Genomic DNA, 127,526 nt, shown 5'->3' with positions numbered 1-127,526 from the left:
AGCGGCATTGATGCTAGCCCCCTACCTAAGGTACCCATTGACATCTCACCGCCAGAAATGCAGAAGAAGGTGCCCCACATCGGCAGACAATGAGATTCGACCGATAGCCGCTGATAAGATAAGAAGATTGCCAAGAACCATGGCAGGTACCCCGGACCACGATTCAAATAGACCGTCATTCATTGGCCCTGGCCTTCTCCAAATGCCCGCTTCCCATGTGAGAGCCAAAGCAGGCTCCCGTTAACATCAACCTCCTTCTTTCATCCACCAGATCTCTATTCAATGATAACATTCTGGATTTTTTATTTCCAAGAGACGGAAAGTGTCTTGAAGTCAAACAAGACCCAAGTTCGTCGAACAAACCATCACCAGGCTCTCCTGAATTCAAAAGATCACACTTCAACGATAACGACCACGACATGTCGTCCATCAAGAAGTCGGGTTCGCCCGTCGCAGTCCCTTCAGATGCAACTCCAGTGCCACCTCAGAAACCTCCCATGTCTGTTTTGCCACCTCGCATTCTAGTCATCGGTGCTGGCTCTCGCGGGCAAGCATATGCTAATGCTAATGAGACGTCCTGCAACGGTATCGTGGCTGCCGTTGCTGAGCCTATCGCCTACAAACGTCAAAGCTTCGGGCGAACCTTCATTTGGGGCTCCAACACCCCGCAAGAAGGCCAGCAATTTGCCGACTGGACCGAGTTCGTAGCGTACGAGACACGGCGTCGCGAAAGAGAAGCTGCCGGCGAAGATGTACCGCGTGGTGTCGATGCCGCCTTTATCTGTGTTCTCGACGAAATGCATCGCGATGTTCTCGTCGGGCTTGCTCCCCTAGGTCTGCATGTCATGTGCGAGAAACCCCTCGCTACGTCTCTAACCGATTGCCTCGACATGTATCAGGCTATGAAGCCTCCTGCTGGCCAGGAGCCCAAGAACGTCTTCTCTATCGGCCATGTACTCCGCTACAGCCCACACAATATGCTCCTCCGCAAGCTACTGCTCGAAGACCGTGTCATTGGCGATATCCTCAAGATTGTGCACACTGAGCCCGTTGGATGGTGGCATTTTACGCATTCATATGTGCGCGGCAACTGGCGAAATGAAAAGACCACAGCACCAAGTCTACTGACAAAGAGCTGCCACGACATTGATCTCCTCCTCTGGCTCCTGAGCGCACCAGTAAAGGCTGGTACAGGCACCCCTCATCTGCCATCTACTGTATCGTCAAGTGGTTCGCTTCACCTCTTTAGAAAAGGTCGCAAACCCTCCGCAGCTGGGAGCGCTACAAACTGTATGTCGTGCCCTCTGGGTGATGGAGGCTGCAAATTCTCCGCCAAGAACATCTATCTCGGCCAGGATCTGAAAGGTCTCGCCTCCGGCAATACCGACTGGCCAGTCAGCATTGTAATGCCGGAGATAGAGGACTTCCCAGTGGCTGAGCGAAACAAAGTCCTGGCCTCAAAGCTTGCTGAAGATTACGATGACTCCACTCCGAAAGACGTCGTCGCATCGCGGAACTGGTTTGGTCGTTGTGTTTTCGACGCAGACAACAACGTATGTGATGACCAGACTGTCACCATCACCTGGGACGATGCTACGGACGGTACTCAAGAGTCAACCAAGCAATCCAAATCAGCAACTCTGCACATGGTCGCACAAACGAAGAAGATTTGCGAAAGATATACGCACATTTACGGTATCGATGGCGAAATCTATGCTGACGCCCGGACGATCACCATAGAGGACTTCAACACGGGTACCACCCAATCATTCCACCCAACCCTCGAAGACGCCGGCCACGGCGGTGGAGACAAAGGCCTTGCGCGTCAATTCATACTGGCGGTGGACAAAGTGAAGAATCACGGCTGGACGCCGGAGAAAGCGCAGAATGAGTTCATCGGCTGCTCGCTCGAAGAGGTCATTCGCTCACATGCGATGGTGTTCGCGGCAGAGGAAGCGCGGACAGGGAAGAAGGTAGTCGACTGGCAGGAATGGTGGTCACAAAAGGTTGCCAACACGACAAGGGTTTAATGGCAACGCACGCTTGCCTTGCTCGGCGCGTCAGTCGACGGCCGGGGACGCATCCGGAGGATGTCGTTCACAGCCACGGATGTTATCAAATCCAAGACAGCCGGAGTCAACTCCGATCCTTGGCCGTTGGATTCTCGGTCTTCGTACTGCCTCGTCATTCTCGGGGGCACAATGCCGACGGAGTCTCCCCGCTTTGCTTAGCTTGCGAAGATTTTGAAGACAATTGCTAGCCTCGTGAGCTACGCCTCAAAGTGAGCAGTGCTGCGATCTAGACGGGATTGTTCGCCGAGACAGCCAAGGCAGTACCTTGCCCTTAAGCTTCAAGCCTCCATCGTCTTTCCACCAAACTTATCTCGTCTAATATTGAGATAGTGTGGTAGCATCGAGATTCTACGTTGTCCGATCCGATCCGACCAACGACATCGTACTGATCTTTGGAACGGCTACAGTCACTGGTCTGCTATTGGCTTGAGCGGTCTTTGAGACGCATCTTGACAGACAAGAGCCGCAATCACCGAGCCAACCTCATTGACCCTACACTTTCTGCAGAGTCGGCGAGCCAGCCCGGCGGCAGCTCCCCGTGTTTCCCCTTCGAAGATGAAGAAGCGGGTTAAGTCTTTCGTACTCTTCCCGGCAGTACAGTCCGCGCTAGACTTCGCTCACGTTGCTATTCTGTCTACTGGCACTGGCCAACTTCGTCCTATACCTCGCCAACCCACGACAAGCTTCCTGGTAGGAGCTTCTTTTGACTTCGCACAAGATGAGAACACTAGAGAATGTCGCCATTGAAACCTGAAGTAAAGATCAGCAAGCTCCTAGCCGCCTCTCCGCAAATGCTTGTCTATCGCTCACGAGGAAACCGCTCCTCGGCGGCTAGCTTCCCCGGCGGCTTTTGACGTTGCTCGCCACATTCGTGAACCGACGCCCTCGCGGCGATGGCGTACTCTTGACCGCAACGCTCACATCGAGGTCTTCCACGATAAGACCCGTCAAAGTGGATTGCCTGATCACAGCTGGTCTCCCCGACGGTCAACTCCCCCGATAGCCAATATTGTTATGCTCATCCCAGTAGCGATCTCTAGCCACCGGCTGAAACGTTAGTGTCGCGGTCTATCACTGCCAGACTAACCAAAGCCGACCTCTCGAGATCCTATGGTCTCCCCGGCGGTCAACGTCCCCGTCACAACGACAGTGATCTGTCCGGCACAATCGGGGAATGCCCGAAACTTGATTCACCAAGGTTGAGAAAGCTCATCCTGTCCTCCGCCAGCGTGTATGCATGCATACATTCGGCCTTACCGGAGTTGATACCGAGTCCGACATCCCCGCTTGTCGCGGAGCCGTTGCGAGGACTTTTCTGGAACACGGAGCGCCAAAGCGGACACCTCCCCGTCTTTCAGATCAACGTCGGACCGGCGTGCGTGTGACTGCAGAACCCGAAACGCCAGCGCAAACTTGCAAGCTGCATGTATTAGAGTACGAGATGCCCGCCAGCCTCGGATTTTGAGCGATTGCGAAGTATGAATTGGTGTTTACATGATCAATAAATCTTGACCGAGGGCCTCCGCACCTTCGAGGTCACAACTACAAGCCGTACACTGGCTCAAGTTCATGTAGAGAATGCCGCAGGTTCGGCAAGGCTTATGACCGTTGAGCAGACAATGCTTCTTTTTTTGGGCTATCCGCAATCGGTCGGATACCGCGGGAATTTCATTCTTGCTCAACGCCAAGCTTAGGCAATATAAATCCAAACTCAATCGAGGCCTATCTTCAACAAATGCCCCCAGAATCGATCCACAAAGCCACGCAGTGCAAGCGGTCAGCTCTCGAGGCTTGTAAAAGCCGTGTTTAGTGATCCTCGTCACAGTGCCGAGTCAGAAGGATGCAGTGAGCAATCGCAAGCCAAGCTTCGTTTCACTGCGAGCTCCCCCTCTTCACTGGTGAGCTCATCCTTGTCGCTTACCTGTGTTTGTTGAGATAGATACATGTCTACCTGTTATGGCGGCACTTTTTTTTTGCCGCACTTTGTAACGGTCGCGGCGGGAACTTCTGCGCCTATCTTTCTGCATGGTTCGAAGGACGGGATTTACGGAAGTGCCTTTTACTCGTACGGACGTAAGACATCTCTCATGCAACAGAAGTGGCGTCTCCGCGTCGGCACCGCCAGACGAACCTTTTTGGGAGTATTTCCCAACCACCGTGCCTCCGTCACTATCTTCCGACCACTTGGGTTCAAGCCAGGACGAGAACTGCGCATAGTCGATGCAGCCGCGCCCACCTGGGGTGGCACTGGCTCCCCACACCGAATGCCGCGTTTAATTCTCACCAAACCTTAGAATGCAGCAAGGCAGGTGGAAACATGCAGGCTGCTGGCAGGATTGCCGCTTCCTGCGTCAGCTGAGAGACAACACTGTATTTCCTAAGGTAATGCCAGCTGGCTAGGTACTTGCCAACCTTACCTACGTAGCAAGTGGCTTTTTCGTCTCTTCCCTCGGCGAGCCGCGAGACAGCCCCCCCCCCGCCCCCCCCCCCCCCCCCCCCCAGTCTGTGCGCCGAGGCCAACGGCCGTGACAGCACACCTTCTTAAAGGGACCTTTCATCCCCTCTTCTACGCCCCCAATCGCATCTTTCCAAGAACGAATCGTGCTTTGACAGAAGATACAATCCATCGGACGACTCCCCGCTCACACTTTTCTTGCTTGACGAAGAAGAAAAGAAGGCAAGACCTTTAGTTTAGTCAAAGGAGAGCCGACTACTTACCTACGGACACTCCCACCAACCTAGCTATACTTCGTTGCTCGCCCCCCCTCATCTATCAAACTTGTCAGTCCCGTCATCAAACCTTGACACTTCAACCGTCTACCCGCACTTTCACTACACACACTACGCAACCGCCCACCTAAGCCAAAAATGTCGTCGTCCGGAGCTCCCCCCGCCGCCCCCGCACCCGAAGACTGCCCCTTCGGCCCCGTATCCCGGCACATCACAACCCACGACGCCAACGGCCGTGCCGTCTTCTCCGACGCCTTCCCCGTGCAAGTCACCCCCGACCCGCTGACAAACATGTACTTCCACACCTGCTACACAACGTCCGAGTCCCCCGTCAAAATGGACGACGAAAAGGATCTCGCAGCCTACGCGCCCAACCACCCGCGGATGCCCTCCCTCCACCTCCCCTCGGGCTCCGTTTTGAGGGTCGTCGATTTCGGTCCGCAGACGGGGCCGATGATGCACCGCACCGAGTCGTGCGACTACGGCATCGTGCTCAAGGGCGAGGTGGAGTGTTACCTGGACGACGGGGCGAAGCGCATCCTGAAGGAAGGGGAGATTATGATTCAGAGGGGCACGATGCACGGGTGGAAGAATGCGACGGATCAGTGGGCGCGGGTGATTTTCTGTCTGCAGCCGGCGGAACCGGTGAGGGTTGCGGGGAAGGTGATGGAGGATGATATTCCGTTTATCAAGGTTTCGCCCGAGAGGCAGGCGGATTATGAAAAGTTTATGGCGGAGCAGGCTGCGAAGAAGCAGGCTGAGGGGAAGCTTTGAAGTGTTGTTGGAGGTTGGAGGGGATCACAGCTTAGGGATGAGATGTTGAGAGGAGAGAGAGAGAGATAGAGAAAGCGAGGTGTGATATATCTTACGAAGCAATTGGATCATTGCATGGCCGTCGCGGCACGTTTGGAAGGATTATGAGTTACGCTTCACGTCTCATTGAAGGTTGAGGGATGGTTGACGTATCCAATGTACCTACTAGTACCAGACTTATATTATGGTTTATTCTTTCATGGAGGTCATCCGCCATCAAACCGGTGGGCGATGATTCACCGCACAGTGTCAACCTGTCAACCCACAGTCTCATTTCTACACCACAACGGTTCTCAGGTCACCAGCCCGCGATACCCTACATGAGGAACAAATTCATTTGATACCATCACCAAGGCCCATGACGTAGCGGGGAATGTCCTCGTTTGAATAGCCCCGCTACCATGGGTCCCGGGTTCGAGTCCCGTGTGCCTCTAGTAAAATTCCTTGCTTCACTTCAGGGAATTTTCGTAGGTCCCCTCTCTGAAAGGGTCTCTCACAGAGAGGGGCCGAGCTTTTTGTGATTGGGAATGGCTTCTTTTTTTATTCTTTCTAGACGATTGCTATAATGAGCGCGGAAGTCTCGAACTTTGTCGAGAAGAGTCCTGTCTAGGCTGGATATCTGAGTGTTAAGGATCTTGTCTGATAACTGAGTGGGATTCTGGGAGTGAGGATCCCTGCACCCGTGTAAGTGATGCCCAAAGCCGCCAATTGGCGTGCCTGCGCGGCTTTTTCAAAACACTTCATTCACAAGGCTTGATTATCTTCAAGAGGTCACTATATACCGTTGCCCAGTGTCGTATTTCATTGAAGCTAGATGTCGCGAGGCCACGTACTTCTCGAAAACGCAGCTTACGCCTATGGCCACAGAGCAAAGATGATGTGGCTCAGGGACGTGCGTGTGTGGCTGGCTGGTGGCACCGTCGGGAAACATCGTCGGCGGTCCGTGATGGGACATGGTTTCTTCTTACCAGACTTGCGCTTTCTTCTTGGTGTAGCCAAAAGAGGAGGAAAAGAAGAAGAAGAAAAATAAAAAGATAGATGAGTGGACATCGAGGCATTGTTGAGGCAGCTTGCATGTTTGTTCCATGATGTACAGGTGTATTTCAGCTTTCAGTGCGGCTATCCAAGTCAAATTCTCTTCAAGTGACTACAAGCATCGATATGTTGGCAATACTTGGAGGGTCCTGTCCGAGACCCGAGCTCGGGTACCTTCTCTTGCAGGTGGAACGGAGTAAGAAGTATTTCGGAGCCCTCACCGCCAGAACATGTTAAAGCATCAACACAAGGCCTCGGAGCGCCGGAGCTCAATGAAGTGGTGATGGAAATCAAGCAAAGTCTGTGACCAAAAAGACATCAAATCCAATGCCTTCAGCTATCGAGAGAAACCCCCCCCCCACTAACCGTACTTAGCTGTACGGATTGGGGCCCTTGCTCCCCGCCTGATCGAGGTACCTGAGGTATCCACTACCCCCGAATGCTACACCCCCTGATCCACCCCGAGAAAGTGGACCCAGCCACCGGGGTTCACCAAAAGAAAAAATAAAAAACGAAAATTTCGACATGGCTCATCGCATCCTCCTCCTTCTCATCTCCAGCCTCATCTCACAAACGTAATCCCCCCCCTTTTTAATCTTCAACTCACTCATTTACTCTTCAGCAATATCGCCGCGCTCATCCCTCTGGCCTCTGACTCTTACATCACTACACTCCTCTCAGACGGAAACCTCTCACCCAAACCCAACCAGCACAATGCCTCGCCGTGCCGCCCTAGAACCAAAGCCCCGCAAACCGCAATACTCCCCCGAAAAGCGCGCCCGCATCGCCGTCCTCTCCGAGCTCGGCATGTCCCTCAAAGAAATCTCCATCAAGGAGGAAGTCCCCGTCTCCTCCATCAAAGGCATCGTCACGCGCTACCGCCTCCAGCAGGCCGGCCGCGACCGGCCCCGTCCGGGCCGCCCCCGCATCCTGTCGGACAGGGACGTCAAGACGCTGCTGCGCGTGCTCCAGGAGAAGCCGGCCTGCTCGTACGCCGAGCTGAAGCGCGATGCGGGAGTGACGTGCGCGACCAAGACGCTGGTGCGGTATCTTCAGATGGAGGGGATCAAGCCGAATAAGCCGCCTGCGGGGGATTCGGAGGAGGAGGCGGAGAGGATGCGGGTTTTGCCTGAGGAGGGGGAGGGGGAGGATGTGTGAGGATGAGTCTCTCCCTTCACCTTCACCCCTTCTCATTGCGATGCTTCATCGCGGAGGAAGCATCGCGGAGAAAGCTTAAGAATGCCGAGTCTGTGTACGATTCACCCGCAGCCTTGGAACCAATGCTGTTCATCTCTCACAGATTGACTTACTTGTAAGTCTCTTCTTGTCTTGAGTCCAACAGCGGCGCTGAACTAGCAGACGGCGGCGGTAACAGTCTGAGAAAGTGGCAAAGGAACCGGAAGCTCATCTCTGATGGAAAGGAGACTAAGGAATCAAAGTCTGGGCTCCTCGTAACGAGATCGTTCAGGGAGGCTCGAGTGAACCGTCAGCTTGGCAAGCATGCAACCCCTCGCGCCGCCTTTCGTCAACGGGCATTTCAAAGCAGGGTAGCGCTCAAAGTCTGCCAAAGATCTAGCGATTTCGATGAGGAATTTGCCGCAACAGACGGGTGATGCGCAAGGCGGCACGCCCTCTTACCACGGAGCCGTGTGGTCTCCTATAGCGGAGAGATGAACCACCTCGCGCCGTGTTGGGCGGAGACATGAGAGCCAGGAATTGGGAACTGTTATGGAGCATATCGGGAACGAAGAGAAACGGAGTGCGACTCTGATGGGAGAGCCTCGTCTCACAAGCGAGAGTAGGTGGCGGTGTATTTGACGACATTGAAGGGTCGAAAAGAGAACATCGCGAGGCGGCAAAACACCAACCATATACTTGGTCTCCGCCAACGACCCTCTCACAGATCACTAGATGATACTCGCTGTTCATGTAACGTAACTCTTCCGCCTAGGCAAAAGAGACTTCACTCACCATCACCCATCACCCTGTCCACATGCCTCAAATACTTCTCAGTCACACACTCCCCCTCCCCCCGCTCACCCTCAGGAACCAATAACTCCTCCGCCTCAGCCCGGACCCTCCACGCATCCCAATCAACGTCCCCAACCCTCCGATCAACAAACACCAGCCTCCCGCCCTCCTCTAACGCCGGCGCAAAAACTTGGACCCAATTCACCTCCCCATCAACCTCCTCCTCGTCAGTCTCCCACGCACCACCCCGCGACCTACCGTACTTCTCCCCCGTCCTCAGCCCCGCAACAACAAGACACCGGAGGCGAAGACACCCCATCTTCACCGCGGCGCGCCGGATCCCGTCCCGGAGGAACGTACCACCACCCTGAGCAGCATACGTTCGCAAATCGAGGAACAGCGTCTCGAGCTGCGTCATGGCAGTCCAGTCCACCGCGACAAACTCCTCTGGTCCCCGTTCGATGACGAACGCCATCTCGCATCGGAAGTCGGTCACGGCGTTACGTCGCAGCCGGAGCTGGAGCCAAGGGTCGGAGGGCAAGCTGTTGAATAGTAGGTGGCGGGGTAACAACAATGGCATCCCCAAGTTCGTCGGGACTGTTCCTGTAGGGCGAGGATAGTCGGCATCTCGACCGCGGCCGCGACCACCTTCACAAAAGACGAGCGCTCCGCTAGCCATGCACCTACCTATCCCATCGTCATGACCCCTAGGCCAAACCTGCTCAAAGACTCTCAGCCCGTTCCGTCCGAGGTCGCGCAGAGCCCAGTCCATCGCAACAGGAAATCTCTTTCCCAGCTCGTCCAACAACAACGCGCCATGCTGCTGGTGCTGCTGATCCCCCCAGCCGTCGTCTGCCTGCCTCATCAACGGAAACGGAGCGTGATGCCCATCCCCGTGCCTCACACCACACTCGTACTTACCTTGAACGCTGCCGCCGCCCTTGGTATAGACGTCGATCCGCTGGAGGTCGTAAATCTCATTCACGGGATCCGAGGCGCGGGCGCAGACGGCCCAGTCGGGCACGAAGAGGGATAAGAGGCAGGGGCTACTTACCGTGAGGTAGTCGTAGATGATGTGCTTTTGGAGCTCGAGTGGGAGGAACGCAAGGCGGTTGAGGATGGTTGAGGGACCGTCGTGTGGTGTTTGTTGATGATCCATCGTTGCATGCAAAGGAGGATAGGGGGGCGTATCGTGGGAGTTTGTACTAGTTGAGGTCCTCTTACGATGCTTGAGTGTTGCTACTCCCGGACGACTTCCGAATGCCAGCTAGGTGTGCTTACCGAGAACTTGGATCTGCAAGGGTTTGGCTGGCTGAAGAATGTCTTTTAATAGATAGAACCCGACTTTGTAAGTGGGACCTTCGGGTCGCCATCTGTTTCTCCTTTGTCTTCGTCAGATTTCTCGACAACGATCCTGGTCGGGTGCTCTAGGCTCCAGACTGTGAACAATGCCATTGATGTACGGAGGCCGGCCAGTCCTCGAGACCCGGAACATTGTAGTAGTTACGAGGTCACAAATTCCAGAGTCCAAAACAGGGGTTCCATTGCTTGAAGACTTGTAGATACTGGGTAGCCGTTCCGCTTTACCGAGACCTTGACTTGAGTTGTCCAAGCAGCTCGGGACCTACAGATGATATCCGAACTAGCGACGATCTTCTAGATTTCAGAAAAGCTTCCTCGGCGACGGTGATTCCATCAACAAGACGAAATGTGCCAGCTGTTCCTTCTGCCTCAAGCTCTGAAGGCTAGACTGGCGGACTCTTTGGTAATAAGAAGGCCCGTTGGCTCAAACAAATGACGAGTTCACTAGCAAAACAGTGGATAGAAACATCCAGTTGAAGTTGAGCTCAAGGTTCGAGAAATGAACATGAAAAAATCGTGCATCAAAATGAGAAATGAAAGCAAAGTTGTAAGGTTTGTCATGCTCATTCATGTCTGCCCAAAAACCACCATCTCGAAGTAGTCTGAACAAAATAGTTGGAAGAGGTGGTTAACACCTCCTTAACTACAGCATCCTCGTCCATCATCCTGTCTTCGATACTTTGTCTGAATTAAAGGTTGTACATCTAGGGACCTATTCCACGCAGCATGGAGTCTTTGGTTGATCCATCTAGCCCACAATGAGTAGGCCACCACTGTGTTCTATCACGAATGATCCCCTTCCTTCGTCTCGTGGCTGCTTGTAGACTATTCTTGATTAAACTGGCTGTCAAACATGTTGCCATTGCCAGCAGAAAACAACACGTGAAAACCCAGATGTTCGGTATGAGAAGGTACCGGGGCTCGAGTGCAATATCTCCAGCTCGGAAACACTTTGTTGATCAGAGGACACAACCTCACATCAGGCCAAGCTCCTGTGTCAAATCAAACACTCAACAACTTTGTCCATGATGAAACCAACATTTGTCTACCTAGAAACTCCCAAATCAGATCTTCAGAGGGGTGATGCCTCATCCCTCGCGTTCCACCATCTCAAAGCCATCCTCCGACTCGGTCCTCTTCTTCTCGTCATGGTATTCGGCATGTTCATCCCAAGCATACTCCGACAACGTATCCAAGACATCGACAACACCTACCTTGAGATCAGTTCCTCACGCCCTCTCACTCAATTGTAATTCTCGGGCGAGCTGTGCCAGTGATGGAACTATGGGACGCCCGCGCCGCCGACTCACCTTGCTCCTTCACATCATCACCTGTCTTCTTCTCAGATGTGCCTGCAGCGTTTGTCTTACCGGCCGTAGGCACATCTCTGTCAAGCTTCTTTGCAGGTGTGTCGGGTGTGGTCGCACTGGCTGTCTCTGTTTTGCTCGTCTTGGTTTCCTTACCAGCCTCACACAAATTGCCCTCGAGCTCGACAGCATCACTGCCACTTGACGAGTCCCAACCCTCTCCTCCCCTATACTCACCACCGTAAGCATCATCCCAGCCCCCGAATGCGACTCCAGGGTATCGCTGCCCACCCCCGTTCTCTACATCAGGCATCTCGCGGTCATCAAACTCAGGCACTGGGTAACCCATTCCGCCTCCGAAAGTGTCTTCGGATCCTTCGAGGGAGCCAAGATTTGCGCACTCCCACCACGCGGCATCCCCTTGCTGCAGCCTGTTCTCGCAGAACCTTGCTTCTGTGATCAATCCCAAATCGATTAACAAATCAACCACGTCGTATTGGGCTCCCTGCTCTTCCTGGGCCCACGCCAGCAGCCTCATCACACACATGAACTCCGTCGGCTCCGCGTCACGGCTCCATTCGAGTAGTCGACAGCAGATGCGAGCCCAGGTCGCAATCCACTCCACATCCAGGGAACCTGCCGCCTCGCGGAACTCAATCGTGTGATCTTTCGTATGGAACATCGTTCGCGTCGCATTTTCGTCCTGCGGGCCAAGATGTTCCACAGAGTAAAAGTCATACGCTTTGAACTTGTAGTTGATATGCTTGGGAAGAAAAGCAGGCGTCATCAGTTGCCCGACCTGTGCGACCGTCATGTCAGCACCGAGAAGATCCCTGACGCCAGACATGACGTCCCATCGAGCCGGTTGGTTGGCTTCCACACATTCGATGTCTCCTCCCTGGCCTAGGATGTAACCTTCCAGGAAGCCGGGGTCTCCACGCAAGTCCCTTCGCATGGTTCCGGGAACACGGGCGTAGCGTCTGCTGATCGGGGGAGGCCGGGGTCGTGGTGGTTTTGCACCGCTGGGTGTACAACTGCGATAGTTCTTCGGCATTGATACAGGAGCCTCGTAGATATGTGGAGGAAACCCAAACGGCGAGGTTGAGCGAACTTCGGGTGTCTTTGGGTCTCTGACGTCGGCAATGATCCGCCGATGCTGCCATGGTTCGTGGCTCTTGAGCAGAGCCTCGTCATCCTCTTGATCCAAGTTCATCTCGCGATTCATCGTCTCTGAGCTCGCGTCCACCTCCACTGAGTCGCCAAGCCAACGGTCTCTTCCCAGGAACTCCGCCTTCTTCAAATTCTGTAGGGCTTTGTCTGTGTCGATAATGGCATCTGCGGGACCTTTGCCCTGTCCCAGAGGTGTAGCTTCATTCACTCGAGCAGACTGGCTGTAGGCGAGGGTAGCACGCCAAGGAGGATGAAGTCGACTGAGAAGAGGATCAGCGGCCCATAGAAGGGCAGCAAAATGCCGTAATGTCCTGGGGTCGATTCTTTGCGTCGGTCCTACACCTACATGAACGTGGAACCCACAACTAGGGTTCACTCGGCATCGGAAGTTAGTAGTGATGACACTTACCGCTAAACGAATCATATCGAAAGAGAGATTCATGTTGTACATGGCCGGTGAGATCATTTCGACGCGTTGCCAGCAGTACCCGTCGACGTGATCTGGTTTGAGAGAGATGTCTGTCTTGAGCTGGAACGCGTTGATGGCCTCCTTGCTCTGCATGCTCTGCACGGAGCCGGGCACACCATATTGTCCCTGGCCATATACCGGCAATCCAGCTTTAGCCAAGGCGTCTCCAATGCTGTGGAACACAAAGTCCTCGTCCCAATTGTACGCCGTATGCGGAATGCCGTGCTTGTCAATCCCATCATCCGGTGGAACTATGACAAGAGGCTGCAGCTCGTGCTTGATGGCATAGTCAGGGTCTCTCTCCCCCTCGCGAACGAAGGCTACAAAGAATTCGAGTTCTACGCCAAAGGAGACTCGCGGAGGTGTGGTTTGTGTTTGACGTTCGGTCATCATGGTGTATTTGGCTATATGGTGCGACTTGGTTGATGATATGTACGATGTGGTGCTTATGTCTGCGATCAGTCAATGATGCGAATTCGGACGGTTGAATATTGATGTGAAGTAGGTATGTGTTGCGAAGAGCTGGACTGGTGCCCTACGGGCGGCAGCGAGTCGAAATATATCATAGCCTCCCTCATTAGCAGTAAGCATCATGAAACTGTCCCGATCCAAGGATCCAAAGAATTCTCTTTAGCAGTTTCTGTAGAATAGAAGGTTGATGAAACAATGACAACAAAGTGTGTTTGGCCGCTTTCATGGCTTTTGCTATTGGCGTTGACAAAGGCATCAGTTAGTGAAGATTCGCAGGCTTGGGAGGATTTGGCATACCTCTAAGCAGACGAGAAGAGGACTGTCACAAGCCCGTTGTCAGTCTCATAGGCCAGTGGCCAAAGCTCAAAGCAGGCGGGACAGGGAATGGGGGGGGGAATCAATTCTTCATTTCTTTGACGTCGTCTGGACTGTCTTCAATCATGCCTAAAACGCGAAATGCAGAGCAAAAGCAACATGGGGTGACATCACCCATCCACTGTAACGCACTGACTCCTCTTAGAACTTCAAAATGCCATACGGGTGGGAATATCCATCGTCTCCATCGCATAATTCCACGTATTCCTCGTCAAAAAAGATTAGGGAGCCGCGTGGTAAGCACGCAGACCGGATAGTAGGGAAGGTGATTACAGAGAAGTGAAAGACCGCCTAGAGCCTGCGATTGTCAATCATGTCGCCGCATGAAGCAATCGAGACTCACAGCTTACCACAGCCTAGAGCGCAACAGCAATCTAGAGCATGTAGGCGAGGAGACCAATGGCAGCGACTGCAGCAGCGTTGCCAAGGTGGGCGGGGTTCGCAGTAGGAGCAGCCCAGGCGGAAGAGCTGGAGCTGGAGGCACCAGTGGTAGTGGCGGCGGCACCAGTTCCAGTGGCAGTGCTGGTAGCAGACGCGGTGGTGGTGGTGGAAGCGCCGGAAGCCTGGTCAGACTGGGCGTTGATAGTACCGCACTGAGACTTGATGGTGTCGGTGCAGTTGGTCTGGCCGCGAGCGTCACCAACATTGGCTGTGATGCAGTCCTCGAAGGCCTTCTCGCAGATGAAGGTGGGCATGGTCTGCTCGTAGTACTCAAGACCGGGGGCAGAGCCGTTGGGGCAGAGGCAAGAGTAGACAAGGGTGGTCTATTGAGTAAGCGTTAGCCATGCTGCACACAAGCGTCGGTCTCTTTCGAATCGGACCGGGGTCATCAACAAGCAACTAGTGCACCTGCTTTAGATAGGAAAAAGAGGAGAACTTACAGAATCGCAGTCGTTGGTGGTGGGGTTAGGCTCGCAAAGGACCTTGCAAGTGTTGCGCTCGGCGACACACCAACTGGCTGTGGAAGAAAAGTAATTAGTCAATGCTCCCTGGTGGTCGGCTTTGCCGGATTGACACAGATGATAGCATCATTTCTCCCAATTGACTTACCTCTCTGGTTCACGGAGACAGTAGCAACGTTGATATCGGCAGCGGTGTAGACCTTGCGCTGGGCAGAGACAGCAGAGAGGGCCGAGAGGGCCACGATGGCGAGGGAAGTACGCATGTTGTCTGTTGGTGATGTGTAGAGGTAGTGGAAATTGTGGTTCGTTGAAGTTGTTGAATGGAGACGGGGAAAGACGTCTGACAATCAATCAAGCGATATTCAGTTCCAAAGTATCGTCGGCGGCGTGAAGATGTTTTGCCTGGATGGGTTTGATGGTGATGTTTGACGGAGAGTGGGCAGGAGAAGAGAAGGGGTGAAGTCAAAACGGATGGGAGACGCGGGCAACGATGTGGTTTTATTGTGAGGCAAGAGTGCAGCAACAACAGCAACAGCAGCAGCAACAAGAGCGGCAGGTACCTCGGGGCGTGTGAGTGGTTCTTTCCCACGCTTGTCTCTCTGGTCGCACTTGCCTAGAATGCGGTAAACTCAATGGGGGAGCGGGAAAAAAAAAAAAGTGAGGAGTCCTGGTATGAGTGCAGGTGCCAGTGGACAGTTGCAAGGGTGGCTGGTGGAACAGCAGAAACCGCACCTTCCCTATTGCGAACATCAGAAAGACAGGCAACGCATGGTTTGATTGCGCGGTACCTGTCTGGCCGACCGCGGTTTGGTTTTTTTTTTTTTTTCCTTTTCTCCTTCCCTCTGTTCCATTACTGTACCTCACACGTGCGTTTTTGCCCTCGCCTTCCCTTCTATTTCCACTAGGTAGGCCACGATGCCCGCGTCCGCACAGCAGCAATTGCACCGGCGCGTCCACGTCGGGTAGGTGCAAGGGTACAACGTACATGGCAGTCGCAAGTCGCCGGGCTTGGCCCGTTCCCACACAAACAAGGCCTGCAAAGATACGTACCGGCGGATACAGACGTGTGGCTGGGGTCCACATCGCAAATGTCGGGTCACAGTGGGGGAGAGGGGAAACCCAACCAGGAACAAATGCACCTCCTCCTCCAGTGCAGCCGCCATATCTCCGTCAAGAAAACTCCATTGAGGTTGCCGTTGCGGACTCGAGGTTTGATGATGGATTTCTCGCGGTGAGGTCAGAACTGAGAAGCGATACCGTCACCGGGAGGCGTGAGCGTCAGCCAATTCGCACAGACAGTCCGCGACTTTGCTGTTATCGGCAGGGGCGGGTCGTCAACCGACTAGCCGGGGAGGTACGTACCGTACATGGCCTTAATCAAGATAGGAACGCTACAAGGTTGCACATGGCGGGAATTGGATGTGTACGTATCTTCAAATCATCAGAGTGCATCTTTACAAGCAGAAGCTGAGACAGCGCCATCCCGCGAAGTTGTAATGGTTTAGTTCTTCTTTTTTACTCCCACAGCGCTGCGCAATCTCTGATACACTTGAGCCCAATCTCATAACAACATCGTCAATTGTCAAGTGCCGCGGCGGTGGATGCTCATATAAGGGAGGTAGTCAAGCAGGCATAGGGCGGCCCTGTCAGTACCACCTGGTCCCTGTCGCTTCAGACTTTGGAGACTGAAACTTTCATCGACCCTCGTGATGGCCTCATCCGCGTCGTCGCATCTTTTCCGCTTTCATTCCATAATTAATCCAGACATGACCCGGCACTTTGCGGCTTGCCTGTGCCACCGCGGCTTATGCCATGCCACCGGCCAGGCTGAGTGTTCACCCACACATGCACACGACACTCAGGGATTCGCCGGGAACGACAGAAGTCTTCCCGTCGAACCTTTGGCTAGTGAGTCTCTCATTACAACTCTTTAGGAGTGGCTGCTGCCAGTCGCGATGGGATGGGAATTGGCATGGCAGACCGCACGCCGCACGCGAGATTTCATTGACCAGGCGATGGTCGCAGCGCCAGGTGCTATTACAGTCGCATTCCTTGCGGTGCCTGTCTCATAACAAAACAGAGAGAAGCAAATTGAGATAGCAAGACTACTTGTAGAGAGGGGGGGAAAAAGTTCGCGCCCCATTGGCAGGTTATTGCACATTGCCCCCTCCCCTCCGCCGGCGTCTCCTTCAGATTTCAGATTTCGCAGGGCCCGGGCTTTTCATCTCGGTCTAACGTTACCCAACACAGCTCCACCTTCCGTTCTCCCAGTGAATAAGTGCGGTTTGTGGCAAGTGCGGTCAATGGTGTTCTTTCCTCGAGTTCCTCCGCTCCTCGGTCTGCAGAAACAGCACCATCCCCCAACGGTACTAGAACGGCAGGAACACTAGCCACAGATATGCAGCTTGGCTGTTGCCGTGGTCCGGGAGACTCGCAGGCACCACAGGACGCAGGTTGTGTGGGGGCAAGGGTATCTATTGCCAATCAATTCAACGCAACGCACTTTGCTCCGGGCGCCGTCCCATTTGCTGCTGCTTTTCCCCCCCTCGGTCTCTGGCTTTTCCCGTTACTGCCATCTGGTCCCGATGCCTCAGATTCATTGATTCCCCGATGATTCATTCAATGCCGGCAGGCTTGAAATACTTCCTGGCAGCATCTCTACGACTCTCTATTACACCAAATGCAACGTCAACCGCCGGTTCGTTAAAGAAGCAGCTGTGATGGTGTACCTTAAATCATCAGCTCCCGTCAAGACGTCGCATCTTCCGAAACAAACATGACCTTACCCGCCCCTTCTCACATCGCATCGCGTCGTCTTCTTCTTGGCGTCACTGGTTCCCTGCCTCACTCTTGTACCATGTCCTGTTTCTGTTTGCGAATCCCCTTGCCTTCCAAACACCCCTTTTTATCTATGTACTTCGCACACACTGACTACCGCAAAGTATCGAATAGCGGTACAGCAGAAGCCATGATACCAAGCCGACATCTCAGGATCAAGTTGATCAACGAACACTTCACTAGGTATTCGTACTTACCTTAGTGTCCGGTTGAGCCCGGCCCCATATCGAGAACCCTGTCCTGCTGGCCTTACAAATGCCTGCTGGTCGCTGCATCTTTTCGTGGAGCAGCCTATGGAGCAGCCCGGCGCCTGCGGATGCTCGTGCCCAAAGCTCCAACGCCGTTGGACGCCAGCCAACAATTACGGCACAAAGAGGCCGCCTCCCAACTCCAATGTCGATTTTTCCCCCGTCACAAAGACAATAAGTCTCTCAAATCGGCAACGCGGCCAGTCCACGCATCTTCTTGCAGTAACACTAACCCGAAATACCACCTGGCACCTGCGGCACTGGCACACCACGGTGAGCTGCCTCCCACGGCCTTGGGCGCTGAGCTACCACGAGCCTGCCGTCCAATCATCACACTCAATTGCATGCCCAGCTTTCTAGTGATCGTCATCAACAGCGACACTAGTTGTCTACACTAGTAGCCATCTGCACCAAACGCCTGGGGTATGCGGGAGGGGCTGGTCCCAAATTGCCTGAAGCAGAGCTCGATATCGGATGCAGAACTCGACTTTGGTCACTCACGGCAACGGTCATCCGCTTTTCATATGTCCCAGTTTCCGACAAGCGACGGTTGGGCAACAGAAACGGTCTCTCATCCAGTACAGAGGATATTGGTGGTTCACTCATGGCCAACATCGTGTTGTCTTCCAGCCAACCGCAAACATTCTCCATGTCTGTCGCACCGGCTTTGACCAGCCGACTGTCACTTACATCGGACCATCTTGCAGCGTCTGTTCCGCCATAGCTACATCCATCTCATCACACCCTCCCGTCTTCGCCAGCCACCCCGCGGACCAATTACGCGCATTTCTTGCGACGTTGCCAGATACTGCTCGCAAAGTTGGCCTAGACCTGCAAGAGGCTGCCGATACGAACTCTGCTTGCTGTATCCGCTGGCACGACCCCGCCACCAAGCTGACGAACACATCACCTAGCCAGCACCTTGCCACCAGCATTTGGCTTGTGGCTTCATCATCTGTTGAGTGGCTTGGCTTGTTGAGCTGCCTCAGCAAGGTATTCCCCCGTCCAGAAAGTCAATGGATCAATTCGCGAGGCCTTTCCAAGCTTGCGTCAAGGCTTGTGACGGACTGAATCGAAACACGATATCATGCCTCGGCATGGGGATTTCGGAAATTCCATCACAGAAACACCAAGAAGTGATCTTCGAAGCGCCATGCAGCCAACCCCAGCGCCGCCAACTTGGCAGGCCGGGGTTGTGGGGGCCGGGCGAGGATCCAGCTTCCGGATCTCCGTGTCGCGTCGAGACGTCGCCTGTCACCCTGCAGACAAGACTGTGGCACTTACATGGTCAACATCCGAAGCTCAGAACAAGACACTCCCAAGCGATTACCAACGGCGGGAAACCGCATTATTCACTTAAAAGAGCTACATCTCTTTCCTGAACACGGCGCCTGCAAAACCCGGCCATTTTCCACTGTGGAATTCGTCGCCTAAGCTATATTCCGACTTCCATCGACATACACAGATAGCGATCTCCTGCAGTCGACCGCACAGCTGGTGTTCTATAATCTCATGCTCTCCTCGCGACAGGCTCGACTCCAACCTCGAGCACATCCTTGACGATGCCCTTTTCGCTTCTGACTTTCTCGCCGTCGCTTCTTACCCACCGATTCCATGCGCCAAGCTGCATACAGAGTCCCTCCATGGTGGTGCACTTCGCTTGATATCCCAAACCGCCCTCCTCTGGTCGTCGACGAGCGTCCGCATCATTGATAATGGCATTGATGGCACCAGCCACGGAGGCAGGTTGCAACATGTATAACGGCAATCCGGGTTCCGAGAAGATCTTCTGTAACGCTGGCACACGCCAAAGTAACAAGCAATAAGCCTCGATACAATGGGCCAAGAGCAGCAATATCAGTGGCGGCGGGTACTGCACGTGAAAGGGTGTCACGCTGACCGACTGCACAAGTGTGTAGAAGTCCTTGAATATCGGAGGCGGCCCTCCATCTGTAACAAGAAATGGGCGGGCAGCCACTTTGTGCGCGTGGGGGCCGAGGAGAGCTGCTTCGTACTGCAGATGTGCCAGAGCCACATTGGCTCCATGGACCCAATTCTGCATAAAGGGCGCAGTGAAGGTAGGGAAACTGGCCATGCGTACCGTCGCTCCAACCAGGTAATCGTCTTTGTGGCCGTAAATGGCATTTCCCGGCCGGATGGCTCCGGTGCGGAAGCCCCCTGCCTGCGTGGGATCTTGTGGCACCTTATTCGCGCTGCAGACGATTCGCTCAGCTTCAGCCTTGCTCCTTGCATAGTTGGCAAAGAACTCTTCGTGAGAACGCAGTGGCTTCTTGAAGTCTACTTCATCGAGGACTTGGAAAAAGTTTGTCGGCCACCGACTCCACGGAGCATTGAAGAATTTGGTGGGTTTCAACGCCACACTGCAAGACGAGGTAAAGACGAGAACATCTGATCCTGCAGTCTTGGCTGCGGCAAGCACATGGGCGGTTCCTTTGGTGTTGACGAGGGAGCAACGGTCGTAGACTAGCTGGCTACGCTCCGAAGGACGAATGACGGCGGCGGTATGGAATACGGTTAACGGAAGATGTGCTACCGACTGTGGCCACGATCTTTCGAATGCGGCAGATGTTGCCGATTCGGAAGAAATGTCGGCTTGAGCAAAATCAACTCTGGATATCGGTCCCTCGCTCATGTCGTCACGGCCAGGGTTACGGAAGTCAATGATTCGAATAGCCTCTGGTGGATGGCCACGCGCAATGAGCTGAATGGCCAGCTGTCCTCCAACCAGGCCTAACTCATACAAGGGTCAGCGGCAATACGTGAGGATTCTACGCAGAATACTTGCCAGAGCCTCCAACAATGATGTATCGTCGATCCAATTTCGGCGGCAAGTGCGGCGTCCAGTCAATGGGCTGTTTCTCCATGCGCTCAAATGTACGCTTGATTTTCTCTGGCGTCCATCGATCCGGCGACACCCGCAGAGCCTCAGGGTAGATCGTCGACATGGCGCGGTTGATCTTCCAGAGATATGCCAGCAAAGCCGCCAGCAAGCCTAGGGCGACCCTCGAGGTCCATGATTCCAGCACCATGTTGGTCAAGGTCCACCCGTCCGTCTTGGATTTGGAGCTCCCGCGTCGAACGACTGGTGTGAAGTCGGCGCACTGCGACTTCCTGAACGACACAGGCGATGATTTTAGGTGCAGCTGGAGAAAGAAGCTTGTTTTTCCATGACGCAACGCTAAAGGAGGGGGGGAGCCGGGAGGCTTTTTATGCCGGATTCCCTTTTTCAAGACGCGCTCCTTGCCCGTCGCATCTGAAATTCGAGCCGATCAATGCGCTAAACGCTTTTCCCATGAAATCCCAGAGCTTCCCCACCTCGCCGGCCCTTGCGCCGAAATGGCATTCTACAGCACCGGGGTTATTAGTCTGAACACCTCGGAGCTGGAGAGAGCAGCAGCCGATGGCCCCATCAGGTGCACGAAGATCGCGAGGGTCAGTGGTCGCCGGTCAGCCTCTTGAGAAGACGCCCTTGACCAGCCAATGACTCTGCAACGGCACGAAAAAGTCGACGGGATCCCTCAAGGATCCGAATTTAGATGGCTCTTATTCGTATTCTAACCGAGTTGTGTAGGCTTTTACTAAGTGGTCCCCGTTCAGAAAAAATCCCGGCACCCGCTGCTACTCCAACTCGAAGGGAGAGGAGAGGGTGGGGCTGGAAGCTACCGTTCGGCACGTAGACTTTCGTCCGGTGCGACCCGAAACCGAACGTGGGGTGCACCGGCGTCGCGCGGTCCCGTGTGGTTCAACCTAGGTATGCTCCCAACAAGTCCCAGCTGATAATCGTGGGGAAGCTCTCCACGAGATCTCGTTGCCCTATTTTGGGTGAGAGCGACATGGGCGCTAATTGGTTCCAGGTACCCCGTACACTTCGTCTTCCTCTGTCAGCTTTTCCTTATTCCCCGCATAGATGACTTCGTGTGCTACGCGAAAGACATGCAGCATAACGTGCGCGCGGCGCACGGGAGTAGGCGCTCTGTCAGAACCTTATCGTGCCTGGTTGACGATCCATGCCATGATTTCATGTTCGTCATCGATGCTAGGGCCTGTTCAGGTCATGTGCGCGCGGCAGATTGGACGATTTCCCCGACTACGTGGGAAGTCAGACCAAGGGCTCTTTTGGGATAACGATGATCGAAGTCGATTACTCCGATCGGAGCCCGAAGCTGAGCCTGATCACCTAGGTATGTTACTGCTTGGAGATATTTCCAGAAAGAAATTGGAAAAGAAAAACGGATGGAAAGGAAAGGAATAGGGGGGGAATACTGACCATATAATTCACGCCCCCTGCCCAGACTCGAACAGCGCGCCCCTCAGTCAACCCGGACTCTGACTTCATGGGAGTATTTGTTTTTATGTTAATCACTCGGCCACCTCGCACACAGCTTGACCTGACCCACCGACCTAGACGGACGCTGCTGTGCCGGTGACGGGAATGGAACTGAGGGGGGGGGGGGGGGTTATATACCCCTGGGTGCCTGAGGTAGGTACCTAAGTGAAGGTGAGGGTGGAGGAAGGAGGGACGGGACGTGGAGGTAAGAAGGAGCGAATGCTCTACCTCGCCGGTTGTGCGAGGCTTGTCATCCTGGATTCATCTCCCATACTCTTGCTGACATCAACGTACTAATGTAACGCACGTGGACACTTGAGATGTTACAAACATCGTGCAAATGTGATGGCACAAGCGAAGCTGTCCTTTGAAAGTGAATTTTAGGATAACATTATCTGCTGGTTGACATGTTTACATGAGAATGACTGACAGTATGAAGCTGCCATGGAGCGTAGACAAGTTAAGTTTTGTTCCAGAGACTTGATTCTTGCAACCGAACCAGGCCTACTAACCCCATCAAATTGTTGCCTCTCCATGCTTACATTCGTCGAGAAGGGAAATTCAATCACCGAAACCATTCATCTAAGAAGAACGCAATTCTCATCTGTCAAACGACAGACGCAGCGGTGAAGTCCTAACTGATATCCGAAATCGTCACCTTGGTCCACATGTTCTCCTCCACAAAGATATTATAACTTTGCGAATTCCACGGCCGAACCGGATCCGCAAGCTCAAAATCGAAGTTACGCATCAGCTTTACCAAAAACGTCAGCATCCGCATCCGAAGCAAATACAAGACGGTTCGCCAAGTATCGAGTAAAGAAAACTTGATCAACATTACCTCAAAGAAAGCCTTATATAGCTCCATAAACGCCACCGGTTTACCAGCACACATATACCGCCCATACCCAAACGCCATCTCCACGTCGCGCTCCATGCTCATCCTAGCCGCGTCGTCAACCTCGAGAAACCGCTCCGGTCGGAAGAGCTCCGCGTCCTCGCCGAAGAGCGCAGGCGACTTCAAAAGTCCGGGGGCGTTCATGCCGATGGCGGTGCCGCCAGGGATGAACTTGCCGTCGATGGTGTCGCCTTGGGGAGGGACGGTTTTGGGGTAGAGGCCTGTTGCTGGGGCGCGGATGCGGATGCCCTCGTAGATCAGTGCCTTATGAGTTTTTCAGCATCAGCGCCATGGATCCAGGGTTGGGGATTTTTGAACACGTACCCGTAGGAATGGGATTCTGCTGCCTTGATCAAAGGTGATTGGGGTCGAGACTCCCGAGGCGACAGCGTCCCGAATGACACGCTTGAACTTATGGTAGATTCTGGGGTTGCACATGAGATGGAGCATGGTGATGCGGATTACGGAGGCGGTGGTGTCGGAGCCGGCGACGAGGGCGAAGAGGCCTTCTGCTTCGCATTCTTGCTGCGTCATGCCGTTCTTGATCCAAGATCCCTAGTCAGATCCATCAGTGACAGCTCCCAGGGGGGAAGACCAGATTCGTCAATGTAGACGCACCAACATATCCTTCTGAGGCTTCGAGGTGGGCTTGAACCTCTCTCCGACGTACTTTTCAGCAATCCTAAACACCACCAGTCAGAGATCTTCCAAGGACTACACTCCCGCAATGCAAGAGACTCACCCCATCATCTGCCCAAGCCCAATCTTATCCGTCGTCCTTGGCCCGAGCCACCGCAAAAACAACTTTGAGAACCGAATCGTCCGGATCCACGGTGTATCTAACGTAATCGCAATCAACGGCCAATTGTCCCTCATCTGCCCTATAAACCCAAACACATCCGCATCAGCCTTCAAGTGCCCAAACGGCCTCCCAAACGCCGCGGTGGTAATCACATCCATGGTCAGATACGCCGGCAAAACCCCCATATCCACCAACTTCCCTCCACCACCACCTCCCGCATCATACGCATACCTCTCCCTCAAAAGCCTCACTAAACTAACAACCTGCACATCAACACTCGGCTCCAATAAATCCACCTCCCTCCCCGCATACGCCGCCGCCGTCTTGGCCTTCATCCGATCGTGTTCTCCTTTATCGAGCGTGGTGAACATGGTTTCCTGGTAAGGGTTGAAGCGGCTCGAAAAGTACCACGAGTCCTTGCCGTAGTCGCTACGGACGGCGTTGATGCGGCGCAGGACGGAGGGGTCGTCGGTGAGGAGCTCGTTGGGGCCGACGCGGACGAGGCGGGAGGCGAGGCGGGTGTTGAGGGTGCGGTAGAGCTCTTCTTGGCGGGCGGAGCGGGCAAGGAGGAAAAGGGGCAGGTAGGAGATGTTGGAGAGGGGGGTGTAGGAGGGGATGTGGCGGAGGCGGGTGTAGGTACGGAGTGTGGTGAGGGCGTAGGTGAGGGTTAGGAGGATGAGGGTGAGGGAGAACCATTGGAGGGGGTAGAGGGAAGGGGATGGGAGGTTTGGGAGGGTCATGGTGGGTGGTTGTGGTTGTGGTGCTGGAGTTGGATGTTGGAATGTTTCTCGTCGAGACTTTGGACTTTGACATCCAGGAGGTTGAGTCTTCGCGGGATGAGAAGGGTCATTTGTATCGCTTTCACTATCTGCTGTGTACATACAGAGAGATTCAGAGCCCAGACGCGATTATCACGCTTATATGGAGATGTCAGCACCACGTCGCACCGCAGGTCCCCATGGCGGCCTTCAAGATGTCGATCTCCCAGGTTTTTCAACATTCGTCGCAAAAGTCTGAGATCTGATTCAAAATGTCTTTTATACCATTCGCTCGACTACTACAGTATGCAGAGTCGGACGGTGTCGGCCCCGCTTGCCCGCCACTTAGCGCCCGTTTTATGTAGTATTTTTTGATTAGGTGATGAGAGTCGCATGCATTCACACGACAGTGAGGGGATACGGTTTCGCGGCATGTAAGACCTAAGAAATGGCAAAGCCGAAGATGATCCGGTTCGGAATATGTTTGCGTCGCATTCAAGAAGAGGTGATTTGAAAGCTAGAGTTTTCAAGTGAATTTAGTCGCCAACGACGGATATTGCGATGCGTGACGTAAGGTGTTTGTACTTCAGCTACTGCAGCTAGATGATGGACCTTATCTCAAAGGGATGCTAAAAACTGTCATTACTCCCGTTCTAGAAAGGCAATGAGACGCTACTTACTGACTCTTGCTCTCCGCTTTTAGTACTTTGACCTAAGGTGGTTTGCTACATAGGCTAGATAGTCGTCTCAAAATTCAGCAGGGATGATGTTTGAGATATCAAGCCTTTGCCGGCTGGCCTCTTTGTTTCCGGCGGATCAAGTCATCTGAGGTATTTGCATAGATGTCACGAGAGATTTTGTATCTATCAAGATCGAGCCTGGGCATGGTGTCTAACGGCAAAAGGCCAAATTTGCGGCCAGAAGCTATGCCCCAGTCAACGGGATAAGTTATGATGAGGCCCCAGCTCGCAGTTGCTGAGAGACATGGAGTCCAGCCTTGCTACGACTCATTGGTGGCAGACATAAAGGCGTCTCCAGATGCGTCAGAGTTGTTTCTCAACCGCCGGATATCTCCCGCTCCTCCCTATCTGCATTGGGTGCCGAGTGTACGTTCCCAGAGGGTCAGGAGTGAATGACAGGTCTAACTGTGGCTCCTGAGTGGAAGCATAGTGACACAGTACTGGAGCAAACAGGACATATATCAAACTACAGGATTGATTAAATCATATAGAACGAAAATCTCTGCTCAAAATTGTCTTGAAGAGGTGCCTATGAAACCTCCCATGTCTTTGCCGCATCCTTGGTAGTGAGAAAAGGTCGACTAGAATTAACCGCCCTCTAAATACTCATAGCCTAGGAAGTATATCATAGCTGGATGGACGACACCCGGTTGCAGTTAGTTCCAAGCAGTGTTGATACCTAACCCATGAACTATAAGGTAATACTGCCCTCAATTGCCTATCCTTGTTCAGGGCTAATGTAGTCTCCGTCTGGGAGTCTGCAACTAAAGAACCAGTTCGTTCTAACCAGAAGAGCCTATTGTTTGAGCGCTGATATCTTCGTATTTCCTTGAAAAGTTCTAAATCACCGGAAGCTTGAGTCTTATGATCCAGCTTGTTGTCTGGGACCTTTGTAGGGCTAGACAAGGAGAAGCTATTGACGTCGGACGACAAACGGAAGCGGAGAGTGGGGCCGGATCTGGCTCGGCCCCTCTGAAGATCACTCGGATGTCACCGATTACGAGGATGTACCTTCAAACGACGTCAAGTCGAACTGGCTTGTTGAAGTTGAGTGGAATTGTTCAAGTATAGGCCATTGCTAGAGCCTCAAAGTTGTTGAAGGACTAGCACCCCAAAGTGCTCTCAGTAGTTCTCTTCATCAAAGGCACTATCTGTACCAAAGTGGCAAGATCTTCGTCTGCAGTTCCCGAAAGTCAATGCCTTGGACCCCGGATTCCCTGCACGGACCACTCGTAGAAAGAAGAGAAGATCTGGCAGCTGATGAGTGAGCGGTGAAGATACTCGACGCAATTGAAGCCTGACAGCTGTCTGTTTCTGCCTTGATAGCCAGGTGAAGAAGGAAACAGCATCTTTGAGCTTGATATCCCGTCGTATATCGCACCTGCTGCCGTGAGAAAGACTGGTTGGTGAGTGGTGATGGCAGGTGGCAGTGTGCGGGTATCTTCATGCACCCCTGAAGACCATCCAATAGACAAAAGGGAAAAACGCTTGGGCCATGTAGCGGTGAGAGTGTCACCGGTACTTGATTGGCTGTATTGACCCCCGCAATCATCTTGGTACTGGAGACCCAACACGCCAACAGCTGTAAAGCTAGCACTGAAAGACAGGCGCTAAACCCAGTGAAGAAGGGGGGGAATACCCTTTGCCTTGAAGCCTATCGCGCCACTGGTCGGCCTTGTTGATTGTGCCCCGCCTTGCCCACAACAAGTGACCCTCCACTCCAAACCTCTGAAAACCATCACCAACACCTTCCTTCCCCCTAGCTCTTCCGAACCTCAACTCTGCGCTGCGCGCGTGAAAATATTCCCCTTCCCCATTCTACTTTGCGTCGCAGCTATTCCCAAGTCTCGTTGAGCCACATTACACAATGAAGGGCGAGGTAAGCACAATGCCATTCCCTTTTTCTTTTCATCTATACCCCAATCCTTCATATCACAGCTTCCAACGGATCGTGTGCTGGCTGCCTTGCTGCTCCTGCTCCTGCTCCCCCATTTTCCCGTACCGAGGCGACCCCTGAAATCCAGCCTGCCTAGCTGTCCCATTCATTTTGGCCTCGGTGTGCGGCCCCGATACTGACGGCGATGTCTCCAGATTCTTCACCTTCATCTCGGTCAGGCCGGTACCCAGCTGGGTAACTCTGCTTGGGAGCTGTACGTTGACCTCCAATCTCATATCCTCCTGATCCGAACGCGAAATCCCATGGAACTGACCGCCCAACGCGCAGCTACCTCCTCGAGCACGGCCTCGGCTCCGATGGTCGTCCTGACCCCAGCGCCAAGGATGTCGTTGACGGCGGCTCCTACGAGACCTTCTTCACCGAGACGAGCGGTGGAAAATACGTCCCTCGCTCCCTCTTCGTCGACCTCGACCCCTCTCCCATTGACGAGATCCGAACTGGCGGCTACCGTCAGCTCTTCCACCCTGAGCTGTTGATCAGCGGCAAGGAGGATGCTGCCAACAACTATGCCCGTGGTCACTACACCATCGGCAAGGAGATGGTCGACAATGTCATTGACCGTGTTCGCCGCGTCGCTGGTTAGTTCCCCGTGTATCGTTTTTTGACACGTTGGCTACGTCGAAACTGACCAATTCCTCCAACAGACAACTGCCACTCCCTCCAGGGCTTCCTGATCTTCCACTCCTTCGGTGGCGGTACCGGCTCTGGCTTCGGTGCCCTCCTCCTCGAGCGCCTTTCCACCGAGTACGGCAAGAAGTCGAAGCTTGAGTTCGCCGTCTACCCCGCCCCCCGTGTCTCGACTGCCGTTGTTGAGCCCTACAACGCCGTTCTGTCCACCCACAGCACTATTGAGAACTCGGACTGCACTTTCCTCGTCGACAACGAGGCTGTCTACGACATCTGCCGCCGCAACCTTGACATTCCCCGTCCCGGTTACGAGCATCTCAACCGTCTGATCGCCCAGGTCGTCAGCTCCATCACCTCGTCCCTCCGTTTCGATGGTGCCCTGAACGTTGATCTCAACGAGTTCCAGACCAACTTGGTCCCCTACCCTCGTATTCACTACCCCTTGATCAGCTACGCTCCCGTCATCTCCGCCAACAAGAGCTCTCACGAGAGCTTCAAGGTCCAGGAGCTCACCTTCCAGTGTATGTTTGGGCCGTGTGTCAACTTGTGAATACAAACGAGTGCTAATCAATTACAGGCTTCGAGCCCAACAACCAGATGGTCGTCTGCGACCCCCGCAACGGCAAGTACATGGCCGTCGCCCTTCTGTACCGTGGCGACGTCGTCCCCCGCGACTGCAACGCCGCCATTGCTGCCCTCAAGGCCAAGTCCTCCTTCAACCTGGTCGAGTGGTGCCCCACTGGTTTCAAGCTCGGAATCAACTACCAGAAGCCCATGGCTGTTCCGGCTGCCGCTGGCGACGGTGGTCTCGCCTCCGTCGACCGCTCCGTCTCTATGCTGTCCAACACCACCGCCATTGCCGAGGCCTGGTCGAGACTCGACCACAAGTTCGATCTCATGTACAGCAAGCGCGCCTTCGTCCACTGGTACGTTGGTGAGGGTATGGAGGAGGGTGAGTTCAGCGAGGCCCGCGAGGATCTTGCCGCGCTCGAGAAGGATTACGAGGAGGTTGCTGCCGACTCGTACGAGGGCGAGGAGGACGATGCCGAGTACTAAGCCGACATCGGAGACCGTCCCGTTTTTTTGTTTCGCGGTATATCGGTTGCTGCAACGAACAATGACGAACCCGGCAGCCTTGGACGAAAAACGAATTGCATGAAAAAAGTTTGTTCTTTTGGCGGCCGTCGGGGTGTCGGTTCGGTAGACTTCTGTTTCTCGTTCTTGCCGGACGGACATGGACGCGCACAAGGCACTGGATTAACCCATAACCCAACGAATGGATATTTCGGCGTCAAGCTCGAGTTGATAATAGATGAGACCAAGTCACTTTCTTCTTTGACGAGTATATACGTGGTACCTCCTGACTTGTCTGACGAGAGCCTCTTTGGGGATTGAAAGTAGTCACTTGTAAATGGACGTATTCTTCAACTTGACTCGTTTGCAACTTGATGCTGTGACTACAGAGTGAATCTCATACATCCGCTGTTGGTAGTAACGCGATATTTAATTTACGCTTTGTAAGTCGATGATGTTTAATTGTGCGTTGCACAATGTTCATTATTTTGGACGCCCTTTTCCCGACGCTTCTATCTGTCTTCTTTTGGTATTACATGCAAACTACCTCAATGCAAGCAGATCAACACACCTCACGCAATCTCAACCTCATTTTTGCTTATTCTTCCACTCAGCGGCTCGCTTGGCACCACGGCCCGTAGGCTTCGTCTTCTTGACGCCGCCGCCGCCCTTGGGCTTGCTCCGCTTGTTGAACTTGAGATCCTTTGGCCTGCCGTCCTTGGCACTGGCGCGACGGCCCTCGAAAATGAAGTCTTCGGGCTTCTTCATCTCGTCCTTGGGGATGGCGCCGGAGCCGTTGGCCGGGGCGTGGGTGCGTGGCTTCCTGTTGTCGTCGCGCTCACGACGGGCTCCCTGGCGACCTAGGAGACGGCTGGCGCGGCCGGCGAGGGACTGCTGCTCAGGGGTGATCTTGGCCTTGTACTTTGTGCTGCCGGGCGCTCCGCCGCGTGAGGCGCCTGCCTGGGCGGCTCTGGCCTTGTTGGTGCGCTCCATGGCGAGGGCGGTCTTTTGAGGGGCCTTTGCGCGGGTTACGCGCATGATGCGGGGGAGCATGGGAGGGTATTTTTTGCCGTTGAGGAGGAGGGCTGATTCTACGTGGTTGCCATCCTGTGTGAGTTTTTTTGTTAGCAAGTGTTTCTCTTAGTATCTTGAAGGATCCAGGTTCCATATTTTGAGGGCGACTTACATAGAATTGGACGTAGGCGAAACCCTTGCCTACTCTCGTCTTGGGATCGCGAATGACGCGCACGTTCTCGACCTTGCCGGCGTGCTTGCCAAACGTCCTCCAGAGACCCTCCTCAATGTCGGCAGGCACCTTTGTGCGCTTCTTCTGCACCGTCTCGCCCTCCTCGTTGGTGGCGATAATGGTCTCGTCGTCGATGAAGCCGAGGTTACCGACAAACACGCAGCGGCGGTGGTCCGTCTGCGCCGGGTGGGCGACGCTGTCGACGCGCAGGTGGCGGTCGAGGACGATGGTGCCGTTGAGCTCGGCGCAGACTTTTCGGGCGGCGGCGGGCGTAGAGAAGACGACGTAGGCGTTTGCAGACTTTGTCGTCTCGTTCATGAGGGACTTTGTGATGTAGGCTGCGCGCTTGGGGAGGCCGCCGCCGGAGAAGGCGATGGAGCGGAAGCGGATGGACTCGATCTTTTGCGCGGGGGTAGCGTCCTTGTCGAGGACGCTCGTGAGGTGGGCTTCGAGGGTGCGCTTGGCTGTCTTGTTGTCGACGGCGTCGGAGGCGACGTTGGAGAGGAAGACTGTGCGGTTTGCCTTTTCGAGTTCCGTGTCCTTTGTCTTGGCCTTGCTGTCGGCTGCGACGGATTCGTGGACGGGGATGGCTTCCTCGTCGGAGTCCTCTTCTTCTGCCTCTTCCTCTTCTTCGCCTTCGTCCGCGCTCTCGCCCTCGGATGACGTTTCTGAAGCGGCCTCCTCTCCCTCTTCCGCACCCTTGGTCTCCTTCTTGGTGCGCTTCTCAGCAGGCTTCTCCTTCTCCTCCGCCTCGGCGAGCTTGCTTAGGTATTTGCCCTCGATGTCATCCTCCACCCTCTTGCGCTTGCGCTCCTTCTTTGGCTTCACGGCTAACTCTGATACTTCCTCTTCCTCTGACTCGGCGACATCTTCGAGGTCAATCTCCTCATCGCTACCAAGCTCGGACAACTCCTCGTCGTCGGCATCAGGAAGTTCCTCATCATCGTCGGAAGCCTCAGGCGTGGGCTTCACCTTTGGCGGAGGCGCTTCGGAGTATCTTGACTTTTCTGGGGCCTTCACAGGTCCGGACTGGATTTTGTTAGAATTTCCTTGGCCTAATTGGTCGACTTTGTCGCAAAAAGACTTACACTGGATGCGAAGAGGGCGTTGAGGGTGGGGTCAATGGCCTTGCTCGAGGCCGCAAGTTTTGATCTATTTTAAATACAATTAGTGTTTGAAGTTCTACCATGACATTCGGACTGAGCTCACCCTTTCGCCATTGTTGCGACAGATATATGACTTGTTTTGTTGAGTATCTATGTTCTTCAACGGGTCTGCTGTAAGGTAGAAGCACCGAACCCCCCCAGATCACTGCCGCAACAAGAAAAAAAAAATCAAGCTCTCTGTACGACTTGGCCTGCGCTCCCCAATACGATAAGAGATTTCGGAGGTTCAGTGCGCCGATAAGAAGCGGAACAACCGTAGATTGGTGCAAAACGTCAGAAGACCGCTATTTGCCGAGAACAAGTGCCCCGTGCCCGGTGTTATGCCAGCTCTCACCGCTTTCGCTCTGGGCCAAGACTTGGTTCTGCCGACCGATGCTGGTTCCGCTGGGGGGGCCGGAGAAAGGCACAGCCCAGAGAGAGAGGGAGCAGGTGAGCGCATCTCTCATGGAGCGGCAGGTCACTTACGCTACGCTTCTCTCTCTCTCTTCTCCGAAAACCCACCACAACACCACCACTTTGCGCTCGCCCACGTCGGCATTCGAGGACCAGACAGTCACACGCGTTGATGCTTCTCTCGAACTCCCTTTTTTCAAACCTTGATTTTAGCACGCCCTCGCTTTCCTCTTCACAACAGCGACCCGCCCGCTCCTCCAACCCGCCGCTGTCGCTGCCGCTGCCGCTGGTGCTTGTCCCTCCGCGCCCCGTCTTCGTTCCCACGAAAACTCCTCTGCCCGAATTGCACCGCTCCACGACGCTCCCAACCTCCAAACCACCCGATTTGATATCCCACAGCGCGGTATCAACTCAATTTTTCAATGGCAGCCACGGCGTCCGCGCCGCCTGCTCTCTCCCCAGGGCAGGCGACGCTCGATCATGACGATAGCAACATCTCCAGCCCGCTGAGCGACGTCGAGGACAAGGATGGCGGCGAATCTCTCGACGGGATGCAGCTCGACCACACTCGTCCAGACCATGACGAGGCGCTCGACTCTGACAGCAATCTGTCAGAGGCAAATGATACCGAAGCGGAGACTGAGCGTCTCTACGACACCCCGCAGGCACAGCGCCACAAGGACGTCGTTGTCAATCAGTTCAACGACGGCCAGGTCTACGAGCGGACCCCTAGCAAGCTTCAAAAGACGTTTTCGGTCGGCGCCCACGACGACGGCGACGACGACAGTCTTTCCGACCGCGACGACGTGTCAATGACCTCTAGTCATGGTGACTTGGGCTCGCCCAGCAAGCCCAAGAAGTCCACCGAGCTCCCATCTACCGAAGACGACCCTGAGAATATCGATAGCAAGAAAAGAAAGCGGTCGCCGGTCGCGGAATCATCCGAACCAGGCCAGCCCGCCAGGAAGCGCACCGGCTCGGTCGTGGCCCAGGAGCAGGATCAGCACAAGAATGACGTGGACATGCACGACGACGAGGTCCCGTCCACAAATTCACATACTGGTGATCACTCTGCGACCGAGGACAGTGTTTTGGGACTTCCCCATAGCAAGCGCGGCCCTTCGCGCGATGGTCACAGCCCGATTAAGGATTCACAAATTACAAAAAAGGTTACCCGCAACGGTAGCAGAAGGAAAGGCCACGCTGCTGAGGCCCATGAGAACGAAGGGCACGATGGTGACGCTCGAGACGATAGTCGCGGCGACGACGATTCGGGGCCTCACGGCGACGACCAAGCTGACCACGAGGGTGACGACGAGGCGGAAGCGACGAGGAACGACGAAGAATGTGAGTGACTTGCGATCCACCTGTCTTTTAAAGCTTGCTGACAGAATACAACAGTCGAGAGAAAACGTGCTGCGGTTGAGGAATGGACCGATCTCGAGGAGAAATTTGTCGTCTTCCGCGAGCGGTGAGTCTTCCCGACCGAGAAGCATTACTTTCCACAGCGACTAACGTAGTGTTCACAGTTTGTACAAGGATCGCCTCGAGCGTCTCGAGCATGAAGAACAGTCACTGCAAGCCGAGCCGCCGTCACATCCCGAATACTTAAACATGAAGCAATGTCTAGACGAAAGGCTTGAGAAGAAGCTTCGGAACATTGAAAAGGAATACGAGCTCTCGGTTGAGGCCCTCGAGAGATTGGCAGTGGCGCGCCGAGCTCAGATTTGGAATCAATTCTACCAGGGCTCTCGGGAAAAGCGCTCAAAGATGCTCGAAGATCTCAACCAGGAGTGGTACGAAACCCAGAATGCTAGGCGAAGCGCACACAGCATTCCGGATTACGGTCTCCTTTTCCCGACGAATCCTGCACAGCGCACGAGAAACGCTGTGGCATATAACTCGGAGGTCTCGTTTTTGGCCGGCCTTGCCAAGCATGAGGGCTTCCCCGCGGTGCCGGCCATGAGGGGCGCCAGCGGCTCAGAGATCGAAGACGACCTGGAGCAAATGAAGGTTGGTGAATTACAGGATCCTCGCAGTCAAAAACACATTGCTGATCCTCTCCAGCGTAATACGAAACCTCGTCAGCGTTCAATAATGCAGCCCATTGAGGATTATCAAGCAGTCGCGTTCGGGTCCAACCTCGGCCCCGCCGGCGAACAATTCATCAAAGATACTCCTTGGGCCAACCCGAACCACATTGCGCACAAAATCAGCACAGGACCTGCAGCAGCCGGGGCTCGAATGAGCAGTCCCATGCAGGGAGGAAAAGCAGCAGCGGGCCCGTCCAACCCACAGCCGATACCAGCCGTAACAAACGGTCATGTCGTGCCGCAGGTATCGCCGCCGATGAACCGATTCATTTCTGCCTCTCCTGAGATGGTGAGAACAGCCAATGTTTTGACTCAGAGTGCCCAGATGAAGCGCGCAGGTAGCCGCACATCAAAAGCGGCGAAAAACACGGCTCCTAAACAAGAACCAGTGTCGGCGATGGCAAGTTAGGACGGCATCAATGGAAGGCCAACGGCGTTTTCGAGGCTTACTGCTCTGTTATGATACCCCACGACGGCTTGGGCACCTCGCCCCTTTTTCTTTCCTTTAACTAGTCACGCTCGCACCGGCGCGTTCATTACAACGGGCATGTTTTTTTTGCGGACTCCCAAAGAGGGTGACAAAAACTTATGGTATCTACAAGATGAGGAGGAATGGACAGGTTTTTATGGAGCCGCATTTGCATTGAACGGGACGGGTCTAATCCTGTAATGAGAGATGCACAAGAGTTACTGGTTGGGGATTTGTTTTTCTTTGATATTGGTGCAACCGGCGAAAAGAGCGAGATGAGAACTCGCAGATATATATAGTACAATGGCATATGCTTCCATGCATACTGAGATACTCTCACATTTTTATATCCCTCGGGACTTTTTTATCCCATCCCGCGCTAAACTCGTACATCACGCATTTCCTCTGCCATACTGTCCATCGGCCTAGTTGGACTTTGCTGGCTGCCTCGGAGCATCGGGAACCTTGACGTCTTCGAACTCATCTTGTCCGACCGCCTTAATCGTGTACCAGTCTATATTGAAAAGAATGATTAGTTGACTGATTGCTGGGACCGGTGTGCGGGACCAGAAGGTGCCACGGGAGGAAATGTATCGCCACATACACACTGCGCCGACGAAGCACCACAGTCCAGCACCGACAGCGAGGTTCTTGGTGAGGTAAGGCTTGCGCGCTCTAATCAGGGCAGGCCCTTGACGGAGGTTACGATCGTAGTAGGAGGACTTTTGGGGGCTGTAGAGGTTGTCCGTTTCCTGCTTGTCAGACTACTTGCTTCATCCCGGTGGGGGGCGACGGACGGGGAGGAGGACGGGGTAGACGCACATCGCCATTGTGAGTGAAGACTAAGGCTCGTGTTTTCGTAAGGTCCGGTATCGAAAGTTCGTGAGGTTTAGGCCCGGGGGGGAGGGGAGGGGTGATCGATCGTGGGTTTGCGCCGCGCGGGTTCGGGAAATTCAATGTCGGTCGGTCGGGGCCCTTGTCGCAAACGCCGTGGTTCGAACTTCCCAGTGGGAACTCCAACAGGCGCAGCCAGCCCCGGCATTGATTGCCTTGACGCTGATTGGTATCGATAAGACGGAGAAAGTGCGGCAGAACTGATAGTGACGTAGACTTGTCCGATAACATTGAGCAGGGGTCTCTTGGGGGGCATTTGGGGGGACTGAAAACTGCGTCGCCGCCTTTGCAGGAGAGACATCGGTACCTGAGCAGCGGAAGCTGCGTCTTTCTTCCCTTACCTAGGTAGGTACGAAGTAGCTTTCTGGCCCTGCGACCTCAAGCTCAAAGCTCCAACAAGTCAACACATTTAGTATTTAGCTTATCAAGATGCATTGTAAACATCCTTGGTCATCAAATTACGGCAGACGTTTCCGATTTTTCGTCATTCAATTGAGAGTGCACCATTCCTTGGGAGCATCTCTAGAGTCTACGCAAGCGATCCAGAGCCCAGTATTCCGTACATTAGACTGAAAGGTATCGTGCCTTCCAAGTTCCGTGCCTGGTGAGGCCCCACGTCTCCCTGAAGGCTCTAAGGCGGCCGATGCGCTAACCCAAAACAGCCAGCAGCCGTCGACACGCCCCGTCATAATCCGCGTCGCTTGTCACGCAGTCCCTCAACGTCGGTGGGTGCTTGCTGCCTCTTCTTGCACCGCAGGAAATACATCAGACTCTTGGAGCAGGGCAACCGAGGAATCGCATCGACGGGTAGCCAATACGAACCGCCAGGAAATTCCCTTCATCGCCCATCTCGCTTTCATCATTCATCTCGACGAATAACACGACTCTTCACGATTGCGACTGTGTGTTTATCGGCGCGTGGGAGAATGGTGATCTGGAAAAGCTTGAGCTCTCCATATTTCGACAAGTCGCGACAGCTGCTGCCCTCGTGACACCCAAGTTATCTTCCAATCTGCCCGAGATTCGATATCCGACAACACACTTACGTTCCATCGATTTTTAAATAACTTTGTTGTCCGCCTGATATCATTTAGACTAGGAGCGTCTTCCCCATTGCTCGCTGCAAAAATGGCGGCTCCCTCCCCGCAGGTGTCCGTGAGCGACCAGATTCGCCAACTAAACGACGCCAGGAAGCTCGTCCTCGGTGACGTGAAGTACTACCCGACGGTCGTCAAAAGCATTCTACCCATTGTCGGTCCTACGGCGGGCGTCGAACTGCGCAGATGGGGCGCCGATTTCCTCGCCGAGGCGTTCGCGACGCCAGCCCTCCCCGGAAGCGAGAAGGAGACGATGCAGCTGTTTGTGCTGGACACTCTACAGACGATGGTCGAGACCCCCAACGAGGACGCCCACGTCCTGCGAAGCGCTATTCAGACGGCAGCCAGCATCTATCCCTTTGCGTTGCGATGGATGTACGTGCGCATCTACTTCTTGGGCATACTCTTGTTGCGTTGCGTGCATCGGAGGCTAATTGGATCGGTAGCATTAACAACTCGTACGACACATTTACATGGGAACGAATGGTCGCGATAAAGCAGAGGATTCTCCAGATTTGGGACGATGCCGAATCCACGGTGCGGATATGCTGTATCAAGTTTGCGCAGCGAGTTGTTTTAGCACAATCGGCGGCCAATCCCAACGAACCGAGAGTACGATGAACCCAAGAGTATACTTTTGTGTTGTTACTGACATGATGTCTAGCGAGGCGATTCCCTCGACGTATCACTCGACAAGATCCCGCCAAGCCATCAGACGCTAGATGCTAGGACGCTCGACGCCGAAGGAGCTGGTTTACTGGACAGGATACTGAGCGTACTGCAGGAGAACAGCAGGTAAGGATTGCAAGCGAAAGCAAGAAGGATCCGACGATAGCTAACCGCAGCACTCTGGTGATAGTGATGTGTTGCTCGTTGATGCCACTTTGAACTGCCTCTCCATTTTGATCCGCAGCCGACCGGGCACTGCAAACAGGATCCTCAATGCCGTTCTCAACTTCAACCCGATGAAGCTTGCAAACTCGCCAATGACCCCTAGAACTCGTGTAATGGTCAAGTCCATGGAGAAGACCACTCGAATGCTCTTGATACATCTAGCCAAACGGTAAATCCTTAGTCCCATGTGCGCCATTCTGTTAGTTGTATCACTGACCATTGTGATGAAGCGATCCTCAAAATCCCATGGCGCAGCGAATCCAGCAGCACGTGGAAAGGATGATGCGTATGAGACACGAAATCTTTGATGAATCTGGCCGGAAACGAGCTCTCGAGGCACAGCAGCAACACGAGGTAATAGAGGCCAAGCGCCAGCGGATGGCACCTCAAATTGCGACGACGCCGCAGATACAAATTACGCCACTGCCGCCAGGCCCTCACAGCCTAGGCGACGTCTTTACTCTTACTGGAAGCGAGGGGTTGAAGGCCTTTGATGTGGGCACGTTGCCGACAGCTTTAGCTGCTAAGATCAGCATCACCACGCTCCTCCGGACAGATGCCCAATTGCTCATGAAAGCCGTCGAGGTATGTCCGAATCAAGCACGCAGGGCGCAATCTTTTCTGACGTTTTTGTAGGGTATTCGAGGGCGCCTCAACGTGCTGGCTGCCCAGCCTCCACCACAAATCGATCCCGAGACCGCCCCTCTTGGTGTCGAAGATGAGGACGATGAATACGAGCCAGATTTCTACGCCGCCGAGGATAACGAGCAGATTCTCAACAAGCTCGATAGTGACCCTGTGACCAAACCAGACGACGGTGATCTCGGGCTGAGGACGTTTAGGCTACCACCTCCACCAGCACTCACGCCTGAGTTGGCACTCAGCGCGGGTCAAGGCTCTGTGATGTCGCTTTTCCAGTTCGTCAAGACACTGGAGGATCCTGCGAAGAAGTCAAAGTCTGGCATCAACCGATTAGCCGCCAGTACCAACGACCGAGAATCTTGGATCGCCATTATCACGCGTTTAGCGAGTCGTTCGTCGGCCGGCATGGAGGATGGCATCAAGGACGAGACCACTGGCCGTCTATCTCTCGGTGACAGTATTCGGGAGTCCTTGTACACCTACGTCCTCGAGGACTTCCGCCGCCGTATCGATGTTGCCATCACCTGGTTACACGAAGAATGGTACAATGATCAGCTGCAGAAGAAGCAGGAGGGAGATCATCCTCTGCACTACGAGAAATGGGCCCTCAAGTTGATTGACGGCTTCTCTCAGTACCTCAATGCCCAAGATAAAGTCATTACCCGATTTTTGGGCGAGGTTCCCGAACTCAGCCCTGCCATCTTATCACGCGTCAAGTTGATGTGCCGAGATCCGTTGGTTGTGCCTCTAGCGTTGACGAGTCTGCTGTATTTGGTCATGATGCGGCCGCCGGCCAAAGAGTTGGCTCTGGATACGGTGCAAGATATCTGGACAGAGTGTACGTGATGCCCTCCCTTGGCTGCGTTGTTTTATGATACTAACTGTATACAGACGAGGACGCGCGACCTTTGGCGGCAAAATACTTGGTCAAGTTCCGGCCGACCTGGCTGGAATCGGCCAAGGCAGCTGCAGAGGCTGGATCAGCACCAGCGACGAACACCACGACGGCTATCACAACATAGTGTGACCATGATCAACACCGCGTTCATGCGACTACACAACACGCGATAGCCACGCCACGACGGCGTTGAGAACAGAGGGGTTTTGCGAGGATGGATGATTTGATAGTTGCGGAAAACCGAACGAATACCCAAAGAAAAGCTGGAGCGAAGCGGGCAGCAATTGGTCTTTAGGGCTCTCTGACTTTTTGGACCTAAAAGCAGAGAGGGTTGTACAAGACGGAGGAGACGCCACGGAAGCAAATCGGCGTGGGCATGGCAATGGCAAAGGCATGGGTCTGGCGTTCGACGATTGGGGTTCGAAAACCATGGAAAGTGTACGGATAAACTGTATACATATAAATCAAGGGCGTCAGGGCCCTGAAAAGCAAAGTCTTTGAAGTCAGTTGCGTGCTTGAGGCGGCGACAGCTGAATGTTTCCCTCTTGATCTGCCATTTATACACATGTTCCGTGACTACTAATTTTGAGAGGGCCGTATATATCGACAGCGGGTGAGCGCCTGTGGGATGACGGGAATACGGCAGGCAAGGGGCCGAGTACGCCAGGCTAGCGATGCTCTCAGACAGGAATGATGGATTCCTGGGAGAAGGAAGGAAGAAAGATGGGGGCATGGACTGCCTCGGTCCCCAGGTCTGACGTTAGCGTCGGTCGGTCTTTGGATTTCGGAGGAAGCTTTGGTATGGGGGGTTAGAGAGGTGGTTTTTTTTTCCTCCGGCGTCTGTCCGGTTTGACTGTGCTTGGCGAAGTATGTCACCTTCGTGGCACGTGGGGTGATTTGCTCAACGGAGAAACATGTTAACGAGTTTCTGGACCGAAGAACAGAGGCTGTTTGGTAGATCGCAAAGGGGAGAGGGAAAATAGAATCACGAGCTTCGAGGTATGGCTGCTGCAAGCATCTTTGTTCCCATCTAAGAAGGGTCCAAGTAGGTCCTCGAGCATGTATCTACTGTTTCGGACAGCGATGTCGAGGTTGAGGTGCATAGTTGATATGAGATTTGCGTGTGTGTGGTCATTCTCGCTTGTAAAGCTGCCATGAGAAAAAGCCAATTGTTCCAAGGTGTACTAAATATAAAGACGACGACAACTGTGAACGGGGAGCCGAACTCCCGACGAAAGCCTCAGAGTTCCCTTTCACGTAGTCCTCTAGGCTCCGTGTGGCGGGGGGAGTTTCAAGATGGGATGAGAGATATGGGAGGAGGGTGAAGTTGACAAGCCTTGCGTGTAAGTAAGGGATTCCTTGCATGGCGGGAAAAGGGGGTCTAGCAGAGATCGCTTCAGGGGAGGGGAGGAGAGGGAGGGGAGGAATCGTGTACATGAAGTTGAAGCTCTCAGGGCTCAACCGATGCTGACTGGGATAGGGGTGGTTTTCTTTTGACGAGGTGGTGGTCGAGAGGGGAATCGAATTGAAAGTGAGGTGCGGCTCGGATCTGCGCTGGGATTAGAGAGCTCTCAAGATGGGGGACGGGATGAGACGCGTGCTGGTCACGAAAGAGGGGGGGAAAGCTCGGGTTGTTTGGCAGGCTGGGTGTATTTACGGTGTCCAATTTAGTATTCTTTGAGATTCTTCTTGACTGGATGAAGAGAGTATGTTGGGTAGAGAGTAAGGCTGCTTGAAAGGAAAGGGGGGCTATTCCCGGAATCGCCAGTTGAAGGGAAATTCAACATTATGCGCATTTGTATCATGGGATATCGGTTTTCCCTTTCACACACGCGCCGCTGCCCCTTGCCTGACGACTTAAGGGGCCTACTATAAGTCTACATGTCCGTACATAAGTAGGTAGGTAGACATCCATAAGGTTAGTAGGCAGAGGCACATAAGAAGAGAGGAACAATAATAGGGGGGACCGTGCATGAGCCATCATCCCCCCATGCAGCTTTTTCCTGCAGAGGCTGAGTGACGCAGCAGCCGGGTTGCTGGGGAACAGGGTGCTCTCCTGCTTTTTAGTGGGGGGTTCGGCTGGTTAGTCAGGGCAGTGAGTGGTCGCATCAAGGTTGACATGTCGGTGTCTGCCGTGACCCCCGTTTGATGTGATTTGTTCACTGTCCGGTGTGTTGTGCTGCGATGCGGTGTGTTCTGCTGCCGTGTGCTCTGTCCTTGCATTGCCCGTTGTCAGTGTTGATGTTTTGTTCGTGTGCCTGGCCAAGTGAGGTAAGGAAGGTATTTGACATTGTGTTGAATGAAAGGCGGACGAAGAAAAGCAAAGCAGAACAACCGAATCCCAGCAGCGAACAAGACACAGCGGGTCCTTTGGACGAATTGATCATTGCCTTACTGTCGAGGAGTTACTTAAGGCACCCGACCCTAGGAATTACCAAATGCCCGCTCTGATCTGCCTTATGCTTGTCTCGGCCGCCGTCTTCCTCTAGTTTTCATCCGGGCTTTTCCCTTCTCGCTCGACCCTCCTTTCCCACCTCCTGTCAGAGGAAGATTGTCCACTATCCAATTCCAGCCAGCTCCAGTCAACCCAGGTCTGAACCTGACTGACGTACGGATAGGACTAGGTACAATACTGACCCTACGGGTAGCTCTGGATCCAGCTTTTTGTCATTCAAGGCCGAGAATCCCGTCCCATCTCTTCCCGTATTTTCTGCCTCTCTCTCTCTCTTCCTTGCATTACCCTCGCCGCATGGGCTTCGCGTGCTTCTTCCCAGTTGTAATTAATCCCATCCGCCACGCTTGACCCGGACATCCGCCCATTCCAGGCAGTGTGTGTCTCTCTCTCTCTCTCTTTCTCTTTCTCCCGTCTACGGATATCGAGTTCAGCATCTCCCCCAAGAAAACCACCGACTCCGCGCATCCAATCCCACGTCAGCCGCCGTCCGACATCAGACGGGCCGCCGTTTTCAACAGCAGCCAAAAATCAACCAACGCCCAATCCAAAAAAGACGAATGCGCGCGCCCCCAACTTTCTGCTGCAACCACCCACCACACCATACCACCACCACCACACATTGCCCCAAACACACGCCAGCACTAAACACTAAACAATCTGCGAACTACCTGCCCGCCGACCAGCCTACCTGGACCACATCACCAATCAACCTACACGGACTGAGTAACATGAGCCAGAGACATGCCTAGTCGACTGCAAAAGCCCAATAAACACGACAAACAACGACTACCATCCAACCCTCCCCAGGTATCCGTACCCGACTTTGATAGTCCTCCACAAGACTTTGCTCTCGGTAAGGGTCCCCGTCCTTGTGCACTCTTTGCTTGAAACCTCGCCCCGATCCACAACCCGCCCACTCCACGCCCTCTTCTGCCTCTAGCCTCTCCCGACGACCTAACCCTTCAGGAGTTTGGCACTGGCGCCATATCGCTCCGCTGCCGTTCCTGGAAGTCACGGAAAGGTGACCATCGTGCTGACCTTGCACCTCCTCAAGACCTCGACACCTCTACATCAACAGCCTCCGCCAAAACGTCTTCTTCCCTGACGACGACGACGACACCCTCGCTACATGGTCCTTCGAGTAGTCGCCGCACACTCGCTCCTCCCACCACCACCACCACCTCCTCCCCCTCTTACATCTCTCGTAACGTACGCAACAGTAGCTTGAAAACGCGCATCGACGGAAACCATCAGTCGACGCCGAGCCCCTCCCCTTCTCCCCGAGGCGCCCCTAAGATGGTCCAGACCATCCGAACAGTGCCCAGCTTCGAAGCCGCGAGCGACACGAGCTCCGACGCACCCTCACACACTTCCGCATTCTCCAGTTCCGTAAACAGTAACGCCAGCGCAGTCAGCATGGCTTCGAATCACCAAGAGAGGACGCCAGGCGTCAAGTTAAAACACGACTGGCCCCACGGCGGCAACGACAACACCATCAAAATAGACTCAGCAAGAAGGGAAGAGACGCCGCCCGTTGACGATGAAAACGCCGTCCCCGCACCCGAAGGGCAAGGCCCAGGCTGGGACTCAACCATTGGCAAGGCGGGTCTGGGAAAGACGGGACGAGTCATCAACAAGCTCGTCAGCGACAACGAATCCTTGAAGCGTGACATCCAGATCGAACGGTTACGGGCCGAGGAGGCCAAGCAGGCCGCCAAGCTGGTCGAGGACAAGATGGAGCGCATCATCAGCGACTACGAGAGCCGCCTCCTCGAAGCGAGCGTCACCAAGACGCTCCTCAGCCGCAAGGAACGCCAGGTCGAGACCCTCCACGCCAACGTGGAACTAGAAAAGAAGCGCACGGCAGACGCCAAAGAAAAGGAACACCTGTGGCGCTCCGAGATGGAAAAGATGCGCGCCAGCTCGACGAAGCAGGTCGAGGACGCAAACACCCACGCCGCGCTCATGGAGGGTCGGTACAACGCCATCAGCTCGCACTGGAAGGACCAGGGCGACGAGGTGCAGCGCGCGCACCTGAAGCTGCGGTCCGAGATCGCGGGCGTCGTCGAGGAGCGGCGGCGCGACGACGAAAAGATTGCGGCGCTGCGGGACCTGTGTGATCAGCAGGACGGCAACATCAAGGAGCTGAGACGGCAAAAAGAGGAGATTCAGAACAAGTTTGACGAGTACAAGGCGCAGCAGGAGTTCTTGCTCAAGGATATCAAGGCTGGCGTCGCCGGGCGGGATGCCGAGCAGGAGAGGTTGCTCGAAGAGACGAGGTCGACGTTGGCGAAGCTGAAGTGGGCGCTCAACGTGAAAGAAAACGTCAAGGATCTGCTGCAATGATTTGCTGCTGTCGCAATCAGCTCGAAGCAAACACGAGGAATGTGCGAAAGCCATTCGAACGGCGCTTCATCATCACGATACAGCCTCGCCGACCCAAAAATGCAGGAAAGCGTACTATATCCGGCAAGTTACGACTAAGACCTTAACCTTGACTATCGAACCCGCCATCGCTAGCCGACTTGCTCTACTTGGACACCTCGGCAATCTACCAGGCGTAAGCGCGATGGGTCACCAAACAATACACAGGCCACGACAAACCACACAAAGAAAGCACTGTGTTTGTGCATGGTGTAAAACACGAGAGCTCGTCAAGGAAGGGTGACGCCTCGAGCCTTGAATTTGGATTTTCACTGTCTTCTCTCCGCTCTTTTAACAATTCACTTCTCCACGACCACGGTCGAAAACTTCACGTACCCAAAACGAGAATCAAACATCAATGATAGAGTCATGGTCTGAAAGCACCGGGCAGAATCAAGAGAGAGTTTTTTTCTGGATACAGAAGTTGGGTTTCTACTATATTTCTTTTCTCCAGCATGCCTAGGTATGGAAAAGGGGGAATTCAACGAGCATTTGAAAGGGCGACCAAGGGAAGCCTGGCAGTCAGTCCTCACGCCTCGACTTTTTTTTCTTTTCTTTTCGTTCGAGAGAGAGAAAGCAATGGCAAAACAAAAGACCAAGATGCGAACTTAGGGATTTGGGAGTTTTCGGCGTTCAAGCTACGGCATGGGGAATTCGGGTCACTTTCGAGGGGATCTGGGAAGACGCTTGTCTCGCCTCTCTCCCCGGTTGATGTCTATAAACAGCTCTTTACCCCTTTTGGGGTGAGCTAGCCATGAGTATTGATCAAGATCTCGGGCCAGAAAGAAAGAATAACAGACGCTTTTTTTGTTTCATTTTCTGATTTTCCAGTGATGCCCAAGGTAAGCTACTTACTTCAGCGTTGAAGTAACATGTGGAAGATGCCCCAATCTCTCCTCACGAAGCACGACTGAGTACAATGTTACTTGTGCCCAACAGCGTAGTCGCCCCTCCCTTCTTCATGTTTTACTAGGGAAACAGACCGACGATGAACGATTGTGATGATCATTATGTCTGCACCTCCATCCGTCAGCGCGCCTGACACGCTCCAAAAAGTCTCCCAAACTTGATGTCGGGTAAGCTAGCTCTTCTCCGATATTCCCCTGTCCGTGGGAGCTACATCGCCTAAGGGGTTACATAGCTTGCAAACCCCCTAGCTACGACTTTAAATAAGGTAGAGGCGACCGCATCGGCATCAAAAGCAGTTCAGTGAACAATAAACAGCACGACATCAGAAGGTATCAAGTACGGCTATATTGACCATACTGTTTGTCTATGTGTACTATATACCACAACCATCAATCAACAGGCGCTCACGTCACTAATGATTTTCACGGTCGTATCATACCTAGTTAATTACGGCCATGATAATTATGACTATGGAAATCGGGAAATTCACTCGCTATGGTGGGAAAAGTCAAAGACGCCATAGTATAATTCTACAAGTACCTGCCGGCCATTGGCGGTAGCACAGAGTCAAATCAGACGGGCTCAAAGCATTTCCTAAGAATGGTTGGAGTTTGTTGATCATGGAATAGCCCGTTCTGCGGTGCTCAACATGATCGATCAAGGAGAGTTCGTAGCCTCGGGAGTCGGTCCCGGATACTAAACCCCAGCCACAACCTCTTGCATATATTGTTAGACTGCTCGCTGATTCCATGTCTCCCAAGCGAACGATTCATCTCACTTCTATTCCCAAGTCTCTCGACCTCGAAGGGCATGGTCAAGTTACCGAGTGGCCCTTTGGCGTTCGTTCGAAGCCTTTGCCGAGAGTTCCCACTTCCAATCAAGAGGTATACACCGGAAGAGAACGACAATAGCGCCGGATTCCATACCCCCGAAGCAGCCCGATGACTTTGAAATTGAAATTGAAATATACTACGATGATTGTTGACATTTTACTCATCTTATGGTTTCAAAAGCCACGACATTTTGATGGAAATGTCACTTATAAGCACCGCGGCTCGACCCTCGCGTATTTTGGACTGTTTTTTAAGTCAGACTCCAAACCCATACTAGAACCCAAATCAATACTCACCTAATTCCATTATAAAGCATTACCTCCATCTCAGCCGCTGTCACAGTCATGGCCAAGCCTCTCAACCTGTCCTCCACTTGACTAGGGGTTCAGTCATCCAGGTACCGCCAACTGTATCAGGTTACAACATCCATCTAACTCCGGCCCGAATGAAACCCAAAACACTGAGCCCGAATGGCTATCTGCACTAAAACTCCGCCGCGATCAGGCGGCCGTACAACCCGCGAGCACCTATCCTCAGACTCTAGTTCAAATACGAGGAGCATATAAACGCACCGGACGCCTTCAAAGATCGCGGGGCCCCTTCCATGCCATAAAGAAAACTCCAACAGCAAGCTCAGATGAGCTCGAGAGCGGGCGGCAAGGAGAAGGGAAGGGGTCGTGGGGGTTACAGCGCAGGTTAAAAGGTCACTTGTGTTGGTTTCACACTCTCTTATCTTCCTGCTTTACCGATTCTCAATGACGAAACGACCGTGTCTATATCTCGCAGGTAAATCACGCCCAAGCTCCTCGCCCTAGCGGCCGAAGAAGACAGCATCACTTCCTCGCATCGTCCATGTCCCACCACAACACGACCGAACAAACTTCGCCGCAACAAAAAGGCTACGGCGCCCACAGTCGTCATCTCGAGGGCCAGATCTTTCCTGTCCGCGAGGCCCGTCGCGGCCGGACTTGGTCGCCGAGACGGGTTGCCATGCTCATGGCCGCCTCACCATCACCCGTACGTTCATCCTTGGCCAAGCAACAGCGGGACTCGAGTTCCAGGACCGCAGTCTCGGAGCGGCAGCAGCAGAATTCCATGGGAGAGGGAGGAGGGAAGAAGAAGAAGAAGAAGAAGGGGAGGAAGAGGTTCTCAATGCCATCATCGCGCCCTGCAGCGGCGGCGGTCATCTTTTTCCGACACAGCCCTTAACTGCGAGGGTTCACAGACGAGAGCTTTGCCGCGGCCAACTGTAGAAAGGTATAGACCGCCGCGAGTACAAAATGAAGAAATGGGACGCGTAGAAATGATGGCCATCACATAGTCGACTTGATGGCAGCAGGATATCAGAGTCAGCTTGATCTTGCGTATGTATCACGAGTATGAAACACATGACGAGAATTATTCATCATGAGACAACAGTCCCTCATCCATCAAAGACGATTTACCCAGCCGACGGGGGGGTTTCTCAGCGGTGACAATTCCAGCTAGTAGAGTACGATATGCTTCTCAAGATGTTTCAAGAATCCGTCCAAAAAGATGAAGTTTTTGTGTGTTTTTCCAAGACTAACAAGTGCATCGTGAAATCTCCCATCAATGGAAGCTTTTAAAGCCTCAAAATCTCAACGACGTGGAATGCTTTAACCCCAAGAACCATTACTTATTGACATGATAATCAAGTATGCATGTAGATCTTCTTTGACATGTCTTGTCGATAAGTAATGCGTAGGTGAAAGAAAGTAAGCTACCTTAAACATCATGGTCCCAGGCTCTGAATTCCGGTTCATAGCTCAATTTTCGGCTCCGAACGAACAAGCAAGCAAGCACGAATCCTTTCTAGGATATCGGCCGGTTGGCCCAATGGCAAGGCGTCTGACTACGACTAAGTGTGTTATCAGGAGATTCTGGGTTCGACCCCCAGGCTGGTCAAATTTCTTTTGTCCTTGGTTGCAATTTTCTTTTGCTAAATCGAAATTTTTGGCTCCAGTGGGTGATGGTGCGCTAGGGAAAAAAAGACTGCGGGTTTGCGCATGTATGTGGTGGGCTGGCTTGGGGTCTCTGACCAACCAGAATCAACTGTCGAGACTAATTCGGAAGAAATTCTGGATTGCCCCCGTGTAAGATTTTTGGAGGAATGTCGCGTGCATGGTTTTGGTCTTGGGCTGCCGGGGGTATCGGGACCGGCGGGTCTTGCACCGATTTCCCACAGACGTACCTTCACTTACGGATAGGTATATCTATCAATGCCTTCGTCTGCATGTGGGCACGAAAAAGTTTCGCGCGTTCATAAGCGCGTCGCGATCAAGGTTTCTCTACATACGTGTATTCGCGACGGGTAGGTATTCGCTACTTTCCAACGGCGATGCCGTGATGTTCCTGACTTGGGCCCCCCTCTTTTTCCCCCTTTGAGAACCTTTCTAGAAGGGGCGGACGGACCTTCCATGCCTCCATGTTGTTCATCAAGGAGAAACATTGCGGGGGAGAGAAGGGTGGTAAGGGAAGGGGGGAAGGGGGGTGAAGACTGAGCGGGAAGCACGTAGGATGGTATGATGGATCGTGAGTTCCGTGAACAAGGTCCAAGGAAGGTGGGTGGACGCGGGTATCCCGTTCACTCTGTGAAATTCTCGCGAGAAAAGAAACTGACTCGGTCGGTCGGTGGGGAGCAGAAGCAGAGGCAGAACGGGGAGCCGGGGGTCGGGGGAGGCGTGTTGTTTTTCTGCTGCGGGGGCCTTGGTCGCCGGAGCAGAAGATCATCCTTTACGGAGTACATACAGCCCTTCAGCTAGCCCTTCCAAGAGCGGGATAGCTAAATAGATTGTTGACGGGATACAACATGTTCGCCTTGACCGATCCAGGGAACAGGCGACGTCGTACAAGAAGGAAGGCTAAATGGAAGCTTTGGCCAGGTTCCGTAGAATTTGGCATTCCCATCAGAGAAAGTTTTCTCCTTGGTCCGTGTCAATAATGCCGAAAGGAAGACGGGACCGGGGGGCGGGGTGAAGAATGTCGTCCACGGTCCACGGTCCAGGAGAAGGAGGTCGGGCGCGAGCAAGGTAATGGAGGAGTACACAGGTTTCCTCCGTGAGAATGGAAGGGAAAAAAAAAAAAAAGAACGGGGACTTTTTGTACTTGGCCGGGTGCCGGGATCGAACACACATTCCCAGAAAAGTCATAGGCTGCCCACCACCGTCTGATCAATATCCCGTTCCTTCAAGGACATGAGAATGCTCCGGGCCCCCGAATAGGGTCGGTGCTTTTCCTCTTTCTCTCTCTCCTCGCTTTCTGTGTTCCGCCGGGGGGGCTCCCATGCCGAACGTTTTTCTGTCGGTCCTTCGTCCCGATATCCCGTGCTTGCCCGTAGACAGACTCCCTGGAAATGGACATAGGCGATTAGATAGCGAAAGGCTCGCACATAGCCTCGAGCTGTCACGGACAGCATAACTAACAGACGGTAATCAAGAGTGAATCAGCCCAGGAGTTTGGAGCAAAGTCATGTTTTGAAGGAGAGAGATATTACATTTTTATACATGAAGAATTTTGCCATGTATGCCCAAAGAAAGCCCCATGATAAGCAAAAAGGCCTTCTTTTCTAATAGTTCGTATGATACAATGCCTTTTGGTCGGCTTCAAGTTATTCATCGTTGCGTCAGGAGATTTCCCCCCCGTCTTCTCCAAACACCAGTTTTTTCTCTTCCGCCCGAGAGTCTTTTCCCCCTCCAGGCAGCCCAGGACACTTTCTCTTCACCCATCCCTGACGCTTTTTCCCGCTAGGAAAAAAAACACAAAAAAAGTAGAAAAAAACAATACATCAGAAGATCTCGTACAAAAGGCTCATCGAAAGCCTTCAGCCGCCGAAACAAAATCATCCAATCAACTTTCCCTTCTCGAGCTCACAAGGAGGGACATCGTCGATGCCCTTGATCATTTTCAGCCGACACACACCCGACCACCTTAAGAAAAGGTAACTTAGGCGTTCCAGTTGTTCTGTTGCTCACCAGCCTCAGGCTTCTGCTCCTTCTGCGCCTCCTCGGCCTGGGCGTGCTCGTTCTCGACACGCTCCTCAACCTGCTTCGACGAGTCTCTGTCGGAACGGGGGCCACGACGAGGTTTGGAGGCGGGGGCGTTGGCGCTCATGAGCTTGCGGCCGTGAATCTCAGTCTGATTGAGGACCTCGATGGCTGCCGTCGCCGCCTCGATGGAGGTGAAGTCGGCGTGGGCAAAGCCACGCGGCCAGCCCGTTGCGCGGTCCACAGCGATGCGCACGTCAAGGACGTCCTTGAGGCTGTTGAAAAGGTCGTTCAAGTCCTTGTCAGAGGCCTCGAAGGAGATGTTACCGATGTAGATGGTTCCCGTGGGAGGGCCGTCGTAAATGGCCTTCTTGGCCGCTCTGTTGTTGCCTCTCTCGCCTCTCTCGCCCCTTTCTCTGGCGGGTCCTCTTGCGCTTGCGTCGCGAGCCTTGGCAACGATGCGGCGGCCGTGCCAGAACGTTCCATCAACGTTCTCGGCAGCCTCTGTCACGGCCTCAGCCGTCTTGAAGTAGACAAAGCAAAAGCTAGAAGAGGGAAGATCCAGCGATTAGCCCCTGATCGACTTGGGTAGGAAAAGTTCAGATGATGCCCTCTCCTCAGGGTTCTGGCACGAGAGCCGGAGCCATCAGGAAAGGGGAAAAGGAAGACGCGAAGCCAGAAGCTCCGCTAGGAGATCCAGTGGTATGGAGACTTACCTCTTCTTAGGAGGCATCGCAACGCCGACAACCTCGCCGTACTTGGAGAAAGCCTCGCTCAGCTCCTCGGCCTTAACATCGAAAGAGTAGTTTTGGACGAAGAGAACGTGCTCGCTGGGATCTTGTCTGCGGCCCCTCTGCTCGCGGAAGCCTCCCTCGGCCTGGCCATATTCACGGAACGCAATGGAGCGGGAGAAGGCTCTCGGCGCGGCGGCGGAGAAGGATCTGATGGCAGCAGCGTTCAGGGCACGCAGAGCAAAGGAGACGGTTTGCGACTTGGGCGCAGCGGCGGCGGTGACCGAGCTGGTAAAGGTGGCGCGAGTGGCCGCGCGACGGATGGACTGCCTGATGTCGGAGAAAGTTCCCAATTAGCTTCCTTCGACCATGGAATTATTGCAGAGTGCAACGTTGCCGAAGCATGATAGAGCAGAGTACTTACATATTGAAGGGATGTGATGGGGGACTAGTAGACGGACTGATGATTAGAGAGAGGGAGAAACGTAAAAAGGGTGAAGGGCGAGATGATGTGGTGTGCAGATTGAGATTTCCATGGGCGAACGAGAAATTTTGGGATGACCGTGTCGAGGGTCGCGGCGACCGGGAACGCTAGTCTAATTTCGACCTAGCGTATTTCGACCGAGTATCCACTTGGAGTCCAGCCATGGCATGTACGTCAACCTTGACTTTTCCGCTTCGTTTTTCACTCACAATGAGTCGGCCCAAGTTTATGATATTGCAATAGAACTGATATTCGCAATGATTCCTCATCCCGCCTGGGAGGAGATTGTGATTTACAGCTTCCATGGCCACTCGCTTCCAGGGAGAGGCCTAAGCTCGTCTCTGGGAGAACAAATTCAAACGCTGGATTCCCTCTGGTATCTCCCGCCTGAGGGATGATCCATAATCTCCATCAGTCATTGAACCTGCCGCAGAGTTTCCCTATATAATTTTTTTTCTTCCCGGAGCACAGCAATGAATTACATAGCATGCACCCTAGATGCCCGCATCGCCATTCCGTTGACCAACGCGTAGGTATATACACCAGGCTCTCCATACCATTCCCTCCTTGGCCTTCTCGAGCCTTGCCCACCCAACCCCCCAAAAACAGATGAAACAGATGAAATATAGGACGCCTTCTTGCTTTTTTATCTACTGACCAAGGACGAGGGTATATTGTCGTCCCCCGTGATCAGTTTTGAACTGGAGGAGCCGATCTCAACGGAACCTGTGAGGCAGTGGCACACTCAGGTATCGATGCATTCGACACGAAAAGAAATAAACAAACAGCCCGCCAAACGGCATTGTGGAGCATGGCGCTTTCCAGCAAAGGCACAGAACTGTAATAGAACACGCAGACCTGCATGCGAGGCCGCGAACATGTGGTTGGGTATAGGTTGGTTGATCCCGCAGGCTCTTTGCCCACGGGGTCGCTGCGTGCGCGGCTTGTTGACCCACGAGTAAGTGCCGTGGCGAGTGTTTGGGGCACGCTGCTTCGCATAATGTGGTCATGTACATGACCGTTGATTCTTCCTTGCCTCATTTCGTCTTTGATATGGACTCAGTACCTCTCGGGACGATAGCCGTTAACTCTGGGAGCCTCGTACTGGACGCCCGTCATTGAATCAGGCCCGTTGGGCATGTTGCCGTTCAGCCCTCGAATTGGTGGCAGCTCACGGCGGGCCGCGTAAGGATCCGCCTGATACCCTACCGCTTGAGGGGGAGGGACTTGGGATTGAGGCGGCGCCTGGCCTGTGGGGGACTGTTGCAACCTCGTGTTGTGCAGCTCATTCTGGAGACGCTGAATGTCTACGCGCAAGTTGTGGTTGTCTTGTCGCAGTCCGTCATTCTCCTGGGCCAACGTTGTGTTTTGCGACTGCACCATGCGCATGACGTCTGCCATTCGTTGGTGCTCGGAAATAGCTATTACTGATCAGCATATGCTCGAGAATCATTATGTGCATCATGAAACTAACCTTTGGTAAGAATTTCCCACTTTGACGCTTTGGAACCTCGCTCCTGTGGCATCAAATCACGCAGTTGGTCGAACAATTCCTTCATCTCTGTCCTTCTCTTGCGTTCCGCCAACTTGTGACTCTTCCGCAGCTCAGGCGTGCGGCTGTAAGGTTGTGAGCCCGTCCGCGAAGCTGCATCGTCGTCGCGCAGATCTCCAATTTGCTTGAGCTGTAGCGAGTGATGATGGACGGGAGGAAAATCGGAAGAGGTGCTTGATAAACGGTTGTTGAAGTCGGCAGGCTCATCCAAACGTCTCTGGCCAGGCGGTAGTCTCGATTCCGTGGTGAACTGGCTGCTGGCTATGGACTCGGCGATACTACTACGTCTTGAGTCCAAGTACTGCTCGTGGTGGCTGATTCGTTGTATTTCTTCCTCTGGGAAGGCCCATGCCTGACCCTTGGTGGGCTCCGCAGCTCGGGCGATGTTGCTCGTCGCAGGGCCTGTAATGGCCGGTGCGGTCCGGATGATCTTTGGATGCTCAGGGTTTCTGTCGCTGCTAGGCTGATATCCATTGGAGATGCGGTGTACCGAAAGATTGTCCAAGCCGGGACGGGGATTGCGCTGCTGGTTGAGAGTGTTCTGAATCGAGGTAGTCGACTGGTTGTGGCTCGCGTATGGCGAGTTCCCGCCCAATCTCATGTCGTGAAAACCCTGATTTATCCGGCTGTCAACACTCTCTCTTCGGGACCCAGGCCCCATGATGTCGTGAACCACTCCGGAATCCAGTGATGTCGGGCGCTCGAATCGACGCGGGTCAGCACTACCGGGGGTTGTTGGCGACACCATGGCGGCGACACTCATGTTGCTCTGTCCAGGCGACACCAGCTGAGGGATCATGTTAGCCGTGACAGGCGAAGGTGTCTTGTCTGCCAGCGAAGATTGATAGCCTGACCCCGTGGGGCTGAGGGCATGGTGCACCACGCCTGATGCCGCAGAGTTATCTGTGGGGGAGAAAGAGTTAGTTGCGCCCCTCCATCGCGAGCGTTTCTAGCTTTGTGTCCAACGTACGCTTGCTTGAGGCATCTGTACTAGAGTAATAGGCCGAGTCGCGGTTCTCGTCTGGGTTCAATACACCCGCTAATCCTGCAGGAAGCTTCTGTGAAGCTGGTCGCTGTCCGTCCATGTTGTATCTCAACGATTATCCGAGGACGAGGTCTGGTTGAATGGCAATCACGTATGGTGGCAAGTGTAGCGATAACGATAGCCGTCGTGATGCACTTGGATCGGAGTCGGTGATCGGATTGGAGGTGAAGAAGAAGACGAAGAAGGATGGCCAGAGCGAGGCGAAGCGAGGCACAGGTAGGCGATGGACGAGGCGGGCCAGGTGTGTAGCGAAAACGTGGCGAACAATTAAATTGTCCGGGGTTGAATTGCGCTGGACATGCGAAATCAGCAGCCTTTCTGTAGGCGTCTGAAAGCGCAGGCTACTTGAATCCTGGGATTATTTGGATAACGAACGAAGGTGTTGGTGAGGGGGAAGAAGAGCGCGATGAGGGTGGGATGGAGAAGGTTGAACAAGGACGAGGCCGAGGAGCAAGGAGGAGAGGTCTAGTAAACTCGAAGGTCGGCCGGCGTAAGGTAGAGAGGTAGAGGCGAGTGGAGGAGAAATACGGCTCGAAGCAGGCAGTTTCAAGATTGGGAGAACGGGAGCTGGGGGTGGAGGGGATGAGATGGAATTGAGCAGGCGGGAGCGCTAGGTAGGTAGGGTGGGTGGGTGACTTGTTGGCCTGAGCAGACGAGCAGAAGAAGACTCAACCCGGAAGAAAGAAGCTGGGATCCAGACACCAAGAAAAAAAGAGCGGCAGCGACAGGCGGCCTTTGGAACCGGGGGTGAGGGGAGGAGAGAGAGAGGAGAGGATGCCCAAGACAGGACAGGATAGGACAAGCCCAGGACAGGGCAAGACAAGACAGGGTTTCTGGGTACAGGGGAGGGGGGGGGAGTGAAGCTAAATCAAATGGAAGTCTCTCGCTCCTCTCTTTTCCTCTTTCTCTCTATCTCTCTCTCTCTTTCTCTCTCTCTCTTTCTCTCTTTCTCTCTCTCTCTCCCTTGGTCCCTCCTCACAAATTCATCCCAGTCCTTTCATTATCTCTCTTTTATTTTCATAGTGACTTGGACGAACTTTCGATGCTAGAGAGGGAGAGGGAGAGAGAGAATGTGTGTGTGTGTGTGTGTGTGTGAACGAGCCAACGGCACCACCTAAATTACGCTTCTACCACCTACGTACGAAGCGAGGTACGGAGTACATCGTACAGTACCGTCTGTGTTTTCGTACGCTTTTCCCATCTGCTTACGTCCCAGTCAGATAGCTACTTGTTTGTCCCTATGCAGTGGCACGGAATATGTATTCGTATTTCTGCCCAGCAGCGGTAAAATCACACATGAGCACCCCCTCTTCTCTCTCTTTCTCTCTCTCTCTCTCTCTCTCTCTCTCTCTCCACCAAGACGGAAAAAATAGACAACGGAATATAAAAAATAAAAAAGGGAGGAAAAGGTGGGTAGGTACTGAATCATTTGCGGCTTGCACCAGCGCTGAAATGGCCCTGACATTGATATCATGGAAAGCCGTCACCATCTCCAACCTCTTGTCGAGTCTCAGTCAAAGCATCGTCGTTGCTGCTTCATCCTGCTGTGTCGAGTGTAGGTACATCTGCCTACTCCTGCGTCTTTGCCTTCACTTTCTGCATCTGCGGCCTGCCAGCCCTGAAAATAAGGTATGCCAACGTATTGTAGCGCTACTACGGACGGGCAGAGCCACCTGGAATAAGGTGTCCAAGTAACCCGATCGAGTGCATGTACCCATGCCTTGTGCGGCATGCCAGTCGATTTCGCTGGCTGCTGCTCAGATAGCTCACGCCTCCGAGGTCGACCCAGAGCATCGCATGGGGAGGGGGGGTCTGGCGACCGTGTCGAGGCAGATGAGAAAAGTACTTGGTCCGCAGGTATTCAAGACTCTGCTGTCTCTGAGCGTACCTGGGGGGTGTCACCCCAACTACCTCTCTGCCACAACCACGCCGGGCGGCGCCATCGTGGACGACGTGGCGGCACAGCCGAACCCTGTTCGGGGGTTTTTGGGCACGCATGGGCGCTGTTCACGTTTCTTATTTCCCGGACTCGGCGGTAGCGAGTACTTAGGACGTTTGTCTGGCCCCGTAGCAATCATCCCTGTCCCCTGCACCGACATCAGCATGGCAAGCCATATGGCCTTGCCAATGTATCCATACACACGCCGCACGCTGCACTTCCTCGTGGATGTGCCATACCACGCTGGGAAGCTCGAGGGGAAGGACGTCTCCGATGGAAGTGGGGTCGCGGTCCTCACATGCATCGAGCATCTGCTTGTCGTGTGGCATCCTGGAGAAGGTTTTTGCTAACAGCTCTATGTGGTGTGCGTGTGCGTATGCATCCGCGTACGTTTGTCGTCCAAGTGTAAGTACCTTATCTGGACAAAGCCTCCCGTATATTCAACTGCTTGACGGTTTAGTGGACTCTGGAGGCAGCATACAGTGCTCCGTATCCGTCGTGCCCTACACTTTCAGAGTCACGTTGCTGCTCGCCGTCATGAATGTCTTTTCTAGCACGCTCAAGGCCGACCCCGGACTTGCCCATCATGAGGATGAATGCTGCATTGAGTACAGCGGGATAACAGCGACAGCCGCAGTGGCCGTATTTCCAATGTGCGTATCCATACTTGATCGTGTGACCTGATCGTGTAAATGGATGAAATGACGATTGTGCTATGAAGAAACAACAGCGCCAGGGTCGCACCATGCCATGCCGCCGATGCCATGCCTAGCCAGACCAGGCCGGTATGTTGGTCAGGCCAGGTCGTCCCAAAGACGGGTCTCGGGCAGCGCACAGTAGATAGGTAGGCATTCGTAGTAAAGCCTAGAGGAGAACCCAACAGCAAAAGGAATGAAGAATGCTGGCGGGATCTGATGACGGGCCCGCTGTTTTCATGTTTCGTCTCACAATGATCGAGACCAAATGCCACCCAGTTCGGGGCTTGCGAACTGGCGGGGGCCAGAAGAAACTTGAGAGGCTCGGCGGGCCTTAACTGTGAGACTGTGAGAAGAAAAAGGCCCATCAAAAATTTAAGAAGCGAACGAGGCCGGACCGATCGTGTTAGCATTCCAACAGTGCGCATCGAACGCCATCGCCGTCATCTAGGCCACGCACTTGCGCTTCGGACTCGGAATCCGGTCCGGTCCCTGTACCAGGCTTCAATGTTGGAGTTGTTCGCAGCCGGAATACGATCGCCAGTACCAGGACAGGTATCCGTAGGCCGTGCCGTGTCGTACCGTCGTCGAAGAACCTTGGCAACTCGGCTGGGAACTTGGGATGCCATCCTAGGCACAGCGGTCAAGGGGTCGGCCGAGAATTCCAGCGGTAGCAACAATGACCGAGGCCAGATGCTGCTCTATAAGTGACGACTTTAACTCAACGTGGTGTCGATTTTCAGTCGAGTGATTCCTTGCAGCAATGTGCAATTCATTAGCTGCTGAGCTCACATGTTTGCTTGTCCTTGATGCCTGAGCCCCTTGTGAAATCAAGGTATGGATGGATACATGGGCACTATGGGCTGCCAACGACAAAACCGGGCACGTAGTGTATCGCCCTCCGCCATTGTATTGGTGCAATGGTCATTCCGTGCAGGCATGCGTATCTAGCAGTTGATATGCTAAATGCCGACTTCATCGTGGATAGCGGATGCAGGCAGACCGACGCCGATGGGGTTCAAAAATTTGATGCCTAGGGTCCCCTCATCATCAAACCCCTATCCTGACTGAAGGGATTAGGTATCCGTACGGAGTAGGCGTAGGAGAACAGGGCCGCCAGCCAACAGGACTTGCCCCCGGTCCCGGGGACGAGACGGAAGAGGACGGCGTTTCTTGTCATCCCAGTAGGACTGCGGTCAGAGTGGCAGAGCCAGCATCGATTCTAAACATGGTCCAGTGGCCAGGGCATCATTCTTCAAGCCTCAAGTCGGTAGCCATACCTACTCCGCTGCGTAGTAATACCTACCTAGAAAAAGAGAGGACTGTAGTGAACGGGCTGCCCTTTGGCGGTAGGGCAGGTGGTGATGAAGGTGGGCACCATCAGCAGGGCTCGACTTGGCATGGCTACCGCGTGCGGAGCTGGTAGCGGCCATAGCATATCCAGACGGGCCTTGCTGCTCGAGGTGGTTGCTTGCCTCGTGCGTACCGGGCTGGGAACAAGCTGGGAGCGGCACCGTTTGCGACGGGCGATGGGCGATGGGCGATGGGCGATGCGGGATGTGCACGTCCATTCGTGGATGACGGATCCATCCCGCCATGTCAATATTCCAGGCGACTGGGTTTGGGCCGATCGTTCCCATGTGCGTTCCATGCGGTAGTGTACTCCGTACAGCGAGCGCCTGGGAGGATGCCGTACCACCACCAACAAAGGTTCCCGACCTTCGACTAGTCAGCCAAGCGCGGTGAAGAGACGTAAGCAGAGCACACCTCCGTCGGCCGTCCAAGCATGAAAACGATAACCGGGGGATAAATCGTTCTGGGTCAGATCCAGCCGAGATCAGGGCCTTGAAGAAACGGCACGAGAGGGAGGCACAGGCACAGGCAAGGAGGGACCCGGATCTTTGGAGCCAGAACCCTGAAATCCGTGTCTCGGGGTTGTCTTTTTTTCGTTTTTGGTTTTGTCGAACCATGGTAAAGCAACATGTGGTGATGCAAGGTAGACGGTGATGGTGTCGGATACTGGGCATAAACGTGGCAATCACCATCCGTAGACAGCTTGGCAGGTCAGATAGGATCGCTTCGTTTGTTTTTGCTCAGGGACTGTAGGAACAAAGGCGGCTCCACCAAAGGCTGTCGCAAGCAATGTTGGTGGTGTCTGTACCGTACGGATACACAATTTTGGGCCTGAATAGTAGACTGTAACACGGCGGATGAGTGACTTTGATGTTTTTCTCCCCTCTCGTTTGGTTATGTGTACGAAGTACCTCTTGTTTGTGCGTGTGTGAGAAAACAGGGCACCGTCTCTGGGGGATGCAGCACCGTTTGTCCAAGATCAAGCAAGAATGCTTCCGTCGTTAGTTACCTTAGTCCATGGAGCCTTCGGGTAATTTCACATACCTCACCCCTTCCTTCCAGCTCTCCTTCGCACTTTCCGTCAGGACTCAGGCATCTGTGTACGAGCCTACGAGGGCTCAATATCTGCAGATCAACAAGAGGAAGGTACGTTACACTTCAGGTAAGGAGGCAGGAGGTAACTAATGTGATTAGTCGAGCACGTCGAGGCAGGAGTGAAGTTAAGGGGAGCGTTACGGCCATGTATCACGGTATGTTGGAGTCCACCAAAAGGCCATGTAGTCGTCGGCGTCTTCGTCCGTCGTGGTATGCAAATCAATAACATAGCCCACGTTTGATTCAATATTTCCAAATCACTCGACACGTCTTGCGAGGAACTCGTACATTGGCTGAGTGTCTCTGCCTTTTCGACAGCTCTCGCATGTATCTGTATACGGATACGTAGATAGGTCTGGTACGGTATCCGTACTCACAGTCCCGTTCCCTTCCCGCGGCCAGTGATAAATCAGGGCTAGACCGCCGAGCAACTTGGAAGTTGAGACACTGGGCTATTACCGTCGCTGGGTTTCCTTTCTGCAAGCCGTACCTATCCATAGGCCGTGTCCCGGAACTGATCATGTCCGCGCCTCGGTGGCTGGGTCTAGAGGCGGCTGCGATAGAATAGTGGAAGAGGCGTGGTCCGGTGCGTATTGAAAGATGGCGCTTGGCTCCAGGTACCGACTAGGGAGCCTCGTGCCGAGTGGGGGGTGAATGGTTTATCTTTTCCCTCCCGTCTCTTCTTAGTTGCTCGCTTTCTTTTCTGTCCTTCGACCAGGCACAAAGTGGTTCGCTTGGTGAACTGGTTGACTACCTCAGCCTAACTGGAGAAACGGCGGTCGTCTTCACACCAATGTAGTCTCAAGCTTAGTTCACAGCGCCAAGTACGACACAGTTCGTCTTGTTTGCACCTGATGAAAGATGTGCGAGGTACCTCAAGCAAAGCAATCTTGAGACTTGGGGGGGGCGAATGCGGGAGTGTAAACATAGACTGCACCTGGAAAGTGGCTGATTGGAGCAGTTCGACAAGAGCGCCCATCACCAGGTCGATAGTACATACCGACAATACGAACCGCAAGGCGAACGACGTGGAGACCGGTGGATTCAGACACGGAGGGAGAGTGCGTGGGGGGGGAAGGCACGGAGGCTTCAGCTTGAGCTTGTGAGCTTTCTCAACACAGAGCAATTTCTGATCAAAGCGCAATACACAGCTTCCTTAGTCAGCCTCGGAACTCGAGAGCACGCGCCTCCCCCCTCCTCTGGGTGTCACGGGTGTCAAGAGAAAACTAACCTGTGGCTGATCTACTGCACAGCCTCCCACTTGCCCCCAGATCTTATGTAATGGGAAACGCTAGCCAACCGGCAGCATACTTCCCTTTTACGTTATCCATCGTGCCATCCTCCCATGCGCGATATCCCAATCACCACGTGCATTCTGTGCTGAGTACCTACCTACCTTGGGTGGTAGCTCTACGGAGTGCTTACCGTATAGACTCTGCGCATACCGTAAGTGTTCTGACCACCCCCAAGGTAAAGTACGGATACTTGACGTTGAATTCTCTGCCGTCATCTCCCCACGTATCATGGACAGCACGAGGTTTCCGTATTCCATAGGCACTGTTAGTATCCTTACCTATGTACAGTGCCTCGCTCTAGAATTCCCAAGGTTCATCCATCCTCATGAAAAGCCGCCCAACCTTACTCCGTACCGTGCGGACATATACACAGCGACTCCTCATCCAACCTCATGCTTCGCTACAACACCACCTTTGCACTTTATCTGACGGTCAGGCACCCTTTTCGCCCTCCCCAGTCCTTGTCAGTTTCCATCGTGGCATCGGCGCCACTTTCCACAGCTCGTTATCCTGGCATCCAGCAATACACACCGAGCACCCTTGTACTAGGTAGTCTGTACCAATACTCCCTATCCCGCATGCTACATAGGCACTCACGCACTCGAGCTTGAAGCAACGCAGCCCCGGATGAGTCCCCCCTCTTCATTGCCGCAATCCCTCCCGGCCGGAGGCTTGTCGTCGATCATTACTTGTTCGCCTTCTTCGCATCTTCGCAGCCGCACTACACGCACACGACACGGCAATCAGCACTCATCCACTAGACAATATTCGACGTCTTGTTTTGGAATCGGGACGCGGCTCTGTCTCGTCCTCCAGGCCCCAAAGCCACCAATCCGACAGCAATGAGTGATTACGGAGTGTCTATCCAGCATCACCCGGCACTTGTTTGCCATCCCGCTTGACATGCAAGGATGTACGAATAGAGCCGGCCACGTTGTTGAACATTCACTCAGCCAAATCGCCGGGCCCGCCCAGAATCCTTTTATCGTTTTTCCGCGCTGCACTTCAAGGCTCCAACACCTTGACTCAGACAAAAGTTGCCAGGAAAGAAATGAAATGATCGACACTGTCTGCATTCGCCAAAATAAAGAATGAGCTCGGGGCTTACCTGTTCGTTGACGAACCCCTATCTCGGTATTCCCGTTCGGATTTCATGGACCATCGTCTTGGAGTCCCACCAAGGGCGTTTGCCTGATCAGGTCTCGTTGGCAGCACGTTTGTCGGCAAGAGACGCTCGGCCTGGAAGGGGACTACCCTGTGCTGTTTGGAGGGAACCTTGTCTACCTTACGGAGTACAGCTCCTTGCTCAGCCAGCCTTGCCAAATTTTTGGGATCAATCATGAACCACGATCGAGTGCAGCACTGTAGCACTGCAGCGGCCAGCCATGCTTAGAGTGGTCCGAGTTCCACGATACTTTACGTCGGAACCCCCACATTGTAACAAGCAAGAGCCTTGTGGGATACTTTCGGCAAAAGAATCGTTCAATAACCATGGCACCACGGCTAATGGGCAGCGCTTGTCACAGTTGCGCCGATCTCACATTGTTCTTTTTCATTTTGAAACTCACGCCGGATCGACATTCAAAGAACTGCAGACTGCCTTCTTGCCTGTGTGGCAAGCCACGAGCATAACTGCAGCATCTCAATGCAGTCCAGCAACCGATGCAAACAGATCATCCCGCCCGGCGAGGTCGCCGGCGCGCGATGGGGAGAACGACTCAACCAAGCGAGACATTTCCCGACTGAGAGGCTGTGGTATTTTTTACGGTATACGGAGTATCCGTATGGATATAATGGTCTTGCAACGGGGAGGTCTTTACAGGGATAATCAGCAGTCAACTACCCTTTCCCAGGCGGCGGCCGTCCCCAACGAAATACCAGTCCTTGACTGACTCAAATGCATCGCCCATTTGCGGCTCCAAATATGCTTGAGATTACATTTACCTTGACTCCTAGGTAATACCGATTACTGGATACACTTCAAGGTGCAAGCAAATAACGCAAGGAACAGATGCTGAATCGCGACGTTACTTGATCTAAATCCATACCTTACATTCCGCTCAAGTTGACAACTTGAACATCTCCACAGCCATGGCCTTTCGACTCTTTATTGCAGGGATCGCGTCTGCTCAGCACCGTCAAAAGCCCGTCAAGACTCAAGAGTCAAGACTGAATTCCTAGGCCCCTAGTTCCCCGGCGGCGTATTCTATCCAGTTTTGTGCCCACACAGAACAGAACGCATCGACATTTGAGTCAAGTCCCTAGGGAATCATCCACTGTTCTTGGAGGAGCACTCCATAGAAATGCGAAAGAACATCATCTGCAGATCAGCTGCCAGCAAATTTGCATTTCGAACAGCAATGTTAAGACAAATCCGCCAAGAATCTCGCAGCTTCCGTACGTCGTTAAACGGATGCTGGAGCCCCTTGTGTCTCGACCTGCTCGTTCTGTTTAGTCCGAATACCTACGGAAAGGTACTACACAAACGCCTGTTCACAATACCTAGCCCGCGCTTCAAAAGGCCCCAATCTGCATTGCAGGACGACCCTTGCAAGCCGCTCTCTCCAGGATGCGGCAGCTTGCACATCATCATTAAACGCAAAAGAGTGGGTTTCTCTTAGTCGTCCCACGTGGAGGTTCGATGAAGGGAATCCGGCGGCGCCATTTCTAGGCGTGCATATCTTTCAACCTAGATGGGAAAAGGATGAGACAAGCAAGACAAGTTAGCCGCTGGAGACAAGACAGTTGGGCTGACCCAATGGAGTCTGTCAACCAGTGCAGTCATGGACGTATAGGTAACCGTACAGTACGGGGCTCTTCACGTTCTCTCATCTATCGACACACCTCCAGTTCACACAGCACAGCGGCCTTGCCAGCTCCGGTATTTGTACCGTACTACGGTATCAGGCCAAAGTTTAACCCCCTTGTCAGTTATCTTCGCCCGCACTTTTCGTGATTACATCAGCAGCATTACTTTCGAGATTCTTGTGCACGTCGAACACAAATTTGGCCATTGAGAGTCACTGCTCTACCCTGGCCAGACCCACGCTACCTGGTAGGGAGTTTAAACATACCCCTATAGACCAAGTACTCCATACTTCGTACTCAGACGCTATGTGAACCACACGTTCTCTCGAGGACGAGGGGTGCGGGGCATGGCCTCAGGGTTGGTGGGAATAGGCTCCCTGCGTTGCCTTTCCGCCCGTGTGACGGCCCATCGGTTCCTCAGATTCGTGTGCCACGTTTCTCCCACCTGCCAGTGTAGGATCTCCGCTGGCGTTCGCTCTGAGTGAGCCCATTGGGTGGTTCTCAACTCCCGGGGTACAACCCACCGGCGAGACCATCACACGTCCACACGAATGCAACACACCGCACCAAACATCCATTGTCGGTACAATGTTGATTGTAAGCTTGCTTGCCTCTTCAATAGTCTCAAAGGAAGAACCTACTCTCAGATCATACCACATCTATAACTCTAGAGTCGTGGAGAGAGTTGCCGACACGCAGGGCTCAAGCAGGCTACGTTGCGATAATTCCCAGAGATTTCTGCTGCTGTTGAGACTTCGGCGACGGATAGAAGAACCCTAGAAACTTGCACCGAGTCTCGTCAGGTAATTAACTAAAGTCCCCCTACAAAGCGAGACTCGTCTCTCCGCAGGGCACTCCACGGTGTCCCGTTGATTCGCAAACAATAGAGACGAACCAGCCGCCTCTTCGCATCGTTCTGCCAGTGGCGTGATTGCTGCACCAGCGAGAGGCAAATCTCGAGTCCTCGAGCACCACGACAGATGCGCCATGCTGTTATAACAAAGGTTTACTGGCACATCATCATCTCTTGCCAGCACTGGTAATCGCCGCTTCCCCAGAGAAACGAGGACGACAATCCCCCGCACTTTCAAAGCAATACCTACATTCATCGCCTCCACACACCGTTTGAGTTCGGACATATTCGAATGCAAATACACAGTGGTCATTTGCCCTCAATGCCTACAACGTAGGGGGCTCTGCACCTTCTGCTAGACGGCGAAGCGAATTGAAGTTCAGTGTGCTAAGTCACGACTCAACGAGTCGTAGGTGCTGCCTCGTGTCAGGGTCGCCCCTGGAAGTGATCAGACGGCAATGCGAAGCCTTGCTAGAGCAATCTATCTGCACTGTATTTCGCCGACACAGAGCCGTCCCTGGACCCCTGTGCCTCGCAGTACAGGATCACTTGGTCGGTCAAGGTCCGTTTTCGTCCAGATGGGATCGCTGCAGCGGAGACATCTACCGATTGAGAAGATCGTCATACCTTACTAAAAGCACCATGCTTCGACTTTCGGTACAATCCAGAGAAGTTTTGCTTCGGAATAGGAAACTTTGGCTTTGAAGTTTCATGAGTCCAGCCAGACAGTCTGAGAGTTCTCGAGTCCACTTCCGAGTCAACCAGTGTCCGTACTGCTCATTTAGCAATGAAGAACCAAAAGAAAACATGTCTCCTGCGCCCTAACGAGATAGTCATTCTTGGGCATGCGGCTATGTCTCGCACTGACATTTACAGGCCGGAAAATCCGAGCACGGAAGAGACAATAACAAAAATCAACAACGATGACGCAGCTGGCATTCAAGCAATTTTCTGCCGAATAATGATACCATCTCCGTCAGAGGCAGCATACCAATAATGGGCCTAGCAATTCCCGAGAGGCTACGGATATCCACGTCAGCCTCTCCGGCTCAGATAAACCAATTCACTTCCAAATCGTGGCCTGATATGATCTTCAGATTCAGGGCTTTTCAGTACATGTTGGCGGCGTAGCAAACCATTGCGGCATCAATCGTTTGACGAGATCGACATTTGCGCTACCGCAAATGGAGGACGTTCACACGCCCACGATCTGACGCTGCAGTGCACTGGCAGTGCTTGTATCATTTTCGTCACATTTCACTCGGCTGCCACTGCTCGTTCCTCCCCAAGACTTCCCCAAGTACTGCGAATGTTGAGGTTCAGCTGCCCCGAACCCGAAGGCTTTCTGCATTTGGTCGAGTCGTCCCTCCCTTGGAATTGTGATTCGAGCTCGACGATCAATGGCGAGTCATAGTATGGGCACCCTCAGCCATGCCAGCAGCACGCATCTTCACACGAGACCCACGATGAGGAGCTTCAGGTTCGATAGTATGAACGATCTTCGGCTATCTTGACTGGGACGGCCGCAATGCGTTTCTTGAGGAGCACCTCGCTAGTGTCGACGACCCTCGTCCAGTAGGTACGTATACAGGAAGTATCGAAAACCCAACGTCTGCCATGCACCTCACCATTCTGAAGGCGTCGATGGCTCTACGTGCTCTGCACTCACGCTACTAGCTCGTCGAGTTCCGCTTGGGTCTTGGTCGAGTTTCGGTTGTTGAGCGGCATCGCGTTCCCTCCCATATTGCCCTGCTTGGTTTACTTCGCATCTCCGTCAACTATTCCTGCAACAACGTTTGATCACGCGGCAGCTGGACGAATACGTCGCTGTTGGCTCATAAACTTCAGCTCCTTTCAGCAGGCTACTGCAATATCACTGACTTTCTCGGCTCACGTTCGCGGGCTCGGGTTCCGTATTGACATGACTAAACGGGGTCATCATTGAATGCATCTGGCAAACCTGATACCGACCTACATCGTCTTGGAGAAGCAGCGTTCCTAGCCAACAACAGTTGACACTCCATAAATCAGACGCAGTGCTCACCTGTTCGTCTGCAGAGCCATCAGGTTGACGGGACTCAATTCCAAAGGCTGAACCTGGCGTTTCTAGTCGTCAAACAAAGTCTGAGCGACCCTCAACGGCTTCTTCTTCACGCCTGATGCACAGTTACCTCAACTGGCCTTTGCCCCGGAACCGAGGCCCGAGTGTAAAGACGCAGGAGGTCATGTTGTGAGTGAGAGCCGGCCAGCGGTCTGGTATGATCGAAGCCGACACAAGAATACCACCCTTGCGAGTCACCTCCAAATTGGAGTGGACAACAGTGTCAGGTCGGCATATCTACGCGTTGGTCGCATCCGACTTCAATGATCGATCGCCAGGCCCATAGCTCCGGCTGGAGAACTATTTCACACATGGCTCGATATCTGGTCTCTCACATTCCTCGAAGTCACTCCAAATGACTTAGACACGGCGACAGCTACACATGGTCCCATATCGCTAAGAAGGACGTTTCCTAGCCGAACGCTGCCAGGCTATCTATGCCAACAAACGTTGTGTGAAACTGAAAAATTCGGGCTTTTGCCCGCCACATGTACGGAACAGCTGCTGTGACCAGGCACGGTCTTACTGCGAAAGTTCAGATGACGAGCTCATGTACCGATACATGATATATTTCTCTCCATCTAAGCTTCAAACTTTCACCCCATACAACACACTATGCCTAACCGATTCTCAGACGGCACCTGCACGGTGGCTAGGCCTGCTCAGAGTTGGTTTGAATGACAGCCAGGACTCCTTTCCCTTCGAGCATCCTCGGAGGCCCCGTCCTGCTGGCAATAGTCGAGCCCTGGTCCCAAAGCAAACTATCGATTGAGAGGGCGAGAAAATCACAGGTTGATTGCTCATGAAGGCGCCGTACACGCCGTCAACGGCTTTTAGCTCTTGTGGCTATCGGACGATGTCTCACGCACTGTCGAAAACAGCAACGATGGGCAAACGGTCAAAACATGGCGTGATGCTTAACTCTGACTTTCACGCGAACCAGGCGTACGGACCTCATTGAATTCATTTGGGAACGCAACCCTATCCTATTCTTGGGTTCAATCCGATGAAGTATTCGTTGGAGATAGCAACCACCAGGAGGGGCTGTTGAATTGAGGATGGGTTGAGACTTGTGGTTTTCCAGGCCTGATGATCTACGCCAGGAAGGTTTGTACCCTTGCCGGCACAGAGCAGCGAATGATCCGGGCGCCCCATTGAGGGGGGGGGGGGGGGGGGGGGGTTTGATGGTCGCCGCCACTACGCAGACACAGCATTACCATTAGGTGCTGCGTCGGCGGCTGGCAATGACGAAACAGGGGCAGCCAGTACAGCGAAACAAGTCTATTCCGGCCTTCGACTCATGCTATTCGAAGGAGCTTCTTCTTGCTGATTCGTCGTAGGTTCAGCGACCGGGAATAGAGCTGTCTCAAATAGCTGCATGCTGCCCTTCTAAGCAACGAATCATATCATGGGCAGAAAGAAGCAGGTGACGGAGCCAAGAGCTTTCATCCCCGCAAAGCATCTTCCGAAGCAAGCAGTTTGGCAGGCTACGGGATCCAGATCCTTACGAGCTGGGAAGAAGTGTGGACAGATACGAGAACACTTCTAGCCGATCGAACGTCGACCTATCTGTATCTACACTAATGGGTCCGCCATGGTCTTTTTCCAGGTTGTCGTTGAGCTTTGTCTCTTTCAGTCAGGTGCGGGTACGAGATCTACTTGTCGTAGATCGAAGCTATCACTTGGACTCGAGGGGTACACCCAAGCGAGGTCTTCCCTTTTTCGCCTTGCTTGACACGAGACGGTCTTTACGCTTTGACCGAGAGATCTTGTTTTTTTTTTCCGATCTGTCAACGACATCGTCTGGGTCAGCTTGGCCCTAATAAGGAAGGATGGGACAAGGCAGAATGATAGATAGATCATTCTGCTCAAGGAAACGATGGACGGTGCAACAGGGTGTCTTCCTCGACTGTCGGTTTTGGGGAAGGCGTGTGTGTACATCTCAATATGCACTGGACCGCCACAGCTCACATATTGGAGAGGTGTCTGAGACATTGCAAAGCTGTACAACGAAAACCTGTTTGCAGCGGTTGCTCTTTTGCCTCGTGGCGTGGTGCGTCGCGGGCTGCCCACATCCAACAGTCTAGATGCCCAGCAGACGCCCTCTCCGCCCTCCTTTGGCCGGCACACGAGGGAGGGTTTCGTGAAGGGTCGTTTCCACCCACACCATCGGTATCCAGACAAATGTTTCCCGAGAGGTTCACTTGATGGGTGATCATGGGTACCGGCATGGTTTCGGGGAGTGGATATCGGGTACGGGAGCCAATCTCAAGGGGCCGGCCGCGGCCCAGAGAGCGATATTCGCCTGCCACGGTGCCACGGTGTCACGACAATGGGGGTTCAAACGAGTCCAGATAGCACAAGGTCCCTGACGGATCCTTTCATTTGCTCTGTAGCGGCATTTGTGCGACCATGCACGATCCAGAGGCACGCGAGAGCGGGAGATTGGCGATCAGTAAACCAGCAATCCCCCCAAAAAAGACCAAAAAAGACCCAAGAGAAAGGAGAAGAAAGCGGTATTATGCCCCCCCCCCCCCCCCCCCCCCCCCCCACCCCCCCTTGAAGTAATCGGCCTGTGCAACAGCCGCAATGAGAGGGGCCAGCCACAGAGGGATCAGAGAGCGGTCCACCCTCCTCCCCGTCCGAAGGCCCGTTCTCGACTTTCCCCCGCCCTTGCCGCCGCGTCCGGGCACTCGGTCCTGGCCCGCGAGGGCAAGGCTCAGCCGATAATCATCATTTTAAACTACCTCGCCCTACTGTCACGGACAACTCACGAGGATGTGGGGGGCGAGAGTTGCGGGAAACGTTTGAAGATTCTTCTTCTTCTTTTCTCTCAAGGTCCACGGCCAGTATTATTTTCAGGCGACACGAAGAATCTGGAGAGGCTGAGAAGGATGGGTGGCGTCCCGACGATTAGTGATTGCGATGAACCCGCTTCGTTTTGAAACAATCATGCGGGATCAAAAGTCTGGATGTCGTGGCTTACAGCGGGCTCACCCGACCCTGAGAAGGAAGGGGGCCTGCAGATGAATAGGTATCAGGGCCAGTTTACTTCTTCCCCCTTCCCATCCATCGTCATTATCGATCTCACTTCCCGGCTGTTGTGTGTCGCACAGCGTTACGCAGCTCCCCTTTTGTCGTTTTGTGTCCCATCCACCCGGGGAGAAGAAAGATGGCCGTCGAGGTCTATCCCATCTCGGTCTCTCTCGCCTTTGCACAACGTTCTGTTAGTTTTGCCCGCCCATCCCACCACGGTAGCCGCGGGGTGCCCCCTTTTACCAATCTTCGATGTACGGCTACCCCCCGCCTAAGCTAAGGGTAGGAGATGGGCGGGTGCACACTTCTGGGCGGCAGCTAAGGTAGCGTAGCGTCTATGCATCTTTTTACCACCTTTTGATCCTTTTCGAAACCTGGCCCCCGTGCCTCCCCCCCCCTCTCTCTCTCTCCGTCGTTTGATGGAATTCTTCGAGGCGACGAATCTTCAAAAGTACGGTAGATCCCGATGCGTCGCATGCGGGGAGCCGGACTCTCTTCTCTTTTTGCGCCGTCTGTTTGGGTAAAACAGTCACGGAGATACCTCGATCCGGGAGCGGTTGGTTTGGGGGGTCCAGTTCGGCCAAGCGCGAAGGAGGGAGGCACGGAAGTTAGGGAAGTATGGATAAGCGTGGTTTTGCCCTAACATAAAAGGCAAGATGGTGGCTTGAGGCTTATTTTCTTTCTTAGATCTGACAGAATCTGGCTGCGCTCGTGCGGAACGGACAAACTATCTTAACTAAACCTCGAGTTTGTCCGTCTCCTTGAGTGCGAGGTTGTCAGGAGGGGAGGAAGTTGATGGTTTACGTGGTAGGGCGTGGGTTGATGGAAGAAAGACAGGACGGCGCACAACGCCTCAAACGACGGGGAGGAAACAGGTTCTCTTGGTGAGATTTTACTTGCTTTACTACTCTCGCACAACAAAGTCGAGAACAGAGACGGTTGCTAATAATGGATTGTTTCGAACGGGTTCGAGAGATTGCGCCCCTTGGTTTTTCTGTGATCGGAATTGGAAAGCGACGACAAAGAAGGATCGGCGACTTTTTGGCGAGACGTGTAACAATCGCTCGAGCGAGGGTGCCCAGATCTTTGGCGAACCTACCTTTGCCTAGAGATGGTAAGGGGAAATGTAAGTTGGAGCTGAGGCTCGAGGCTGGAGCTGAGGTTTGTCCGGTGATGTAGGGGGGGGAAGGCCGAGAGGTCGGTACCCGGCGATTTGGCTCATGGGGGTGGGAGGAGGATTCGACTTTCACGGCGAGCCTGTGGCGACAGGGCTTGTTCCTCTTTCCCCTTCAACGGTCGGGTTCAATTTGGGTGACAGCTAAACGTGGTCCAGAGGTTTCGATGCCGCGAGGCTGCTTACTGGTTCTGGGGTGTGATGACGATCTTTTGGGAAAAGGCGTCTGCGGTGAGTGTATTGTGCGGAGAGGCGGCGGCGGCGGCGACGGTCTGGAGGTCTATTGTGTAGCGGTGTCCGGGGAGGAGGGCTAGATCTCCTGTACGACCTGAAAACAGCTTTCCAGTGTTCGGATCGTGAGAGGAGGCGAGAACTCTCGGGCCGCGGAGACGTCATCTGGCCCCCCCCCCCCCCCCATTATTGGGGGTTACGCTTTTGCATATCCCTTCTTCTTTTTGATATATGTGTGTTTCCCGCGCGGGGAAAAAGATCTCTTAGCCAAGTAGGGGAAGGAGGGGTGGGTGGCCAGGCGATGGGCACGCGTGGGAAATGTCTCTGTTGCAAGCAGACAAGGTGACGAGGATTTTTGGACGATAACGGAAATACATCGTAGCTTAACCGACGGCTTAAGAGGTCTAGTACGCCTGGAACGGTAACCTCCCAACGTGAACGAGGAGCGGGGATTTGCGCCGCGCGGGTGAATTCTGCGAATGGTTTGATGCTGGTGACTCACTGAAAGGGAGATGGAAATGTCTATCAATGGTCTCGCCCACGTTTGATGGGTGTGATGGCTTTGCTTTCCGTCATATGACTTATCAGACCACGCTTTCGAGCGGACGCCATGAGGTTATCTAGAAAGGTACCGACTTCCGCAAACGGATGATCTTTGAGGAAAAGAGGGTGAGATGAGTCGAGACCGAGCTGCTGGGACGCAAGGTGGCGGGATTATTGTCGCCATGGCGGGCGAGGAGGAAGGTATTCCATTCGCTCTGATTGCCGACCATGTGGCCATATTTAGATGAATGCAATGGAGGAGAAAAGGCGTAATAGAGTGGTAATGGGACGCCGTAGACACGGAGCCGGTGATGGTTGCGGAGTTTCGGGAAGCTTCACTGCGGAGTTTCGGATTGGTTGGGCGAACCGACCGTCTGACGGCCGTGGTGTGGGGCCGCAGCTGGCGGACTTTTGTGCTGACGCGGATCGGAGTTTGACGCTGCTCCGCAACTTCATCCCAAATTCCCACCGGCTTGAACGGATCGAACACCATTCGCTTCCTTTCCGAGTAAACCTGGTGGCAGTCTTGCAGATTGAGACCGAGTCGCTTCACTGGTTCAGCGGACACTCTTGCCCACGCAACCCCCACGAGGATCAAACCGCGTAAGCTGACTGCCTTGGATCCTTTTCTGAAAGGCAGAGAGAGAGAGAGAGAGAGAGAGAGAGAGAGAGAGAGGACCCATCGGTCCTTGTTTGAGAAATCGTGATATCGCATCTTTCCCACTCTTACCTCTTTTTCCCTCTTCTCCCTATTCCGCCCTTTTTCTTCCCCATGGTCAATCGGATCCAGCTGGCCGTGCCGACCCATCTATTATCCGCCGCCGCCACTCCTCTTGCTTCTTCCCCTTCTCTCCACAGTCCAAGACCCGACGCTGCCGCCGCAGAAGCAGCAGCAGCAGGGCATCAGACCCAGCAAGCGCAACCGCAACAGCAGGAGCAACAACACCAACACCAGCAGAGAAAGAGAAAAGAAATGTCCGCAGACGGTCTGAAAACGATGAGTGACCTGGCGGACGCGGCGGACAAGTCCCGCCAGAAGAGCTGCAACGCCTGCGTACGGAGCAAGCGCCGCTGCGACAAGCGGACCCCGCGCTGCACGCGCTGTAATGAAAAGAACTTTTCGTGCGTGTACCAGAACCTGCCGCCCGCCTCTGCCAATGGAAGCGGTATTGGTGGTGGTGTAAGAGCCGCCGCCGCTGGTGGTATTGGTGTTGGAAGCCTCGGCGGCCGGGGCGAGTCCCCTCCCTCCGCCGGGGGTATGATCAGTAACCCAGGCGACACCCTTCAGGCCATGGACATTGAGGAGGACTGCGGCAACATCAACGATGACCTTCCTCCCTTTGACTTTAACACTCTGACCGATCACCATCTCCATCACCAACATCAACATCAACATCAACAACATCATCAGCCTCAACTCCAGCAGCAACCCACGCCCGCATCGTCATCATCGTACATTGACGGCGGTCTCCCGACGATAGTGATGACGGAGGACATCCACAACAGCGGGAGCAGCACCGACAACGCGACGTCAGTGCCGTCCACGTCGTCGCTGAACGTCGACTTGAATGCCGCCAACGCGCCCTTTGACTTCAATTCGGTCATGGATTTCCTGAACGCGGACCCGACGGCCGGCGGGGAGCTGCAGCTCTGGGAAACGCCGTTGACGCCTGTTGTGCAGAAGACTATGCTGCCCGAGATCAACCAGCTGGACCCGTGTGACTGGGATAATGAAATGGGGGAAGTGTGTGTAAGTTAACGAATCTCTTCTCTCTTGTTGCGGTTCTCATATCTCACAAAACTCCCCCTGCTCTTCACGTCTCCATATTCACGTTCTTTTCATGCCCCATTTCCCGTCAGAGTCACACGTCTCTTTTCCCTTCGCCCCCATCTAGCCACTCCGCATTGGCAACCCTTACCTCGCGTATGTCCACGGGAATGGGACACATATACTCACGCCGACCTCACAGGGCGGCTTCCAACCATGGCAAATCCACGAGCCAAACTCCCGCATCGGCCACCTCGTCAGCCTCGTCAAGAACATGCCCGTCGTCTTCGCCCAGACCAAGCAGGCGCCCTTCCTTCACCGGCACCTCTACCGCGGCGTCCGCGAGACGCCCAGGCCCCTGATGGCGGCCTACACCGCCATCTCGGCGTACGCGGGCATGACCGAGTCCAACAAGGATTGGGCGATGCGCGCCGTCTGCGAGGGTGCCAACGAGATCCTCAAGAGTGGTGGTGGTGGTAACGGCACAGGAAACGTCAAGGACTCATCAACATCTACGACAGCTGGAAGCAACATCACGGGCCACGAGAAGCTCGCGAGGGCGCAGGCCCTGTTTTTGATCCAGACGGTGCGGTGTTTTGACGGCGACGTGACGTTGCGGGCGCAGGCGGAGCGGGATATGGGTGTTCTGGAGAAGTGGTTGAAGGACCTCGAGGGGTTGAGGGACAACTTTGACGAGGTGCATCTGCTGGACGATGGCGCGTTGCGCGGGAGACCGCCGCGGTCCTGGGAGGTGTGGGTTTTTAACGAGTGTGTGAGACGGACGGTGTTGATGGGGTACATTTTTACGAGCATGTATCAGATGCTCAAGAGTGCTGGTGATTTTGGTAAGGCTTCTCCTTTTTTCTCCCTCCTTCGTGCCCCCTTGCCTAGCCTAGAGCTGACTATTTTGTGTGATTTCAGATCCCGATATTGCGCCATGGTTGATCCCGCACCGCTGGACTTTCTCGAGGCACCTCTGGGAAGCACAGTCTTCGCCGGCCTTCTTCTCTGCGTGGCGCGAGAAACCCATGTTTTTGGTCAACAGTTTCTTCGTGCAGAGTGTCGCCAAGATGGCGAGGCCGGCGGACGTGGATGACTTTGCGAGGATGTTCCTCACCATGTGAGTACTGTCCCTTTTACATTTCGGAACGATCTCCTGCCTTTGGGTTCAAGGCAAGGCGAAGCAAATGTGTCAGGCCGGGGGGGGGGGGGGGGGTACTATGAGGTTATGATCGGAGGCTAATTTGTCGGTGATTATAGGACTGTTGGTGTTGAGGAGATGAAGCATTTCATGCTCGAGGTGTGAGATAAGGTTGGCTATGTTAAGTGGTTTTGATCAGGTATGGGCTACGTACGATGCTGGCTGTGTCTCTAAACTTTGCGTCTCTATTTGCATAAAGGAGGAGATTCAGAGACTTATCGCTGCAGCTCCTTTTGGGAAATTGGATGAACTTTACTTCGCGGGGTATCTTGATGACATGGGAGTTTAGGGGGAATTGGTCCAGCGATTTGTTTTTTGCTGTCTGGCACTGTCTTGGGGGACGGGGGTGCATTTCTCCCTTTCGGTTTCATGAGACAGAGACGACCACTACATTGTCATGATACTGGGCAAGGGCACACATTTTGATAGTTGATTTAATGAACACATGGTCACTACTCCAAACTATTGAAGTAATCTGTCTTTGGCCAATGTCCTCATTGCATTGGGCATTCTCGAGACTAGGCGGCAAGACTTGCAAAGCTGAACCATCATCAGCGTCCAGCGGCTACATCAGAGAAGTATGATACAGCCGTCTGTCTCAAGGTCAACAAGGAAGAGAGGCTGAGCCAGTTGTTAAGCCGGGACATGTTGCGGGAGCTATCAAGGGGGTAGCGGGGATCTAATTCTGATCGGCGGCAGCATGAAAACACTCGTGAACTCATTGCCATTGTCTCCAACCATGGTTCCTGTCATCCGAAACTCAAATATATAAATGGAGAACCTAAAGATACTGACCGAAGCTTATACAGTTAGCTCATCGTAAGTCAAGCGACCTTTGGCTAAAAAGTGAAAGTTGATAGAAAGGGGGAGGGCTGTTAACAAGGTTGACGCAGCGAGACCAGAAAAGAATGAACATGCCACTGGAAGTTTTGTTTCTACCCATGCCGAGAAGCGGCTAATGCTCCATGATGATATTGACAGGGCCAGGGAGGTTTGCAACAACCATGTTGGTGTACTAAAGACAATAAAATGTGAAGTTGACCGTAGCAGGGGGGAAACAGCGGAACGAAATAATTCGAGCAAAACGATGAGAACAACTAACGCGACTGCCGAAGACATTTCTTGTTCATTAAGGAAAGAAGAAATCAGTATTCTCAAGTGTGAATGTTGTTGACTGTGCATTCTAGACGAGGTACCAATATCAAACTGGGACCATTTCATCTGGTATCTCACCAATCTGTTCACCGTCCACGTTCAAACCAGTCACCAAGTCCAACGTGAACAGACCCAGGCATGTATCAAACAAGCCAGAATGCGCGATAGCTTGGTCGAACAGCACCATCCTCGAAACAATCCATCACTCAGCATCCAGCTCCAACATATTCAATCCACAACTAGTTCCAATCCAGCATAACCAAGCTCAAAAAGATCTCTACACTTCACATATCTACTACATATGTACAAATAGAGATATTAAAGCTCAAAATTAAACATGTCAGGCAAGAAGACGACCCCCATCTACTACCACGATCCCACCAACCCACCCTGGCAGGATCCCGTTAAGAGCAAGGGAACCCTGAGTCACGGAGGGACCAAGGGAAATACTGGGGAGGTGCCTCGGGTGGTAGCAAGGAAAACAGCGGCGGAGGTGGCGGAGGTGGCGGCGGGAGTAACAGTGGTGGCGGGACTAGGAAGGAATGGGTGACAGATGGATTACATGGACCAGAGGTCGTGGGTGTGAGGCAGAGAGGATTTAGAGCCCGGGAGTGTGTGTGGTCTTTTAGCCGGCAGTTGCACGATACCCCAGTCAGAATTATTCTTACAAGTACTATGCGTTGGAAATGTTTGTGGTGATGTCAATTGGTCAAATCGTCAACTTGACGAGGAACGAAGAGACTGAGATGCACCAAAACTGTGAAACCCACTTAGTCGTCTTAAACACCTGGATTCATGCTACTTAAATCAAGTAAAGAGTTCTACATCTTCGTGTGTGTGCCTTGTACAGTGGTATACACGGCAGATCCCGCCAAGTCTGCTCGATACCAAATGACAAAGCCCCATCGCAACATGAGTTTGGCGCTGTTTTTTTGTGGCCCAAGAGAACGAGAGCCTCCGTCGCCTTAGATCACCGAACTGAAGCCATTGCTATCGACCAACGAGGTGGAAGATGAGGCATACAGAGACGTGCCGATGCCACGAAGACCAGGAGTCACTATACGACACCCATCTAACAATCCATGCCAAGACATAATCATACAGCTAAATCAAAGGTTCTCATGAAAGGCGTTGTCTCATTCATTCTTTTCCACCCGCTATAATGCTACATCTAGCCCTCGGGGCAGCCTTTTTTGTCCGTCTGATCCATCATGCAACCGAATGTAGAAGCGCTCTAAAAGTCGAATTCGCCCCTGAAGATCTCGGGGTCTACACCGGCAACGGTCTTCTCCGCAAGATCCCGACGGCCCATCTGCGTAAACACTCTCCTCAGGGTATCGTACAGAGTCGTGCTACGATTCTGTGCCGTCATGCGGTCAATTTGCTCATCGAGCTGCGCTGTGTTGCCGCCGCCGCTGGAACCGCCGCCGCCGCCCAGAATCTCGTACGCCATGTTACGGCCGCTCTTCTCGATGGCCTTGTGCATGTTGAGCGCGGCGAGGAAGTGCGACGCCGCCTCGGCGTGGCACCCGATGTTGATGCAGCTGACACCCAGGTTGTACCGTGCGCGGACAAAGTTGGGGTGGATGCTCAGCGCCTTCTCGTACGCCGCGATGGCCTCCTCGGAGCGGCCCGAGTTGGCGAGGGTGGCGCCCAGACGGTTCCAGAGCAGGTGCAGCTGCTCTTGCTGGTTCGACGCGCCGAGTTCCGAGGAGTGGAGGGCGGCCGTGAAGCAGTCGACGGCCTTGTCGTACTCCTCGGCGCCGTAGAAGAGGACGCCCAGGCCGACCTGTACGTCGGGGTCCATGTGTTCGCCGTCCGGGCTGAGCTGTGCCGCCTTGATGAACAGTCCGGTAACCTTATCGTGCAGTTGCTGCCGGTCAGTGAAGCCCATCTCCGCCATGGGATGTAAGTCAGTTGGGGCGATGATCTGCGGGTATTTGACCGAGAGCCACCGCTCGAGTGTGCGGTAAGCAGTGCTGTCGTAGCCCTCGTTGGTGTACGAGACAGCCAGGCCCATGAGGGCGGCGAGGTTGTTGGGATCTTGCTTGAGGGCTTGTTCGAGCGCGCGGATAGCCGCCGTCTCCTTCTCGTTCTGTGCCTGCGCCGAGCCGAGGTATACCCACGCCTCGGTATGCTGTGGGTTTTGCTGGACTGCAGCCTCGAATGCGAGAGCCGCTAGTGAAAGGTTCCCTCCCTCGCGCATGATGCGGACGCCCTCGTCGAATGCGTTCTTCTCCTCGCTGAAGAAGTTGTCCTCTTCAAAGAGATAGTTCTCGATGACGGGATCGCCGAGTCTGCCCCAGTCGCCGTTCATGCCGGTGAAATCTGGACCCCAGTCCTCGCTATCGAATTTATCGAAAGTCGAATCGTCGACCATGCCTCTTGCTGCAGCAGTTTCAGCCTGGATTCCTTTCCATATTGACTCGAAATCGCCGAAACCTGTCTCACTCTGCATTGCCCTGTCCATCTCGTCCAGTTCAGGCTCCGCAGCCTTGGCCTCTTGCTCCTCCTTCTCCTGCAACTCCATTTGGGCAAATTGTTCCTCCCACTGGTTATCGTCGAGCTCTACTAACTTTCCCTTGCCCTTGGCGTCCTCGTGTTGTTGTTGCATAGGTTGCTGGTACATGGGCTGGAAAGTGGGCTGGCCCATCATGCTGTTGTAACCCATTCCCATTCCCATCCCCATCCCCATGTTCATTCCCATACCCATTCTCGGCTGTTGAGCCATCTGACCAGGCATGGGGCTTGCTCTCGCCGATGAGGGTTGCTGGCTCATCTGTCTGAAGCGCGCAAAATCTTCGGGGCTGAATTGGGTTCCGGGGGGTTGTTGGAATGCCGACTCCATGGCAGCTTGGTTCTGGAAGTCTCCCGCCCATGTCGGTGATGTTGAGTTCGCACGGAGGTGGACTCCCTGGTTCGGGTCGATTCGGACGGCGCCGTTTTGCATGGGGAGTTCTTGCTGGAGACCTGGGGCTTTGTTAAGGAAACCGTTCATCATCTGTAGGGACCGGTTAGTTCAAAGGAGTCCGGGACATGGGGAAGCCGCTGTATGCGTACCTCATCCTGCGGGGTGCTTGCGCCCGCGCTTCGGAAGCCACCGGCGAGCGCATTCGGGCCTCTTTGCACCAATCTATCTCTCTGGAGAGTCTTGTCATCTTGGACATGCTTCTGGAATTGGCTGAGGGGGTTGCCGGAGGTCGAGCATTCTGCACCACCCATGAACGACATTTTGAAGGGTAGGAAGCTGAGCTTCTCGATTCGATATTGCGGCAACCGTAGCTGAAATGTCTACAGAGAAGATTGCCCTAGAACCGTTGGGAAGGCCAATTTCTAGAGAGTTTGGGTTAAGTATGGTTGGGCTTGAGTTGGTAGACAGGTGGGATGTGACTGGTTTGTAATTCAACCAATCTTGAGCGGCTGCGTCTCCGAGAAGATACCGAGGCAGGCCGGCGGGGGGCTTAGGCGCGGCATACGGTTGATATCTTTCTCCGCAGCCGGAGGCGGGGTAACCAATCAGGTTCCCAAGGTTGAGAGAAAACAACAGTGGGGTGAGCGCCGACCCCAGTTCCTTTGGAGCTCTCGACTCCGAAACGCGCATGTGAGTGGCGCATGGGTGTACAAGAAACATGTCACTGCTCGTGCTAATTACAACATCTTTGCGTTCCTCTTTAGGCAATTTAATCCGACAACCGTGATGTAGTTAGCCGGTCTTCGATAACAACATTATCAGCAATCTCGGCTGAATCCTGATGATATCCATCCTCTTAGAGCCCTGAGATGATTCAATGTCTTCCTACCTTCGCACTCTTCACCGTATATAGAGGCGATGTTTTCTCTCAGCTACTGGTAGTCTTCTATGTCATGACCTAGGTTATGGGTATCATGTATGAACACTAATCCGTGAGTCCCTCATCTGAGGACTCTTCCCTATACTCGGGATCTTTCAAATGCCGTATGTCTTTTTTCCTTTGCATGAACCGCAGCTGCCGGATGTTTCCCTCGTGGACTCTTATCTATTTTACGCCAATGAAGCCGATACTCTGACGGGCCTTGATGACAGCGCGTCGGAGAGCCTGCTCCTCCTCGTCCGTCCACTTGACTGACAGTTGATCCCACTTCTTTCCAGGCGTGTTGTACTCTCGCTTCCACTGCGTGTGTATGGCCTGAAGTCTGCTCATCTCACGAGGATCACCAGAGCCCGAGTAGACAATGAATGCCGTGCAGGGCGGAAGGCTGTCGTGGATAGCTTGGAGAGAAACTGACAAACGGGCCAAGCACTGCTCAAGAAGGGATGCACCGAGCTTTCCTTCGAATTGAGTTTGGTCCAAAGGAGGAGGGCCTCCATCACTGCTGGCGCTTTCGACTCGGTTCTTGTTCCACCACCCTTGCAACGCCTCAAGCTCTCGCATGCGACCCCAGACGAAGTCGACACCACCGCCGGGGATTTCCAGTCCATCAGGGTCTCCCTTCACAGCACGGATGACGCCGTTGACAACGTCCGCGTCGGACTTGCAGCCTATTTGAAAGGTTGCTCCAGCACCAGGGCCCTTTGATGGTTCACCCCAGTCGACAGCAGCGCTTGTCTTTCCGGTGACCAACCCGCCTGCCTCTCCGCCCTGTGCTTTGTACGCAGTACCCGCTCTTGCTAGTCGTCGGAATAGGTTCTCACCCTGGGAATCAGATGCACCCCACAGCTTTCCCTTCTCGCACTTTTGTCTGACGAGATCGAGACAGGCGCGGGAGTCTTCGATGGGATTGTGTCCGTTGGCACCGCCCTTTTGGATTTCACGGTTAACGTACTTCTGAGTAAGCCACTTCAGTGACGCCTTCAGAGGTGGGCCTCTAGGATGAGGGTAGATCAAGGAGGTATCGACAATGAAGGGATGTGAGAATCGCAGAGCCTTCAAATCGGATTCGAGCGAATGTCCAATAAGGATCGTGCGCGGAGTGACGAGGTCAACCAACTTCTGTTGAATGTCCTTCAATGTGGTCGTAACCGGCTTCAGCATTTCCTCCGTGATGCCGGAAAATCGGGTGACGTAGTCGGTAATGGGCTTTTCTGGCTTCACCAGCTCGTCCATGATGAGCTCTCCCGACCAAGAGATGACGCTGATACGGGTGAGAGAGTATTCGCTCTCTCCTGTCATGCACATCTCGCAATCCAAGGCGAGACACTCCCGGCCAGCAGTCACGCTGCCACTTTCTATCTCCGCTTCGGGTACCTCGCCGTCTTCGATCTTGTCAACTTTGGAAATAGCCCATCCTTCGGGAACCTTGAAAGCCGCTTTCCTCTCCTCGTTCTCAATGAGCGCAGGGTGGATGAGATGACCAGCGGTCTCAAGCTCTTCGAGTGATGCCAAGAATTCGGTTATGCGAGTTCGCTCATTTTTCCATCCCGAGGGCTCTCTTGCCGGTTTGGGGCCCTTCCTGTCGTCCTTGTTCTTAGGCATCGGTGCTGTTAAGAACGTTCCCATGGGCGAGTGAAGCTTCATGTACTTGTCGTCACCAGGCGCCTTGACGGGCCACAAGTGGGGGAACATTTTGGCGAATCCCTGGAGCGCAACCGGCAGCTGGTCTGCGGATAGAGCTCGTGGGTAGTAATCGTCGGGCGTCGTTTCCGTCCGGTCCTGGTTCCTAGCTGGGCCAGATGTGTAGTTGTCGAAGTTCACTCCTTCCTTGAACATGGCTTCCTCCAATCCAGGCACCATCAACACAACCATCTTTCTGAAGTTCGGTCTGTGAGAAACAGATACCCAGTTCGGGCCCGTTCCATCGGCGAATATGTACAGGACAAGGTCGCGAAGCATGGCGAGGTTAATCTTGGAAAATAGCTTTGCACTCGTAGAGAAGCTAATTGCGGGATAGTTGTTGGAGCCCTCTCGGGGGACCTTCTTGCGCTTCTTGTTGGATCGCTCGACTTTGGTCCATCCTTCGTCATCATCGTCAGGGGCACTTCTCTTCAAGCTGCCACTGCTTTGAGTATTTGAGGAGCTCTCCCGCGAACTAGTCTCGCCAGTCCCTGTCTCGGTTTCGGCTGTCGCTTCGTGGGTCTGGGAGGTCGTTCCGGGGACATCATCAGAGGCGACGATGGCACCTTCCCCACCTTCGTCGCGGTTTCTGCGGCGCTTTCCCATAATGTCCTCGCGTCCAATTGCTGCCGATGGTAATCTGGAGGGTTTCAGAAGGTCCAATGGCAATATATCGAATTGCGCCGCGGTAGGTAAGGTAGTGGGGGTGTGCTTGTCGATGTGTTGGGGTGAGTTTTCAGATGGGAGCTCAAGAAAAAAAAGTTCCCTGACTGAGGTGGAAAGCACAAATGCGACCGTTGATTGTTGGTTTTGCGGGGCGAGCCAACCTAATCGGCTGGGTGCAAGATAAGATAAGCCTCAACGGTCAGGGACCCCGGCCTCGAGCTCCTTCCCGGTCGACAGGGACTGAAATGAGGCAGGTACGCAGGCACGCACCCAGGTTGTCTGTCGCATTCTGTCGCAGCATCAACCTTAGATACCTAAGGTACCCTACGTTTTTCACCATGTGTCTCTGGGACGCAACCTTTTCCAATCGTCGTCCTTCATCAAATTTCTGAGCCAACGGCCACCAGCCATACCGGTAGTCCCTTGGCGTCGCGAAGCCCCAAGTTCATAAATCCGTGCCATCGCAGGTATTTCGAGCATTCACCGAAATGGAGATTATCCAGTGCAAGTGCGCAAGATGTCAGACAAAACTGGCAAGTTTCTTCAATCTGTGGACTCAGATTGGAAAATCTTATTTCAGTCCGACGATTGAGGCCCAAGGTAATACTAAGATCATTGCCAAGGAACCCACCAGGATTGGTGAAGCAGGTTACCTCGTTGCCGAGTGGTAAGGGAACATTCGCCATTTCTTGTGTGCAATGACAGACTGATTCTTGCAGTGAGCTTCAAGACGTCTCTTGCGCCAAATGTGATAATACCATCGGTCTCAAGTGTCTTAGCAGCCCAGTCAACCATGTGCTTCAAGAGTAAGTCAACCTCGTAACTCGACGGTCCCAGGACTCACCCGAAGTAGCTCGCAAATACTTCTCAGACAGACTTCTGTTGTATTTTTGAAGAAGAATGGCAAGCCCATAGAGCTCGATGTATGCCGCAAATTGAAGCTTCGGGTTGACACTCGCCCTGGATCGTACTCTACGAACGCTCCTTTTAACTCAGATTCACGTCAAGGATCCGGTTTTGGAAACAGTCAGAGATCGCCCAACTCTGAGAATATTGACTTCTTTCGTTTGCGATTAGATCTTGATACGCAGCAGGAAAACATTGAGAGGATCGATACCGCTGGTTTTCAAGTGGTGTCACAATTCGATGGCGCTGTTTCGCGCATCGACAAGGAGATGACGAGACTCAAATCAACTATGGATCAGCATCAAAACGACCTCGACCTTCACAGAGCCGACTTGAAGTCGTTCAAGCTGGAAACATCTGGTGGGGAATCCTCTTTGCAGAACAGTCCCAAACTGTCTCGATTGGAACGCCAGGTTCGGACGGCAAACACAGTGATTTCTGAGATGCAGAAGCTCTTCGAGGAAGCTAGAGAGGAGAATAGCCTGATTCAAAAAGATCTCCAATCGGCGCGAGAGGACTACACAAGGCTCGAAAGCGTAACCGTGGGCCTAGAGGCGACAGTGAAAAGTGCAACCGAAACCGCGAAAGACAGCCTCGACATGGCAAAGGACAGCGCCAAGGAGATGGCCAGTTTACGAACTGAGTTACGGCAGTTGAGACAAGTCTTAGAGCAAGACCAAAAAAAGAAACTCGACCCGTCAAAACAGCAAATACCCTCGCGGGAGTTGGATATCTTGACCAGCAACATCACCAAGATTGGAGCCCGGGCAAATCAAGTGGAAACACTGCAGATGGAGTTTGACCTCTTCAAGAGCAGGATACAGCGTCTCGAGGCGAGTGCAGAGCGTCCTTCCCAACCTTGCGAGGAATTGCAACTCGCTCCGACTCGACCATCCAAGAGTTCGGAGACATCTGGGATTCCGAATTCCATCGATCCAGGGTCGAATGACCTGTTTCAGGGAGCACATGCCCGGATTCTCAATGAACCTACCTCCGCTTCGCTCAAAGTCCAGCAAAGTACGAGTCGCAAACGAAGGGCACCAGTAGAGAAAACGGCCGGACCTGGTGAAGAGAATAAAAGCCCAAGGCTCACCAGATCGAGCGCCATTGACAAAAGGAGTATCAAGAAACCAAGGTCTTCTTTACCTGCGAACAGCAAGGTTTGATACTCTAGTAGGCAGCTCAGACTTCACAAAGGATGTTTGTTTTGGATTTTTGGTCTCGTCCAGGGGTATCAATTAGCAGACAAATCGCAGTCCTCGCCCAAGTCCACTTCCAACACAGCCTTTCCAAGCTCAGTCAACGCCTTGACCGGCTTTACCAGAGCGTACCTGAAGAAGTCGTCCATCCCCTTTGGATTCATGATCCATGCGTTGATCAAGCTATTCTCCCTGTCTCTGCCTGGAAGACTCTCAATCTCAGCAATCATCCCGCTATACCAGCTAAACGGACCAAGACCACCCCAGTCGATCTTCGGCGTACGGTCTTTATACCCATTGATCAATGACAAAACCATCTGGCACATTGACACCTGGTCGAGATTCTCCAATACTCTGACCCCGGCGGCAGAGAATTTCTTCTTCGCGGCCATGTCCCTCGCCAGCTTGACCAGCTTCTCCGGCTCAGGCGCTGTTTGAGACAGCGCGATTGCAATGGCAGAGAGGCCCCTTGCCCTCTCGTTGTGGAACGGGACGGGAAACTTGTACGGAGCGATCTCATAGGCCATCAGGCAGGCCATGGCCAAAGCGCACTCGTGATTGCCCCGATTCTTTCCAAAATAGACCGCCGCCTCGTCCACGAGCTGAGCAAAGGGCTCAATGGCCCATCGGCCATTCTTGGGAAACCATATGGCCGACTTGTACGCCTCCCTCAGCCACTTGTGTTTCGCCTGGGGCTCCATGTCGCGGGGCTGCGCAGGAAACATGTCTAGAAGCCTTGTAACTTCGATAGCTTGCCGCAGGCGATCTTTTTCGGCCACATGAGGGTTTTTGAATCTCTCGATATCAGGCGTTACACTCAGCTCGTTCAGCTTCGCAACCCTCTGATCCTTCTGGGCAATTTGATAGTCGTCCAGGTCGTCGATACACTTGTAGCACTTGCATTCAAAGTGATACGATCCCAGATATTCCCGTCTTTTGCTCTTTGGCTGAGTTTCGTCTTTGATGGCTTAGTCGAGGTACGTTTACGCGACAGAGATGCATGCACCTAAGACGACGACTTACCAATGTAAGATATTTCGACCTCATCCCCTGACTCGATGAAAGCCATTGCGTGGAGTGAGGCTGACCTGCCATCAAACTGGACCACGGCATTGGGGCTGCATGAGTGATTCATCATGGCAAGTGTGGTGTCCAAGTAAACACCATCAGTGTCATCCGCTGACACACTGAAAGCATTTGTTTGAAGCTGTTATAGCACTGTTAGCCCCCAGGGTCTACCCAACTTGGAAATTTCAAGAGTAACACAACGCACCTTGCACAGAACCTGAAAGGCACTCTCCAACAACTCGACCGAAACCTCATCGACATCAAGACACCTCACAACCCCCTGCGCCTGAAGCTGCAACTTAACCATCTCCTTGCCGCGCCACGACTCAGCATTACCCTCCAGCTCCTCAAATTTCTCCATCACCTTGGGCCGCAACATAACCTGCGCCGCCGCCCGCACCGGCGTCGGCACCCAGTTCGGCTGGTCCGCCGGCTTAGTCTTGTGAAGTCTCTGAATCGCCTTGCACTCAAGCTTGTGCACGACGGACCAGTTGGCGCGCTGGCACGCAGGCCCGCAGTACGCCACCGTCTTACATCCCGTGCACGCGCGGAGCTTCTCCGTGGCCGGGACGGATTCTTCTTTTTGCCGCTGCTGTTTGAGGCAGTGGTTGCAGTACTCTAGCGCGCGTGGACCCGGCGGGAGCACGACGGCCGGGTTGTTGAACTGGGCGATGATGTCGCCCGGCTCGAAGCTGCGTGTCGTGTGGAGCGAGCGGCCCTTGGGACTACCTTTCTCGCCGCGTACTTCTATGCCACTGCCTACTTCTGTCATGATGAAAGCTGTCTTACAAGTGTCACAGATTAAGACAGGTACGAATTGGTGTGAAAATAATCGGGAAACCCTCTTCAATATGCTGCCCAATCCCTTGGCTGGGGATTCAGGGCAAGAAGAGATGTCTGTATGCGCCACACTTGCAGGTGGCTAATGCAAGGTACGACGAGGGGGATAATCAAAGATCGACAGCCATTGGAACAAAGCTGGAGAAGCTCACCGACTTTCTCTGCTTTGAGGGTGGGTGTGGGAGGGCGGCAATCAGTCGTGGCAGTGCAGCTTTGTGTGCCTGTCAACTACCTAATTGTTCATGCTGTTCAGATGGAACTTCACCGAAAGCTCAAAAAGGGCCCCACCATCACCGCCCAAGCACGGACCCCACCCTTCTCCCACCTTTCAACCCCGCCTCGTCCCTACTCCATCCCACCAACTCCCGCCTTTCTGTTCAAGGCCTTTTTTCTCAGCCTCACCACGTAGCATACACATACCTCGATCTTCCTACCCAGACCTTCTGTTCCTCAATCCACAAGGAACACAAAACGATACGCGTCAAATCGCCCAAATTTAGTAACATCAACGCATCCGACAGTCGTTCGCCCCGCGCGCAAAGCTCTTTCTCATGACTACCATCGAAAACCTCAAGACCATCGACCCCTTCGCGGACGCGGACGAGGGCGACGCGGATAAGCAGAAGAAGGGCCAGGACTACATCCACATCCGCATCCAGCAGCGCAATGGCCGCAAGACCCTCACCACCATCCAGGGCCTGCCCAAGCGCTTCGACCAGAAGAAGATTCTCAAGGTCATAAAGAAGAAGTTTGCCTGCAACGGCACCATTGTGGAGGACCAGGATCTCGGTGAGGTTCTGCAGCTTCAGGGTACGTCAAGAAACACACACACACACTCTCTCTCTCTCTCTGGCGACGGGAATCGTCTTGTGCTCTCTCTCGCGCTGTCGGCAGAAGCCCGTTTCGACCGAGGGCCGCTGGAGCGAGCTCCGAGCATGGAGATGCACTGCAACCCTACGTACGCAACAAGCAAAGCTAACAATCGTGATACACAGGTGACCAGCGCAAGGCTATTCACGATTTCCTCATCGACAAGCAAGAGGGTCTCGAGATGGACGCCAAGGTACGTCAGATCACTACTAACCCCCCCCAATATCCACGTCGAGACAATCACGTTCCAGTTTCCCCGCATAGAAAACTCAAGACATGGCTAACCCCAATTCCCCCCCAATAGCTCGTCAAAGTCCACGGCTTCTAAGGGAGCCGTTACTGCCAGGAGGCGCAATCTCTCCCTCGCAACCGAGCGGATCTCGGTGACATAATCCCCGGAGAGGAGGCAGGTTCGAGTAACCGACTTGGTTCCCCCCCAAATTGTTATGCTCATCTTATGAGCTCTTCCAGAAGGGAAACAAAGGCTTCGTAAAGACGTTGTATCCCCGATGAGCTCTAAAGCAAAGCTTGCGTGGTGGGACTGGTCCGAGAAAAGGTCGATTCCAACTCAGACGGGGAGAAGGAAAATTACCGAGAGGATCTTAAAGGTGCGTGCGGGAGATAATGCGACACGGTTCGGCTGCATCCTCATACCAATGATTTGGGTCAGCTAGAATATGTCGTGCCGCGCTGAGAAACTGGCAAGGGGATTTTTTTCTGGCACAACGGTTTTGGTGGGTCTGAGAGCTTTTTTACAGCATCCGCTTTCTTGTTGTGGCTCGTTCGCTGTCCTGTGATGATGGCATTGATGAGAGACAAGGCTTGCGAAAGGTTATGAGCATCACGCCCAGTAATGAACACGTTAACTGAACCATTGCTATTCTCGGGTGACCAACTAGATGTGCTTCACAGCATCAGTTTACACTACGTGACTGGTTTCCATCCTTCATGGGTGTGGTAGACTTTTGCCTCCAGCCATCCTGGTTCAGGGGTTTTTTCCAACTTTTTATTTGCTACTTTGACAAAGTTTGTGTCATTGAATCACGCAAAGGGTGCAGGTTCGGCTCCTCGTATGTATGTTTATTGAGACTACACTCGATGCCCTCTACTTTCTAATCCTTGTCTGCCATAAGCCCTCGGAATTGGAAATATCACGCCAACTCCTGATGTTCGCTTGCCTGTTGGCTGTCACCAGGTTGTTTGACCCCGGATTGATTATCCTCGATTTGGTCGCCTTCGGCTTGGTTATCCTTGTTGTGGCTGACCTCTTGGTGATCGACCTCAGACTTGTCTTTGATTCCAAACTTTTTCTTCAAGACCAGTTTGAATCTGGCCGCGCGACTTGGCTTCTTGTCCTGGGGCACGTCGTTCGCGCCGTCGTTGTTGGTAACATTCTCGACATGTTCTGAATCACCACCGCTGTCGGATTTGGCAGCCTTGTTCTGCTGTTGGTTACCAGTGGACAGGTTGGCAGGGTTCATCCTGAGCGGATCAAGGGTCCTCGGCAGTCCAGGCCCCGAAGCCGGTAGCGCCAAGGCTGCTCGAAAGGAAAAAGGACCATCTCCGGAACCAGAGTAGGGGTCTGTGGCCTGCCGCTCCTCTTTGGAGCTGCTGGGGCCTTCACCGTTGTCGATAACGTAGTCGATGGCTTTGCCCTTGCCCTTATTTCGCTTAGAGATCTTGACGTCTTCCCGTACTTCCTCATCTTCCTCGGCTTCCTTGCTTTCTTCGCTGTTCTCTCTCTCCTCGCCTCGATTGGCTTCCTCGCGTCTCTCTCCATCGACGGCCCGGCCGCTAGCGGAGCTGCCGGAGGCGGGAATCAACGGGAAGGCTCCGGGGTTAAGCCGCAAGGCTACGGCTGGTGGCGGAATAGAGCATAGCGGGCAGAGACATATGTATGACGGACGACACATCCGAATTTCCTCGCCCGCGGCGATGTCCCGTGTGGCTCTGAAAACGGAAATAGTGTCATTGTAATAACCGGTGAACCGGGCGTTTCCATTCGGGTCGCCAAAGGGAAGGAGCTCGGCAGGGTCGAGAGGTATGAGATGGTTTCCGAATACCATGAATCCAATGTTGTTCATGAACTCGCACAGTATGGAATGGTGCATAGCGTTCATTATGTGTCGCGAATGAGGAACTTCCTCCAGCCGTGGGCAGTAGTCCCTGTAAAGTGTCTTGATTGCGTGGGCAGCGGGCACTGTCAATCCCTCCTAGAAATCAGAGAACTGGTCATCTTCTGGTTGGAAACTGGTCAGCCTGAACAAGGCCGGGCCCTGGTAGATGGCTGCTCCAGCTTCGTATTTTTTTACCGCTCTCCTTGGCCCTTCTATGAACGTGAGCACGTGAGGCATGGGTAGTATCGACATGGCGACGGCGACAACGTGAAGCTTGTGTTACGTGTAGTGGGTGGTGGACGAAATATCTAAGTAGTCGACGAATACTCTGATAGATTAATTAGAAAGAAGAATGGATGGACAACCAAGAAGGGCTTGGGGACAATGCGGATTGTGATGAAAGACGAAGTCTGTCGAACGAGCATATACAGGAGAAAAGTAACAGAAGATGGGAGCAGAAGAGGCAGAGGTCGAGAAGAGAGAAGACAGCAGTAGAAGGAAGCCCCGAGAGGAGAGAGAGGTGCACCAACGCCACTTTACCTCGTAGACGATATGAGTGGCAGGTACGGGATGCGATCACGTTCTTTGATAGGTACACCTTATCAGGCGCTCAAGAACTACTTGCGGCGGGATACTACCAGCTAGAGTTGGGTGAGACAACTGGGCATCTGATGTACTTGCCATATCGGAAGGAACTTCACTACCTCCCTCTTCCAACGGCAGGAAAGTGGGATGAAATGGCACAATATGGTAGTCGCGAGTAACGCGGCGTCGCTGGTATTATCTACAGTCCTAGATGAGGAAGTCAGAACCTGCGGCTGCCATATCTCCGCCAAGTACCTTGAGTAGCTTACCTGCTCTCTGTGACGATGATAGGGATTCACTTTTATCAATTATGGGAAGGAAGTCGGTGAAGGAGATGGTGTCTCTGATGACGGAGCGACAAGAAACAGGAGAGAGTAGAACTGCAGGACTCGCTCTGCAAGCAAGACAGGTCCGTGGCCCGGATACACACAGTGCGGTTTCCCACTTCAATGCCAGACAGTAGATAGCTGGGCAGGCTTGCCCTTAGACAAGGCACAAGCATGGCCGACATTTAGAGAGTCAATAGCCGCTGCTCCAGCATCAATAAAGATCAAGCAAATCAGTGAAGCCGCGGCACTTCGTCTTCGTCTTGGTCGGTTATTTTCCATAACAGACTGTAGAAGGGTCAACTGGTAACAAAAGAATTGGAAATTTTGATTCAACCTCGAGTTGATCTATGTAACGGTATCATACACCAAACCCTACTCTCATTCCTGCTTCTGCGCGGCAAGCTTCTTTACTTTCCGCTCCTCCTCCTCGAGGTGCTGCTTCTTGTAGTGGGCGATCACGTGGTCCAGGTTGGTCTGGGAACCGGCAACAACGTTGCGGGCGGCGAAGTTGGACATGGCCCTGCGCATCAATTGTTAGCTTCCGTTCTTTTCTTCTTCTTCCACTGTACGGAGCCAGACGCCTTCCGTATGGCAAGGGGATGCTCTGGGGGAGGCATACTCGGGGAATCTGAGGTCGACATCGCGGTTGGCAGGGGTGGAGAAGAAGAGCAGTCTGTCGAATCCAGCCTGCTCAACGGCCTTGGTGTGCAGAGCGTTTCTCTCCTTCCATGTCTCCTGCCAGTGCCACGCCTCCTGGATCTTGGTGGTGAGGTAAGGAGGCTCGCCGTCCTTGCCGGGGGCGGTGATCTTGTAGACGACGTATGCGGACGGGATAACAGCGACGACGGCCCAGAAGAATTTCTACAGAGTCTCGAGTCAGCCAATTGATATCAATTGAGAGATAACAGCACAGCGACGGCCAATTGAACGACAAAGGAGGGGTTGTTCGCAGGACGTACGCCAATGGGCTCCTCAACGGTGTGGGCGTGGTGGTGGCCGTGGTCACCTCCGGAGGCGTAGGTTCTCGATTGGCGCAGGCCAGTCAGCCGTGACTGACGCGCGATGCAGACAGCCCGCGTTCGAATGGCCTGCATCGTGTATGACGTTTCGGAAACGGGGTGTCAATTGACGATGGGAATTCGGTTGCTGGGTAGGGCGTCTCTCGAGGAGGGAGCTTCGGCTTGGTGGAGGTTGATCCAAGGTGCCGGAGGAGCGTCACTTTTCGTGGATTAGCGCTAGCGCGTTCAAGCGCGGACAGTCGCGGCTGGTGGGCCAATCATCAGTTGCCGAATTCAAATAAGTGAAATCGCCTCTTAATGGGGCTATTGGAGACAACTTGGCCAGACGGATGACTTCGACGGATTTCTATTTCGTGATGGTAAACTGTCCTTTTTAATTGTTGACTCATTTTTAATCTCGCGGGTGTGTATAAAGGCGTGTATCTCTTCAACCACTTTTCATTGCATCAACTCACATCGTCAGATCGAGTCAAGATTTAAGTTACTAGAGGTCCACCTCACCCACAATCTCATTCAGCAACTTAGCGCTTTTTGGTCTTGTACACGAGATAAGATCGTACCTCTTCACCCGGCTCAACTCATTGGAATCATCCATACCAACTTCTTGGCAACCAATAACATCAAAAAGTCGAAATCCTCAGTTAAACTAGCCAAAAATGGCTTCGAGGAGATCAACCCGCGCGTCCCTTCTCCCATTCACGATTTTTATGGTCGTTCTCGGCCTCGTCTTTTTCGCATCATCAGCCTCCGCCTCATCACCATCAGCGCCCTCACCTTCAGCCGAAGTAGAGCTCATCTGCCACACCGACAACACATCAGAATGCTATCCCAAAATTTTCCAACCCACGGAGGAGTTTCAGCTAGTTCACGATGATCAAGAATTACCACATGGACTCCACGTACGCCTCAACATCAACACGGGCAAAAAGGAGGCCAAGATCAACGATCCAACCGAGAAGAACCCGGAACTCGAGGGCCTGCCTGTTGACCGCTCCATCGTGGTGGTGGACTCGGAAACTCCCGAGGAGGCGCAGATCCCCAAGGACGCGCCAAAGTACGAACCTGTCGGCGCAGTGAAACAGCCCAAGGAGGAGTCGGGCGAATTCTACACGAGCCTCGAATACGTAAAAAAGGGACCCCACGGAAGCGACCTTCCCATGGACGAGGCTCTTGAGTTCCTCGAAGACATTTCACACGATATCTACTACGGCCTCAAAATAACAGAGACCTTTGACACCGTCAAATCCCTCTTCTGCCTCATGATCGACCCCAAGACGCCCGCGCCGTCTGAGGGCGCGGTGCCCCGCGACCAGCAAGCGGCCGCCATCATCTCCGGCGCCCTTCAGAACAACCCTACCGCCCTCGAGGAGGTGACCAAGGTCTGGCCCCAGCTGATGGACTCATCCTGCCGCTCCCTCCACAAGGCACCACAGCTCAAGGTCCGCGACGGTTTCTACGCCTCGTTTGTGCGCTCACCTGAGAGCAGCGGTGCCGCCGACCACGACGTCCTCCGCGCCGCGAACAAGGCCAAGGCGCAAGTCGCCGCCATCAAGGGTCTCGTCAAGAGCCCGACCATCCGGGACGATTTCATCGCCAACAAGGGCATGGACCGCCTCCTCGAGGTCTTGGCACCGGAAGACACGCAATGGGAGACTGCGCAGCGTAAAGCTGGCCAGCTCGTACTGGACAGCTTCCTCGACGAGAAGATGGGCGCCGATGTGGGCGTCTGGCCCCTGTTCAAGGCGTCTGAGGCGGACAGGTCCAAGAGGATTGCCGACCGCGTCAGCGACGAGAACTGGAAGGTTGCGGTCAAGTCGATTATGGAGAAGAACAAGGGGGATACGAGCCACTGGAGCAAGGATCTGTATGAGAGGCTTGATGCGCATGAGAAGGCGCAGCTCAAGTTGGTTGGAAAGGATGAGTTGTGATGAGAGTGGTGAAGGAGGGTGAGTAGATGGACATAGATATACCCAAGGTGCTTTTCATGCCGTTGTTACGGATGCCCAGTGTACATGCAGGTGTCCTTTTCGGTGTTGTTCAAGTGGTGTGTGCCTCGAAGTACCTTGGCTCAGTTTGGTCGATGTGATTTTGGTGGGTCCAATGGATGACATCCTACATGAACCAGGGCTTAATTAAGTTGGAAGAAGAAAGTGGCCACTTCCTGTCACTGGAATTCCTTATCCGTCGAATAGCAAGATTGCCACAGGCAGGCTGTCACAGCAAAGTAGAAGTGGAAGAGTGAAATGTACTTTTGGTATCTCTTCGTTGAATTCATTCCCATTTTGAGGCTCAAACTTTTTAGCGGACAACGATGTTGTATTGAACTATCATCGCCCAAACAACATGATAGCGGCCTTGCCTTGCTACCAAAACCATTTCCCGTTTCGCCTTGATGCCCGTTTGAATGCAAGAACCTCCCATAGACAGCCCACAACCATACTCTCCCTTACTTCAGGGGGATGAAACGAGAAGAGTGCGTGGCACCGATACCGGGTCTTCCGTGCTTGACGGGGCGGCTGGTGGGCTGTTAGTATTGTTTCGAAGGAATCGCTGCGTGGAAGCAGCACATGGAAGGGGGGTACTTACTAAGAGATGGAGAATTCAGCAAGGTAGTGACCAACCATCTCGGGCTTGATCTCGACGGTGTTGAACTCCTTGCCGGAGTAGATGCCAATGACGGAGCCGATCATCTCGGGGACGACAATCATGTCACGGAGGTGAGTCTTGACGAGGTCGGGCTTCTCGTTGGGCTTGGCCTCCTGCTTGGCCTTGCGGAGCTTCTTGATCAAGCCCATGGGGCGGCGCTTGAGACCGCGGTTGATGCGCCGGCGGGCACGGGCGTGGACGACATCGCGGAGCTGCTCAGAGTCGAGGTCAAGGAGACTATGGAACAACTCATGTTAGCTTGGGCTGTTTCCCTCATACGTTTCGGTTGATCGTTGGTGTCTTCGGATCGTGGAAGTGTGTGGAGAAGGAGTAGGGTGATGAAATCATCGTGGTGTTCGTCGATCGTGGGGTGCGTAGTGTGTCTGGTGGTGGGATGTGGGATGATGGGCAAACGTACGCCTCGAGGTCGATTCCGCGGTACTGGAACTTGCGGAACGCTCTTCTCTTCTTGAGCTCGGCAGCCTCCTCGGCGTTCTATATGCGTCCATCCAGTCAGCCAAAAACTGTTCTGTTCCAAAATATGTAGCCCACGCCACCACGCAACAAGTCCCTCCCCCAGTTTTTTCATTGTCGCGGGCGCGTCGGTCGAAATTGCTTGCTTCTTTTTTTTTCCATCGCTCAGGGAAACAGGAGGAGATTCGCACGTACGTATTCGGGGTCGTCAGCCATCTTTGCGGGTTGTGAGTTGCCAGGGAATTCGCTTTCGATGCGGTCTATCGAAGGCGAATAAGCTGAATTGCCGGTGGTGTCGAAGTTTTGGAAAGGGTGCTGGGGCTCCAGTCGCTTGGAGGTTTCGCTTCTCTGCGAACCAAATCGCCCCACTCGCACTTTTTGGTAGGGTTCGGTTGCCCTCCTACCGCGTCATGTGATCTTTTTGGTCGAAATTCGCTTGGGGTGGGTGGACGCTTGGACCACACATCTCTTGTCCTTCTTCCGGCCGCCGACCGGACTTTCTGCTCCACACAGATGCCGCCAGCTCCTCTTTTGCCGTTATTGCTGTTCCGTGCCTCAGTTGCCAATGCGGCATGGCATTCGACTGTAAGTTAAGGCAAGGTAAGGTAAGGTATGCATCATGTACCTTAATTACGACAGCATCCATCATGTTTTTCTGGCCAACACCTCACCAATCTCTTGAAATTGGCAACCAGGCCTGACTGCGTCCTCACAATCTCAGCTTTCACAATAAGTGATAGTTATGTCGGTCAAAGGCAATTTGTGGAACCGCCCTCGATCACCCAGCGCATCGAGCCAGCTATTAAGTACCTGGATCAGCTACCATACAGGCACGACAGGGTTGCACGCAATCAGGAGACCTAAACGCCCCATCCGTTTTGGTAGTCGTCATGATGAAGCTGTATTGTTCTCTGCTTTTCGTCATTTTCTGCTTGGCCTCGTGAACTGCAGTTCTACGGCAATGACTTGTTACACGAACACCCTGTTGACGCATGATGGTCACTGGAGAACTTCAATCTCAATCTTGACTAAACCAGGCTTCCTCAACTGGTGAGTCCCGGACGGCAATGTCGCGAGGTTCCCCGCTATCAAGCCATGCCTTCCTAGCTGGGTAAGCATCAGTGAGTACCCGAAAAGTTGTAGGTCAAACAAATATTCGCGGGATCGAATCTTCAGATAAGACTGGTGCTCTCGACAACAATTCACTTCGTCACATCGGGGGCAGGCATAGAAGTAGACAAAAGGAAAATTGTATTCATGTTATGTCTATATCGACCCTCATAGATCTATTATCATGGAAAACCCAAAAACTCCAATGCTATGCATGTAAATGCCCATATCCTCTAACCCATTCCCAGCCCCTAATCCGTCCCACTGTCTTTTTGGGAACGAAAAGCTTAGGCAGAGCCGTTGACACCGTTGACCTTCTTGTACTCCTCGCTAAACTCGTACGTGTTGTAGCCATCGTTGCTCTTCTTCTTGTAGAAAGTAGTGCGGTCGTAGGGGGTGAAGGCGACGCTGTTCTTGACGCGGAAGACGAGGTCCGGGTTGGAGATGAAGTAGCGGCCAAAGGCAACGGCGACATCCCACTTGGCGTAGCGCTCGTCGACGGCCCAGCGGGCGCTGTCGCCGAGGTAGCCGCCGGCAACGACGACGGGGGAGATGTTGTCCCACTCCTCGAGGATGAAGTCGAGCGTCTGGGGCTTGGTCTCGTCAAACGGCTGGACGTCGTCCGTGACCTGGCGGGGCACGATGCCCAGATTGACGGGGTTGCCGACGGCCTCGACGAGGGAGAGGTAGGCGAGCTTGTGGCCGGCCTTCTTGATCTCGCGGACAATGTACGAGGTCTGCTCCCAGGTGTCCGGGTCGGTGGAGTAGGACTCCTGGAAGGTGGCAAAGGGGCTCAGGCGCAGGGCGACGCGCTCGGCGCCGACCTCCTCGACGACGGCCTTGATGATCTCAAGCAGGAAGCGGGCGCGGTTCTCGACGGAGCCGCCCCACTTGTCGGTGCGCTTGTTGGCCGAGTCGCGGGTGAATTGGTCGACGAGGTAGCCGTGGGCGCCGTGGATCTCGACGCCGTCACCGCCGGCGGCGATGACGTTGCGGGCGGCGACGCGCCAGTTGTTGATCTTTTCCCAGATTTCCTCCTCGGTGAGGGCGTCGGGCTTGCAGGGGCGGCCGGTCATCTGGACGTCGGAGGAGGAGCAGTACTTGAAGCCGCGGCCCCGGACGAACTCCGGGTCGGCGGCGCGGCCGAGGGACCAGAGCTGCTGGAAGACGTAGCTGCCCTTGGCGTGGACGGCGTCAAAGACTTCCTTCCAGGCGGCGATCTGGGCCGGGGTGGAGAAGTCGGGAAGGTCGAGGTCGCCGACGTCAGCCGGGGAGACGGCGGTGGCCTCGGTGATGATGAGGGTGCCCGGGGTCGAGGCGCGGTCGGCGTAGTACTGGGAGACGAGGGGAAGGGGGACGGACTCGTCGTCGGCGCGGTAGCGGGTAAGGGGAGCCATGACGACGCGGTGGCCGAGCTCCATCTTGCCGGCCTTGAGAGGCTGGAAGAGCTTGGTGTTCTCGGCGGCCATTGTGATTGTTTGGAAAGATGGGGTTTGAAAGTTGAAAGGGGGTATCTAGAAATGCAGTTTGAACGAAAATAGAGAGATGAGAGATGTTGTAGATCAGAGAGTTGTAAGACAATATATGCTCATGAGATGATCTTCTTCTTCACTTGAGGGGAGGGAGATCTCGAGGGTATTTGTATGTCCCAAAGACTTGGTGTAAGTCGACCAAGCGCTCACCACGGATGGCATCGTCGTGGAATCATCTGGAGAGTCCCACTAGGAACATGAGCAGTCCTCGGCAGTGGCCCCCACAGCCAGATCTTCCCGTCATGAGTTTGTTGATCTATTGGGCGAAAAGAGATTTTCCCGTGGCCCTGGACGGCTTAGAAATGACCTCCCCTCCGTCGTACACGGCGACAACTCGGCGAGCGGGTCCGACGCCTTACCGTCCATTTCTCAGCGAGACACCAGGTCCGCTCACTCTCCGAGCGGTGAAACCGAAGCCGGGTTCTGGTGCTTGTGCCTTGCGCTGCTCCATGAGAGGGGAGGGATAGGGGTGGTTGTGGGTTGGGTGAATGCCAATGTTAGTCTGGAAAAATCCCAGGACCTACTCTGTGAGGCGCTACACGCGGTGTTCCTAGGCAAAAGGAAAAGTTCTCGAACGAACCCCTTGGACCACGGACGAGGTCTCCCGACTAGTGTAGAGAGAACTGCGGCTCCGCAACGGAACGGGTCCGTGTGGGCACATAGACGATGACAAGCGATAACCTAGAAGCAACGAATCATGAAGGCGAATTGGGCCCGATATTGCCAAAAGCGGGTTGGGCGTCCGAGCTCTCCTCGAGGCTTGGGTGGGCAGCCACGTCGGCAGACGAAGTTTTTCATAGGTTTGCTTAGAAATCGGCATAGTACGATGAACAGCAGAGGTGCCAGAGACTGCGAGGCAACCAAGACGGGTCGCGTGGGTGTCGGTGGGGTTGAGTTTGACAGCTTATGACATGTTGTCGCGCAAGTTACATCCAGGGCCTGGTACCTTGGATGCTTGGGTAGATGATGGGGAGCTCAACGAGCGTGGTAACGTCCTGTTGGTAGTCTGCTGTCAACATCATTGCTCAGGGTCCAATCGTTGAAGCGTGAATGCAGCCTTGCAAGTCTCCGTTCCAAGATTTCTGAGGCGTTGACAAGAGCCCAAGAACCAGGAACAGAAGCATACAACCTTAAAGTCGGAGGCGAGTTCTGACGTGCTGAGAAATGCCACGAGGTTGCGGCGAACGGCCCGGCGATTCAGACAGCTGCCCTCCCCCCCCCACACACACACACATTATCTTGCCGCACTACCGGACCTCGGGATTTCGCCGGGAACAAATAACAACAAGCCCAAGCTTCACCAAGAAGCCGCGGGGACTTGGCTCAGAGTGGGATGAAGCCTGTTTGTGATGCACTTTGCAGCGTGAGCTTTGAGGGGTCTAGATCAGGTAATCTCGAGATCGAAATGCCATGACTGAGTGACGGAGTTCCTCTCTGGTGATTTGCTGCCCTAGTACGTAAAAAGAGCACGTCTACCGTGGGCAGATGATTGATAATCCTCCATGAGGGAACTTTTCTTGCAATTTGAAGTCTGCCGGTCCGAGATCTGGGATGATGGGACGGGATCTTGGTCGTCGGCGATTAGCTTTGCTGTGGCGTTTTTTTTATCTCCTAAATTTCGTTAGCAGAAGTGGCAGGGTTTCTGCCAGCCACACGCCACGCCGTTTCCGATGGAAACCGCTTGCTGTGGATATCCCTGCACATGACATTCTGCAGCAAACAGGGGTAGGACGAGTGAATCTCGCGATGGCTTCATTTCCAACTCAACATCCACCGCTTCCATTGTTTTGGAATGAAGCGACATTACTCTACCTACCATATTAACGAGTTCCAAACGGACCCAAAGGCACCGAATATGAATACCTGGAGCACATGAACACTGAACATCGCCTTCGGTCCTCAGACATCAATTTTGCGATTCCATGCCATGATCCTCCCGTTCCGCAGTCCGAGGCGTCTTACCCTCACATCTTCCTCCTTCATTGTTCGACGTCTAAGTATTAATCCACAACAGCCCTACACCAAACCACCATCGCCCCCCTCCAATTCTCCTCGCCTCCGCTCCCCGCGCGGCATCCAGGCAACGGAACCTTTTTCACGGCAAGCACTCAACGCAATAGCGGGGCCCTCCCTCTCTTTCGACACCATGCTCCAAATAATCGAACATCTAGGCGGGTCACAAGGCCGCCGTCCACTTCTCCGCCGTTGAACCCGGCCCATCCAACGACGCAGAGGACTAGTTCTCCGCCCTCCACCACAAACGCGAGGCACGCGCTGTCGGCACAATCGCCGCTTTGGGTACCTCGGTGTAGGTGAGTCTCATCTCGTCCCCACCGATAACCATCTCAGTCGTGAGAAGAAGGGAAAACAAAGGATGCGATCTGGTCATCCGGCTCCCCTATCATGTATGTGGGCCCCCAACCCCCCCAAAAAGAGTTCACCACCAGTGTGGCTACATCTCTTGGTGCTCGTGCTGGGAAATTTATAGTTGTCATGCTGGGATTCGAACTCGGGTACTCTCGCATGCGCTAAGCCTGTCGTCGAGTAAGGCTGGTTGGCGATTTAATTGTTAACCAGAAACCACTCCGCCATCCAGCCCAGTTTGTCCTGACCTCCCGATCTAGAGGGGCGCCTGCTGTTGCTGGTGACTGGATTGGCCTCAGATGCTCTCGTGGTCATGTGAGGGAAGGTACGAAGTTGAAAGCAGTTGGGTTTGGTCTGGTCGTGTTCCATTGTTGAATACACGTAATTTCATGATGCACGCCTGGACCTGGATACCCGCGATTGCAATATGCCAGTGTACGAGGGACTGAGAAAACATGCGACCATTGAAGTCCCATGTGGTAAATGTAAACGTCTGAATCGTATTTGTATATGAGTGAAATGACCTGTCTATGATGCTATATCACAAAACTGTCAAGATGCCACCAGGATTCTCCCTACTAGATAATCTCATCACCGATTCACCATATTCAATAACAAAAAAACCCAAACCCGGGAACAGCTCGCCACCAACGCCAATCATCTGATAGTACACGCCATCCAACCCACCGGAAAAAAAAAACTCCCATGAGAAAACTGCCGCCAATCTATTTATTATGCCAGATAAAGTTCCTCAGCGAATCCCACTCGCTGCTCTGCTGGTAAATATACGTCATGCTGCTCCTCAAACTAGGCTGCAGCTCCTGCGGCTGCCAGCGGAACAGGTACATGACCATGGCCCAACTCGTGCTCGCAAAGACGGGCCACGCGTAGTAGCTAATCTTGGCCGAGACATCGTCGCGGCTGACGACGGGCAAGCCCTTGCCGGGGGCCACGGCGAGGCGGGCGAGTGCCAGGACGACGCGCGCAAAGACGTAGATGACAATCTGCTGGTTCACGCTCGAGATCTTGCCGCTACGCGGAGAGCGGCCGCCAAAGACGATGTAGCCGCCCAGCAGGCCGGCGAAGAAGGAGTCGTAGGGGCCCTCCTTGCCCGGGCTGGGCCCGTAGTTTTTCAAGAGGTACATTGTGAGCTTGTAGATTGTCGCAAACTTGGCGAGGTTGCGGGCGTGGGTTCGGGTCGCGCGGAAGACGAGGCCTGCTTTTTGGCGGAGTCTGGGGGGTTTGCTATGTTAGCCGGGATATGGTTTCGCGGGGGTCAGGAGGGTGGTAACGTACGTTCCCGAACGGAAGAGGAATATCATGCTGTACAGGCCCTGACGTTAGCATTTTGCTTGACCATGATGGCGGATTTGAGGCTGCGGTACATACACAAGGGCATGAGGAAAGCGGACTTTTGCGCCGTAGACGGCTCCGTTGCGGGCGCCTTTGACGACGGCGAGGATGTCGTGGTACTTGGGGTCGAGGATGATGCGCTCGATTGCGGCCTGTAGTTGCGCGCGTCAGCCCATGCACTTTGTTTCTCGCCCGTATAGTTAGCTCTACCTTGAGGCCGTCGAGGGCGGCGAGCGACATATTGGCGAAGTTTGTTGCTGAGTGTTGCGTCTATGTGTGGTGGCAGTGGCTAGCCTCGGCAATTCGTTGCTCCCAAAGTGCCAAAGTGGACGACGGAATGCGACGATGGAGTCGCTCGCGATTGAACAAATCTTCCCCTCAGCGCATGGAGTTCGCGATCGTTTTTGCAAAGGTAGTAAATGAGCGACAAGAGCGGACGACGTCTACGGGAGAAATTCTTTGGAGGGTTCGGACCGGGGGTAAGGGGAACGGAGGTGTGTGAAGTTGAGACGGATAGGTTGTGGTCGGGAGTCGTTTGTGGTTGTCGATGGGCGGTGGATGACCTTTGCGGCAAGGAGCGCGGTACCTCGGCCCCAGGAACCTGGCTGCTCCACGGTTAGAGGTGAATTCTGGCTGGGTTCGGCTCTGGGCGAGTCACGCTGGAGACGGCCTGTTCCCAGCCCCCGGTTCCCCCACATGCCCCTATGACGCAGGGCCGGCGCGCCGCTAAGCCCTTCCAGGGATTCGCCCGTCTGGGGAAAACGTCTTGGTGTTGGGGGGGTTTTTTGGCATGTGAAGAACGATGCGAGATGTGACAGGACTACCTTTGAATTGTGTATGCTGGTACCAAACTCATTGCAATTTTGAAATTTCGAACAATTTAGTGAACTAAGTATATACATGCAAGTCATTCAATTCGGGGAGAATGAGACCGCCTTCACATTAGATCTGATTTGATTGAGATGGGTGAAGGGTTGATGACAGTGACGATGGCAAGAGTCAGTCAATGTCTCGGGGCCTCCCACGTGTAAGTAAATTCCATGTGAATCTCACTTAGCGCTGGTACCCTGTAGCGGCATGAACATTTCTGGAAGCCCACCATTCCCGTTTCTTCACATGTGCTTTAGACTCGCAACACCAATAGTAGTACTGCCATCTCCCCTCAATTTCAACCTCTTCACAGCGCGACCTCCAAAATTCACCGCTATATAGCTAGCGACACTAGGTAGTAAGATGTTGAGTTGGGTGGTGCTGTGTCATCTCAATTTGACATGATGGATTGATTCAGCCAGTGTAGATATGAGTATGAACTTTACAGTCAACATCAACACTTGTGCCTGGGACGGCATTGAACCTCAATGCACACTCAGTCCTCGGGCTCGCAGACTGCAATGAACGGCGATGTTACACCTAATCAAGTCAGCACTACTTCCAGAAACACAATTCATACAGTCAGAAACGGCATGTGCAGTGTACAACGGCACTCACCACCAAAGAACAACCTCCCCGTCTTGGCATCGTGCACTACCGTAGTAGACCCAGGCAACACCTCCCCAGCACCATCCTCAATAATCTTCTCCCACACGTAGACACCCTCTCTCTCCTTGTGGATGCGCACCGCACCGCTCTTGGGCCTCGCGTTCAGCGGGTCCTTGGCCGCCTGGAGGATCTCGATGCCCCGCGGGAAGATGGCGGCGTAAATGTCGCCCTTACCGTCTACGGACAGGTTGTCGATCGAATAGGGCACAGGAATGTCGGCCAACTTCTTTAGTCCGTTGTTGTTGGGAAGGACTTCAAACACCTGCACGCCGCCCGCCATGGAGCTCGGGACGTAGATGAGGCCGTCGAGACCGCGGACGAGGCCGTTGGGCATGCGGTGGCGCTCTGAAATGCGCTTGCATCCTGACGAGGCGGAGCAGAAGGATACGTCACCGTCGGCCATCAAGGGGCCGATGAAGAATTGCTATGATGCATCAGCAAACCTGCCTTCGTTTCAGGGCACTACATGCTTTGATCCTCACCAATCCGACTTTGTGAGGGCCATTGGCATTCGTAAAGTAAAACTCCTCAGTAGACAACGCGGCGATATTATTCGGCGTCGAGATATTAGCGCTGGCAAAAGTGCGGACGTGCTTCATCCCCATCGCCTTCGGGCCCGTCTCGAAAACCTCAATCGTCGAGTTGGCGCCCACGCTCTTCTGGTCCAGGAGGTCGCCAGTCACAGGATCGACGGAAGGGCCGTTGTTGACCAAGAGGATCTCAACTCTGTCACCCTTCGGTGCGTCAATACCCGTTATCCCGACGAGCTGAAGCAGCCCGTCACCGGCGGTGCCCGTAAACCCGGGCGTTTCGAGAACGCGGTACTCAAATGCATCATCCTTGGGGCTGTCAATATCCAGCGCGACGACGGCGTCCCGCGTGGAGCGGCCTGAGGCGTTCATGTGTTGTGCGCTAGAAACCGGGGCCGGGGGAGGTTAGTTAGCCTTTCCCGGATCACACACTCCGGCCCGGGGGCGGGGAGCTGGGTTGAAAAGACGGGGCGGTTGCGGAGACGGGAGGGGGGGGCCGCGCACGCTCGAAAAAACACGTACTTGGGTAGCCATTGCTGGCGAGAGAGGGGATCGGAGCAGGCGAGGAAGAGCTGGCGCGTGGCCTCGGACAGCCACATGTCCTCGCATGCCTGCAGCCTGAAGTCCTCGATGCGACGGCAGGAGTAGGGGAAATCGGAGAGAGGCTGGAATTCCTTGCCGATTCCCAGGCCTAGCCAGATGGGGGTCTTGAGCACCAGCTGCAAGGCCACGCCGAGGATCACAGTGAAGATGATGCTCGTTTGGAGGATGAAGCCCATGATGAACTTGATGAGATATGCGCTCTAGACAATGGTCGTCGAAATGGGGAAATTTCAGACAATCTCTTGGCCAAGGTTTGTTCCAACTTTATAGTCACGGGAAATGTTGGGAATAAAGCTGGTAGGGATCCCTCATTAAGCGAAGTCGACGCATGAGGTCAGATCCTTCGGGCACTACCGCTTCGTGATCCACTGTGAAGAAGTAAGCTCGCTAGGGTTTGTTAGGATTAGCTCGAGGAACCGAGCTTCATTCGTTTGCTTGGAAAAAGCCAGTTGAAGCTCCGAGAAATCTCATTCATGCGCGATCTATCTGGTTCGGCATGGGACTTTGGTTGTTGATGCAACTTGGAACCGTGAGATGAATGACGCCAGTCGCCCCGACTTACAGTGGGCTGACCGGGCGTCTCCTCCGTGTCCGTCGGGTCAGTGCATCGCCGAAGCTCACTAAGTCTCCGAGGAGTCTCCGTGGAGCTAGAATTCCGGCCTTACCTTCCAGCCGGCCGAAGCCACATCGGAGGGTTGCGTTGGACCGTTCCTGCTCTTGCGTTGTCTTACTTTCCACTTTTCTTATCCCCGTGCTGTTGTCGCCAACGAAATGACGGACGAAGAAGACTCAGATTGTACAGCAACAGGCTGTTATCTTACACCGTAGTTGCCAAGCCTCCTCATTGCCTCCTACGTCGCATCAGAAACCACAACTTGTCTTTTCTAGACTGTATTGGTATGCTTTTTCGACCCTGTTTCGCTCCCACTCGGACCCCATGTGTCTCTTTTCGAGAGATTGCACACCATTCGCCGTTTGTGCTGCCTCAAAGCAACCTTTGCTCGAAGCGCGTCGCAGCCTGCTTGGTAGCCGCCTGAATATACTACCGGATGGTCAGCATCGCGCTACACAAGACCGTTTATGGAATGTATGCTTAAGTGAGGCTGAACCGTTGATATTTCGTGCACAGCCTGGCCTCCATGTTGACCCGCGAAATTTCCCCGCCCGAGTCGGCTTGCAAACCATGATTATCAACCTTGATCTCCCACCCTCTCCTTTCGATATCAGACTTCGTTCTGTTGCCTATGAATTATCAGCGAGCTGTTCACGAATTTTTTGAACAATGAGAGTAGTTTTGGTGTTTCTGCTACTTTTCGCGGTGGCAGCTCGAACAGCAGACAATTTTCACAATGTCACAGCCAAGTCGGATGTTTTCTGGCAGCTCGCCGACTTGGATTCCCGTGCCCCCGAGAAATCAGGCAACGTCTATCTCGGTGCTCAGAATTACACATGGTGCTGTCTCAAAGCCGTCGAAGTTGGATTGGAACTTCTTACGAACGGCACATTGATCGTCGCGAACAAATCGATTACCAAGATCAGCGTCTCGATAACCGGTGACCTTCGGAGCGCCGCTAACAAGGGTCAATTTCCATGCGGTGCAAAATATAACAAAGTAAGTGGGAGTTTACTGACGATTGACAAGTGGTGGAGGAGATTGACATGGTTGAATTCGAGCGCGATATCCGCCCCCGACCAGCTCCAGGGACCTGGACGAACGGTGCCATACAAGTACAGCAAGACTAGTTGTTGTTGTTGAGAGACCAGTAGCCATTGAGGCTGTTTGCTCTAGAAGAACTCCACAGGCGAGCGGCAAAGCTGATCATGTCCCAAGATCTCTCGTTCCTTCCGGTCAACATTATGAATTTGTGTTGTTCCCTAACGCTTCTCCGGACATCCCTGCGGAAGTGAGCGTCGCACTAGAATACTGCGACGAGAACTTGGAAGCATTCTGATGCTGGTGCTCGATACAGTGACCCGAGTCGACCGGGCTTTTCGTCGACGCGGAGGGTAAGTCCGTCGTACAATGCAAAGCCACACCCAGAGTTTACCGCGAGTCTTTTCTTTATAAAACCACCGTCGCATCACTCAACATCGAAGTATCAAATCTCTTTAAACTTCACTGACACTAGCAGTACTACAAACCATATGCCGTTATGACTTTGACAGAAACTAGGCATCTCAACTGCTCAAATATCTACAGTACCTTGTCTTGGTTGGCGGCGTAGAGATGCTACGTTGCTTTGACAAGTGCCAACCACAGAGGGTAACCAATTTTCTTTTTGTTTAATATTGATACGCATGCATCGACTTCAAAGACGTGAGGACTTGGTTGCTGGTATAAACTAAAGATCCGGCCGTCAATTCATGTGCCTAGCTCAATGTAGATACGGGCATATAGCTAGCACGGGAACAACCGCCGCTAGGTACTTGGGTAGATGCCATATTGAAGGTAAGATGTTCAAAGTGGTGAACGTTAGGCACCAGCTTTGAAATTGTGGTACCTGTACAGGGATTCGGGTGAGACCAACAGGATCTCTTCAGTGTCAGCCCGCGGCTTCTAGGGTCCCTGGCTGCTCACCTGTGATGTGGAGTCTCGAGAGCCGCAGGAGGAATCAATATTCTGACAGGATGAACAGGATGGTCTATTGGATGAGCTCTACGAATACACCGCTTCCTGCAGGGAAAACCGGGGTTATTATGTGGGCGAAAAGCGAAGGATTCAAGGACAAGTACTCAGCCGCGGTGCAAATCCCCACAGAAGAGATGCAATTGATCCTTCAACGGTATCCGTAGAGACATTTAGCAAGCTTCTGCTTCCAAAGTAGGCAACCAAATTGAGATGCTAGGGAGAAGGGGAGAAACATCCTTGATCAAGTCAGCTCGTGGAGTTGACATGATGCCACAAAACTCTTGGTACTGTTCCCGACATGCCGAGCTTACAAGGCGCGATGGAAATACATAAAGAGTCCATCACGAGACGCCTCAACCTGTTTTGATGGATCGCCACCCACAGGTCGATCAACAAAAACATCCCAAGTTGGAAAATCCATAATGTTTAACCTCACAAAGACCCTCGTCGTAGGCCTAGCCCTCGTAGGCCTAGCCGCCAGCACGCCGGTATCCCTCGACAAGCGCCTACCAGGCCACGTCGTCCGCGCCGGCGACCCCGTCGTCATCGACCCGTCCGGCAACTACATCCGCGTAAGCTTCATGAACGACGGCACTCTCATCGGCGGCTACGCGGCCAAAGAAGGCACGACCAGCATCCTCCGCGTCATCCGCTCCACCGACGGCGCGCAGTCCTGGCAGCGCATCGGCGAGGTCTTCCGCGGCGAACGGGCGACGCACGATATCGACAATGCCATGCCGATCCAGCTACCGGGAGGCCGCATCCTGTACGCCTACCGGAACCACGACCGCACCGGCGCCGACTGGCACTACACGTACTTCCGCATCTCCGTGTCGTACTCGGACGACGGCGGCGCGACATTCAAGTACCTGTCCACCGTCGAGGAGCACGTGCCCAACGGCGTCAACGGGCTGTGGGAGCCGTACTTGCGTCTGGCGAGGGATGGCACACTGCAGTGTTACTACTCGGCTGAAAACTCGGCTGATGACCAGGATAACTTTATGAAGTATTCCAAGGACGGCGGTCAGACTTGGTCAGCCTGGGTTCCGGTGTCAGGCGGTGATCGTTTGTCCCGTGACGGTATGGTCGGTGTTGCACCCATCGGCAACGAAGGAGACCTGATGTAAGTTGAAGCATCCTTAACAAGACTCATTTCTCCCCCCTCGAGATAGCAACTAACAGAGAGTCCTCTCCCCTCACAGCGCCGTCTTCGAACACACCAGAGAAGGCAGGTTCAACGTCGACTACGTCCTCTCCCACGACGACGGCTACACCTGGGGCGAGCGTGGCAGCCTCTACACGGCGCGCAACGGCCGCATGTCGGGCGCGCCGCAAGTGTACAACGTGTGGGGCACGCTCGTCGCCAGCTTCATGACCAACGAGGACGTCGAGGGCGCCGACGGCTACAATTTTGGCGAGATGAAGGTCATCACCAGTGTCGACCACGGCAAGACGTGGAGCGGCAGCGTCGTGACGGGACCCGCGCAGGCTCATTGGCCTGGACTTTTCAACAGGGACCCGACGCATTTCCTGGCGCTGTACTCGAGGGAAGGTGTCGGCGCTGTCAGCCAGTTGTATGAGTTGGTGAACTAGGTGTAAGGGAGTCGTGAATTTTAATGGCGAAAGTTTTCTTCGAGTTATTGTCTGGGGTTGTGTATAGATTGTTCATCTTGAGAGTAACATGATGACGACTTTGATGAAACCGTATGAGATGTTGCATCTAAGCACACTCGGTACATGATGTCAAACCATTACCAGAAAGTGTACTTGGCGTTTGTTAGCGACCTTGGCCGGGTTGATCTCCATAAAATGTATACGGGGGTCCTCCCTCCACATTGGAAAATACACTAGAGGTGTAAGAGCTGACATAGCTGCCAGAGGGAACGGGTTGAGCTTGGGATGGGCCAGGTTGAGACAGGCCAGGCAGTTGGTCGACAGCATGTGGTACTGCTTGTGGTACTGCTTGTGGTATTGCCTTTGGTAATTCGTTTGCCGGCGGATTGCCACTAGTTTGTTTCTCCGAGGCGCGCGTAGGAGCCTTCACTGCGCCTGTTTTCTTTCGAGAATTATTCTTCTTCTTTGCGGGTTGCCTCTTCCTCCTCTTAACAGGCTTTCCATTCTCGTCGACAGCGTCTTCGTCGACGACCTTCCGCTTGCGCCCGCGGGCCTCTGGGAGATCCGGGTTGTTATGGCGGGTACGGTCACACCCGTACGGGTCCCTCAGATACTCGCGACCTGTCCTCTCGCTGATGTCGAAGAACTCATATAGGTCTAATTTCTTAAACTTGTAGCCATTTTCAGTGAGAAATGTAAAGGCACCACGTAGTCGTGCCTTTTTGGGCGTATCATGCTGTTTGTGGCCCATGATGGTGGTGGTTTGATGGTGAGCTGGGCCTGTGATGGTGACACTGCGTGTGGACGTGTCGTAGAGGATATTATAAACCGGCAGTGTATTTTTATGACATTGGGGTGATAAGGAACGTCAGAGCTGGGCTCAGATACAACAGATGGTGCCAGCTGTCAACTTCTGGGGCCAGTACCTAGTCTTCGTGGTGCCTCAGAGGTCGCGGGGTGATAAGATAAGATTAAACATCCTGGCGATAACGATAAGCAATTTTTTTGACGGCGGCTTCAACCTTACCGCAGAATTGAGATCAGTTCGCATCCCAGCCATCTGCATCAAACCCGACGGACGACAAATTCGACCACCGGCACAATGCTTCGTCAAATGTGAGTCACGACAACCGAAAAATACAGCCATGCCTACAAGTTGCTAACCTTCGTCCAACAGAAAACCCCGTAATGCTCGCTCCAAGCGTGCGCTCGAGAAGCGCGAGCCCAAGGCCCAGTACGTTCCTCCATCCCGACGATCGACGTTCGCCATGATCGCAAGCTAATTCCGCGACCCCTTTGAAATAGAGAAAACCCCAAGACGGCGCTGTTTCTCCGCGGAAGCTCATGCTCGCAAGTGACACAAGATGCCATCAACGAGCTCTACCAGATGCGCCAGCCGCTCGCCAAGCGCTTCGTAAAGAAGAACGACATCCACCCCTTTGACAACGCCGACTCGCTCGAGTTCTTCTCGGAAAAGAACGACGCCTCCATCCTCGTCTTTGGCCACACCTCCAAGAAGCGGCCCCACGCCCTCACCCTCGTCCGCACCTTTAGCTACAAGGTCTTTGACATGCTCGAGCTCTACCTCGACCCGGACACCTTCCGCACCCTCGCCCAGTTCAAGGGCAAGAAGGTGCCCATCGGCCTCAAGCCTATGCTCACCTTCGCCGGCACCGCCTGGGACAGCCCCATCGCCAACGAGTACACCCACGCAAAGTCTTTCTTCGCCGACTTCTTCCGCGGCGAGCCCACGGACAAGATTGACGTCGAGGGCCTGCAGTGGATCGTCTCCATCACGGCCGACGAGCCCTCGGACGACGCCACCAAGCCCGCCATCCGCCTCCGCGCCTACACCATCACCACCAAGCGCAGCGGCTCCAAGGTGCCCCGCGTCGAGGTCAACGAGATTGGGCCCCGGATGGACTTCCGCGTCGGCCGCATGCGCGAGCCCGAGGAGGGCATGCTCAAGGAGGCTATGAAGAAGCCCCGCGGCACCGAGGAGCGCACCAAGAAGAACATCACCACGGATGCCATGGGTGACAAGATGGGTCGCGTGCACGTCGGTCGCCAGGACTTGGGCGAGCTGCAGACGCGCAAGATGAAGGGTCTGAAGCGCAGCAGGGATGTTGCGAGCGAGGACGAGGGGGAGAAGGGCGGGGCGGAGGAGAAGCCCAAGAAGGGTCGCAAGGAATAAAGAATGCGGATAGTTTGGCACTCGGTGGGAATTACATGAAAGAGAGAGTGTGTGTGTATTGCGGAGGAAACTTGATATACATATCCGAGTGGGAAAAGAGACGACGCAGCGGAGGAATCGACCACTCATTGGCGTTTTGTTTTTGGTCAGGAGGCATCCCACGGTTGGAGTTTTGAGCTTCTTTCAGCAGATGGTCGGCAGATTACAAAAGCAGGAACAAAGTCACAAAAGCATTTAAAGACCTCTATTCTTTCTATCATGGATACATTATCCTTCTTCTCTAGGCGTAAGCCAGTTGAGTGATATTCGCACTCTTTGAATACCTAACGGCCAACGATCAATGCAACCACCCTACAGCTTCAAATCCAGATCCGAAACCCTCCAGACCAAACGCTCACCGCTGGGATCTCTCTTCCTCAGCAACTCAATCGCCTTTTGCGCTCGCTCCAGCATGGTGACGCCTTCGACAACCTTTTGCTGGTTGGGCTTGATGATGCCCTGCTCCAAGAGCGTCGGTACAATCTCTCTCTGCATCTTTTCCTTGAAGAACTCGTTCTGTTCACCAAGACGTCAGCTTTTGCTCATCTCGTAATCAGGGCAGCGTAAGTGCTCGACCATAGGAAGGAACGTAATGAAACAAGAATCCAAAACTCACCGCCAGGTAGAAATGCGTCCTCACCCCCCGGAGCTCAACACCATCAGCCCACTCCCCAACCAACACATTCTTCACCTCCATCTCGTACTCAGGCTCAACCTCCTCCGTCGCATCCCGCACAATCACAGGCAACATGACAGCAACCTTGGTCCCCTTGCCCGCAATCCTCGTCAACGGCCTCAGCGTGCCCTCGACGGACCCGATACAATCCAACACAAACGGCACGCCCTCCTCACCAACAGCCCCCAGAATCTTCTCCACAACATCCGCATCCCGATAACTGAACGTCTCCCGCGCGCCCATAGCCCTCAGCTGCGCGTGGTGCTTCTCGCTCGCCACGGCCAGGACGTTCCGATACCCCCAGTACCGCAACACCTGCACCGCATACACGCCAACACTACTCGCGGCACCCCAAACAAGCACAGCATCATCCCTCGCGCGCGGGACCCATTCTTCTACCCCCTCGGGCCTAGGCCACGGCAGCTCCAACCCCAAATCGGCCGTCGCGGCGTGGAACACGGTAATCAGATTCGTCGGCACCGTCGCCGCCTCCTGCGGCGTCACGTTCGCGGGCAGCTTGGAGACCAAGTACCCAGGCACCGTCGCAAAATCCTGATGCGCGCGCTCGCTGAAGTGATGAAAGGCAAACGTAAAGATCTTGTCCCCCGGCTTCAGCCGTTCGGCATCCGCCGGGTCCGGGTCGGGGCCTACGGCGACGACGGTCCCTGCTGCGCCGCCGCCCATGACTTCTGGGTGGTTGCAGAGGAGGCCGCCGTCAGCGCGGTGGAGGTCGAGCGGGCTGGAGGCGGTCCATTCATTAAGGATGAGGACTTCGCCCGGCCCCGGGGGTTTTGTCTCGCGGTCGAGGAGGATGAGGGGCGCGCGTTTGGCGGGTGTGGCGACGGCCTTGTGGGTTTGGGGGATGGTGACCATTGTTGCGCTTTCTCCTCCAAGGTACGGCTTATGACAGAGCGATGTTGTGATGAGAAGATTTGAAGTGCGACACGAATAAGTGAGTCTGACGATAGCTAAACAAGAGGGAAACTGTACGATGGACGACGCCAACACACCCAAGGACGGGAAATCCGATTACATTTTGTACTCAATCTTCAAATCTCCCCACTACCAACTCCCAACGAAAAGCTGATCGTCAAAACCAACAAAGCTCAGCTTGCATTTCAAGCAAAAAATCACCACGGACACGGGATGCTGAATAAGCTTGGTGCAAGGGAGTTCGGGCCCGGTTGTGGTTGATGTCGTGATTTCTAAGCCAGATGACTGGAGAAGGGATGGAGCTGTGCCTCCCCCCCCCGCTTCCCTGCAATCCGTCACTATTCCCGTCCCCCCTTTCTTCGTCCGATCCAGTCTCTGCTTTCTGCCCTGGATGAGAGCCTTCTCGAAAAAGGCAGACGTGTTTCAGAAGCTTTGAGTTATGGTAGGTAGCGATGTGTGCAGACTGAACAATGACCAAGATCAGTACATGTTACGTCATATTGGCAATTCTCGATGTCTGTTGTTCGATTCCGAAGTGAGTTCAGTTACTTTGCCGTACCAAGTGCATTATTGATTAAGGCAGAGACTGCGCGAGATGCATTGCAGAACAAACGGACTTGTGCGCTTCCGAAGCAGTGATACGATGCTACCTAGACCGAGTGTGTTGTGCCGTGTAGAAAGAAAAATGCAGCTCCGGTCCCGTCGTCCCGGCCAGCTCCACTAAATCCCGGTGCTCTCTCGGTCTGTCGGTCGGCAAAAACGGGGACTAGCTTCCGCTCCCGTTCCTCTTCGGTTCTTGTACCAAGGTCTCTTATGTTGTGTCGTTTCGCCTGACCGGGCAGCTGATACTCGGCGCGCGCGTGCTCGTAGTCAGTCTGTCGAGACGCTGAGTCGAGTCGAGTCGCGCCTATGACTAGGTACTTGGTTATTCGGAATGGTCCAACTAGAGAAGTAGTTGTTGGTATTCCTATCACAGGGATGGTTCGAACCGTGGGTGACGAAGAGGTCAAAATCTATATATATTTAACTTCTGCGTAAGGTGTAAAAAGGAGGTTCTAACCGGAGGTTGGGTAGACCGTAGATCTCGTAAGTATGGTCTGTAAGTGGCCCCTGCGCGGGCCCCTTGCCTCGAGGTCGAATTGGACTTCCAATCCGACACTGACTATCTCTCTCTTTCATCGCCCAACTACGGCGGTTGGAAGTGTAATTCGATCTCGGGCTCCTTCGCCGAGGCTGCCCCCTTTTCCTCCTTCTTCTGCTCCTTGCGGGTTACCCATCCCTCCATCCGTATCGTCGCCCTTCCTTCGCCGACGAAGTGCTCGAGCCCCTTGTTGGGCGTTGCCTTCGTGAAAGCATCCGCCAGATTATCGTCCCCGTTGATCCAACGGATCTCGAGGATCTCGCGGCGCTCATACGATTGCCGGAGGGCCATGATGTCTATCATCAGCCTCTTCTCCTTCGTGGTGCCCAGTTTGACGAGGCACTCATACAGCGAGTACGAATCGGTACAGACGATTGTCGGTATCGTGGGGATGTCAAGTCGATCGGTAATCCTCTTCAGCGTCGTTGAGATCGCGTGTGCGATGTCGACGCCGTTAACCATGCCGTAGACCTCTGAGGCGAGTACACTTCGTGTGACCCTTTTGCTCTTCGTCGACGAGTAGTGGATGACATTACCGCGGATCGTGAAGTTCTCCTCTCCCATTGCCTCGTTGGCAAGGATTATCACATATCCCAATTGCGATGTGAGGTCGTCATTATTCGCGAATGAGCCGTCGACGAACACGTAGAGCTTCGCCTCCCTCAGGTCGATGGGTTGGTACACGAGCCCCCTATCGAGGTTCACTTGCTGCCACTGTAGCCGTCGGTTGAGGGCGTCGAAGTCGCGTTCCGTCGGCGAAGTGGCCTGCGCTGCCCTCGCGCAGTCGAAAGTGGCCTCTGGCTGACAGATGCTTGCGATGTAAGCTCCTCGTGCGAGCTCTGCTTTGTACCGCTTCTGGCAGTCGGTTGCCCTTGGGTCGATGAGGGTGATCTTCTCGCCTTGCCCCTTCTGTCGGAAGACGACATTCTCGCCCTCGATCGTGAGGATCCCGCCGTTGAACGCAAGTGGTGTGTCCTCTGTGAGGATCTCTTTTGGCTTGGCGGTAAACTTTGCCTTCTCCAGCTCCTTGTCCTCCTTCTCCATGAAGGCCGCATCAGAAAGCCCTAATGTGTCGTCGGTCTGCATTCCGACGATTCCAAATGGATCGTCTGCATGCGCGGAAACTAGGAGGCAAGGATCGTACGTCGATGTAATCATCGAGAGCTTGTCGATGTGGAAATCGTGGTATGTTGCCCACCAGTGAGTGCCTGACTCTGCGAGGCCGTAGAGTGGCTTCAGCACTTCGATAATCGTGTCGTCCGGGTATTTGCTTGCCATCTCCCTTGGTAGGTAAGCCAATATCTTCCTCGTGAGCCTTGTCGCCGATTGGGTGTATGCCTGGGTGATATCACGACTCCAGATCCGGTATCCTCTTTGCCGTAGTGATGCCATCAATGCCATCATTAGTCGTTGGCTGCAGCGCTGAACTGTCGGCGACTGCGTGAGCAGTGCCGCCTTCTCGACGTCGCCGTAGCCTTGTATCACATGCCTTGATTTCTCGTACGGCTGATTTGTCCCCTTTCCTTTGATCTCGCGGACCATTCGCGACTTGAAGATGCGGAGGTTCGCGTGCTTCTCTGGGTCGTAGGTGATGAATCTGTAGACCCCTCGATCGCGCAGTGTGTCGGCTTCGATGAGGTCGGAGCCTTCGTACGGTCGTCCTGCAGTTGTGATTATCCCTTGTTCCCTTAGCTTGACCGCCATCGCGAAGTCTGCTTTCTCCTTGGCCGTGTAGAAGACAGCAGTAGCCTTGGTGTCAGACATGAATTGCCGTTGAGGTGCTTTTCGGGGTCTTCCTCGGCGTCTTGCTTGCGGTGGGGGTACTGGTTCTTCTTCTGCCTCATCGTCTGAGGGTGCTGCGACGATGATCTCGTCGAGGATGGTTTCCTGCCCCTCATCGCTTGGTTGTCCCTCATCGCTTTGTTGAGGTGGTTCCCCTGGCTCTTCTTCTTCTTGTGGGTTGGAAATCACTCCGCTGGGGTCGACGTGGTACGGTCGTACCGCAGTGATCGACACCTCCAGTGGTTGGTCTCGATCTCTCGCGACGACACAAGATCGTTCGTCAATTGAGACTAACTTGTATGGGCCTGTCCATTGCTTTGTGGTTTCCCTCCATACCCGTACCTCCGAATTCAGGGGCATGTCGAGGTTGAGGCTCACGTCGGGCCCATTGCGCGTAGCAATGGCTTCGTTGACTTGCCTTCTAGCATTTGCCTCGCGGAGAGTCTTCATTGCTTTCTCGATTGCTCGCGCCCTCTGGGTCACATCTGGTGACGGCGGTGAGGCCGTCGTCGTTCGTGGGTATGCTCCGAACACAAGCAGCGTCGGAACGAGCCCCTTGGGTCCCATGGTATCATTGCAGCACTTGAGTGCCGTCTGGAGGCACTCTTCGTCCGTTGAACTAGGGCTCTCTTCCTGGATGATCTTGAAAGCTCTTTTCAACTGCTGGTGTGATCTTTCTACCTTGCCAATACTGTGGTGCGCTTCGACAGGGACGACTTTCAGTTGGATGCCGTATGAAGTGGCATTCTCCCTGAATTCCGCCGACTTGAAGCTGGTGCCGGCATCGGTTCTGATGCCGTCTGGTGGACCTTGGTATGTATCGATCCAACAGCGCTTCAGCGTTGCCCACACGGTCTTGGCTTGTATATCTCGAAGGAATTGGCCTCCTTGGAATGATGTGGCTTCATCGATTATATGGAGTACTGGTCGACTGTTCAAATAGAAGATATCAACGACGATTTCCCAATTGAAGTTGAGGTCGTCGTGTAATTTGAACTTGAATCTGCGCGGGCTCTGGGCGTTCATTTGGCACTGGTGGCACACCATCGTCAATTGCTCTAGAGCCCCTATTTCCACATCGTTCCCTGAATGTTTGAGGAGATTGTATAGTCTCGTCGCCGACGGGATGGCCGAATCGTCGATGTAGTCGCTTGAGTTCACTTTCCGTCAAGTAATTGATGGACTTGACGTCTGGTTCAAGCTTCATAAACGCGTGCCCCCATCGTCGATCGACGAGCTCAGAGTGCTTTCCATTGGACATTCTATTCCTTGTGTTGTCAAACACAATGCCCAATTTATCCATGTCGTTCAGGCATAGGAGGAATGGTGTATTGACGGGTAGAATGTGGAAAATCATCGTTCCGAATCGTGTATTTACATCCACAGTACCTAAGGCACTTATCTCTTCCCCTGGGCCGAAACTGATCCTCGCAATGCCCGCGTTTGTAGTGTTGAGGGTCACTGGTGAGATCTTTTGGAGTGCGTGGAATTGTCCCTTGCCCCCCGTCGACCATTGTGATGCCCCGGTATCTGGAATAATCCCGTGGAAGGTTTCCGAGCCATACCTTTCGCTGGCATGGAATGCTTGCACTGGATTACCGTAGAACCCTCCTGGTGGGTATAAATTGCGTGCTTGTAAGCCCATCGTTCTCTTTTCCTCCCCAGGCCCTTTGACCTTAGTGCGAGCCATGGCTGCGGTATTAGCATTCGTGTCCCCCGTGCTGCTGAGCGTTGTCGTTGGCTGAGGGACCTTCCCTTGCCAACCATGGAGGAAAGCCTGCTCATTTAGGGCTTGTACCGCTCTCTGTTCGTTCAGCATTGTATATCCTCCTGAGGTTGACGGGGCGAAGAAAGAATGGGTGACATCGTTAACTTCGTCGAAGTCGAGGTCTTGAGTGTACGGGGTAAGATCTTCCTCGCTCTCAGACGACTCGATTGCGTTCGTTGGATGGTCCTCGTAGACCACCAGGAATTGGTTGAATCGATCATGGCCCGTCTTGCCTTGTGTGCCCTTTGCCTTTCTGTATTGGTCGTACGACTTGGCGCGTTCCTCATCAGAGTGGTTGCTTGACCAACAACCCTCCTTTTTGCATATAAAGCACTTCCCTTTCCGCGGTGCTCGGTTGGTGTTGGACCAGCGCCCCCCTGAGGAGTCTGTTCCTCCCCCCTGGCGGTTGCCATACCTTGCCTCTCTTCCTTTGCCATTGTACGTGCGGTCCACCCAGTGCTGTTGGTGAGGGCCTTCGTGAGATTGGAGGTGAGTCTGATTTGGCATCCTGGCTTCGATGTTGAAGCTGGACCTCAGCCTCGAGCACAGCGTCTCGTAGTCCTCAGGCGGTTGATGTAGAGTCATCTTTGCCTCTGGTACCCTCTGTACCGCCGTACATAGATAACCGACCTTTCGCTCATTGGTCCCCTCATTTGGCTGCGTCCTCGCCAGTTTGTCGATCCTGTCGATGAGCTCCTCGAGGATCTCAATTCTCGACTTTCCTTCCATTGTTCTGGCTACAGAGCTAAATGACAATGCCCTCAGCTCCGAGAGGAGCTCGAGGCTCCTATCTTGGGTCTCGAATCGACTTCGGATTGTGTCAACGATGCTGAGAAAGTCGGTTCGATCGATATTACGCACCGCTTGATAGTAGTACTCGGCAGCTTTCCCTGTCAGTATGACATTGACTACCGAATGATATTGGTGTTCTCGGATGCCGACTTTTTCGCAGTAGTCGTAGAACATCGTGAGGGTTTCTTGCAGGACCTCATATCTCCCCCCTGAGTACAATTTCTCTTTTGGAAAGATCTTCTTTAGGTCAGTGAACTGTCTTGTGCTGGCTACCGCTGGATCGTTCTCTTCGCGTGCTTCTCGTGCGGCAGCGTAATTGGGTGGTGTCTGCATTGTCGACCTCGTACTTTGTTGGGTGCTTGGGATCAATCCTCGGATTGGTATTGTCGTTGGGGTCGTCACCGCGATGGGCGGAATCGTCGTCTGACGCGCCTCCGGTGTGATCCCCCTTGTCTGCGCTAGATTGGGCGCCGCGATGTTACCGTTGGTGATCTTCAGCAGAAAGTCCGGTTGGTTCACTCGTCTGCTGAATTCTTCGTACTTTGACACTGCTCTGTCGATCTGATTCTGGTCCCATGGCGTGAAGTCCTCTGCGGCTACTGTCGCTGCGAGTGTCTCGTGGGCCTTTCGCCTTGCCCCTTGGGCTGGCAGAACGCCTCGGCAGTGGAGGAATCTGTTCACCTCCTTGACGACACCGGGATTAGCGCTGGCGAACCATTCATCTTTCCAGTCGCCTAGGTCGTCTACGACTCTGTAGAACAGGGGTTGCCCTTCGAGCCCCTTGCGGGCGTACATCTCCATAATGAAGACTAACGCCGCATCAATTTGCTCGCCATTGGGGTGGTCTGAGTCTCGATATGACCATTTCCCCCAGTACTCCGGATTAATCTCAACCCAATCTTCTGGGATGGGAGTCCTTCCGCGCGTTCTGCGTGCTGACTCGCCCCCTGTCGTCCCTTGGCTTGTGCTTCTGTTTGTAGGGGCCGGCGTGTTTGATCTTGATGGGGATGTGTCAGATCCGCTTGTTGGTCGTGGTAGCAGCGCACTGTCGTCGCTCGCCGTGTTTGTCGGGGTCTGGGAGCTTCCCGCGGCCTCCAACCTCCTTGCGGCGAGCCTCGTCACCATCTGCTCTTGGTCTTCTGAATTGGCCGCCATGTTTCTTGTTGACGGTTTTCTCTTCCTGTGGCGTACCCTATCGTATAAGAGAGGTCTTCCGGTGGCCCTCTCTTCGTGTTCTCTCCTCAGACGTCTTCTTGGCTTTCTCCCGTGCCAACTGGGGCAACAGGCTCTTTCTTTGCCTTCGTAGCTCGGCGAGGATGTGTAGTCTGAAGAATTGGGTACCTCACACCCCTTTACGGGGTGAGCGTTGTGATGCTTCTGAATCCCTTCCTTCCTCGTCTCAACTCCGCCTGGCTCTTATTCCTTCGGAACAGCCGAGGGGTGGTGGGTGTAGGTGAGAAGGGGAAGCTTGACCTTGGAATCTCGAAGTCGGTCTTGATGATGGCGATATCGCCGTCGATCCCGGTAGCCTCCTCGGATTCGACCAAGAAATACGCCTGGAGCTACCGGCGGGGTCTGGTTCCTACCTGAACACCCTATTGCCTTGAAAGTTTGTTTCTGTGGTCCTGAGGTGCCTTTTTATATCCTCCAATTGGGCCTGTTTCGTCGTACGGTCGAGATCTGCGGTGGATTTGCCAATCTGGCGAATCTGGTGATTTCGCTTGTTTTCCTCTGTTGGCGTACGGGCCGCCCGTGGATTGTTGAGTAGGACAAATCGCGTGAGGGCGACGTAGGTAGCTTGGTCGCCTTCTCGCGATTCCTTCAATTGCGGTTTGTTTTTGACGTGATGGACGTCGACCTTTCGTGGGCAGTCAAGGGCTGCGATTCCTCTACTTCGTTCCGTCGTAGAGATTCGCGTCTTGTCGCCTGCTTTCCGTCGGGTAGGTAGCACGATTCTCCTGTCGCGTTCCGTTCGAGGAGGTCGTCTCTTCTGCTTGCGAGATGCCTTGCTGATCTGCGATAGTGGGATTTAACCACTGATCAGTGTTGGTATTCCTATCACAGGGATGGTTCGAACCGTGGGTGACGAAGAGGTCAAAATCTATATATATTTAACTTCTGCGTAAGGTGTAAAAAGGAGGTTCTAACCGGAGGTTGGGTAGACCGTAGATCTCGTAAGTATGGTCTGTAAGTGGCCCCTGCGCGGGCCCCTTGCCTCGAGGTCGAATTGGACTTCCAATCCGACAGTAGTCGATACGAATGGTTGCCACGAAAGTCATTCAGTCTTCACGCGAACGGATAGCAGACTAGATATGGAGGGAATCCGTGGCATTGTTCTATCGAGATCCATGTCCCCGTCTAGAGCCGGTGACATCTCTTCAAATACCAAAAAGAAAAAGCTGAGCGTAAGTGTCGACCCAATCCTTGGAGTGTGGCAGCCCGTAAGACGATGGCTTGCTCCCCATGTTCCCGGCGTCACTCTCCCAAACTCCCTAAACCCAGCCAGGCGCGAGAACCATTGGCGCCCCCTTTACCCCCCTTTTAAGCGGGAACAAAGGCTACCTCAAGCACGCCTTCCGCTGGATTCACAAGTCCATCTCTCCTCACGGCAACCTCCCATCTCCCCCCAAGGTCCGTCTCTGCCGACAACCGAATCGCCTAGCGAACAGCTTGCAATAGATCGTAAAAACACACACAGAGAGACGTGACCTTTGTTCGTGTGTTCTGTCCCCTATTGCTTGCCGAACAAGTAGTGGAAAAAAGAAAAAAAAAAGTTGGTAAAATCGCAAGGAAAAAGCCCATCAGGGTCCCCCGGCGAGGGGGAATCCCCCATAAAGATTCCCAACTCCGTTACGCCATTTGGTATATCCGTTCATGGCATCCATGAAAATAAAAATCGCTTGTCGGTAAACAGCAAGTTCGTCTGTTTGTTCTTTAAATCATCTCGCACGTTCGCTTATCGCTTTATCGCAAAGCACAACATGTTTGAAACGTAGCAAAGCGTTTTCTGTTTTCTTTTACATGCGCGAGGGCTGGTTGAGGACGTTGAAACCCATGGGACCGACGGGGACCGTTCTCTTGGTCTCGATGCCGTGCTCGAGATCGTAGCGGTAGGTGGGTGGGTTTCCGACCTCGCGGAGGGCCCTCTTGACTCTTGATCGGAGGGAGCGGCGTTCCTTGACGGCGGGTGCTGCTGTCAGGGCGGGGTCCTTTTCAAAGGATTCCTTTTCAAGGGAGCAGATGGTTGAGGTCTCGGAGAAGGTGGAGGGTGCGTATGTTGCTTTGGCCATGGTTGCGGTTTGGGGGGTTTTGGATGGTGGTCGTGGGGTTGATGGTGATTTTGGCGGTAGTGTTGTTATCGAGAGTGGGTTGAGGGAGAATCGTGGTTGGTGAATGTGGTGATGGGTAGCTTCTTGTAGTTTGCTAGTGTCTGATTGATGGACGGTAGTAGAAAGGCTGATTGATTGCTGACGCAGGCCAAGATCAAGAGTTGGTAGGTTGGCTGGGCGTGGCATCCTCTATATACTTGGTATGTGTTTCCAAAACGACGCGATGCACCGCCCCAAATGCCATGGCACGCAATGTCACTGTATCCTGCATTCTCCATCCTCTATCCTCTATCAAAAGTATCAAAGTATCCAAGTACTCTTTTCGTAGGACTCACTCAGGTCATCTATTCCAAGCAAAAGCCGACGGCGTGGTTTGGGGCCTACCAAAACGGGCGCAGAAACCTGAACAAGCATCTTCCCCAATCCGGCCATCTCTCGTCCCAACCCAAGCCATCCCATCCCATCATCCACGCATCGCAGCACACACACTCGCACACACACACGCAACTTGCACACGCACCACACGTATCCTCCCAGATTCCGTCACTGGGAGAATCCCCCCCCTCCCTGGTCCTATCCCAAGGCATCCAACTAGGGCCTCCGTGGCCGATATCTGCCATTGACGGCTAAACCCCAACAGGTAAGTAAGACTGCCGAAGGGGATCCCTTTACAGGCAAGAAACTACGCCGGTTCGCGTCAGTTTGTCAATGCGTCAAACTGCCCCCTCTATCCTAGATCCTCTAGCGGTAGCCTCGAAGCTTACTCTCTCCCTACGTACGGTGTTAGGTAGGCACCTATTGCTTCGAGCTTGCCAGTTGCCCAGCACTTCAGCAGTGTCACTCTAGTTCTTCTTTTTTCCGATATACTTCGGCCGTGAGTCACTTGGCGCAAGGCTCAACCCTGACATGCGTCCGCCTGCATCCGACTTGCTTCGCCATACTCCCTCGCATGGATCACAAGAGCATCACGGCGTGCGTGCCTTGGCTGGGCAAAGTCCCCTTTCCGTACGGGCGGCAGGGCGGCAAGGCGGCAATCGAAAATCAATTTCAATGCGAGGCAAGGAAAGAGGAGAAAATCTCATTCATCCGATCGTCGCAATAACTGACAAGCTGTGGAAGGGAAAAAAGTTTGTTTTCTTTTTTTTTCTTTTCGTTCTAATTATTGCGAAACCAAAATGCCACTTTGGCATCTTGGCGAACCCTCCGTACAACTCAGCCCCAAGCCATCGGGCAGTTGGCGGACGCACCATTTCAACCACCATTGATTGAGGCTTTCCTACGCACCTTGTCGTGGAAATTTCGCGTCGCTATTTCGCTTTCGCACTAGGTCACACTTACATTGCAATCGCTGTGGACACGAAATAGACTCAGGGTGGCTATGCAACGCAATCACTTTACGACGTCAATGTCATACCGAATTAACTTGCAGAGCATACTCTATGGATACATACAGAAATTGAGATTTTTCCCCGGTCCCGCGGTAGCGGGTTCCACGGACCACGACAGCAGATCAACGGCCAACGCGGCCGTTCGGTACCCGGCACCGCTACCGGCAAAATAAGCGTCAGATTCGAGGCCCCCCCCTCCCTGCCTACAGGCTACGCAAACCAACAGGCACCAGACAACCACAGCAACTCTAGCGTAGGAAATTACGTCGTACGAATACCTCCCCCTAGGACAATAGGACTCGTAACTTGGGATTGTTACAATGTAAGACGGCAAGATGCACCACCGTCGGCTGTGGATACCTACCATTTGGTAGACGTTGTAGAGACAGAGCGTCTCAGACTCTCAGTCAGGACTACAGTGAGAAGATCTCGCCGCCGGTGAGATTTTTTCCCCAGTCGTGAGTCACCCAACCGCCCGCCATTCGTTACAGAAACACACAAAACACCATTTAAAAAAAATTATTGGCGTTTAATCTGCCCTGTTTAGGAATGGCTCTCCACTACGTAAACTACGCAGTACAGGTCTAGGACGCGACCCCGTTTCTACCTTGTGTTGTGGACTTCCCACGATAGTTACCTCAAATTTCTCTCCCCTCTCGGCGAGCCAGAAACAGGAACGATCAATCGGATCAGCAGTAATACGGGGCAACCGTGACGTTTACTCTGTACGAATACCGGCCGGTATGCGTACCCCGGGTCCCAATCAGCCCCAGTGCGGAACGCTGTACTACGAATGGGTAGGTAATATTGCATAAGGGACTTTGGTGTTTGGGGACGCCCGATGACTCCTCACCCTTAACCACCACCATACCCCAAATGAGTTTGCCCAGTTTCTCGCATAATGTCGCAGCCTACCCTACGGTGAGTACTCAGTACGGATACAACGTCCGCGTCAGGCAGATACTCCACCAAAACACGGCTGTGAGAAAAGTCCTGCATTCCCCAGTCATGATGGTTCCATACTAAGAATCCAAAAGTAAGCAGTTCATCCTCGGCCGGTTAGAGCCAGAAAGAAAAAAAACCTCCAGCAAAAGATCTTTGCGCGAGACGGATGAACGACGTGTCACAAGTCCGACAAATCCCCCGTTGGCACCCCCCCGTTAACCCAACCCTCCAAGAACAAGCACCCATGTCACGTAGGTAGTCATCCAATTCGAAGCAGTCGTCGTCACACACGCGGCTCTGCAAGTCCTCAAACCACCCTATGAAAAAAAAAAAAAAAAAAAAAAAAAAAAAGCTTGTCTTCCCGTACGATCTTTCCGAGTCTCTCGGCAGGCTAGCCTCCCTTCCTTCCTACCGGCTTGGCTTCCCGGACAGAGACCCGTCTTACCCATACATGAGGCCCACCTCCTGGGCTGAAACCCGTGCCTCCTCTGTTGACCGTAGTCCTGCATGCTACGTAGGTGGCTACCGTACCATCGGGGCCAGGCTACTATTATGCTTCGACGGGAAATAGCCGGCCGGCCAGCGGAGATGGGGCGCGGGATGGAATGTCCTCAGGCTTCCGTGACTTCTGCCTAACTGACATTTGGTTCCTCCAAGATAACACAACTTTAATGAATTTGACGAAGTTTCAAGTGACGGGTCAACAAGAGGGGGTCAAGAGTGTATCAAAGAATCGATGTGTCAACCTCGTGCATGGTGTTTGCGGGTCGAAATTCTTGCAATCTGGATAGACTAGAGGCCGTAGAGCAAGGTAGCTTTGGAGGCTTTTCACGCCGTTCCTCTCCCAACTCCAATATCATCTCGTGGACACATCCTTGTCCTCCTAGGACTTGAGCACTTCTCAAGCCACAGTAACGTCAAAACGTAGTCTTGCGACTTCTCACCTCAGTCAAGCTTCGAGCTCTTCCTCCTGTTGCAGTGAGGACACAAAAGTCCTGCCCCCCCCCCCGTCCTCTCGCAGATCCAGGGATCTCGTGTTGCCCAGTTCCTATCGGAACACACCTCTACGTTTCTAGATACATGCCGTCAGAATATGATTGACCACCAAGAAAGAAAACTTGACCAGGCTTTTCGTGCAGGGACAAACGTTCTCGTCGTTCCCTAGAGCACCTGGGGATTTCGTCAATTGACTCGGTATTACACCCCCAAATATCACAAGAGGTCGAAAGACTCGATTCAACAAAGGGGGTCCAGTGCGATGTTCGATGATGGTGGCATCCTCAGCATTGAAGTGTACAACCCCTTTGTGATTCACTCTTCGCCATCGAACCTCGCTCTCATTCTAAGTTTCCATATCCCTCTTCCTGCAATACGCCAGGCATGGGAAGACGGAAGAGGAAGAGAAGACACAAGGTAGAACCATTTGGCTCAGGTCCAGCAATCAAAGCAAACTCTCATAGGGTCATCATGCATTCATAAGTATTCAATGTATCCTATCCCAGGTAACCTCTCACGAAACCTGCTCCTCAGCCCCTCCCTCCATCACACCACCATCCTGCTCAACCTCCTCCCCAGAAGGCTTCTCCCTCTCACCCTCAGCCTCAACTTCATCCTCCCCCTCCTCCGCCGGACGCCACACATCCCCCCTCAACAACGTACACGCAGCATCCAGCATATCCCGATGCTCACAACCCACAATCTCACAAAACGTAGATGCAACGCTCATCGTCAACCCAGGAAGCACACTAGGATCCCCGGCCTCCCACCGCCTCATCTCGTCAAAGGTATCATCCAACAGCAGCCTCGCGTGGTGCCGCCCGTCCTCGTCGCCCGCTACTTTACCATACAAGAAAAACACGCCGTGCCGGATCGTGTTCTCCGCCATGCAGACGCCCATCTCGATAATCTCGGCCCGGCCTAGCCCGTTGGTCGTGGGCGCCCTGTCTCTTCGGTACCCTTGACTAGCGAGGTGTCCAAGGACTACTATGCCCGCGAGCTCGTCGACGCGTAGGCCGCGGACGTGGGCGATTTGGCGGAACCGCACGTCCTGGCGGTTGGACTCGTGGACTTCCCTGAGGGCCAGGTGCCAGCCGTCGGGGGGCGGAGCGTCGTGGAGGATGATTTCTTGATGGATCAGAGACTTGACGCAGGGGTCGCGGCGCGGGATGATGCCGTCCCTGTACCGTATTGAATGTGTTTCCAAGTCGGCGATTGTCGAGCATTGCCATAGTGCTCTCTTCAGGTTCGAGCGGATCGTGTCTGCTTTTGTCACATCCTGGAGCCCGTACTCTTCCCAGAAGGCTAGGTATGTGCCGTGGATAATCTCCTCAATGTGTCGGTGCCGAGTCTCTAGCTCTCGGATGGTATCAAAGGTGTCTTTTGGCAGCACCTCCCGCTCGCGGGTATCGGAGGCGAGGATGTGGTTACATGGTGCGCAGGGGTACCGGGCGGCGTTGAGCCTTGTTACGGTGTGCTGGTAGCTATCCAGCAGGGCGCGGTTGGTCTTACAGGTAGCTCGGAGAGCTTGTATCTGGGCAAAGTCTGCATGCTCTGCTACGAGAAGGAGAAGGTGGCCGGGTAAGAGTGAAGACATTGTATCCAAAATTTAGATGATAGTAAGGTGTTGTAGGTGAATGTTGGAGTAGAGGTTGTACAAAACACAGTTGGATGAACAGGGATGATTCCCGATCAACCTCGATCAGCCTGTGATTGCCCTCTGAGATGTTTGGCTGTAACAGTAGGTAGCAGGAAGTGAGCCAGTGTCGCTCTTGGATCTTCTGACTCCTCCGTCGCTCTTGCTGCCCTGTGCTGTACTGCCAACCTCGACTGTCCTGGTGTTCAGACTTGCGCCAGAGTATGCGAATAGTGAATATGTGGGAGTAAATGCAAGAAATTGAAGTAGAAGTGATTCGATGTAATGTTCTATAAAAACCGAGTTCGTGATGCGGTGACGGTTGCAGGAGGTAGACCAGTGGTGTATAAGTATGCAGGGCTGAGTACGTCCTGAATCACCTCTGAATAAGGATGTGATGAGATGGTTGACAAGAGCAGTGATTTACAATTCACACCCAATTATCTGAAAGGTTTTCAATTTGAAAGTTGACTAGTTGGGATGAAAATAGGAGAGACCATGCATCAGAGATATAGCATCGCAAGTACAAGTGAAGTGCGCACCCGGCTGTCCTTCAACGACGTCGCGACCGGCCATCCAGGTCCTCACTTGACGACACAGCTGTCGCACTCCGCCCCAGATTTTGTCCAAGTCAAAAAATGGTGTCAGAGATCATCAAAGAGGACAATACAGTAGTGCGGTATTTTGATTCATGGAATGGACCCATCTTGGAAACTGGTGCAGTATGTAACCTGGTTGGTCTGGCCAAGACATATGAGGTGCATCGTGACAGTTGCGCGAGGAGGAAGGAGGGGCACGGGTAGCCCCTCTCTCATGATTCAACCCCTGCCCCTCAGTGATGGCTTTTGATGAGAACACTTAATCCGCACTCAAAGAAGATGGATGATAAGACTGTAGTCATCCCAAAGATGAAAAGAAAGAGTGGTCATCTTCGGTCGTTAAACGGCCTTTGTTGATAGTCAGAGGGAAGGAACCCTAATCAAACTCAAAGCGAGTCGCGCTTCTGATTCCTGTGAGGGTTTCGACTTCGCCCCGTACAGACTAGATATGATGATGTCGCCGACCTCAGCAATCTTGGCAGGGTAATGGGCCAAAGAGATATCTTCGCAATCCCGACATAGCTGCATGGCCTCATGACAATTATTCCTACAGAAGGAGCAACATGATAGCGGCTTGTTGCCGAATGGATCATAGTCCAGAAGCACACGAAAGCAAGGCACAAGCTGACAGCGAACCACTTGCGTGTATATACAACCACACATTGAGATGATGCCAGGTTGCCAGCGTCGCCACGACATCTTCAACTACACTACTCATACACGTCCCTCATCATTACGGGGCTTGCGCAGATGTCTGCAGTGCGCTTCGTCCAACATCAAGGCGTAGGCGAAAGCCTATATCGCCGCCCTGAGTCCTCGCCGCAGAGGGCGCACGAGTTCAACCGATCCCCAACGCCAAAATATGCAATGTCCACCACTGGGGTACCCACCACCAGTTTGAATTCCCGTTGTCCCCTAGGTAATGCCCGCCTCGCCTACGCGACGATGATGCCGTATGGTGGGAGTCGAGCCAATGTAGAAATGAAATGCGAACGGCTCAAGAGGACTAGTTGTTCTTCTGGCTGTTGGCAGACCGTTCCTTCATCTCCACCTTCTTCTGCCCAAGATCAACGATCCTGGGTACCAACTTCTTCTGGTCGTCAAGCTCGATGATATCGTCGCCTCCGCCTATGCTCACACTATTTACCAAGATGTTGGGGACAGTCTTTCGACCAGTCTTCTCGCCGAGGAATGCCTGCAGCTGAGGGCCAAGAGGGTGTTTATCCAGTTCGACGACGTATGGTGTAGGTTCGATCGAGTACTTTTCAAGCAACAATGCCTTGGCCTTCTTCGAGTAAGGGCAGTAAGACTTGGAAAAGATGATGACTTGGCTGGGTTAGCTGGCATTCGTTTCGGGGGTCTTGACATCAATGTACCTGGGGACTTCTTCAAGATGGTGTTCAGCTCAACCTCGACAGCATGCTCCTCGTCGCTCTCATCCTTCTTCTCCTCTTCGTCACTCTCGGTAACTTCTTTGCCGTTGGCCGTCTTTTCCTTCTTCTTTTGTCCAGCAGCAGAGTTGCCCTTTCCGACAACGTCGCTAGGCGCATCAGGCTTCAGAGGTGATTTCTTGTTGGCAAGTTCCTTGGCCTTGTCTTCGGCAGCCTTCAGGCGTCCTTGCATATCCTTGGCAAGCTTCTCGTCGTCGGCGTCAACGTCGCCATCGGCATCTTTGTCAACAGGCACGTGGCCAGCTACCTTGGGCTTATTCCCTTCTAGCACCGCCTGACCCGGCGGTTGTTTGTGTTTCAACCCATTGACTGTCTTGTGGTAGAAATCTTGAATGGTCCGCTCGTCCTTGACCTCGTTCGCTCGCAAGGAAGATGTGTAGAAAAGAACGAAAACGACACCAATTAGCACACCCACGAGAAGGGTGCGCAACTGCCGTTGCGAAGGCATGTCGAAGATTTCGTGTCGCGAAACGGCCGACAATTGCAAGGGTACTCAGATGCGACGTGGAAACGGAATCGAAAGATCGGTATCGAAGTGGTGCTCAGGAAACGTCGCAAACACTTGGATGCCGAGCGGCAGGATGGTACAACAGGCGTTGCGTCCCTTGTTGGGCTTTGTCGGGAAATGCCACGCTGGCAAGGAGTCGACAATGGACGGGATCAAAATCGAGGAATGGCTGTCGATGTGATGCTCCCTTTTGTGTAACGGAGCAGAAGCCCAAGCGTACCGGAGCTCCCCCAGTAATTGGCGCTTTGAACAGGACGTTTCGAAGCCGGGGGTGATATGACAGGTTAAGGGATTGGAGTAAGTTCCCCAGTGTCGGCGCAAGGGCTGTAAAGGCTCGTCGGTTATCGCAAGTAAAGGTCTAGTGTTTGTTAATTGTCTGGTGTCGGAAAAGGTGTACGTGGTTGTAGGCGTCGCGCGCTGCTATCGTGAAGTCGAGAAGTGTCAAAAGGGGATAAAGGAGATGGATGGTAGGTGAGCTAGGTCGAAGTGGGATCGACAATTTGGCTCCCGTGACTAACGACTGGGTGCTGTCAATGGAAGGCAAGTGAGCAGGCAGGCTGGGCAGGCGAGACAGGTAGAATATACGCGATGTGCAACGGTGTCGAGCGGGTAGGAGCCAGGTCGACACTACCTCGGAAATGGGCTGGCTGCTTTGCTGGCTTCCTGGGGAAGCTGCATCACCCACTGGGCCAATCCCCGAAGCCAAACCGCGACGGAAAATACCCGGGCCACGTTGAGCGCGCCAAGATTAAAGTACCTCGAACCCCCGTGGATACGTAGATAGGTACGTAGGTACTCCATAGGTAAGGTACCTTATCTGCACATCACCCATCGCCATCTGTGGTCACCTCAGCTTCGGTGGAGCTCCGGCTTTATGCACCAATCAGTGGGACCGGGAAAGACTGTGTGCACTGATTATGTAAACTGTCAATCACACAGCAAAGATCGCAGCCAAGAAACAGTGTTCTTCAAATTGCCAACACGGCTCGGGTGATCGTCACCCTGAGAGATCGCGGGCCCGTTCTCCGTGCGCAGAGGAAACATGACGGGACGGCTTGACTCGATTCGAAACAAAACACATGTCGTCTTTTCGCCGCCTGAGCCTTACAAAATCACCGTGACAAGCGGCCAGTCGTCAATCTGCACAATTATCCTGCGACCAACTCCCTCAAGACAACATGTCTGTCAAATTGCCAAGCAATCCGAAGTTGATCAGCACCCCGTCATAACGAAAGGGAGGGCCCTCATCTCGAACCGCCAACGTTTCTTTAGCCGCTTCAGACTGAGAATCGCTGACGAGACGACTATTGTCTCCAAGAGAAATCCGCAAGCCTGCTGTTACTCGGTGCTTACAGGGATGCGGAAGCACTGCTGACACAGTC

General features: G+C 53.7%; 43 protein-coding genes and 1 non-coding gene across 44 annotated transcripts; 17 read left to right on the top strand and 27 right to left on the bottom strand.

The window, feature by feature from the left end:
* Nucleotides 1-419: 419 nt before the first annotated feature.
* On the top strand, nucleotides 420-2,030 carry BDP55DRAFT_561012 (oxidoreductase family protein; the record flags this gene model as incomplete). Its single annotated transcript, XM_060570043.1, has 1 exon — nucleotides 420-2,030. One exon carries the CDS (start codon nucleotides 420-422, stop codon nucleotides 2,028-2,030), a length of 1,611 nt encoding a protein of 536 aa, XP_060425204.1.
* Nucleotides 2,031-3,776: 1,746 nt separating this feature from the next.
* BDP55DRAFT_298857 (uncharacterized protein) lies at nucleotides 3,777-4,428 on the top strand. The gene has a single exon (XM_060566614.1). It carries the CDS (start codon nucleotides 4,016-4,018, stop codon nucleotides 4,364-4,366), a length of 351 nt encoding a protein of 116 aa, XP_060425203.1. The 5' UTR covers nucleotides 3,777-4,015; the 3' UTR covers nucleotides 4,367-4,428.
* Nucleotides 4,429-4,582: 154 nt separating this feature from the next.
* Nucleotides 4,583-5,629, top strand: BDP55DRAFT_676681 (uncharacterized protein). The gene has a single exon (XM_060575834.1). The coding sequence runs from the start codon at nucleotides 4,941-4,943 to the stop codon at nucleotides 5,574-5,576; it is 636 nt and encodes a 211-aa protein (XP_060425202.1). The 5' UTR covers nucleotides 4,583-4,940; the 3' UTR covers nucleotides 5,577-5,629.
* A 2,984-nt stretch (nucleotides 5,630-8,613) lies between these two features.
* On the bottom strand, nucleotides 8,614-9,780 carry BDP55DRAFT_560945 (uncharacterized protein; the record flags this gene model as incomplete). Its single annotated transcript, XM_060570034.1, has 1 exon — nucleotides 8,614-9,780. One exon carries the CDS (start codon nucleotides 9,778-9,780, stop codon nucleotides 8,614-8,616), a length of 1,167 nt encoding a protein of 388 aa, XP_060425201.1.
* Nucleotides 9,781-10,871: 1,091 nt separating this feature from the next.
* BDP55DRAFT_676674 (uncharacterized protein) lies at nucleotides 10,872-13,785 on the bottom strand. Its single transcript, XM_060575833.1, has 2 exons — nucleotides 13,698-13,785; nucleotides 10,872-13,634 (listed from the first exon to the last, which is right to left on the bottom strand). The coding sequence occupies exon 2, from the start codon at nucleotides 13,320-13,322 to the stop codon at nucleotides 11,223-11,225; it is 2,100 nt and encodes a 699-aa protein (XP_060425200.1). The 5' UTR covers nucleotides 13,323-13,634; nucleotides 13,698-13,785; the 3' UTR covers nucleotides 10,872-11,222.
* A 364-nt stretch (nucleotides 13,786-14,149) lies between these two features.
* Nucleotides 14,150-14,940, bottom strand: BDP55DRAFT_696987 (uncharacterized protein; the record flags this gene model as incomplete). Its single annotated transcript, XM_060577631.1, has 3 exons — nucleotides 14,150-14,539; nucleotides 14,657-14,733; nucleotides 14,826-14,940. The coding sequence occupies 3 exons, from the start codon at nucleotides 14,938-14,940 to the stop codon at nucleotides 14,150-14,152; spliced, it is 582 nt and encodes a 193-aa protein (XP_060425199.1).
* Nucleotides 14,941-19,053: 4,113 nt separating this feature from the next.
* BDP55DRAFT_298639 (3-beta hydroxysteroid dehydrogenase/isomerase) lies at nucleotides 19,054-21,128 on the bottom strand. The gene is made up of 2 exons (XM_060566613.1): nucleotides 20,570-21,128; nucleotides 19,054-20,514 (listed from the first exon to the last, which is right to left on the bottom strand). Exons 1-2 carry the CDS (start codon nucleotides 20,811-20,813, stop codon nucleotides 19,274-19,276), a joined length of 1,485 nt encoding a protein of 494 aa, XP_060425198.1. The 5' UTR covers nucleotides 20,814-21,128; the 3' UTR covers nucleotides 19,054-19,273.
* Nucleotides 21,129-22,745: 1,617 nt separating this feature from the next.
* BDP55DRAFT_560978 (BcABA1, cytochrome P450 monooxygenase) lies at nucleotides 22,746-24,551 on the bottom strand (the record flags this gene model as incomplete). Its single annotated transcript, XM_060570041.1, has 5 exons — nucleotides 22,746-22,865; nucleotides 22,953-23,273; nucleotides 23,334-23,564; nucleotides 23,628-23,691; nucleotides 23,752-24,551. 5 exons carry the CDS (start codon nucleotides 24,549-24,551, stop codon nucleotides 22,746-22,748), a joined length of 1,536 nt encoding a protein of 511 aa, XP_060425197.1.
* A 2,479-nt stretch (nucleotides 24,552-27,030) lies between these two features.
* BDP55DRAFT_298578 (tubulin/FtsZ family protein) lies at nucleotides 27,031-29,274 on the top strand. Its single transcript, XM_060566612.1, has 5 exons — nucleotides 27,031-27,188; nucleotides 27,401-27,459; nucleotides 27,534-27,844; nucleotides 27,911-28,414; nucleotides 28,471-29,274. The coding sequence occupies exons 1-5, from the start codon at nucleotides 27,177-27,179 to the stop codon at nucleotides 28,947-28,949; spliced, it is 1,365 nt and encodes a 454-aa protein (XP_060425196.1). The 5' UTR covers nucleotides 27,031-27,176; the 3' UTR covers nucleotides 28,950-29,274.
* Nucleotides 29,275-29,367: 93 nt separating this feature from the next.
* BDP55DRAFT_298568 (uncharacterized protein) lies at nucleotides 29,368-31,624 on the bottom strand. The gene is made up of 4 exons (XM_060566611.1): nucleotides 31,423-31,624; nucleotides 31,302-31,365; nucleotides 30,154-31,242; nucleotides 29,368-30,074 (listed from the first exon to the last, which is right to left on the bottom strand). The coding sequence occupies exons 1-4, from the start codon at nucleotides 31,431-31,433 to the stop codon at nucleotides 29,556-29,558; spliced, it is 1,683 nt and encodes a 560-aa protein (XP_060425195.1). The 5' UTR covers nucleotides 31,434-31,624; the 3' UTR covers nucleotides 29,368-29,555.
* A 148-nt stretch (nucleotides 31,625-31,772) lies between these two features.
* On the top strand, nucleotides 31,773-34,638 carry BDP55DRAFT_676646 (Sds3-like-domain-containing protein). Its single transcript, XM_060575832.1, has 4 exons — nucleotides 31,773-33,119; nucleotides 33,174-33,243; nucleotides 33,302-33,785; nucleotides 33,840-34,638. Exons 1-4 carry the CDS (start codon nucleotides 32,195-32,197, stop codon nucleotides 34,272-34,274), a joined length of 1,914 nt encoding a protein of 637 aa, XP_060425194.1. The 5' UTR covers nucleotides 31,773-32,194; the 3' UTR covers nucleotides 34,275-34,638.
* On the bottom strand, nucleotides 34,639-35,378 carry BDP55DRAFT_676643 (uncharacterized protein). Its single transcript, XM_060575831.1, has 3 exons — nucleotides 35,157-35,378; nucleotides 34,939-35,066; nucleotides 34,639-34,848 (listed from the first exon to the last, which is right to left on the bottom strand). Exons 1-3 carry the CDS (start codon nucleotides 35,162-35,164, stop codon nucleotides 34,760-34,762), a joined length of 225 nt encoding a protein of 74 aa, XP_060425193.1. The 5' UTR covers nucleotides 35,165-35,378; the 3' UTR covers nucleotides 34,639-34,759.
* Nucleotides 35,379-36,356: 978 nt separating this feature from the next.
* Nucleotides 36,357-38,883, top strand: BDP55DRAFT_560957 (mRNA cleavage and polyadenylation specificity factor complex subunit; the record flags this gene model as incomplete). Its single annotated transcript, XM_060570038.1, has 7 exons — nucleotides 36,357-36,700; nucleotides 36,772-36,937; nucleotides 36,990-37,120; nucleotides 37,185-37,388; nucleotides 37,450-37,804; nucleotides 37,856-38,699; nucleotides 38,753-38,883. The coding sequence occupies 7 exons, from the start codon at nucleotides 36,357-36,359 to the stop codon at nucleotides 38,881-38,883; spliced, it is 2,175 nt and encodes a 724-aa protein (XP_060425192.1).
* Nucleotides 38,884-40,843: 1,960 nt separating this feature from the next.
* BDP55DRAFT_298437 (uncharacterized protein) lies at nucleotides 40,844-41,320 on the top strand. The gene has a single exon (XM_060566609.1). It carries the CDS (start codon nucleotides 40,944-40,946, stop codon nucleotides 41,208-41,210), a length of 267 nt encoding a protein of 88 aa, XP_060425191.1. The 5' UTR covers nucleotides 40,844-40,943; the 3' UTR covers nucleotides 41,211-41,320.
* Nucleotides 41,321-42,095: 775 nt separating this feature from the next.
* On the top strand, nucleotides 42,096-43,827 carry BDP55DRAFT_298448 (uncharacterized protein). Its single transcript, XM_060566610.1, has one exon. It carries the CDS (start codon nucleotides 42,511-42,513, stop codon nucleotides 43,558-43,560), a length of 1,050 nt encoding a protein of 349 aa, XP_060425190.1. The 5' UTR covers nucleotides 42,096-42,510; the 3' UTR covers nucleotides 43,561-43,827.
* Nucleotides 43,828-47,223: 3,396 nt separating this feature from the next.
* Nucleotides 47,224-47,306, top strand: BDP55DRAFT_t281. Its single transcript has one exon. It is a non-coding gene; the product is annotated as a tRNA-Arg (tRNA).
* A 1,549-nt stretch (nucleotides 47,307-48,855) lies between these two features.
* On the bottom strand, nucleotides 48,856-50,740 carry BDP55DRAFT_676630 (uncharacterized protein). The gene is made up of 3 exons (XM_060575830.1): nucleotides 50,540-50,740; nucleotides 50,101-50,445; nucleotides 48,856-49,929 (listed from the first exon to the last, which is right to left on the bottom strand). Coding segments are annotated over exons 1-3 (933 nt in total). The 5' UTR covers nucleotides 50,542-50,740; the 3' UTR covers nucleotides 48,856-49,343.
* Nucleotides 50,741-51,658: 918 nt separating this feature from the next.
* Nucleotides 51,659-53,236, bottom strand: BDP55DRAFT_696978 (helix-loop-helix DNA-binding domain-containing protein; the record flags this gene model as incomplete). The annotated part of the gene is made up of 3 exons (XM_060577630.1): nucleotides 51,659-52,020; nucleotides 52,074-53,054; nucleotides 53,122-53,236. 3 exons carry the CDS (start codon nucleotides 53,234-53,236, stop codon nucleotides 51,659-51,661), a joined length of 1,458 nt encoding a protein of 485 aa, XP_060425188.1.
* A 1,113-nt stretch (nucleotides 53,237-54,349) lies between these two features.
* On the bottom strand, nucleotides 54,350-57,933 carry BDP55DRAFT_753220 (uncharacterized protein). The gene is made up of 8 exons (XM_060580690.1): nucleotides 57,133-57,933; nucleotides 56,921-57,020; nucleotides 56,291-56,531; nucleotides 55,880-56,176; nucleotides 55,617-55,848; nucleotides 55,336-55,465; nucleotides 55,108-55,283; nucleotides 54,350-54,869 (listed from the first exon to the last, which is right to left on the bottom strand). Exons 1-8 carry the CDS (start codon nucleotides 57,873-57,875, stop codon nucleotides 54,707-54,709), a joined length of 2,082 nt encoding a protein of 693 aa, XP_060425187.1. The 5' UTR covers nucleotides 57,876-57,933; the 3' UTR covers nucleotides 54,350-54,706.
* Nucleotides 57,934-60,221: 2,288 nt separating this feature from the next.
* On the bottom strand, nucleotides 60,222-60,804 carry BDP55DRAFT_298270 (uncharacterized protein). The gene has a single exon (XM_060566608.1). The coding sequence runs from the start codon at nucleotides 60,647-60,649 to the stop codon at nucleotides 60,317-60,319; it is 333 nt and encodes a 110-aa protein (XP_060425186.1). The 5' UTR covers nucleotides 60,650-60,804; the 3' UTR covers nucleotides 60,222-60,316.
* A 9,142-nt stretch (nucleotides 60,805-69,946) lies between these two features.
* Nucleotides 69,947-70,609, bottom strand: BDP55DRAFT_676609 (uncharacterized protein). Its single transcript, XM_060575829.1, has one exon. The coding sequence runs from the start codon at nucleotides 70,555-70,557 to the stop codon at nucleotides 70,393-70,395; it is 165 nt and encodes a 54-aa protein (XP_060425185.1). The 5' UTR covers nucleotides 70,558-70,609; the 3' UTR covers nucleotides 69,947-70,392.
* Nucleotides 70,610-73,750, top strand: BDP55DRAFT_676606 (uncharacterized protein). The gene is made up of 4 exons (XM_060575828.1): nucleotides 70,610-72,069; nucleotides 72,290-72,932; nucleotides 73,009-73,207; nucleotides 73,348-73,750. Exons 1-4 carry the CDS (start codon nucleotides 71,092-71,094, stop codon nucleotides 73,391-73,393), a joined length of 1,866 nt encoding a protein of 621 aa, XP_060425184.1. The 5' UTR covers nucleotides 70,610-71,091; the 3' UTR covers nucleotides 73,394-73,750.
* A 1,927-nt stretch (nucleotides 73,751-75,677) lies between these two features.
* BDP55DRAFT_732428 (tetratricopeptide) lies at nucleotides 75,678-77,674 on the bottom strand (the record flags this gene model as incomplete). The annotated part of the gene is made up of 2 exons (XM_060579944.1): nucleotides 75,678-77,444; nucleotides 77,504-77,674. 2 exons carry the CDS (start codon nucleotides 77,672-77,674, stop codon nucleotides 75,678-75,680), a joined length of 1,938 nt encoding a protein of 645 aa, XP_060425183.1.
* Nucleotides 77,675-78,037: 363 nt separating this feature from the next.
* On the bottom strand, nucleotides 78,038-80,769 carry BDP55DRAFT_676600 (exonuclease). The gene has a single exon (XM_060575827.1). It carries the CDS (start codon nucleotides 80,578-80,580, stop codon nucleotides 78,460-78,462), a length of 2,121 nt encoding a protein of 706 aa, XP_060425182.1. The 5' UTR covers nucleotides 80,581-80,769; the 3' UTR covers nucleotides 78,038-78,459.
* Nucleotides 80,770-80,901: 132 nt separating this feature from the next.
* Nucleotides 80,902-82,746, top strand: BDP55DRAFT_298028 (uncharacterized protein). The gene is made up of 3 exons (XM_060566606.1): nucleotides 80,902-81,307; nucleotides 81,360-81,446; nucleotides 81,494-82,746. The coding sequence occupies exons 1-3, from the start codon at nucleotides 81,129-81,131 to the stop codon at nucleotides 82,710-82,712; spliced, it is 1,485 nt and encodes a 494-aa protein (XP_060425181.1). The 5' UTR covers nucleotides 80,902-81,128; the 3' UTR covers nucleotides 82,713-82,746.
* Nucleotides 82,747-82,780: 34 nt separating this feature from the next.
* BDP55DRAFT_732426 (MYND finger) lies at nucleotides 82,781-84,585 on the bottom strand (the record flags this gene model as incomplete). Its single annotated transcript, XM_060579943.1, has 3 exons — nucleotides 82,781-83,703; nucleotides 83,769-83,952; nucleotides 84,019-84,585. 3 exons carry the CDS (start codon nucleotides 84,583-84,585, stop codon nucleotides 82,781-82,783), a joined length of 1,674 nt encoding a protein of 557 aa, XP_060425180.1.
* Nucleotides 84,586-85,204: 619 nt separating this feature from the next.
* Nucleotides 85,205-85,851, top strand: BDP55DRAFT_696973 (anaphase-promoting complex subunit Apc5; the record flags this gene model as incomplete). The annotated part of the gene is made up of 3 exons (XM_060577629.1): nucleotides 85,205-85,463; nucleotides 85,649-85,716; nucleotides 85,828-85,851. 3 exons carry the CDS (start codon nucleotides 85,205-85,207, stop codon nucleotides 85,849-85,851), a joined length of 351 nt encoding a protein of 116 aa, XP_060425179.1.
* Nucleotides 85,852-86,656: 805 nt separating this feature from the next.
* On the bottom strand, nucleotides 86,657-87,878 carry BDP55DRAFT_298039 (uncharacterized protein). Its single transcript, XM_060566607.1, has one exon. The coding sequence runs from the start codon at nucleotides 87,641-87,643 to the stop codon at nucleotides 86,675-86,677; it is 969 nt and encodes a 322-aa protein (XP_060425178.1). The 5' UTR covers nucleotides 87,644-87,878; the 3' UTR covers nucleotides 86,657-86,674.
* Nucleotides 87,879-88,858: 980 nt separating this feature from the next.
* Nucleotides 88,859-89,735, bottom strand: BDP55DRAFT_676587 (NADH-ubiquinone oxidoreductase 17.8 kDa subunit). The gene is made up of 3 exons (XM_060575826.1): nucleotides 89,514-89,735; nucleotides 89,174-89,415; nucleotides 88,859-89,074 (listed from the first exon to the last, which is right to left on the bottom strand). The coding sequence occupies exons 1-3, from the start codon at nucleotides 89,646-89,648 to the stop codon at nucleotides 88,933-88,935; spliced, it is 519 nt and encodes a 172-aa protein (XP_060425177.1). The 5' UTR covers nucleotides 89,649-89,735; the 3' UTR covers nucleotides 88,859-88,932.
* Nucleotides 89,736-90,229: 494 nt separating this feature from the next.
* BDP55DRAFT_561029 (nucleotide exchange factor SIL1) lies at nucleotides 90,230-91,501 on the top strand (the record flags this gene model as incomplete). Its single annotated transcript, XM_060570045.1, has 1 exon — nucleotides 90,230-91,501. The coding sequence occupies one exon, from the start codon at nucleotides 90,230-90,232 to the stop codon at nucleotides 91,499-91,501; it is 1,272 nt and encodes a 423-aa protein (XP_060425176.1).
* A 565-nt stretch (nucleotides 91,502-92,066) lies between these two features.
* Nucleotides 92,067-93,005, bottom strand: BDP55DRAFT_676584 (ribosomal protein S19-domain-containing protein). The gene is made up of 3 exons (XM_060575825.1): nucleotides 92,889-93,005; nucleotides 92,638-92,714; nucleotides 92,067-92,456 (listed from the first exon to the last, which is right to left on the bottom strand). The coding sequence occupies exons 1-3, from the start codon at nucleotides 92,907-92,909 to the stop codon at nucleotides 92,159-92,161; spliced, it is 396 nt and encodes a 131-aa protein (XP_060425175.1). The 5' UTR covers nucleotides 92,910-93,005; the 3' UTR covers nucleotides 92,067-92,158.
* A 1,085-nt stretch (nucleotides 93,006-94,090) lies between these two features.
* Nucleotides 94,091-95,272, bottom strand: BDP55DRAFT_560902 (NADPH dehydrogenase; the record flags this gene model as incomplete). Its single annotated transcript, XM_060570032.1, has 1 exon — nucleotides 94,091-95,272. The coding sequence occupies one exon, from the start codon at nucleotides 95,270-95,272 to the stop codon at nucleotides 94,091-94,093; it is 1,182 nt and encodes a 393-aa protein (XP_060425174.1).
* Nucleotides 95,273-96,779: 1,507 nt separating this feature from the next.
* On the top strand, nucleotides 96,780-97,255 carry BDP55DRAFT_297880 (uncharacterized protein). Its single transcript, XM_060566605.1, has one exon. The coding sequence runs from the start codon at nucleotides 96,887-96,889 to the stop codon at nucleotides 97,157-97,159; it is 273 nt and encodes a 90-aa protein (XP_060425173.1). The 5' UTR covers nucleotides 96,780-96,886; the 3' UTR covers nucleotides 97,160-97,255.
* Nucleotides 97,256-98,175: 920 nt separating this feature from the next.
* BDP55DRAFT_297856 (peroxisomal membrane protein 24) lies at nucleotides 98,176-99,327 on the bottom strand. Its single transcript, XM_060566604.1, has 4 exons — nucleotides 99,263-99,327; nucleotides 99,089-99,204; nucleotides 98,996-99,022; nucleotides 98,176-98,932 (listed from the first exon to the last, which is right to left on the bottom strand). Exons 1-4 carry the CDS (start codon nucleotides 99,290-99,292, stop codon nucleotides 98,425-98,427), a joined length of 681 nt encoding a protein of 226 aa, XP_060425172.1. The 5' UTR covers nucleotides 99,293-99,327; the 3' UTR covers nucleotides 98,176-98,424.
* A 1,091-nt stretch (nucleotides 99,328-100,418) lies between these two features.
* Nucleotides 100,419-101,900, bottom strand: BDP55DRAFT_560862 (uncharacterized protein; the record flags this gene model as incomplete). Its single annotated transcript, XM_060570028.1, has 4 exons — nucleotides 100,419-100,462; nucleotides 100,541-101,015; nucleotides 101,074-101,503; nucleotides 101,644-101,900. 4 exons carry the CDS (start codon nucleotides 101,898-101,900, stop codon nucleotides 100,419-100,421), a joined length of 1,206 nt encoding a protein of 401 aa, XP_060425171.1.
* A 1,106-nt stretch (nucleotides 101,901-103,006) lies between these two features.
* On the top strand, nucleotides 103,007-103,676 carry BDP55DRAFT_636012 (uncharacterized protein; the record flags this gene model as incomplete). Its single annotated transcript, XM_060572847.1, has 2 exons — nucleotides 103,007-103,336; nucleotides 103,527-103,676. 2 exons carry the CDS (start codon nucleotides 103,007-103,009, stop codon nucleotides 103,674-103,676), a joined length of 480 nt encoding a protein of 159 aa, XP_060425170.1.
* Nucleotides 103,677-104,775: 1,099 nt separating this feature from the next.
* On the top strand, nucleotides 104,776-105,946 carry BDP55DRAFT_560884 (glycoside hydrolase family 93 protein; the record flags this gene model as incomplete). Its single annotated transcript, XM_060570030.1, has 2 exons — nucleotides 104,776-105,476; nucleotides 105,556-105,946. The coding sequence occupies 2 exons, from the start codon at nucleotides 104,776-104,778 to the stop codon at nucleotides 105,944-105,946; spliced, it is 1,092 nt and encodes a 363-aa protein (XP_060425169.1).
* Nucleotides 105,947-106,104: 158 nt separating this feature from the next.
* BDP55DRAFT_771852 (uncharacterized protein) lies at nucleotides 106,105-106,845 on the bottom strand (the record flags this gene model as incomplete). The annotated part of the gene is made up of 2 exons (XM_060581123.1): nucleotides 106,200-106,845; nucleotides 106,105-106,119 (listed from the first exon to the last, which is right to left on the bottom strand). Exons 1-2 carry the CDS (start codon nucleotides 106,716-106,718, stop codon nucleotides 106,105-106,107), a joined length of 534 nt encoding a protein of 177 aa, XP_060425168.1. The 5' UTR covers nucleotides 106,719-106,845.
* A 144-nt stretch (nucleotides 106,846-106,989) lies between these two features.
* BDP55DRAFT_676559 (brix domain-containing protein) lies at nucleotides 106,990-108,402 on the top strand. Its single transcript, XM_060575824.1, has 3 exons — nucleotides 106,990-107,083; nucleotides 107,145-107,201; nucleotides 107,273-108,402. The coding sequence occupies exons 1-3, from the start codon at nucleotides 107,070-107,072 to the stop codon at nucleotides 108,159-108,161; spliced, it is 960 nt and encodes a 319-aa protein (XP_060425167.1). The 5' UTR covers nucleotides 106,990-107,069; the 3' UTR covers nucleotides 108,162-108,402.
* BDP55DRAFT_618177 (zinc-binding dehydrogenase) lies at nucleotides 108,403-110,169 on the bottom strand. Its single transcript, XM_060571292.1, has 2 exons — nucleotides 108,817-110,169; nucleotides 108,403-108,716 (listed from the first exon to the last, which is right to left on the bottom strand). Exons 1-2 carry the CDS (start codon nucleotides 109,747-109,749, stop codon nucleotides 108,513-108,515), a joined length of 1,137 nt encoding a protein of 378 aa, XP_060425166.1. The 5' UTR covers nucleotides 109,750-110,169; the 3' UTR covers nucleotides 108,403-108,512.
* Nucleotides 110,170-118,309: 8,140 nt separating this feature from the next.
* On the bottom strand, nucleotides 118,310-118,582 carry BDP55DRAFT_560977 (uncharacterized protein; the record flags this gene model as incomplete). Its single annotated transcript, XM_060570040.1, has 1 exon — nucleotides 118,310-118,582. The coding sequence occupies one exon, from the start codon at nucleotides 118,580-118,582 to the stop codon at nucleotides 118,310-118,312; it is 273 nt and encodes a 90-aa protein (XP_060425165.1).
* Nucleotides 118,583-122,464: 3,882 nt separating this feature from the next.
* On the bottom strand, nucleotides 122,465-123,547 carry BDP55DRAFT_561036 (uncharacterized protein; the record flags this gene model as incomplete). The annotated part of the gene is made up of 1 exon (XM_060570047.1): nucleotides 122,465-123,547. The coding sequence occupies one exon, from the start codon at nucleotides 123,545-123,547 to the stop codon at nucleotides 122,465-122,467; it is 1,083 nt and encodes a 360-aa protein (XP_060425164.1).
* Nucleotides 123,548-124,467: 920 nt separating this feature from the next.
* BDP55DRAFT_297650 (uncharacterized protein) lies at nucleotides 124,468-125,037 on the bottom strand. The gene has a single exon (XM_060566602.1). The coding sequence runs from the start codon at nucleotides 124,882-124,884 to the stop codon at nucleotides 124,546-124,548; it is 339 nt and encodes a 112-aa protein (XP_060425163.1). The 5' UTR covers nucleotides 124,885-125,037; the 3' UTR covers nucleotides 124,468-124,545.
* Nucleotides 125,038-125,191: 154 nt separating this feature from the next.
* BDP55DRAFT_696961 (glutaredoxin) lies at nucleotides 125,192-126,084 on the bottom strand (the record flags this gene model as incomplete). Its single annotated transcript, XM_060577628.1, has 2 exons — nucleotides 125,192-125,511; nucleotides 125,562-126,084. 2 exons carry the CDS (start codon nucleotides 126,082-126,084, stop codon nucleotides 125,192-125,194), a joined length of 843 nt encoding a protein of 280 aa, XP_060425162.1.
* Between the last annotated feature and the right edge of the window lie 1,442 nt (nucleotides 126,085-127,526).

The sequence above is a fragment of the Colletotrichum godetiae genome, assembly GCF_030913485.1.
Source record: "Colletotrichum godetiae strain CBS 193.32 chromosome Unknown BDP55scaffold_49, whole genome shotgun sequence".
Lineage (NCBI taxonomy): Eukaryota > Fungi > Ascomycota > Sordariomycetes > Glomerellales > Glomerellaceae > Colletotrichum > Colletotrichum godetiae.
This window is presented reverse-complemented; position numbering and strand designations above follow the sequence as displayed.

Bases quoted from the DNA above. Each gene is read 5' to 3' on its own strand.
- BDP55DRAFT_298857 (XM_060566614.1), top strand. From the start codon at position 4,016: ATGTCTACCTGTTATGGCGGCACTTTTTTTTTGCCGCACTTTGTAACG.
- BDP55DRAFT_676681 (XM_060575834.1), top strand. From the start codon at position 4,941: ATGTCGTCGTCCGGAGCTCCCCCCGCCGCCCCCGCACCCGAAGACTGC.
- BDP55DRAFT_676674 (XM_060575833.1), bottom strand. From the start codon at position 13,322: ATGATGACCGAACGTCAAACACAAACCACACCTCCGCGAGTCTCCTTT.
- BDP55DRAFT_298639 (XM_060566613.1), bottom strand. From the start codon at position 20,813: ATGGTGCTGGAATCATGGACCTCGAGGGTCGCCCTAGGCTTGCTGGCG. The intron at 20,515-20,569 runs GCAAGTATTCTG...TGTATGAGTTAG, and splicing joins CATCATTGTTGGAGGCTCTG to GCCTGGTTGGAGGACAGCTG.
- BDP55DRAFT_298578 (XM_060566612.1), top strand. The intron at 27,845-27,910 runs GTTAGTTCCCCG...TTCCTCCAACAG, and splicing joins CCGTGTTCGCCGCGTCGCTG to ACAACTGCCACTCCCTCCAG. The intron at 28,415-28,470 runs GTATGTTTGGGC...AATCAATTACAG, and splicing joins CCAGGAGCTCACCTTCCAGT to GCTTCGAGCCCAACAACCAG.
- BDP55DRAFT_298568 (XM_060566611.1), bottom strand. The intron at 31,243-31,301 runs GTAAGTCTTTTT...AACAAAATCCAG, and splicing joins ACGCCCTCTTCGCATCCAGT to TCCGGACCTGTGAAGGCCCC. The intron at 30,075-30,153 runs GTAAGTCGCCCT...AAACTCACACAG, and splicing joins TCGCCTACGTCCAATTCTAT to GATGGCAACCACGTAGAATC.
- BDP55DRAFT_676646 (XM_060575832.1), top strand. From the start codon at position 32,195: ATGGCAGCCACGGCGTCCGCGCCGCCTGCTCTCTCCCCAGGGCAGGCG. The intron at 33,120-33,173 runs GTGAGTGACTTG...AGAATACAACAG, and splicing joins GACGAGGAACGACGAAGAAT to TCGAGAGAAAACGTGCTGCG. The intron at 33,244-33,301 runs GTGAGTCTTCCC...TAGTGTTCACAG, and splicing joins TTTGTCGTCTTCCGCGAGCG to TTTGTACAAGGATCGCCTCG.
- BDP55DRAFT_676643 (XM_060575831.1), bottom strand. The intron at 34,849-34,938 runs GTATGTGGCGAT...TTTTCAATATAG, and splicing joins GTGCTTCGTCGGCGCAGTGT to ACTGGTACACGATTAAGGCG.
- BDP55DRAFT_298437 (XM_060566609.1), top strand. From the start codon at position 40,944: ATGCGGTGTGTTCTGCTGCCGTGTGCTCTGTCCTTGCATTGCCCGTTG.
- BDP55DRAFT_298448 (XM_060566610.1), top strand. From the start codon at position 42,511: ATGGTCCAGACCATCCGAACAGTGCCCAGCTTCGAAGCCGCGAGCGAC.
- BDP55DRAFT_676630 (XM_060575830.1), bottom strand. The intron at 49,930-50,100 runs GTAAGTCTCCAT...TCCCTCTTCTAG, and splicing joins GCGATGCCTCCTAAGAAGAG to CTTTTGCTTTGTCTACTTCA.
- BDP55DRAFT_753220 (XM_060580690.1), bottom strand. From the start codon at position 57,875: ATGGTGATTGCCACGTTTATGCCCAGTATCCGACACCATCACCGTCTA. The intron at 56,532-56,920 runs GTACGGATACCT...CGTCACTTATAG, and splicing joins TGTTCTCCTACGCCTACTCC to AGCAGCATCTGGCCTCGGTC. The intron at 55,284-55,335 runs GTATGGATACAT...ATGTCGGTGCAG, and splicing joins AAGTGCAGCGTGCGGCGTGT to GGGACAGGGATGATTGCTAC.
- BDP55DRAFT_298270 (XM_060566608.1), bottom strand. From the start codon at position 60,649: ATGCAGACAGTGTCGATCATTTCATTTCTTTCCTGGCAACTTTTGTCT.
- BDP55DRAFT_676609 (XM_060575829.1), bottom strand. From the start codon at position 70,557: ATGGCCACATGGTCGGCAATCAGAGCGAATGGAATACCTTCCTCCTCG.
- BDP55DRAFT_676606 (XM_060575828.1), top strand. From the start codon at position 71,092: ATGGTCAATCGGATCCAGCTGGCCGTGCCGACCCATCTATTATCCGCC. The intron at 72,070-72,289 runs GTAAGTTAACGA...CCGACCTCACAG, and splicing joins ATGAAATGGGGGAAGTGTGT to GGCGGCTTCCAACCATGGCA. The intron at 73,208-73,347 runs GTGAGTACTGTC...CGGTGATTATAG, and splicing joins GCGAGGATGTTCCTCACCAT to GACTGTTGGTGTTGAGGAGA.
- BDP55DRAFT_676600 (XM_060575827.1), bottom strand. From the start codon at position 80,580: ATGGGAAAGCGCCGCAGAAACCGCGACGAAGGTGGGGAAGGTGCCATC.
- BDP55DRAFT_298028 (XM_060566606.1), top strand. From the start codon at position 81,129: ATGGAGATTATCCAGTGCAAGTGCGCAAGATGTCAGACAAAACTGGCA. The intron at 81,308-81,359 runs GTAAGGGAACAT...TGATTCTTGCAG, and splicing joins GGTTACCTCGTTGCCGAGTG to TGAGCTTCAAGACGTCTCTT. The intron at 81,447-81,493 runs GTAAGTCAACCT...CACCCGAAGTAG, and splicing joins GTCAACCATGTGCTTCAAGA to CTCGCAAATACTTCTCAGAC.
- BDP55DRAFT_298039 (XM_060566607.1), bottom strand. From the start codon at position 87,643: ATGAACGCTATGCACCATTCCATACTGTGCGAGTTCATGAACAACATT.
- BDP55DRAFT_676587 (XM_060575826.1), bottom strand. From the start codon at position 89,648: ATGCAGGCCATTCGAACGCGGGCTGTCTGCATCGCGCGTCAGTCACGG. The intron at 89,416-89,513 runs GTACGTCCTGCG...GAGACTCTGTAG, and splicing joins CCGTTGAGGAGCCCATTGGC to AAATTCTTCTGGGCCGTCGT. The intron at 89,075-89,173 runs GTATGCCTCCCC...ATTGATGCGCAG, and splicing joins GTCGACCTCAGATTCCCCGA to GGCCATGTCCAACTTCGCCG.
- BDP55DRAFT_676584 (XM_060575825.1), bottom strand. From the start codon at position 92,909: ATGGCTGACGACCCCGAATAC. The intron at 92,715-92,888 runs GTACGTGCGAAT...GGACGCATATAG, and splicing joins TGGCTGACGACCCCGAATAC to AACGCCGAGGAGGCTGCCGA. The intron at 92,457-92,637 runs GTACGTTTGCCC...GTTGTTCCATAG, and splicing joins CGCGGAATCGACCTCGAGGC to TCTCCTTGACCTCGACTCTG.
- BDP55DRAFT_297880 (XM_060566605.1), top strand. From the start codon at position 96,887: ATGATGGGACGGGATCTTGGTCGTCGGCGATTAGCTTTGCTGTGGCGT.
- BDP55DRAFT_297856 (XM_060566604.1), bottom strand. From the start codon at position 99,292: ATGTCGCTCGCCGCCCTCGACGGCCTCAAG. The intron at 99,023-99,088 runs GTATGTACCGCA...GGGCCTGTACAG, and splicing joins CGCTTTCCTCATGCCCTTGT to CATGATATTCCTCTTCCGTT. The intron at 98,933-98,995 runs GTACGTTACCAC...CAAACCCCCCAG, and splicing joins TTCCTCTTCCGTTCGGGAAC to ACTCCGCCAAAAAGCAGGCC.
- BDP55DRAFT_676559 (XM_060575824.1), top strand. The intron at 107,202-107,272 runs GTACGTTCCTCC...CCTTTGAAATAG, and splicing joins AAGCGCGAGCCCAAGGCCCA to AGAAAACCCCAAGACGGCGC.
- BDP55DRAFT_618177 (XM_060571292.1), bottom strand. From the start codon at position 109,749: ATGGTCACCATCCCCCAAACCCACAAGGCCGTCGCCACACCCGCCAAA. The intron at 108,717-108,816 runs GTGAGTTTTGGA...CTTGGTGAACAG, and splicing joins GGACGCATTTCTACCTGGCG to AACGAGTTCTTCAAGGAAAA.
- BDP55DRAFT_297650 (XM_060566602.1), bottom strand. From the start codon at position 124,884: ATGTCGTGGCGACGCTGGCAACCTGGCATCATCTCAATGTGTGGTTGT.